The following is a 141,903-nucleotide window of genomic DNA, read 5'->3' as shown; positions in this document are numbered from 1 at the left end:
CACAGTTTAAGTTTTGTTGTAAGAGGAATGAGGAGGGATAGTTACATCTCTGCAAAAGGACTCTGGAAACATAACCTGCTCACCGCTCTCGTGAAAGTGCTAGGGAATCCTTCAGCAATGAAAAGACTGTACAGACAAAATGCAATAGTTCCCTTCACTCTGTTTCTATGAATACAGCATTTCCAGGGCAAGGAAAAAGAGAAAACTTGCTCCATTTTATTAGTTTATTCACAACTTAGTTTTAAAATTAGTTCCCCACAGTTCTAAGGATATGGTTAATTTGCATATTGCATTCAAGTTTTATATAATTAACATTAAGTTGAAAAAGTCTGAAAAGAAAACCTGCACCATATAGTGTTGTTCTGATATATTTCTAATTCTTACAAAGCTAATGGTAATTTTTTTACTATTAATCTTTTGAAATGTTACTTAACATTGGGTTTTCTATTTATTCTAATGAAAATCTTTACAAATGTACAATTAATTTAATATAGTTATATATCCGATCTAATGTTCTATTCATGGTGGCAGCTCAAAATGTAATACATGTTTTAACAGAATAAATGTAATCTATGTGTGTTCAGATAGTAAATAAAATTCAGACTTAATAACATAAAAGCTGTAGACCTTTTTATTTTAACCCATATATGGGCAGTTACATTGTTGACTGGGTCAATATTTATTACCAAACTTGATTGATTTGTGTCAGAAGGAATGAATAATTGTTGTAATTTAAAGCGTAAAGATGGCTCAACCATGGCTGACAAAATAAATTAGGGATAGTATTATACCAAAAAGGTGACATGTAAAATTGCCAGAAAATGCAATAAACCTAAGGATTGGGAGTAGTATAGAATTCTGCAAAAAAACACAGAAAGTTTTGTCAAGACATAGAAAATTGGGAATGAGAGTAAATTCGCAGGAAACATAGAAATTGATGACAATAGCTTCTATGAATATACAAAGAGAAAAGATTATAAAATGTCAATGACAAAACAGAAGGTGAAAGTGGGAAGTGACCGGGGAGGCTTCTGGGAGAAGTTGGCTGAGAAGGGGATCACAGAGGACCCAGTGTCAAAGAACAGTAATATTGAGATCTCTTTTGGGAAAGAAGAAAGCTGTTCAGAAAAGATGGACTTCACCTTAGCAGAAATGGAACTAATCTTCTGGCCGAGAGAGTAGGTGGTCCCATGGGGTGGATTTAAACTTGTAAGGGAGGGAGAATAGGTTGGCTAACGTGCCAAGTTTTTAGAACTACTGAGAGTCCACAAAAGAAAATATGACAATGGAGAAAAGGAAGTGAGGAAAAAGCTTGAGTGTTGACAGTGAATAAAGAAATAATCAGCTTTCAATGGGCAAGAAAGACATAAAGGCAGGGTTACACACTACGTATGTAAATGCATGCAGTATAGTAAATAAAATTGGGAGGCAGAAATTGTTGTAGGCAAAATGATATAATGGCTCAAGCCAAAACAGAGCTGGATACTTAACATGCCAAGTTGTGAAGTTCTTGAACGAGATGCAACTGTTGAGTTAGAATCTATATCGGTGGAGGTAAGAAACAGGAAGGGAGTAGTGACTTTGTTGATTTTATTTATTATAGACCTCTAAATAGTGGAGAGGAAGTAAAAGAGAGCAATTTTGGTAGATTATGGAAATCTACATGACAAGTAAGGTTGTGATAGTTGGTGATTTCAATTACCCTAAGGGCAACTAGGAAAAAAGGTAAAGTGTGGGCTACAGAATGGGCTACAATGTGTGCAGGAGAACTTGCTGCTACAGGACATTTCCAGTCCTACCAGGGAGGGAGCTATGCTGGATCTGGTCCCAAGAAATGAGATAGCAAAGTGGAGAATGTCGGAGTATGGGAGCATTTGGGAAATAATGATCATAATACATTGATATTCAATATTAAGTTGGAAGATGATATAAATCAGTCAAGAATTAAGATTCTACAATGGAAAAGACCAAATTTTAGGGATATTAAAGTAGAACTGGAGCAAGTTAATTGAAATCACATTTTAATAGGTAAAGCACTGGATAAAACATGAGAGACTTTCAAAAGGGAGGTTAATAGGATACATATCCATGAGAAGTAGACATAGGGATCCAAGTTTCAGAGTATCCTGGATGGCTAAAGGTACTGATAAGAAAATGAGAAAGCAAAAGGAGTCAAATAATGCATACCGGAATAATAATAGCAAATCAGGAAGAGTAACTTGAATGCAGGAGAGAGGCTAAGTCTGAAATAAGGAAGACTAAAAGGAATGAGGATGAAAGGATGACAGGATGTACTGAAACAAATGGCAAAATGTTCTTCAAACATGTTAATTGCAAAAGATTAGTGAAAGATCGAGTGGGAATCTGAAGGTACAAGCAGAGTAAGCTGCTCATGAAGCAGAGGTAGTTTGCTTCTGTCTTTACCATATCTTAAAAAGTACTGACAATGGCTGAGTTGAAAATGTGGGTGTTGATCAACTGAGCAGTATCGTGATAGATATATCTATCATCGGGGCGGCATATTGACTCAGTGGTTAACACTGCTGCCTTACAGTGCCAGGGACCCAGGTTCGATTCCCACCTTTGGCAATTGTCTTTGTGGAATTTGCACATTCTCCCCATGTCTGTTTGGGTTTCCTCTGGGTGTTCTGGTTTCTTCCCACATTCCAAAGATGTACAAGTTAGGTGAATTGGCCATGCTAAATTGCCCATAGTGCTCAGGGATGTGTTGATTGGTGCATTAGTCAGAAGTAAAAAGGAGTAATAGGGGAATGGGTATGGTGGGATACTCTGCGGAGGGTCAGTGTGGACTTGCTGGGCTGAAGGACCTGCTTCTACACTGTAGAGATTCTATGAAGATAAAGAAGAGGTGCTAGAAAGGCTGGCAGCACTCAAGATAGAGAAGTTGCCAGGCTCAAATAGATGAATCCTAGATTGATGAGGAGCAAATTGCAGAGCAGCTGACAGAAATTTTCCAGGCCTTTTTAAACACAGGACTCATCTAAAGGACTAGAGAATTTGCAAACATGACACCATTGCTTAAGAAAGGGATGAAGGATAACCCAGGAAACTATAATCCTGTCAGCTTGACATCAATAGTGGGAAAATTGAAGGAGGCCATAATATGGGATAAGATAAATAGACACTTAAAGAAAAATAAATTAATACTAGATAGTCAACATTGTTATGACAAGAGCACGTCATGTCTGACAAATTTAATTGAGTTCTTTGATATGGCAACACAGACAGTGGATATTGGAAACTTGAACTTACATAAAGCATTTGATATGGTGCCACATGGCAGATTGGTAAGCAAGTTTGAAATGTTTGCAATTGATGGGTCCTTGACAGCATCGATCAGAAGTTGGCAAAAAGATTGGAAATAGAAGGTATGTGCAGGTTGGCATATTGGAGAGCTGAAAGTGGTGCTCCCCAGGTACTGGCATTGGAACCTTGGCTTTTCTGATTCATATAAATTAGTTGGGGATGGGTAAAATCTCAAACTTTGCAGATGATACTCAACTAGGGAGAAAAGTGAATTGTGAGGATGACAATTGAGTGATTTCTGAGGGACATTGACAGGTTAGCCAAATGATCAGACACCTGGCAAATGTATTTAATGTAGAGAAATGTGAGGCATTGCATTTTGTTAGAAGAAATATAGGAAGACAATAGTACAACTTTGAGGGGAATACCAGAGCAGAGGGACTTTAAGGTTCAAGTGCATGCATAATTCTCCGAATGTGCCAAGGCAAGTTGAAACAGTTGTTAAGAAGGCTTATAGAAGGCTTGGGATTATAAATAGAGATATGGAGTAAAGGGATGCTACACTTATACAAATTATTGGTCAGATCACATTTGGAGTAATTGCTGGTGAAACTCAGCAGGTCTTGCAGAATCTGAGGGGAGAAAGCAGAGTTAACATTTCGAATCCAAGGCGGAAGATGAGGTTTTCTTCTTCCAGTCGTCGGGTGGCTAGGATTTGGCAGTGGAAGAGGCCCAGAACTTTCATGTCCTTGGTGGAGTGAGAGGGGAGTTGAAGTGTTCTGCCACAGGGCAATGGGGTTGGTTAGTGCATGTGTCGCGGAGATGTTCTCTGAAATATTCCGCAAGTTGGAGCTCTGTCTCCTCAATGTAGAGGAGACCACATTGAGAGCAATGGACCCAGTATGTGAGGTGTTTGGATGTGCAGGAAAATCTCTGCCAGATGTGGAAGGATCCTTTAGGACCTTGGATGGAGGTGAAGAGGCAGGTGTGTGTGTAGGTTTTGCAACTTTTCAGTGGCAAGGGAAGGTGCTGGGAGTGGAGTGTGGGCTGGGTGAGGGGTGTAGACCTAATGAAGGAGTTGCGGAGGGAATGGTCTCTATGCAATGCTGAAAGGAGTGGGGAGGGAAATATATCTCTGGTGGTGGAGTCTGACTATAGGTAGTGAAAATGACAGAGAATGATTCATTGTACGTGGAGATTGGTGGTGTGCAAGGTGAGGACCAGGGTTCTGTCCTTGTTGCAGTTGGAGGGGTGGGGTTCAATGGGGGAGATGCAGGAAGTAGAAGAGATGTGCTGGAGGGCATTTTGACCATGTGGGAGGAGAAATCACAGTCCTTGAATTAGGAAGCCATCTGGGATATTCTGGAGTGAAATTGATCCTCATGGGAGCAGGTACAGCGCAGGTGGAGGAATTAGGAATAATGGGTAATGTTTTTACAGGAGTGGGGATGGGAGGAGGTGTAGTCCAGGTAGCTGGGGGAGTTGGTGGGTTTGAAGTAGATGTCAGTGTTGAGTTGATCACTGAAAATGGAGATGGAGAGGGGAGGGAGATGTCCAAGATGGTGCAGGTGAACTTGAGGTCAGGATGGAAGGTGTGCGTGAAGTTGATGAACTGCTCACCCCACCTCTCGTGGGAGCATGAGGTAGCTCCGATACAGTCATTGATGTAGTAGAGGAAAAGGTAGGGAATGGTGCCAATGTAACCGTGGAAGATGGACTATTCCACATAGCCGCTGAAGAGCCTGGCATAGCTGGGGCCCATGCAGATGCCCATGGCACCCCCCTTTGATCTGAAAGAAGTGTTAAGATTGGAAGGAGAAATTGTTGAGGGTGAGGACCAATTCAGCCAATCAAATGAGTGTGTCAGTGGAAGGCTACTTGAAGGCTGGAGAGGAACAAGCAGAGGTTTAGAGGCCTTCATTATGGCAGGTGGATGTGTACAGGGACTAGATGTCATGGCGACGATGAGACATTAGGGGCCGAGGAACCAAAAGTCATGGAGGATGTGGAAAGTGTGGTTGGTGTCCCGAATGTATGTGAGGAGTTCCTGGACCAAGAGGTACAGTGCAGTGATAAGGTATGGAGAGATAGGTTCTGTGGGGCAGGAGCAGGCAGATACGATGGGTCGACCCCCACCCCAACCCACAGCCCGGCCACATTCCTGATGAACAGCTTATTTTCAAAACCTTGACTCTCCTGCTCCTTGGATGCTGCCTGACTGGCTGTGCTTTTCTATGCCACACTTTTTGCCTCCACTTTCTTTTCATTCAGTTGTCTGTAATTACAAAACCTTTCTTAAAAAAAGACACCAAATGCCATTCTGCAAATAGTCACTGCCACTGAGAGTGCACAGAAATAAATAAGAAAATCTTTACATAAACTTTAGCTTCTGAACATCTGTGTTATCTGTACAACACCATATTGGCCCAAAATAAGTGTCCATGGCACATATGCACTATTGGTGTCTACCAATCCCGATAGCATTTTGATGGGGTTTTTTAGTATAGTAAGTAGTTACCAGGAGTAATCAGAGTAAGCAGATGGGGACATTAACTAGGCACAAATATTGCCAACTCATTGCCCAATAAGGCAGGACACTAAAGTATTTTTTCAAGCTTTGATTCTGGTTCATAACGTGTACAGAACAGTGTGGATATAATGGAGGCCATGCTGCCGCATAGAATGTGATAGTGCTGAAACAACAATTCTCCTGTCTGGATCAAGCTGGAACTGCCCAGCAATAATCAGCACATTGACTACCAAGATCCAGTGTGGCCTGCTGCATGCTATAGAACATTGCCATCATGCTGCACAGCCCTTGCACAGCCCTTGCTACTGTGAGCATTTGAAGAGTAGGTGGAGATAGCCTATACAGTTATTGCCTGTTAATGACACATCTGTCTATGATAGCAGGAAGCATGATTCCCCTTTACCAACAACACAATACCTTACTTTCCTTATGACACCCCTGTCCACATCAATAGTGTTAAGTTGGAAATCGTCAAGAGTGTCAATTTCCTGGGAGTGATGGTCACCAACAATCTGCCCTGGTCCCGTTATGTTGATGTAATCATCAAGAAAGCACAACAAGCACCTCTACTTCCTCAGGAGGCTAAGGAAATTTGATATGTCCACAAAGACTCTTACCTTTTTTTTATAGATGCATCATAGAAAGCATCCTACCTGGATGCATCATAGCATGGTATGGCAATTCGTCTTCCCGAGACTACAAGAAACTATAGAGAGTAGTGAACACATGGTGTAAACCAGCCTTCCATCCACTGGCTCCATTTGTACTTTCTGCTGCTTCTGGCAAACAACCAACATTGTCAAGGAACTCTCTTCCACCCTCTTCCATTGGGCAAAAGATGTGTAAGTTTGAAGACACATACAAATAGATTCAAGAACAGCTCCTTCTCTGTTATCAGACTTTTGAACAGGTCTCTCAAATGTTAATGTTGATCTCTCTCTCTCTCCCTCTCTGCACTTTCTCTGCTGCTGCAATATTGTATCTGCGTTCTGTTCTGCTGCCCTGATACATGCTTTGTATGGTATGATTTGTCTGTAGAGCTCGCAAAGCAGCGTTTCATTGTATCTCAGTAAATATGACAACAATAAATCAAACTCAAACTCAGACTCAAACTATTACTGACCACCACTGTCTTTGCTTGTTCACAGACCAAAAATAAAAACCATTGTAAAATTAGCATTTCAAATCAAATTTGTATATCATGGTATGCCACAATCTATATAAAGGTTGCATTCCCTCAGTGCCTTTCTTCTGTATAGCTTTGTCTTCTGTTGCTCCAAGTGATGTTTTACCCCAGTGGCTGCAGTATGGATGGTAAATGCTTGCTGACAGTCAATGAACTAGACCTTGGACAAAGCCTTTGAGCAGCTCAAGGCCTAAAAGGCCCAGCTTTGCATTGCACATTCTTGAAATGGATGGCCGCAGAATGGGCATTGGAGGAGGAACAGGGGAGGAGAATAGTTGTGGTCATCCTTAGAGAGGACAGCAGGTTCATGCTGTGTGCACAACTGCATAGCAAAGGCTGGGCTCCAAGCTCTGCACAAACCCTGAGCCAAGTTGGTGTTGGTCTCCTTCATGCTCCTTGACGTTGCACACAAGCCTTTCGGTCTGCCAATGGAGATGTTGGGGATTGGGCCAAATATATTCAGCCTCAGGCGACTGACTGTGTGGAGTTTGCATGTTCTCCCTGTGTCTGCGTGGGTTTCCTCCGGGTGCTCCAGTTTCCTCCCACAGTCCAAAGATGTGCAGGTCAGGTGAATTGGCCATGCTAAATTGCCCGTAGTGTTAGGTAAGGGGTATATGTAGGGGCATGGGTGGGTTGCGCTTCGGCGGGTCGGTGTGGACTTGTTGGGCCGAAGGGCCTGTTTCCACACTGTAATGTAATGTAATCTAATCTAATCTAAGACTTGCTGGTATTGATCCGAATTAAAGAAAAATACTTGCACCACACAAGTCTTGAGTTATTGACTGTTTTATTTGTGAGCTCAAGGGGAGAGATAAGTCGACCTAATGGTCACAAGTCATTCCGATGAGATACAGAGAGTTGCATGGTTATATGGGTTACAATCATTTAACAATGAGCTAACTGTTTATTGAACTATAATGAGTAAGTGGGCAATCGGCCCAGTCACTAGCCTGAGTTACATAACTGTCTGGACAGTGCTGGTAGATAGTTGATATGCAATGTTAGTATAACAATAGATTCTTGTAAAAGAAGAACATTCCCATGCTGGGAAAGAGTTCACTATCAGAGTGCTAGTACAGCTACAAAGTCAGCCACCTCATTGAGCCTGGGAACATACAAGCAGACACTAATATGAAAATTAAAATGGATTTCAGGCTTTAATATGTGACAAAATGTCTGCTTGGGTTATGACAAATCTCCCACAGTTCCTTCCTTTTGTCTTTTCACCAAATCAGAGGAGCAGTTTAGAAGAGTTGGCAAAAGGAGGGACATAACCAGACTCGTGGGTGGGGTGGGGGGGGGGCTGGTTGTTGGGCAGTGGGGGTTCATGGTCATTGAGATAACTATCAGAGATTTCATAGACCAGTGGAAGAACATTAGAAACAGAAAAACTTACAAACTGGGAAGAAAGAAGGGAAGCCGGTATCAATAGTGTTTAAGAAGAGTGATAAGGACAAACCAGGGAACTATAGACCAGTGAACCTGACATCTGTGGTGGGTAAGTTGTTGGAGGGAATCCTGAAGGACAGGATGTACATGTATTTGGAAAAGCAAGGACTGATTAGAGATAGTCAACATTGCTTTGTGCATTGGAAATCATGTCTCACAAACCTAATTGGGTTTTTTGAAAAAGTAACAAAGACGATTGATGAGGGCAGAGGGGTAAATGTGATCTATATGGACTTCAGTAAGGCGTTCGACAAGGATACCCATGGGACACTGATTAGCAAGGTTAGATCTTACAGAATACAGGGAGATCTAGTCATTTGGATACAGAACTGGCTCAAAGGTAGAAGACATAGGGTGGTGAAGGAGGGTTGTTTTTCAGACTGGAGGCCTGTGACCAGTGGACTGCCACAAGGATCGGTGCTGGGCCTTTACTTTTTGTCATTTACATAAATGATTTGGATGCGAGCCTAAGAGGTACAGTTAGTAAGTGTGCAGATGACACCAAAATTGGAGGTGAAGTGGACAGCGAAGAAGGTTACCTCAGATTACAACGCAATCTTGATCAGATGTGCCAATGGGCTGAGAAGTGGCAGATGGAGTTTAATTCAGATAAATGTGAGGCGCTGCATTTTAGGAAAGAAAATCTTAGCAGGACTTATACACATAATGGTAAGGTCCTAGGGAGTGTTGCTGAACAAAGAGACCTTGGAGTGTAGGTTCATAGCTCCTTGAAAGTGGAGTCGCAGGTCGATAGGATAGTGAAGAAGGTGTTTGGTATGCTTTCCTTTATTGGTCAGAGTATTGAGTACAGGAGTTGGGAGGTCATGTTGCAGCTGTACAGGATATTGGTTAGGCCACTATTGGAATATTGCGTGCAATTCTGGTCTCCTTCCTATCGGAAAGATGTTGTGAAACTTGAAAGGGTTCAGAAAAGATTTACAAGGATGTTGCCAGGGTTGGAGGATTTGAGCTATAGGGAGAGGCTGAACAGGCTGGGGCTGTTTTCCCTGGAGCGTCGGAGGCTGAGGGGTGACCTTATAGAGGTTTACAAAATTATGAGGGGCATAGATAGGATAAATAGGCTAAGTCTTTTCCCTGGGGTTGGGGAGTCTAGAACTAGAGGGCATAGGTTTAGTGTGAGAGGGGAAAGATATAAAAAAGAGACCCAAGGGGCAACTTTTTCACAGAGGGTGTTACGTGTTTGGAATGAGCTGCCAGAGGAAGAGGTGGAGGATGGTACAATTGCAACATTTAAAAGGCATCTGGATGAGTATATGAATAGGAAGTGTTTGGAGGGATATGGGCCAGGTGCTGGCAGGTGGGACTAGATTGGGTTGGGATATCTGGTCGGCATGAACGGGTTGGACCGAAGGGTCTGTTTCCATGCTGTACATCTCTATGACTCTATGAGTAGTGACACAAAACGGGCACAGCATCATTTTAAGAAAACAATGACTGAGGATAACAGAACAAAAATAGCAATGAGAGCCACAAGGCCCTGTAAAAGTATGGAAGCCCAAGAGCCAAGTAAACTACCCACCCAAGTCTAAAGATCCCAATGTAGGCCAGTGTCACAGAGAGAGGAAGTCGCCTTATGAATATGTGCGACTATGTTTGTAATGTTTTCATGAGAGTCAAGGATGTCGTGCAACTCCAAGAGCCGATAAGGGCACAAGTGCCCCCTTTTTTAACCAAACAATAATCAAGGGCCATGCGATTCTGAAGGGCCACAGTGCGGATAGCCACCATCTCTGCATTTAGAATGTCAAAAGCTGATGCAGTGGCATTTACAATCTCTTCCAGAGTGGTGGCAATCCTCCTAACCTCAACCTCAAGGTGAAGGGAGGCATATAGAGGAAAGAAAATAGTCAAAAGATGTTGAAATGTAGTTAGGGATCTTTTCTTGCGAGGTATCAGACTCTCAAAGGGTGATACATAGGAATGGTGAAGGAAAGGAACAACATACCCTAGATAGCAGCTGCCGGTCCAGGAGGCAGACAGCCAGGGGTAGGCCCTCCAGCCACAAATGAAATAAGTGCTATTGAAAGCTGACAAATGATTGTGTTACAAACCAATCCAAAAGGTGGTGAAAGAGGAATTAATGGCAGCTCTAGTGGATTGAAAATCAGATGTTGAGAAGACGATGGAGTGAAGGCATTTACTGAATCCAGCCCGCCAACCCAACAAAGGGTGTTTACTTTTAATGCAAGTACTAGGTCTGGGTGTAGTCATGGACGTGACATTTGTGAGGAACAGAGACAGGGGTGTACATGATAGATTATAGCGAGGCTGGAACCAGCCTTCAAAAGTGTCCATCGCATATCCTGCTGATCACCATCGTAGGCGGGTATTATCCCCATAAGTGGAAGGGACGCCTATCATTTTTCAGAAGTTAGGGGAAATGCGAAACGTCATGATGTTGATGTAACCACTATTCAGCAGTGTCAGAGTCTTTAAAAGGGACGGCCCTTAAGGGAATTCCACCTTTAGAATGGAAAGGAATATGAGCGCAAACCCAACATCCGGATAAGCTCACCTTCTGTGCATAAAGGTATATCATATAAAGAAAAGTGTTAAATCGTAGTTCTTTCTTAGTAGGGGCCACTAGGTCACACCGACAATCCCAAACAAATAAAAGCATAATCAGAAAAACAAGCAAAAACAATAAAAGAACAGCAAACACAATCAATCAAAAACATCTGTGGTTCTTGGTTTCGTGGATAATGATGTCATAGCCAAAAGATTTTCACCTTAAGGTGGACCCCTCTTGCAATGAATGGCATGGGTCCATTCTGCTTTCCCCTCGACTTTGAGAGTAGTTTGGGTTACCAAAACGACAAGGAAGAGAAAATTATTTTCAAATTATTTAATTATAACATAATCCCCCGACTGGAAAGGATGCATGGTACTAGTGTTCGGAACAGGAATGGCTGCTTTGACAGTATCATGACTTGTAATAATAAGTTCTGAAAAAGCCCTAGCATCGTAAATCAAAGACTCCTGTGTCAGAAGTAGGGCTGCATCAGCAGGGAGCACGGGAGACCTAGTTGCAGTAGGCATAGGTTTACCCATTAAAACCTCAAAAGGGGTGAGGCCTGTCGAGCGATTAACCTAATTCTGTATAGAGTATAAAGCAAGGGGTAATGCCTCAGGCCAGGGCAAACCTGTCTCTTGCAAGATTTTAGTAAGAGCTACTTTAAGGGTGCCATTCATCCTTTTCATCATATCTGAGGATTGTGACTGATAAGGAATATGATGTCGCCATGAGATATCCAGAGCCTTACAAATAGCCTTTATAACAGCTGAGGTGAAATGAGTGTCCCATCACTATAAGTAAAACCAATGACACCAAATCTAGGGATGGACATCCTGCATCAGGCATTTAACAACAGTCCTAGCATCATCTTTTTTTGGTGGCAAAAGCCTGAACCCAGTTGGAGAACATATCAATAATGACCAACAGGTAGTGAAAACCTAGTCTTTTGGGCATATGTATGAAATCTATTTGAAGTTTCACAAATGGGCCAGCAGGGATGGGAAGATGGTCAAACATGGACAGCAACTTTGAGTTATTGCTTTGTAAGCAAATAAGACAACACAATAATAGAGTGCGGGCAGCTGTAAAATATTGGGTAGCTGCAGAATTTAATAGCAGGGAGACCGAATATGGAACAAAAACTGTGCATAGGTGATCCAGCACAAGAGGGGTAGGCTTTTCAACCATGACTGAGGCAGCCACCACAGCTCGCAAACATGCCAGCATTCCCCTTATAACAGGAGTGAACTGAACAGAATAAAAGGCAACAGGGCGATGGAGATCCCCATGCATCGGTGTCAAAATTCCAGAGGCATAACCCTCCCTTTCAGCAACATAGAGTTGAAACAACTGTGTATAATCAGGAAGACCCCAAGGCAGGCACAGTACTTAGTACAGGTTTTAAACATTCAGGAGTCCATTGTAGCATTGCTGAGTTTTTGGGCGAAGACGCCTCTCTCAAAGGTGCATCAATTTCACAAAGGTCAGTGATCCAGTGTCTGCAATAATTCACCATACCTAGAAATGACATTAGTTCAGTACATGTAGTAGGAGGAGGGAGAATGATAATGGCCTTTTAATGATCAGGAGCAAGCGTTCTGGTGCCATGAAATATTGTAAAACCCAAGGAATGAACATTGGGCTGGCAGAGCTGCATTTTGTCCAATGAAACTTTGTGGCTATCCTGTGCCAGGCACTGAAGGAGAGCATCGGTATCTTGCAGACAAGCATCAGACGTAGAGGAGGCAACCAGTAAATCATCAGCATATTGAACTAGTACACTGCTACAGGGCATGTGCAAACCTTCTAATGTACGCTGCACAGCGGCAGAACAAACTGTGGGGCTCTCTGTATACCCTTGGGGAAACGTAGTCCATGTATATTGATGGCTGCCAAAAGTAAGGGCAAAAAGGTACTGACTATCAGGGGACAATTAAATAGAAAAGAAGGCGGAGCAGAGGTCAACCATGGAAAAACAAACAGCCGAAGCAGGGACAGAAGTGAGGATAGCATTGGTGTCAGGTATTACGGCGGAACAAGGAACAACAACAGCATTGATGGCATTGTGGGCGGCACGGTGGCACAGTGGTTAGCATTGCTGCCTCACAGTGCCAGAGACCCGGGTTCAATTCCCGCCTCAGGTGACTGACTGTGTGGAGTTTGCACGTTCTCCCCGTATCTGCGTGGGTTTCCTTCGGGTGCTCCGGTTTCCTCCCACAGTCCAAAGATGTGCAGGTCAGGTGAATTGGCCATGCTAAATTGCCCGTAGTGTTAGGTAAGGGGTAAATGGAGGGGTATGGGTGGATTACAATTCGGCGGGTCAGTGTGGACTTGTTGGGCCGAAGGGCCTGTTTCCACACTGTAATGTAATCTAATAAATCCTGAACAAATCTCCATTTGTCAGGTTTACCAGGTACAGGCAGAATAGGGGTATTGCATGGGCTTCTTGTTGGAATAAGGATACCCTGATTCAAAAGGGAAGCAATAACAGGTCTAATGCCTTCAGTAGCTGTGAGTGTAAGTGGATATTGCCAGACCGATGGTAATTCAGCTCCAAGTTTTAAAGTGTGTGGAGGAACAGAAAGAACTAAACCCGCATGGTTAGGATGAAGGGCTCACAGCGCGGGAGATAAATCATCTAAAAGCCTCAGATGATCAAAGGAAAGAGCAACCAAGGGGTTTAGCATAGTAAAGGTAGCGCTAGCTGTAAAGGCAGGCAGACGGAGGCAAAAACAGTCCAGACCAATCACCGCAATATATAAGGAAAGCGAATCACCAGGAACGAAGGGGTTAAACGACAATGGAAACAAATAACACTTGTGCATGGAGGCCAAATCATCAACAGAACAGGGTTTATTCAGGCCAAAAGGAATAAAAGGAGACACTACAGAGTGAAGAACCTGGGACTGTGAGGAAGAAAGAGAAACCTCAGCTGCAAATCCCTGAACCCCAACATAACAAAGGCCAGTAAGGGTCATATCAGAAACTGCATTGAAGGGAAGATCAGCAAGCGCAGAGTATGACGGATCAGGGATACAGAAGTAAACCATGGGACAATAAAAATCCTTAAAGGGACAACCCATTAAAAGGATCCAGCACAGAAAAGAAACACGATGGGGGGGGGGGGGGGGGGCGGTGGTCAAAGGGGCATCTGTAGCTGCATAATGAGGCAAGATAAAAATGAGCAAAGCCGCTCAATGGCACAGTGCCAGCCATACATGGCAGATGCCAGAGGAGGCGATGTTGAGGTTTCAGTCATGGCCACATGTAACATAGCGTAGCGTGACTCGGGAATCTCTAAAATACGGCCTTTAGGGGAACAATGATTAGAGACATTAAGTTTACACAGAGTCTCACGACCCCGCAAAGCAACAGGGCAGGAAGGTGAAATAATGACTGAATCTGGAACCAGAATAGGTCCAACAGTTATAGGGATAGTATCAGAGAGGGGTTCAACCAGAGTAATACCAGAGGAACCGACAGTACGGACTGAGTCAGAACTAAGGGGTAAATCCGCAGAGAGAGGTGCAGAAAAATAAGTGGCCCCTGAATTCACCAAAACCGGAAAAGAACGGCCTCCCAGCTCCACTGGGAAAATCATTGGATTTTCAGATGGGGACTGGGAGAGCCGTATCGTGGCAGCCTGCTGCACTAACCCCCGCTGCAGGCCTAAGCATGAGGGGAATGGGGAGAATCTTCAAACGGCTGGTGTTGGCGTTGTAAATTTAAAGTGGTACGTGTGGGCACACCACACTGTGAAGAGGCCGTTTCTCTCCCAGTGCCCACTGACCACAAGACCAGCATTTAACAAGTCATTTGACAATGCGGGGCTGATGCTGCAAATGAGAGGGAACAAAATCTAATCGAGGATAAGCCTCCTTATCAACTTTATTAAAAACAGGCCCTGTCTATCCATGTTGTTAAGTGTAGTAAGGGTATCTGTCCATGAGGCAGTTTGCCAAGTGAGATTCTGAGCCTTATAAACCTGGGCATGATGAGGCAGGAGACAACTGATAAGTGTCTGAACGGTTAGTTTTCATTATCCTCTTTAGGGATTCCAGCTGAATCTTCCCAGGTATCTCTAAATCGAGCAAGAAAATCAGAGACATTCTCAGAAACCCTCTGCAGGCAGCACGTAACTTGATGAAAGTCACTCTGTTACCTTGCGGCACTCATAATGGCATCTCTAACCCGTCTACCTAACCAATCAGAGCGCTCCTCAGGCATGTCCCAATGTTGCGAGGGAAAATCAATAGAGCGTCTAACTGAAGACCAGTGGGAACTGGAAGCCCATTGCAATAAAGTCTGCACATCCTGGGGAAGTTAGTCATAAACATCACAGATTTGTAAAAGCTAATTATAAAATTTATCGGGTCTGGGGCATCTTGTAACAAGCTGCAGTCTTCAGCGTTGGTCCATGGTTTATCAAGTTGAGTGCGTCCTGTCATCATTCGAGGCAATTGCGGGGCAAGACAACTGTCAATGTCTGAGGGGCCGCATCCTTCCAAATCAAGGTGGGATTGCTGCCGGTTTGAACGAGTACCATATCGAAAGCCAGAGTGTGTGGAACCAGGTGGCTGTGGCAATGAAACATCAGACAGCGCCTGGTACGTCACAGGACCACCTGCTCTGGGGGCAGGGCTCAGAACATGTTACTGGAGCAGCACTGGGCACAGCACCCGCCTGCTCCCCATTGCGAGTGGCAACAAAGACAACAATCTCCCCCATAAGGGGCTCAGGTTCAGAAGGCAAAACATTGGGGTACTGAGATGAATAAGGCAGGGGAGCCGAGGGTGTAGGAAAAGGAGAACATTCAGGTAATCGGTGAGGGTCTTCTGCTTTGGGAGGCTGGTGTCTTCTAGTAATCTCTTTAAACTTTTTGAGACAAGTAAGCATATAATTATGATCCCAGACAGAATCACCACATCCTCCCTGAATGTTAACCAACCAATAGTCAATCTTATCTAATTTAAATGAACCCGCATAAGGCCAGTTTCCACAGGACCCCCCATATAAATCAAGGATAAAGGGAATAACGTAACGACCATCACCCGTCTCCCTCCAAACGATGTTGGCTGGGACCCCGGGGATACCAGTGGTTCTCCTACCTCATTCTTGCACTTCACTTATTTTCTGTGATGTTGCAGAGTCCTTTTTGTCGGTTCCAAATGCAGCAGGCCACTATTCGCAACAGAACGAGGTAACCTCATCCCCGTCACCATCCAAGTTGCAATTCCATCTTAAAATCATTAGTTGACAGAGCAAATAGACAAGCCAACAGCAAAGCAAAAACAAAAAGACACACAACAGAGAAGATTAGATTCCCTACAGTGTGGAAACAGGCCCTTTGGCCCAACAAGTCCACACCGACCCTCCGAAGAGTAACCCACACAGACCCATTTCCCTCTGACTAATGCACATAACACTATGGGCAACTTAGCATGGTCAATTCACCTAGTGTGCACATCTTTGGACTATGGGAGGAAACCCACGCAGACACGGGGCGAATGTGCAAACTAGACACAGACAGTTGCCCGAGGCTGAAATCGAACCTGGATCCCTGGTGCTATGAGGCAGCAGTGCTAACCACTGAGCCACCATGCCACCGAAGCAGAGACAGACACCAGAACTCGGGATCCCGGCCAACAACTCAGAGCGAACGCTGTTAATTTAATCTGTTTTCATGTTAGGACAGTATCCTACTCTTGTCTTTTGGCTCAAAGAAGGAACAGCCAGAAACTGACAAGGGAGAATGTTTGGAGGAGTCTTATGAAGCAACCTTTGTTTAGGTATCGTTTGCCAGTATTTTAAGTTTGTTAACACAGATATAAAGGTATCAGAACTAAAACACTAGCCTCTACGTGACCCAAACGTACTTATTTCAGCTTGTAGCAGAAGAGAGAAAGAAAACCGCCTGCGGTGGGCACAGCTTATCCCATTTCATCGCAAAAATGAACCCGCCAAATAATCGCAAAAATGAACCCACCAAGTAATTGCAAATAAAACTGCACGAGTAATTGCAAAAATGAACCCGACGAGTAATCGCCAACTTGCCAACCTCTCGCAAATAAAACCTGCCAGGTAATCACAAAAATGAACCCACCGACTACTCGTTAATAAAGCCTACCGAGTAATTACAAATAAAACCCGCCGAGTAATCGCAAACAAAACCTGCCGAGTAATCGCAAAAAAAAAACTCGCCGAGTCCTCACAAATAAAACCCGCCGAGTAATCGCAAAAATGAACCCGCTGATTACTTGCAAATAAAACCGGACGAGTAATCGCAAAAATAAAACTGCACGAGTAATCGCAAAAATGAACCCGATGAGTAATTGCAAATAAAACTGCACGAGTAATTGCAAAAATGAACCCGATGAGTAATCGCAAAAATGAACCCACCGAGTAATCACAATAATGAACCCAACAAGTAATCACAAAAATGAACCCACCCAGTAATCGCAAATAAAACTGGCCGAGTAATCGCAAAATGAACACACTGACTGCTCACAAATAAAACACGCTGAGTAACCACAAAAATGAACCCGCCGAGTAATCACAAAAATAACTGGCCGAGCAATCGCAAAAATATACATGCCAAGTAATCGCAATAATGATCGCACCGAGTAGCCGCTAATAAAACATAGAACATAGAACATAGAACATAGAAAAATACAGCGCAGTACAGGCCCTTTGGCCCTCGATGTTGCGCCGATCCAAGCCAACCTAACCTACACTAGCCCACTATTCTCCATATGCCTATCTAATGCCCGTTTAAATGCCCATAAAGAGGGAGAGTCCACCACTGCTACTGGCAGGGCATTCCATGAACTCACGACTCGCTGAATAAAGAATCTACCCCTAACATCTGTCCTATACCTACCACCCCTTAATTTAAAGCCAAGCCCCCCTCGTAATAGCTGACTCCATACGTGGAAAAAGGATGTCATGGTCAACCCTATCTAAACCCCTAATCATCTTGTACACCTCTATCAAGTCACCCGTAAACCTTCTTTTCTCCAAAACAGCCCCAAATGCCTCAGCCTTTCCTCATACGATCTTCCTACCATACCAGGCAACATCCTGGTAAACCTCCTCTGCACCCGTTCCAGTGCCTCCACATCCTTCCTATAGTATGGCGACCAAAACTGCACACAATACTCCAGATGCGGCCGCACCAGAGTCTTATACAACTGCAACATGACCTCAGGACTCCGGAACTCAATTCCTCTACCAATAAAAGCCAGTACGCCATATGCTTTCTTCACAGCACTATTTACCTGGGTGGCAACTTTCAGAGATCTGTGTACATGGACACCAAGATCCCTCTGCTCATCCACACTACCAAGTATCCGACCATTAGCCCAGTACCCCATCTTTCTGTTACTCTTACCAAAGTGAATCACCTCACACTCACCTACATTGAACTCCATTTGCTACCTTTCTGCCCAGCTCTGCAGCTTATCTATATCCCGCTGTAACCTGACACATCCTTCCTCACTGTCAACAACTCCACCGACTTTCGTATCATCCGCAAACTTGCTCACCCAACCTTCTAGCCCCTCCTCCAGGTCATTTATAAAAATGACAAACAGCAATGGTCCCAAAACAGATCCTTGCAGAACACCGCTAGTAACTGCACTCCAAGATGAACCTTTACCATCAACTACTACCCTCTGTCTTCTTCCAGCCAGCCAATTCCTAATCCACACCTCCAACTCACCCTCAACGCCATACCTCCGTATTTTTTGCAGTAGCCTACCATGGGGAACCTTATCAAACGCCTTACTAAAATCCATATACACCACATCTACCGCTTTACCCTCGTCCACCTCCTTAGTCATCTTCTCAAAGAATTCAATAAGGTTTGTGAGGCACGACCTGCCCTTCACAAAACCATGCTGACTATCCTTGATCACATTATTCCTATCCAGATGTTCATAAATCCTATCCCTTATAATTCTCTCTAAGACTTTGCCCACAACAGAAGTGAGACTCACCGGCCTATAGTTACTAGGGTTATCCCTACTCCCCTTCTTGAACAAGGGAACCACATTTGCTATCCTCCAGTCTTCTGGCACTATTCCTGTAGACAACGAGGACATAAAAATCAAGGCCAATAGTTCTGCAATCTCCTCCCTTGCTTCCCAGAGAATCCTAGGATAAATGCCATTAGGCCCAGGGGACTTATCTATTTTCATCCTTTCCAGAATTTCCAACACCTCTTCCCTACATACCTCAAAGCCGTCCATTCTAATTAATTGTGACTCAGTATTCACATCGGCAACAATGTCCTGTTCCTGAGTGAATACTGATGAAAAGTATTCATTCAGTGTCTCCCCAATCTCTTCAGCCTCCACACGCAACTTCCCACTACTGTCCTTGACTGGACCCATTCCTACTCTAGTCATTCTTTTATTCCTGACATACCCATAGAAAGCCTTAGGGTTTTCCCTAATCCTACAAACTAAGGACTTTTCATGTCCCCTCCTTGCTGCTCTTAGCTCTCTCTTCAGATCCTTCCTGGCTACCTTATAACTCTCAATCGCCCCAATTGAACCTTCACGCCTCATCTTTACATTGGCCACCCTCTTCCCTTTAACAAGGGATTCCAATTCCTTATTTAAACCACGGCTCCCTCACATGACCCTTTCCTCACTGCCTGACAGGTACATACTTATCAAGGACACTCAATAGTTGCTCCTTGAACAAGCTCCACATATCAATTGTGCCCTTCCCTTGAAGGAGAAAGTGAGGACTGCAGATGCTGGAGATCAGAGCTGAAAATGTGTTGCTGGAAAAGCGCAGCAGGTCAGGCAGCATCCAGGGAACAGGAGAATCAACGTTTCGGGCATAAGCCATTCTTCAGGAATGGGCTGAAGAAGGGCTTATGCCCGAAACGTCGATTCTCCTGTTCCCTGGATGCTGCCTGACCTGCTGCGCTTTTCCAGCAACACATTTTCAGCCCTTCCCTTGAAGCCTACTTTTCCAAGCCACGCATCCTAAGTCGTGCCTCACCGCATCATAATTTCCCTGCCCCCAGCTATAACTCTTGCCCTGTAGCGCACACTTATCCCTCACCATCACTAGAGTAAAAGTCACCGAATTGTGGTCACTGTCCCCAAAGTGCTCACCTGCCTCCAATTCTAACACCTGGCCTGGTTCGTTACCCAGAACCAAATCCAATATGGCCTCACCTCTTGTTGGCCTGTCTACATATTGTGTCAGGAAACCCTCTTGCACACATTGGACAAACACCGACCCATCTAACGAACTCGAGCTATAGCTTTCCCAGTCAATATCTGGAAAGTTAAATGCCCCCATAACAACCACCCTATTACTTTCACTCTTCTCCTGAATCATCCTCGCAATCCTTTCTTCTACGACTCTAGGACTATTAGAAAACTCCTAACAGGGTGACCTCACCTTTCCTAGGACTATTAGAAAACTCCTAACAGGGTGACCTCACCTTTCCTATTCCTAACCTCAGCCCAAACTACCTCAGATGGCGAGTCTTCATCCATCGTTCTTTCCACCGCTGTAATACTATCTTTGACAAGCAATGCCACACCTCCCCCTCTTTCACCCCCACCTCTGACCATACTAAAACATTAGTAGGGTCCTGGAACCTGCAACAGCCAATCCTGTCTCTGTTCTACCCATGTCTCCGTAATAGCCACAACATCGAAATCCCAGGTACCAACCCACGCTGCAAGTTCACCTACCTTATTTCGTATACTTCTTGCATTGAAGTATACACACTTCAAGCCACTTTCCTGTTTACAGGCACCCTCCTTGCCATGATCCTAACCACCCTACACTCCAGGTCCTGCACCCTAAAGCTACAGTCTAGGTTCCCATGCCCCTGCAGAGTTAGTTTAAACTCTCCCCAAGAGCACTAGCAAACCTCCCCCCAAGGATACTGGTGCCCCTCAAGTTCAGGTGTAGACCATCCTGTTTCTAGAGGTCCCACCTTCCCCAGAAAGAACCCAAGTTATCCAGATACCGGAATCCCTCCCTCCTGCACCATCCCTGTAGCCACGCATTTAACTGTTCTCTCTCCCTATTCCTCGACTCTCTATCACGTGGCATGGGTAACAAACCAGAGACAACAACTCTGTTTGTTCTAACTCTGAGCTTCCAACCTAGCTCCCTGAAAGCCTGCCTAACATCCTCAGCCCTCTTCCTACCTATGTCGTTGGTGCCAATGTGGACCACGACTTCGGGCTGCTCCCCCTCCCCCTTAAGGACCCGGAAAACATGATCAGAGACATCACGTACCCTTGCACCTGGGAGGCAACATACCAAACGTGAGTCTCTCTCGACCCACAAAACCGCCTATCTGTGCCCCGAACTATCGAGTCCCCAATAACTATTGCTCTGCTCTTCTCCACCCTTCCCTTCTGAGCAACGGGGACAGGCTCTGTGCCAGAAGCCTGAACGGTATACTTGTTCTTGAGGAGAACAGCTGCAGGGGGTCCCTGCACTGGCTGCTTCCTCCCAGTCCCCCTCACTGTCACCCATCTGTCTGCAATCTTTGGAGTTACTACTTCCCTAAAGCTCCGATCTATGACCCCCTCTGCCTCCCGACTGATCCTAAGTTCATCCAACTCCAGCTCCAGTTCCCTAACACGGTCTTGGAGGAGCTGGAGATGGGTGCACTTCCTGCAAGTGTAATCAGCAGGGACGACCATGGCATCCCTCACCTCAAACATGTTGCAAGAGGAACATTACACTGCCTTCACTACCTCTGTAGTGCCTCCCATCCGCCCTCCTCCTCTAACCTAATAATAAGGCCCATTGTGGTAAGTAGGTAAGTGCTGCATTTTGCTTGTTCTATTCTTTAGACCTAGTTTTTTTTTAAAAAAAGGTTACTTTTAGAGGGATGGCAGTGAAGGCAGTGTAATGTTCCTCTTGCAACATGTTTGAGGTGAGGGATGCCATGGTCATCCCTGCTGATTACACTTGCAGGAAGTGCACCCATCTCCAGCTCCTCTGTAGTGCCTCAGGTTCCTCTCCAGAGCACTTTTATAGGGAAAAAAAACCTACCCAGGTAAGCTTGCGCTACACCAGCTTTCAGGTCCACTCCGCACTTCTTTTTTAAAAAAATTTCAAATTTAAACCGTTAAACAAGCATCACCGAGCCTTCAAGCAGCCACTGCCAAACAGCCCTTACCTGCTCCGCTGAGAGAGTAAGCAGGTAATGACATTACTGAGTAATGGCAAAAATGAACCCGCTGAGTAATCGCAAATAAAACTGGCCGAGTAATCGCAAAATGAACCCACTGAATACTCACAAATAAAACCCGCTGAGTAATCACAAAAATGAACCCACTGAGTAATCATAAATAAAACTGGCCAAGTAATCGCAAAAATGAACCTATCGAGTAATCGCAAAAATGAACAGGACGAGTACCCGCTAATAAAACTTGGCAAGTAATCACAAAAATGAATCCGCCGAGTAATTGCAAAAATGAACCAGCCAAGTACTCACAAATAAAACCCGCTGAGTAATCGCAAAAATGAACCCACCAAGTACACGCAAATAAAACCCGCTGAAAAATCACAAAAATGAACCCGCCGAGACCTCGCTAATAAAACCTGCTAAGTAATCGCAAAAATAAAACCCGCCAAGTAATCACAAAAATGAACCCACCGAGTACTCGCAAATAAAACCCGCTGAGTAATCACAAAAATCAACCCGTCGAATACTTGCAAATATGAACCCACCGAGTAATCGCAAAAATGAACCCACCGAGTAATGGCAAAATGAACCCACCGAGTAATCACAAATAAAACTGGCCGAGTAATGGCAAAAATCAGCCCACCGAGTAATCGCAAATAAAACCTGTTGAGTAATCGCAAAAATGAACCCGTCGAACACTCGTAAATATGAACCCACCGAGTACTCACAAATAAAACCTGCTGAGTAATCGCAAAAATGAACCCGTCGAATACTCATAAATATGAACCCACCGAGTACTCACAAATAAAACCTGCTGAGTAATCGCAAAAATGAACCCATCGAGTAATTGTAAATAAAACTGGCCGAGTAATTGCAAAAATGAACCCGACGAGTAATCACAAAAATGAACCCACCGAGTAATCGTAAATAAAACTGGCCAAGTAATCGCAAAAATGAACCCACCAAGTAATCACAATAATGAACCCAACAAGTAATCACAAAAATGAACCCACCCGGTATTTGCAAATAAAACTGCACGAGTAATTGCAAAAATGAACCCGACGAGTAATCGCAAAAATGAACCCACCGAGTAATCGTAAATAAAACTGGCCAAGTAATCGCAAAAATGAGCCCACCAAGTAATCACAATAATGAACCCAACAAGTAATCACAAAAATGAACCCACCCAGTAATCGCAAATAAAACTGGCCGAGTAATCGCAAAATGAACACGCCGACTGCTCACAAATAAAACACGCTGAGTAATCACAAAAATGAACCCGCCGAGTAATCACAAAAAAACTGGCCGAGCAATCGCAAAAATGAACACGCCGAGTAATCGCAATAATGATCCCACCGAGTAGGCGCTAATAAAACCTGCCGAGTAATGGCAAAAATGAACCCGACAAGTAATCACAAAAAAAACTGGCCGAGTAATCGCAAAATGAACCCACCGAATACTCACAAATAAAACCCGCTGAGTAATCACAAAAATGAACCTACTGAGTAATCGTAAATAAAACTGGCCAAGTAATCGCAAAAATGAACCTATCGAGTAATCGCAAAAATGAATCCGCCAAGTAACCGTAAACAAAACCTGCTGAGTAATCGCAAAAATGAACCAGCCAAGTACTCACAAATAAAACCCGCTGATTAATCACAAAAATGAACCCACCAAGTACACGATAATAAAACCTGCTGAGTAATCGCAAAAATGAACCCGCCGATTAATCACAAAAATGAACCCATCGAGTACTCACAAATAAAACCCACTGAGTAATCACAAAAATCAAACTGCCAAATACTTGCAAATATGAACCCGCAAATGTAATCGCAAAAATGAACCCACCAAGTAATCGCAAAAATGAACCTTCTGAGTAATCGCAAAAATGAACCCTCCGAGTACTCGCTAATACAACCTGCCGAGTAATTGCAAAAATGAACCCGCCGACCTCTCACAAATAAAACCCGCCGAGTAATCGCAAAAATGAACCCGCCAAGTACTCGCAAATAAAATCCGCTGAGTAATCTCAAAAATGAACCCACCGAGTACTTGCAAATAAAACCCATGGAGTAATCACAAAGATGAACCCACTGAAAACTCACAAATATGAACCCGCCGAGTATTCGCAAAAATGAACCCACTGAGAATAGTGTAGGTTAGATGGGCTTCAGATTGGTATGACAGGTCGGCGCAACATCGAGGGCCGAAGGGCCTGTAATGTGCTGTAATGTTCTATGTTTTATGTTCTATGTTAATAGCAAAAATGAACCCACCGAGTAATCGCAAATAAAACTGACCGCGTAATCGCAAAAATGAACCCGCCAAGTAATCGCAAAAATGAATTCGCCGAGAAATCGCGAAAATGAACCCGCCGAGTAATCGCAATAATGAAACCACCGAGTACCCGCTAATAAAACCCGCCAAGTAATCACAAAAATGAATCCCCCGAGTACTTGCTAATAAAACCTGCCGAGTAATCGCAAAAATGAACCGTTGAGTACTCGCTAATAAAACTCGCCAAGTAATCGCAAAATGAACCTGCCGAGTACTCGGAAATAAAACCCCCTGAGTAATCATAAAAATGAACCCACCGAATACCCGCAAATATGAACCTACCGAGTAATTGCAAAAATGAACCCGCCGAGTAATCGCAAAAATGAATCCACAGAGTAATCGCAAATAAAACTGGCCGAGTAATCACAAAATGAACCCACCGAGTTCTCGCTAACAAAACCTGCCGAGTAATCGCAAAATGAACCCGTCGAGTACTCACAAATAAAACCCGCTGAGTAATCACAAAAATGAACCGTTGAGTACTCGCTAATAAAACTCGCCAAGTAATCGCAAAATGAACCTGCCGAGTACTCGGAAATAAAACCCCCTGAGTAATCATAAAAATGAACCCACCGAATACCCGCAAATATGAACCTACCGAGTAATTGCAAAAATGAACCCGCCGAGTAATCGCAAAAATGAATCCACAGAGTAATCGCAAATAAAACTGGCCGAGTAATCACAAAATGAACCCACCGAGTTCTCGCTAACAAAACCTGCCGAGTAATCGCAAAATGAACCCGTCGAGTACTCACAAATAAAACCCGCTGAGAAATCATAAAAAAGAACCCACCGAGTCCTTGGATATAAAACCCGCCGAGTAATCACAAAAATGAACCCGCCGAATACTCGCAAATATGAACCCGCCGAGTAATTGCAAATAAAACCCGCTGAGTAATCACAAATAAAACCTGCTGAGTAATTGTAAAAATGAACTCACCAACTACTCGCAAATAAAACCCACTGAGTAATCGCAAAAATGAACCCACCGAGTACTCACTAATAAAACCTGCCAAGTATTCGCAAAAATGAACCTGCCAACTACTCGCAAATAAAACCTGCCGAGTAATCACAAAAATGAGCCCGCTGAGTAATCGCAAATAAAACCTGCTGAGTAATTGTAAAAATGAACTCACCAACTACTCGCAAATAAAACCTGCTGAGTAATCGCAAAAATGAACCCACCGAGTACTCACTAATAAAACCTGCCAAGTATTCGCAAAAATGGATCTGCCAACTACTCGCAAATAAAACCTGCCGAGTAATCACAAACATGAGCCCGCTGAGTAATCGCAAATAAAACCCGCTGAGTAAAGACAAAAATGAACCCGCCGAGTAATCGCAAATAAAACCTGCTGAGTAATTGTAAAAATGAACTCACCAACTACTCGCAAATAAAACCCGCGAATTGCAAAAATGAACCCACCGAGTACTCACTAATAAAACCTGCCAAGTATTCACAAAAATGAACCTGCAACTACTCACAAATAAAACCTGCCGAGTAATCACAAAAATGAGCCTGCTGAGTAATCGCAAATAAAACCTGCTGAGTAAAGACAAAAATGAACCCACCGATTACTCACAAATAAAACCCACTGAGTAATTTCAAAAATGAACCCGTCATGTACCCGCAAATATAACCCACAGACTCAGGGAGGCTGAATAATAAGTCAAAAAGAAAGTGTGAACAGAAAGGTCCGGTAACCTGTGGCCGGCTACACTAAACTGTCAGGGATTGGGGTGGAAATATTCAGCCTAAGATTCGCTCATATCGATCCGAATTAAAGAAAACGACTCCCGCTACACTTGGCTCTTGGGCTTCCACACGTTTATAGGGCCTCGTGGCTCTCATTGCTATTTTTGTTCTGTTCTCCCTAGTCATTGTTTTCTTTAAACGATGCTATGTCCGTTTTGGGTCACTACTGATACCAGGTTCCCCTGTTTCTTCCCTGTTCGTATGTTTTTCTGTTTCTAATGTTCCTCCACTGGTTTATGAAATCTCTGATTCTATTAGTTCTGATATCTCTTCCTCTGATAGTTACCTGAATGACCATGAAGCCTGCCTGACAACACCCCCGCTGGATCTGGTTATGTCCCTCCTTTTGCCAACTCTTCTGAACTGCTCCTCTGATTTGGTGAAAAGACAAAAGGAAGGAACTGTGGGAGATTTGTTATAACCCAAGCAGATATCTTGTCACATATTAAATCCTGAAATCCATTTTAATTTTCATATTAGTGTCTGCTTGTATGTTCCCAGGCTCAATGAGGTGGCTGACTTTGTAGCTGTACTAGCACTCTGATAGTGAACTCTTTCCCAGCATGGGAATGTTCTTCTTTTACAAGAATCTATTGTTATACTAACATTGCATATCAACTATCTACCAGCACTGTCCAGACAGTTATGTAACTCAGGCTAGTGACTGGGCCGATTGCCCACTTACTCATTATAGTTCAATGAACAGTTAGCTCATTGTTAAATGATTGTAACCCATATAACCACGCAACTCTCTGTATCTCATCGGAATTATTGTGACCATTAGGTCGACTTGTCTCTTCCCTTGAGCTCGCAAATAAAACAGTCAATAACCCAAGGCTTGTGTGGTGTGAGTAATTTTCTTTAATTCGGATCTATATGAGCAAGTCTTAGGCTGAATATTTTTGTCCCAATCCCTGGCAGGAGACCACCATCTCCTTGCCCGGGCAGAAACATACAACCTGATCCTCTTCAAATTACTCTGGGTATGTGCCACCTTGTCTTGCAATAGGAAGGGAAGTGTATCATAGAGAGTGGTGCAAGTTGTTTGGGTACTGTGTTTGTCATGGTTGAACAGCTGGCAGTGTGTGCAAATTATAAGATCAGGGTATTGGTCTTACAGCAGTGTTGAGAGTGTGAGGGTTGGGTAAAACTATGAATGGGAGATATGAGGCATGATTAATAGAAATGGCTGGCAGAAGTATGATATGGTTGTAATACATTAAGTACTGAGTGATGTTATTGGGAATCCTTGTGGAGTATGGCATTTGACAATGCATTCACTATCCTTAATCATTCTTGTGAGATTATTGAATGTGTGGAGCTACATTCTATTCTTCAATGATACCCACAGCTATCTGCTCATGGAGTCTTTGCACAGTTTATTTGGAGGGATTCTTGGTCTCCGCTCCATCTCCAAAGCCTTCGGTGCAGTGTCAGGGAACCTTGGACCATACTGTAACACTGTTATACCAGAAGCTCATCCTGGCATCAGTAAAATTCTCTCCACTCTCTGGGAAGATGGATAGATTAACAGCATTCAAGCATTTGCTAATGATGGTTTGCTAAGGCGCAGGCTCAGCACATGTTCCAATCCCAACCCTCTACTCAGTCCAGGGCAATCCAGCTCTTATTTCAAACCCTTTGCCCAAAATGAGGGCCCAATTTTCATTCTAGCAGCTTGACAAGCTTGTTTTAGAAGCTGGCAGTGCTGAGAGAGTCTGATGATGTAACACAAAATCCCTGGGCGGAAACATGAGTTCTACACTGGCCTTAATGTGGAGCAGATATACTCTATATAACTCCTGACAGCCTTCTATTATTATGCTTAACAAGTAAAAATAGAGTTATAAGGCCCTGTTCAACAAGGTCTATGGTGAGCAGTCTGGGACTATTGTGTGAAAAGTTTCGTGAGGTATTTCTTGACATTGAGAGCAATCAGTTGCCTTTTCCAGTCGATGTTGAGATGAGGTTCTTGCTAGGCAGCAGCAAGAAGCCTATTCAGAGGATTATTGCTTGCTCTCAGCCTCATTAATTGAACATCTGAACTCATTAATATGAAGCTTCCTAACTTCCTTCCTGCTGTGAACAAACACAACAGTTAATTCCAGACAAAAGTATCAACGTGGCTACCTGGTGACTCCAGGTTGCTGCTGGCACTTCCAGATCTCCAATGTGGACACCAGAACTGACAACTCAGGCAACGCTCCACGGGCACCAGCAGCATGCACCCAATATCCAAAGACCTTTGCATCGGAAACCCTGCATCACCCTGGCATGTCTATGATCCATTAATTGTGTGCTTCTGCACTTTAATGTTGCACATCAGGGTGCACTGGCAACTCTTTTTACAATGTTGCTACAAGGATGCTGTATCAATGACAGGTATCCAGATCATAGATTGGACCATAATGCATTCCAAGTTGTTTGCTTGTTCTCTTACTGCTCACTCATTCTGAATCTACTTGGTTGCTCACAGCACCACTGTCTTTCCTTGTTTTGCATTCATGCACTTATCCCCACCCCCATTCCCCTCTAGGCAATTTATCTTGTTTGTTATCTCAAACCTCATCACCTCAGGAGATCTCCCACCCACAGCTTCCAACCTCATAGTCCGGGAACCCCGCACTGCCCGGTTCTACCTTCTTCCCAAGATCCACAAGCCTGACCACCCTGGCCGACCCATTGTCTCAGCATGCTCCTGCCCCACTGAACTCATTTCTACCTACCTCAACACTGTCCTATCCCCCCTAGTCAAGGAACTCCCCACATATGTTCGAGACACCACCCACGCTCTCCACCTCCTCCTAGACTTCCGTTTCCCCAGCCCCCAACGCCTCATCTTCACCATGAATATCCAATCCCTCTACACCTCCATCCGCCATGACCAGGGCCTCCAAGCCCTCTGTTTCTTCCTCTCCTGACGTCCCCAACAGTACCCTTCCACCGACTCTCTCATTCGTCTGGCCGAACTAGTCCTCACCCTTAACAATTTCTCCTTTGAATCCTCCCACTTCCTCCAGATCAAAGGGGTAGCCATGGGCACCCGTATGGGCCCCAGCTATGCCTCTCTCTTTGTTGGCTACATAGAATAGTCAATCTTCCGTAATTACACCGACACCATTCCCCACCTCTTCCTCCGCTATATTGATGACTGGACTGGCACCACCTCATGCTCCTGAGAGGAGGTTGAGCAATTCATCAACTTCACCAACACATTCCACCCTGACCTTAAATTACCTGGACCATCTCTGATACCTCCCTCCTCTTCCTGGACCTCTCCATCTCCATTAATGATGACCGACTTGACACTGACATTTTCTACAAACCCACCGACTCCCACAGCTACCTGGATTACACCTCTTCCCACCCTACCTCTTGCAAAAATGCCATCCCGTATTCCCAATTCATCTGCCTCCACCGTATCTGCTCCCAGGAGGACCAGTTCCACCACAGAACACACCAGATGGCCTCCTTCTTTAGAGACCGCAATTTCCCTTCCCACGTGGTTAAAGATGCCCTCCAATGCATCTCGTCCACATCCTGCACCTCCACCCTCAGACCCCACCCCTCCAACCATAACAAGGACAGAACACCCCTGGTGCTCACCTTCCACCCTACCAAATTATCTGCCGACATTTCCGCCACCTCCAAACGGACCCCACCACCAGGGATATATTTCCCTCCCCAACCCTTTCCACCTTCTGCAAAGACCATTCCATCCGTGACTACCTGGTCGGGTCCACGGCCCCCCACAACCCACCATCCCATCCTGGCAACTTCCCCTGCCACTGCAGGAATTGCAAAACCTGCACCCATACCTCCTCCCTCACCTCCATCCAACGCCCTAAAGGAGCCTTCCACATCCATCAATGTTTTACCTGCACATCCATCAATATCATTTATTGTATCCATTGCTTCCGATGCGGTCTTCTCTACATTGGGGAGACTGGACACCTCCTAGCAGAGCGCTTTAGGGAACATCTCTGGGACACCCGCACCAATCAACCACACTGCCCTGTGGCCCAACATTTCTGGGCCTCCTTCACCACCGCTCCCTCACCACCAGACGCCTGGAGGAAGAACGCCTCATCTTCCGCCTCGGAACACTTCAACTCCAGGGCATCAATGTGGACATCAACAGTTTCCTCATTTCCCCTTCCCCCACCTCGCCCCAGTTACAAACTTCCAGCTCAGCACTGTCCCCATGACTTGTCCTACCTGCCTATCTTCTTTTCCACCTATCCACTCCACCCCCCCCCACCTATCACCTTCATCCGCTCACCCACTCACCTATTGTACTCTATGCTACTTTCTCCCCACCCCCACCCTCCTCTCATTTATCTCTCCATTCTTCAGGCATTCTGCCTGTATTCCTGATGAAGAGCTTTTGCCCAAAACGTCAATTTTACTGCTCCTCGGACGCTGCCTGAACTGCTGTGCTTTTCCAGCACCACTCTCATCCAGAATGTTAACAGTTTTCAGTCAAGCCAATGAAGACAACTGCCAGTCAGTCAGGGAGTCCTGGCACAGTTCGTCAAGGGTAGCCTCTGATGCCAGTCCAGGGATTTAGTCCACTTGGGATGATCAGTCAGAATCTCCTCTTTGTTAGGGTTGAAGAGCCAAATGTCTGAGGCCCCACCACCTGTCCTGGCTCTGTCTGACCAATTACAGGCTGTTTTTTCCTGGAATGTGAGTAAGAGAGGGATTGAGTAAAATGAAAGTGTGTGGTAGAGTGTGAAGGTGGAAGAGTGTGGTAGAGTGGGGGAGGTGGGTGTTAGAGCAAACATGGAGTGAGTGCAGGTATTAGAAAGAAGAGGGCAGCATGTACCCTGAAGTTAATGACCTTCTTCCTGCAATGTTGGACATTTGTCCACTGCCTTCCCTGGGAGAAGAGGATGGCATGTCTCTACTTCACCCCATTACCAAGATGTCCTGGTCCTTGTCCATAAACGGAGGCGCCAATTTTGCCAACACTGCCATTTTGGGGGCAAATGTCATGCAGTGTGGCTCTGCCTTGACAATGCTTGTCCAGATGCACAATAGCCTTCCTGAATATCCCAGCAGTGACGAGTACTTCCGGGTGTGTTGGGTAGGAGAATTGTGCTAGCAGTGAATGAGACAGCAGGGTAGCATTAAATGAGAGGGCAGCTTGGGATGATATGATGAGAAATCTTGGTAGGCCTTGTGGAGAGAAACCTCCTGTGAAACCTGATGACATCGACACAGCCAAAGTATGACAAGATTTAATCCATAGCTGCACTTATTGTTGTCATGCAAGAAACCATTTTCCTTTTAACAGGGATTAGTTCCCTAGGAAATCTATCCTTCAACATGCCCTGGATAAAATATAGACAAAGGAAGATTGGTGGCAGTGAACTATCACAAATATCCTTTACACTGAGCCACATATTGTCAGAGGTGGCAGAAAACATGATGTGCCAACAATGGCATTTAAGGTAACACCACAGCTTTAGGCTATTCAGGCTGGTTTTAAGGGTGTTGTCCACACACCAACCTGAGGCCTCTCCTGAAGCCTTCAACCATTCAACTGTACATTTCCCCTCCGAGCCACTCGCCATCTTGACTTGAAAATATATTGCTGTCCCTTCAATGTTGCTAAGTCAAAATCCTGGAATCCCGTCCCTAACAACAATGTGGGTCTATCTACAGCATATAGACTGCAGCTATTAAAGAAGGCAACTGATGACCACCTTCTCTAAGATGCGCAATAAAATGGTCGCCAAGCCAGTGATGTCCACATTCCACTAATGAACATTTCTTTTGAAAAATTATTGTTGGCTGCATGCAACGATCATGCTAATTAACACACAGCATGAAGACGGTGTGCTGTTTATATTTGGATGCAGCAGGACCACATTACAATTCTCACATATATTCTCAGAAGCCATTGAGTTTAGTCCCCCTTATGTTTTAGCTAATTGCCATTTTTGCATGGAGAATAGGTTCACTTGGAATATGGAAAAGCAAAGCAGAGAAACTTTAGTTTCTATAAGGAAACAGCAAGAATTGACTTTCAGGCAGCAACTTGCTGGGATTTCTGTTTTTCAAATTTCTTAATCCCTGATTCATGCTGCAGTACAAATGTTTGATTAAACATCAAAACTTGATTTGCTGTGAACTAAAACTAATGAATATATTTGTGCAAACTGATACTCGTTAGCAATGAAAAATCTTGGCAATAATACAATATATAAAATATCAGTTGTCAAGATCTGGATGCTTTTAAACATAGTCAATGTGAACATTGAAACTCAGTTATGCAGGGCAGGGCTTGTTTGGTAACATAATAATGTTACCAAGCATAGCAAAGAGTCATTGTACACAGAGAAGCTATGTAATATGTAACAAAAACAGCCTCAAATAAAAATATCAAATGGTTACTGTCACTGTACAGAGAGTTCTGTGATTATTGAAGTTTGATTCCAATGAGATATCATTGACTTGAAAAGTTCACATTTTATTATTTTAATTGTGACAAAGCACTTAATGTCATTGGCACTACATCAGATTCATTATAGCATGAGATCTGTACACATAGACATGCCAAAGATTATGAAGCAAGTTTCTTTATGCTACTGGCAACAGGGTATTACAAATATGACAAGAAACCAAGAATTAAACGAGGAACTACTTCAACTATGTACATGGAATGATTGAGGTTATTTTGGTCTGAGGAATTCCTTTGTCTGTCTGAACTCCTTCCCATCAGCCCTCTCCCCACCAAAAACACTCCAGCAAAAGTCCATTTGACTGAACCAGCTGCCTCCCTCACTTTCACCACCTGCTGGTCAAGTCCCAGAGCACTGCTCAGCTCGCCAACTCAGTGTCCTGCATCACTGTCACCATCCACTGCTGGGAATCCTGTTACATTATTTTATATGTTCTCTTTTAAAGTTACCATCAGTCCATCACTAATAATGTACATTGTGTGCTCTACTTGATAGGTTGGTAAAATTCCTGGTTCAAGGATCACTGGTGAGACAAAAGAAAATTAAAAAGAGGAATGATGTGGATATACAAAGTACTAGTAGTCTTCATTTAGTAATGTCGCACTTAACATTATTTTATTTTAATATTGTTTGTTCCTTTAAGTCTGTTTTTCATTTTGCCTTTCCATTTTTGTTTTTGAATCATTTACAAGTGCTGGCAGTATCAGTTAACATCAGAAATCAGTGTACAGTATTGTGCTGCTTGAATCCCAGACACATTTGTTCTGGCCATGGGCAAGGGGTTTATTCTTCCACATGGCCTCATTTCCCAGTCTCATCTCCTGACTTGCTCTGCCTAGTTTTTTACTCCCAGCCTGGTCACAGCCCATGTTTACTCCCAGCTTATTTTGTCTCAGCTTGTCACACTCCACAGCTTCTAAATCCCAACCCTGGCCTTGTTCAATCAGCAGTTCTCTCTGCTTGGCCCAACAGCATTGCATGTTGTTCCATTCTCTCCCTGCTGTTACAATCAGACCATGTTGAGTTCTCCAAGGTTATTACCGTTCCAAATGGGATACCATAACTTGGGGGAACAGGATGGCCTTCCTTCCACGATTCCATCCACCAGGATATCTGGGTACCTGTTAGTGGTGTGAGGTATCAACATGCCTCTATTGGCCATTTCTAGAGCATTTCTTCCCACACTGCACCAATTTCAGCCACGTGGCGGTTAACCTCATACATGACTTGGGTTTAAATGTTGTGCTGGTAGTGGGAATCCAAGAAAGTCTCAGCAGTGATGATTACCTTTGCTGCTGCTGACCAAAAACTGTGCCACAGAAACGCAGTGCTTACATACTGAATATGCACATTACAGAGAATTGTGTGTGATAAGACGTTATAGCTCATAGAGAGAAACCCTACAGGAAACTCCCTGAATTTGACACTTAGCTGATGTATGGTAATATCCAGCCCATCACATTCAGCATGATGGAGTGGTGAAGCATCAGGCACAACATGCCAGAAAGGACCCAAATGACACAAAAACAGAAATTGCTGGTGAAACTCTGCAGCATTTTGCTGAAACACTGACTCTGCATTCTTCCCATAGGTGTTGTCAAATCAGCTAAGGTTCAGCAGCAATTTCTGTTCCAGATCTCCAGCTTCTGCAATTCTTTGTTTTATTTTAGGTCTTAAATGTCACTTGCTTGTTCATGTTAGTTGAAGTCATCATTGACTAAAGATGTCTCAAAAAGCAAGCAGTTCCTATTTATTTCCTGTAGCTTTTCCTTTGTTTTTTGCTCACTTTTCCTCTTGTTCAATAAATGTTCAATGCTAACAGATTTTTGAAGGCTTCCTATTGAACAATGACGAGATAGGTCTGTTACAATGGAAATCAATAGCACACCTTCAGACAAAGTTCTAACTTGGTATGGCACTAAGAATAAATAGCTGTCTAGTTACATTCTAATAGTTACTACAATGGTCGATCAGATATGTGATGATCCAAAGCACCAAATCATTTAGAAATCTGATCTACTATTCCAAATTAAGTAACACCCATTCGACAGAGGTGACCCCAGAAGCTTTTCTTTCTCATTTACCTTCCAGACTCATTACTGTTCTGTGAAGGGCTACTCCTGGGCTGCATTATTTGACCTGGTGCACAGCTGGGCTATCAATATGACACTGGCATCAGGAATGCTGGCTGTACTGAGTACTTCCTCTGCTGGTGAGTACATGCTATTACAAGCATGGCACAGCAGAGACAGACAGAGGTGAGCAGTGGGAAATTGTATGAAATAACTCACCAGGGCTCACAGACAAACCCTTCATGAAACTGAAATTTTCACTTCACTGATATTTGCTAAAATTCAGCCCATGGTATCTGAGAGTCTGGGGTGGATATGAAAAAGATGTTTTCTCTTGTGAGAAGCTAAAGTCAGTGGTCCCAGCTTAAACATAAGGGGCTGCCCAGTTAACACAGAGATGAGGAGATTAGATTAGATTACTTACAGTGTGGAAACAGGCCCTTCGGCCCAACAAGTCCACACCGTCCCACCGAAGCGCAACCCACCCATACCCCTACATCTATCCCTTACCTAACACTACGGGCAATTTACCATGGCCAATTCACCTGACCTGCACATCTTTGGACTGTGGGAGGAAACCGGAGCACCCGGAGGAAACCCACGCAGACACGGGAGAATGTGCACACTCCACACAGTCAGTCACCTGAGGCGGGAATTGAACCCTGGTCTCTGGCGCTGTGAGGCAGCAGTGCTAACCACTGTGCCACCGTGCCACCCACTAATAATTTTCTTCCAGAGGACTGTGAATCTTTGGAGCTTTCTTTCTGAAAAGGAAGCGGAGACAGAATCCTTGAATATTTTTAAAGCAAAGGGATGTGCATTCTCATTTTGCAAGGGAGTAAAATGTTTTCAGGGGAATGTAGAATAGTCAGATGAAGTATGATCTTATTGAATAATGGAGCTGCTCAAGGGGTCAAGTGCTCTCCTCCTGTTTATGCATGTACTCATATGTCCATTAGTAATCACAATCAGCTGTACTATAGTATGTGTTTTTAAGCTAAATAATTCTACATTCTTATTGATGGATGTAAGTTACAGGTAGGACAGTTTTGGATACACTCAGTATTTAAATTAAACTCTTTCTGTGGAGGGTTGACAGGAAATTCCTACTTCTAGCAATGCTTCTGTAAGAAATCAGTCTGGGAGTCAATGTAGTTTTTAAAATATCTGTCTAATTTTCCAATCAATCATGGTTATTCTAAGTTGATTTAAACTCTAGACAGAAAAGAAATGTTATAACAACATCTTCGCTCTTAAATTATGGTTCTGCTGCATCAATGGCATGGAATAAATGAAGATGAAAATGAAAATGAAAACATTACTTTCTAGAGACAAACTAAGTATGCTTGGTACTATGCTTTTATTATATTCCTCATTTTCCAGGTTACATGCGGATGCCAGTGAGCATATGGAACATGACTAATGGACTGTGCTGGTCTGTCGTGGTGACTTCCAAAAATCATTTTGGAGGTTCTTTTTAAAATAGTCATAACAGGTGTGTGCAAAGAATATTGGACTGGAATTTTATAGGGTGAGGGACACTCCATGGAAATAGGCAAACAGCCTATGAGATATAGTTAGGAAGTTTGCAGATGACACTAAAACTAGAAGTGTAGTGGACAGTGAAGAAGGTTATCTCAGAGTACAATAGACAATAGATAATAGACAATAGGTGCAGGAGTAGGCCATTCTGTCCTTTGAGTCAGAACCACCATTCATTATGATCATGGCTGATCATCCTCAATCAGTATCCTGTTCCTGCCTTATCCCCATAACCCTTGATTCCACTATTCTTAAGAGCTCTATCCAACTCTTTCTTGAAATTATCCAGAGACTTGGCCTCCACAGCCTTCTGGGGCAGAGCATTCCATACACCTACCACTCTCTGGATGAAAAAGTTTCTCCTCAACTCTGTTATAAGTGGCCTACCCTTTATTTTTAAACTGTGTCCTCTGGTTCGGGACTCACCTATCAGCAGAAACATGCTTCCTGCCTCCAGAGTGTCCAATCCTTTAATAATCTTATATGTCTCAATCAGATCCCCTCTCAGCCTTCTAAACTCAAGCATGTACAAGCCCAGTCGCTCCAATCTTTCAGCGTAAGATAGTCCTGCCATTCCGGGAATTGATCTCGTGAACCTACGCTGCACTCCCTCAATAGCCAGAATGCCTTTCCTCAAATTTGGAGACCAAAACTGTGCACAATATTCCAGATGCGGTCTCACCAGGGCCCTGTACAGCTGCAGAAGGACCTCTTTGCTTCTATACTCAATTAGTCTTGTTATGAATGCAGCATGCTATTAGCTTTCTTCACTGCCTGCTGTACCCGCATGCTTGCTTTCATTGACTGATATGGAAATGTGTTGCTGGAGAAGCGCAGCAGGTCAGGCAGCATCTAGGGAACAGGAGAATCGACGTTTCGGGCATTAGCCCTTCTTCTTCGGGCTAATGCCCGAAACGTCGATTCTCCTGTTCCCTAGATGCTGCCTGACCTGCTGCGCTTCTCCAGCAACACATTTCCATCTCTGATCTCCAGCATCTGCAGACCTCATTTTCTCTTCATTGACTGATATACAAGAACACCTAGATCTCATTGTACTGCCCCTTTACCTAACTTGACTCCATTTAGGTAGTAATCTGCCTTTCTGTTCTTGCCACCAAAGTGGATAACCACACATTTATCCACATTAAATGCATCTGCCATGCATCTGTCAACTCACCTAGACTGTCCAGATCACCCTGTATTCTCCTAACCTCCTCCTTACATTTCACACTGCCACCCAGCTTTGTGTCATCAGCAAATTTGCTAATATTACTTTTAATACCTTCATCTATATCATTAATGTACATTGCAAAAAGCTGTGGTCCCAGCATTGATCCCTGCAGCACACCACTGGTCACTGCCTACCATTCTGAAAGGGAGCCATTTATCACTACTCTTTGTTTCCTGTCAGCTAATCAATTTTCAATCCATGTCAGTATTTTGCCCCTAATACCATGTGCTCTAATTTTACTCACTAACCTCCTACGTGGGACTTTATCAAAGGCTTTCTGAAAGTCCAGGTATACTACACCCACTGGATCTCCCTTGTCCATCTTCAGAGTTATATCCTCAAAAAATTCCAGAAGATTAGTCAAGCATGATTTCCCCTTCATAAATCCATGCTGACTCTGACCTATACTGTTACTGCTTTCCAGATGTGTCGTAATTTCGTCCTTTATAATTGACTCCAGCATGTTTCCCACCACTGAGGTCAGACTAACTGGTCTATAATTCCCTGCTTTCTCTCTCCCTCCTTTCTTAAAAAGTGGGACAACATTAGCCACCCTCCAATCCGCAGGAACTGATCCTGAATCTATCCAACTCTGGAAAATAATCACCAATGCATCCCTGATTTCTAGAGCCACCTCCTTCAGTACCCTGGGATGTAGACCATCAGGCCCCGGGGACTTATCAACCTTCAGACCTAACAGTCTCTCCAACACCATTTCCTGCCAAATATAAATTCCCTTCAGTTCAGGTCCTTCAGCCACTATTACATCTGGGAGATTGCTTGTGTCTTCCCCAGTGAAGACAGATCTAAAGTACCAATTCAACTCTTCTGCCATTTCTTTGTTCCCCGTAATAAATTCACCCATTTCTGTCTCCAAGGGCCCAATTTTAGTCTTAACCATTTTTTTTCTTTTCACATAACTAAAAAAGCCTTTACTATCCTCCTTTATATTTTTGGCCAGTTTACCTTCGTACCTCATTTTTTCTTTGCGTATTTCCTTTTTAGTAATCCTCTGCTGTTCTTTAAAAGCTTCCCAGTCCTCCGATTTCCCACGCATCTTTGCTATGTTATACTTTTTCCCTTTTGTCTTTATATGGTCCTTAACTTCCCTCGTCAGCCACGGCCACCCCCGCCTCCCCTTAGGATCTTTCTTCCTTTATTGAATGAACTGATCCTGCATCTTCTGCATTATACCCAGAAATACCTGCTATTGTTGTTCCACTGCCATCCCTGCTAGGGTATTGCACCATTGAACTTTGGCCAGCTCCTCCCTCATAGCTCCATAGTTCCCCTTATTCAACTGAAATATTGTCACTTCCGATTCTACCCTCTCCCTTTCAAACTGCAGATTAAAGCTTATTGTATTGTGGTCACTACCTCCTAATGGCTCCTTCACTTCGAGGTCCCTAATCAAATCTGGTTCGTTGCACAATACCAGACCCAGAATTGCCTTCTCCCTGGTAGGCTCCAGCACAAGCTGTTCTAAGGATCCATCTCGGAGGCACTCCACAAACTCCCTTTCTTGAGGTCCAATACCATCCAGATTCACCCAGTCTACCTGCATGTTGAAATCCCCCATAACAACTGTAGTAATATTTTTGCGACAGGCCAATTTCAGATCCTTATTCAACTTACACACTACATCCAGGCTACTATTTGGGGGCCTGTAGATAACTCCCATTAGGGTCTTTCTACCCTTAGAATTTCTTAGCTCTATCCATACTGACTCTACATCCCCTGATTCTAGGTCCCCCCGCGCAAGGGACTGAATATCATTCCTTACCAACAGGGCCACCCCACCCCCTCTGCCAGTCAGTCTATCCTTACGATAGCATGTATAGCCTTGAATATTCATTTCCCGGGCCCTGTCCACTTGAAGCCACATCTCAGTTGTCCCCACAATATCTTAACTGCCAATTTCCAAATGAGCCTCAGGCTCATCCACCTTATTTCTAATGCTTCGTGCATTCATATATAATATTTTTAATTTGTTACTCCCCTCACCCTTCCTATCAATCCCTATTTCACTTGACCTTATGGCATGACCCTTTTTTGAGTTTACTGCTCCATGGATTCCGTTGTCTTTCTTGACTTCTCTTGTTCTAACTTTTCCTTTAACTTCCTTCTTAAACTTCCAGTTTGTCCCCTCCCCCCCTGCAGCAGTGGGATCTTAATCCAATGGGCCAATGGGCTGAGGAGGTGTTTAATTTAGATAAATGTGAGGTGCTGCATTTTGGAAAAGAAAATCAGAGCAGGCCTTATATACTTTATGGTAAGGTCCTGGGGCGTGTTGCTGAACAAACAGACCTTGGAGTGCAGGCTCATGGTTCCTTGAAAGGGTGGCATGGTGATCCAGTGGTTAGCACTGCTGCCTCACAGTGCCAGGAACCCGGTTTTGATTCCAGCCTCGGCAACTGTCTATGTGGAGTTTGCACATTCTCCCCATGTCTGGTGGATTTCTGTTGAGTGCTCTGGTTTCCTCCACAGTCCAAAGATGTGCAGGTTATGTGAATTGGCCATGCTAAATTACCCATAGTGTTTGGGGATATGTGGGTTAGGTGCATTAGTCAGGGGTAAATGTAGAGTTATAAGTAGGGGAATGGATCTCAGAGCGTTGGTGTGGACTTGTTGGGCCAACTGGCCTGTTTCCACACTGTAGGGATTCTATGATGATTCTATGATGAAGTTGCAGCTAGATACAATAGTGAAGAAGGTGTTTAGTATGCTTTCCTTTATTGGTCAGAGCATTGAGTATAGGAGTTGAGAGGTCATTTTGCAGCTGTATTTGTTCAGCCACTTTTGAAATATTGTGTGCATTTCTGGTCTCCCTCCTAGCAGATGGATGTTGTGAAACTTAAAAGGACTCAGAAAAGATTGACAAGGTTGCCAGGGTTGGACGGTTTGAGTTATAGGGAGAGGCTGAACAGGCTGGGCCTGTTTTCCCTAGAGTATTGGAGGCTGAGAGGTGACTTTATCGAAGTTGATAAAATCATGGGGGACACAGATAGAGTAAATAGACAAGGTCTTTTCCCTGAGGTGGGTGAGTCCAGAACTGGAAGGCATAGGTTTTGGGTGAGAGGGGCAAAATTTAAAAGGGACCTCAGGGACAGCTTGTTCACGCAGAAGGTGGTGTGTGTATGGAATGAGCTTCCAGAGGAAGTGGTAGAGGGTGGTAAAATTATAACATTTAAAAGGCATCTGGATGGGTGTATGAATAGGAAGTGTTTAGAGGGATATGGCCATGTGCTGGCAAATGGGACTAGATTAGGACAGCATGAAAAATATTGGACTGAAGGGTGTGTTTCTGTGCTGTACATTTGTATGATTCTATAACTCCTATGGTTACCTCCAAACTCTTTCTGGGGCAGTGGACCTGACTCCTGTTAGTGCCCCCCCACCCCCCAGATTGAAATCCCATACTTTCTGCCATTTTCTCCTGTGATGAGTTGGAATATATGTTAACTCTCACTCCCAGCCTTGAAGATCAAATATCAGCCCAACAAGGGAGTGAGATACAGTTGCTTGATATATTTAATTTACAACATCCAAATACAAATAAAAGGAGCCTAAATTATTTACTTTAAATAAAACAGAATATTGTAATATAAAGAACAGACTCACAATCACCTTCTCAAGGGCCATTAGTGATGGATAAAAATGCTGGACTTGCCAATGATTCTTATATACAAGAATAAATAAAACCAACATTTTGGTACTTGTTTTTGAGGGGTAGGAACTGTTAATTTTTATTGATGAATGAAGCTTACAAATTCTTTGTGATGGACACTGTGAAAAGATTAATAGCACACCTTCCTTCTAAGCAGATAACCCTGGTTACAATCTCAATTATATCTTGCATTTTTCAACATCAATTCCAAATCTAAAATATTGTCAGTCAAATGCTCCAGCAATTAACCATGTTCCAGCAGAAGTTTTATTATGGATTGAAGCATTAAATTAGGAAACAAGAAGAAACATTAGGAAATATCTTGAAAAACTTGCGGAGGTGAAACATTTTCATAAACACTGGAGTTGAACCTGGAATAACAATCCATGCATGTGAGAGGTATGGAAAATATGTTTGTATCTAATCAAAGCTTTGCAGCTGCATAAGGAAAGATACAGCTGAGGTGTTTTTTTGAACATTAGTCTTTAAGATCTTTCCTCCACTGCTGTTATCTTATTAATTATATGGATTTTGTAGTGAAGCTGTCTCTTCGCTTTCTCATAAACAAAACATCCAGGTACTCCTCATCTAGTGAATCTTCGATCATATATGGCATTTCACCTCCTTCCTCTTCAAACTCTGTTTAATGAAATAAGTTCCAACATTAAAGTTGCCATGTACATCTCTCAAATAGCAGGTGAATTTTAACAATGCAATAGGAAACACTTTTGCAATTATGTTCAGCACAGTTTGAAAGTGAGAGAGCTCTGCCTAATTTGACTACACAGTAGATATCATTCATAAATTCTACACTTCAGGTCAACATGCTCATTTTTTAGACACTACAATATCTACAATTACAGAATGTGTCAGACCTGATATCAGCTTTCTCTTTTTTTAAAATCAAAAGTATGAGGAAATCTTGCTCATCAAAGAAGAATGTTATAACAATTTGTGGAACATTTCACACAAGTAAATAAATTGTATCCCCTACCATGTGATTCGGGATTTTCTATTTATGCTTGTACATTTTTAAATCTTAAAAAATCCTTAGAAATTTAAAAGGCAACATGGAAAGATTTTGAGTGAGCAATATCATCAGCTGTTAGTAGAAACGTGCATTCACAGCAGTAGATGCAAAAAGTGAGGCAAACAAAATGAAAATTATTGAGCTGAAGAAATATAGAATTTAACATTTACAATTACACATAAAAAAGTTGCTCTAATATGCACCGAATGGATGCAAGAAATAGAAAATTTAACTCATGGTTGAATTGAGCATAGAACTAAAGAGAAAAGATGTAATTTGCATTTGTTTATTTTGTTTTTGCTCACAAGAATGCAAATGGTGGTTCTGGACTAAGTGATCTATGGGAAAAGAAAGTCTGGGCTGAATTTTCCAGTCATGTGGTGGTGAACTTGGAGGCATCGGGTGGTGTCAGGAAAATAGCTGGGAGCCATGTTGGACAGCTGCCCAAAGCTTTCTTTTTGTCAGCCAAGTTTATGACGGAGGGAGCGGGGCTTCCAGGAAACTGATGAACTGGAACCAGTTGAAAATAAGAGAGCAGTACTAATTTGTATGTGTGAAGTTCTGATTGGAGTCGATTTAGAAGGTATACCAACATTTTACTGTTGGCAGCTCACACCTGTTCCACATGAAGAGGATGCCAACCTCATGGAGGGGTTCATCAAGGCAGTCTGATCAGCTATCGGAGCAGGAGGCGTCATACCCTAAGGAGGCAGATGGGGGTTGTGTTGAAGTCAAAAACTACATCTGCAGCCTAAAAGTTACCAAGATAGGGATTTCCCCTTCAAACAGAGAGGCCAACCTCATTGAGTCCTCAGAATTATTAGTTTAAATTTGTCCCTCTGGGATGCTTCCACTATGAGGCACAAGTATCTTCCTGGCTGTTAGGCGCATCCACCTCTCCCAGGAACTGCTCTGTGGTTATAGGACTGCCAGTCTTCTGACTGGGCTGACAGCAACAGGGGCCTGCCATCATTCTTAATAAGCCATCAGACATTTAGATGGCCAGTTAGGAGCATATCTCCAAGAAACTAGCTATGGTAGTCTAGATTCTAGCGAGTCAATGTTGGGACCCTGAAACATTTTGAAAATGATGTCTATTAGCTCAGACCTTATAGAGTGACTGGCCTGTTATTGTGCAGTAATATATATCCCTATCAGAAAGTATTGCATTGATGTGGTGGAATAAAAATTTCAGAATGACTGAAAAAAAAGTTTCAATGCATGTATTACATATTGACTTTCACGACAGTACATGTGAGATCAGCTTAGTGACACAAATCATTAATACATTGATCATAAATGGAATCATAGCACAAGGTAGTAATATTTTCATTTGAATCTATAGCCTCTAATAAATTATAGAACAGCAAAATCAGTGATTACATACTGATTAAAATGTATTTCCAGTGGTTTTGTACATGATGTTTGAGACAAAACAAGTAAAATCATGAAATTGTTTCAATGAGAAAGGGTACTTAGGCCACTTAGCTCAAAATCCAGAAAGACTATCTAGTCCCTCTGTCATGACATCCAACTGATTCTTAACTAGCTATAAGATTTTTGTTGTCATTAACTTGCTCAGAAGTCCAGTGTAGGTACTGATCATGCTTTGCATGTAGAACTTCCAGGTTTTTGTCTTAAATTTGTCTCTTGTTAAGGTGAATCTGTCCGATTGTTACAGTTTAACTTTATGTAGAGGGTAACAAGAACAACTTCTATACTTTTGCTATTTTAATATCACCAAACAATAATCCATTTTCTGTGTGTTTTCAATGGCGAGCAGTCAGGTTTCACTAATTTCACAAATATATTAAAATATATATTTGCAGATTAATGGGTTTTACAATAATCCAACTGTTTGATAACTATTTTTCCTGATATCGCTCAGAAAGCTAAGGAATGTAAGTTTGAGTGAAGGGATCTGAGTTTGCAACCATGATTTCACACATTTCTGGTTCTCAATGTGAGCTGCCGCAGCAAGGTGAGGTTCCAATTGGGGATGTGTGGCTTTTCACGGCAGTAGATTGGAAGTCAAAGAGATAATCATTCTTGCACCTTGTGGCTCATACTCACCTTTCTTAACAGAGTATCTACACTCATCCAGAAGAGTGGGTGTTACCCTTGCAAGAAGACACACCTTGCTACTGTGATCCATCAGAACCTGAATAGACTATAGTTTTTATTTCTTTTTGAGGAATACATTTGTAATTTGATTTCAATGGGGACCCAAAAGGCAAACAGAAATATTCATTTTTCAAGAATACCTGCATAATACAAAAGGTTATCTGTAGTGGAGATGGTTGATTCACTGTCTTCACCTCTCCTGTTGTTAAAAATAAAAATAATTTGCAATTAATATTAAATATTTAAACAACAATCTTATGATGTCAGTATGGACATTTTTGCGAACCTTAATGAGAACTGACTTTAAGAGATGATGAACTGATTGAGCCTTCTTGGTTTATTGGAAAGCAATTTGACATAGTTAAACTTTTCTGCACGTTTTATATAGGTTAGGGTAATACTGATGATCTTCCAATAATTAAATGAATGATGTTAACCATAAAGTCTGTTTTTTGGTGCAATTTTCATCAGCGGTATGGTGGGATGGGACTTTCATCTGTCAATGATATGAGTCTTGGTACAGTTATACTTTCTATAAACAATTTAATTTGCATAAACCAAACAAGCTCCAGGTGTAAGTACTGTCTCTTCTTGGGAAATGAGCCTGTAATGTAATTTCTGCACCTTATAAAGGCATGCAAGAATTTAACAAATTCTCAAACACAAATGTTGTGTTGGATAAACTAGAAATGTTTCAAGTCTAAAATGAATGTGCTGTGCATATGGGATATGTTCAAGAGTAAGAGCTAACTCAAATACACCATTGAAAGAAAGGCCCCAGCAGATAACAACTAATGTAGCCAGGACAATCAGCACAAATTCTACCAATTCAGCTTCCCCTAGTATTTTAAATGTTTATTATCAATAACTCTGAAATTGTATGGGTGTTATTTAGAGCCCTGTTCTGCATGTTGAAGTTTTCTTTATTGACATGCTTATTTACCTCCATCCAATAAAAGAGTATAACATGGAAATTGAGTTAATTTCTCTGGGCCTCTTTCATTATGTCTACAATGGGTTGAATGTAGACTCCAAGACATTACTGGCCTCCATGTAGTAGAAATGTGGAGACAATTAACTCACCATCATTTCCTTTAGGCAACTAAGGATGAGCAATAAATACTAGTCAGCCAGCGACGCCCACATTCCACGAATGAATGAAAAAACAGACAGCATATATCCTAGGGATAAGACTATTAAAATTGCTTGAAATTATGGGAGAATGGGAGAAATGCTGAGGTGATTTGAGAAGAGGTACTTTTTTCTTCTTATCATACACGCTAGAGCAGATAGATCATGTCATATCCTTTTCTGTTGACTTAGGCTATATATTTGATCATATGCACACTGTCAGTGGGCACTACTTCATAAAAGAGTCCTGGTGCCTCAGCACAGTGCTGGCTTTGCATGGGAAATTAAACAAAATGGGTTGCTCAAGCAAACTATGCAGCAATAATGTGGGGTGACAGGGACCTTGCCTACTGTCTTGGTGGGCCCAGCAAAAGCTCCACTCAGTGCCAATCAAACACATAAATGGGTAGCAGCATACTTTTCCTAGGATCAAAAGCTAGGGTCCATAAATCCCACTTGCCAAGAGCTGCTAGCAGTTCAGCGCACTCTCTCATTCCCAAAGCTGAATTCTTTGATCAAGCACGTGATGCTTTTGAACAAGGGCTCACCCACCCGCATGACCCTAAAAGCTTGTGAGCAACAAAACAACCCTATATGGTCTACTTTTCAGATATTGAGCATGCCAGCCCCACCATTATGGGGGCAATACCAGTGACAGTGGAATGAGGCCCTTAAGTGGGCATTAATTGAGACAACATCTAGGAGCCTTCCCATCATTGATTGAATGGAGCAGAGGTGGGCAGGCAATACAGCCATCATCAGTCAGCCTCCCACCCAGTTAATCCAAACTCTCCCCATAAATGCAACAGAGAATAGGTGATCTGCAATATTTGTGATGTGGCATAAAAATTCAAGACAGTTCTGAACTTTGAAACTAGTGGCAGTGAGACTATACTTAGAGTCATAGAGTCATAGAGATAAACAGCATGGAAACAGACCCTTCAATCCAACCCGTCCATGCCGACCAGATATCCCAACCCAATCTAGTCCCACCTGCCAGCACTCGGCCTATATCCCTCCACACCCTTCCTATTCATATACCCATCCAAATGCTTCTTAAATGTTGCAATTGTACCAGCCTCCTCCACTTCCTCTGGCAGCATTTATTCCATATTTTATAGCCACAAGCACAGACAAAGATATTATCAATCACATTCTTGCTTAAAAATGTCAGAAAAAATATATCATAAATTTGCCTTTATTGAATAAAGATCTCATGAATTAAAGCTATATTAATATTATCTTTTCTTATTTGCCTAGAGTTATTTGCAAAGGAAGTACTTGAACAATGAATTACAGTAAGAAAACAATTTTACAAGCATCTTTATCTTTTACTTACAAGTTTTCTGTTAAATTATCCTCTTCATCATAGTCATCTAATCGAAACCTCTCCTGTATTACTTCCTCTGATGAAACTTTCATAAAAAGATTTTTAAAAGGTTCACATAGACATCTCAGCACAGACTAATGACACAGGAATTTAATTGCTCTATTATATTAAAATATTCTTTTTAAATAAAGATTTTCACCATTGAGGCAAATGCAGGTCAGAAAATTTCATATGCATTTGCAGTCATGAAAATTATCAGTGTGGCTCCAACATATATGTGTGCTGGATCTGCTTCTAAAACTTTGTTAATATGTGTAATTTTCTTGCATAGTTGGATTGTATGTACAATAACTTTGGAAGCAAATGCAGAACTCTGAGGAAGAATTTGTTGGAGTTTTTCAAAGGAGTTTTACACAAGATAGTCTTTTCATGTTCAGTTAGTTACTAAAGGTCTGTTATTCTTGAGAACAAAAATAGAATGATATAATGAAAGATTAACGTGCTTTCTGTCCCACGTATGAGAGAATTCCAGCTCAAGTTTTGATTCTGAATTATAGAGATGTGAGATCAGTCCCACATTCAGGATTTGAGTACACAGCTTATGTTCAGTACTGGGTACTGCAGTACTGTGGACATGCTGTTTTAACGATGGCATCCAAAGGTAGGTTTGCTCGCCTGTTCGGGTGGTTCTAAAAGATCACATGAAAGCTACAAAGAAGTCTTTTTTTGTGTGTGTACTCATCTAACACTAAATTATTATTTATTTTGTTTGTGGAAGATCTCTATATAAAATAACTGATAAATTTTCAAATAAAACAAAAATTGCTGGAGAAACCCAGCAGGTTTGATAGCATCTATAGGGTGAAAACAAAGTTAAAGTTTGAGTCAGGTGCTTGTTTGTATGCCACTGCTTCCAGACCTGCTGACATTTTCCAGTTATTTTTGTTTATTGTTTCAGATCTCCAACTGCAGACCTTTTATTTATATTCCATTTTTAACTTATACAGGTGACTGAACTCCAAACATTGATATTTTGACAATGACACACTTTAGTGTGTCACAAGGACATGAACAATACATGAAACATACAAGCTTTTTTCCTTTCCAACTGAAATGAGTTTGGACATTCTGTACCGAGTTATAAGGTGAAGTAGGTGTTCAGCACAAAACTCTCAATAACTAGGCTACTGTTAACAAGAAATAAATAAAATCAGTTGTAAGGTTCAAATTGAAGTGGTGTGGGCTGTGGGAAAAAAATGCAGTTGAAGAGCTTTTATGATTTGAAATTTTAAAAAACATGGAGTAGGAATTAGTGTTATTGACCTCCCAAATATATTTTGGGAATGAATGGCGAGATGGCTACAATGATTATAATGAGATCAACCAGGTGGACTCATAGAGTGTGTTTTCCCTGATTGGAGCTGTTAATCTGATCCAATCAAGGTGCCCTGGCTGACAGGTATAAATAGGAGCGCTGGCATCCTGCTCACTCTGAGAGCTGGCTCTGAGGGAGCTGGATCAGTGCCAAGGACTCTCCACATGTAAATGAAAGGTGACTCGGTGATGGGATATCGGCCTTTGTGAAGTTATTTCAGTGGCTATGAGAAAAAAGCACGCTTCTGAAGAAATTTATTTCAACATTCATCTTTGAGTTGGAGTAAGCATCTCTGGCATCATGGTGTTATTTGGGAAGCTTGACTCATTTGATCTTGCCCTAGAAGACTGGGCCTAGCATATGGAAAAAAATTGTTATTTTTACCAGGCAAATGACATTGGGGCAGATGAAAAGCAACGAGTAATTCTCTTGGCAACTTGTAGACGCACAGCTTTTTTCAGTTATTAGGAATCTAATTGTCCCTGATGCACCATTTGCTAAACCCTTTGAAGAGCTGACGGATTTAGTTAAGGAATATTATGAGCCCCAGGCTCCTCTAATTCTGAGACGCTATCAGTTTTACTTTGCAATTCGAGAACCAGGGGAATTTGTGTCGGGATTTTTGACTATGTTAAGGCAATTGGCAGAGGCATGCGATTTTGGTTTAACCTTTAATGAAATGCTGAGATCATTTGGTAAGTAGGATTAATGTAACCATGCAAAAGCCTACTAGGTTAAGCCCAACTGGGTTTCAAACAGGCAATACAACTGGCTTCATCACTGGAAAATGCAGCAAGTGGAGCAAACAAGTTTATTGGAGATTCCGATGGAAGTGGACACCCTTGCCAGTCTGACTGAGCTTCTGGAGCACCACTTGAGTGAAGGCAATTGCATAGTCTCACTCAGGACATACCCTGAATAGAGGGACTCGAGGTCAGCCCGCAGCAAAAGCCCAAAACAAAGCCAACCCTCAACCAAATGCTTAAAATTTGTTTCAGGTTCCAGCCAGCAAGCATTGTAGTTGCTGCCAGTATGCAGACCTGAGACAGCTAAAGAGTCCCACTAGACTTAAATTGAGTAAGAGAACTCATAGGCTGGTATCCGGAAGAGTACATACCCTGGGATGTCAACCAACATCTGAACTTATCAAAATAAACATCCAACTAAATGGTCACCTTCTTCTAATGGAGATTGATACCTGCACGGTCGTTTCAGCGACTGCAAGACGAGTCGTTAACAAACTTTGCTCTTTCTGCCGTCCCTTAAGTTTGACAAGACATCAACTAGACCAAGAACCTACAACTGGGAACCTTTGCAGATTAAGGGTGCAACTTCAGTTCCAGTCTCTTGAGAGAAGCAAATGATTCAATTAACACTGATTGTAGTAAAAGACTTGGGCCCAAGCTTGGTGGGACGAAATTGGTTGAGATGGATTCACCTAGTCTGGCTCAACATTTTTCAATTAAAAGATAGCTGCCTGAGTGCAGTCCTAATGACATACCTGGACACTTTTCATTAAGGTCTAGGGACTATCAAAGGAGCCAATGCCACTTTGCATGTTGATTAGAAAGCAATTCCATGATTCTGCAAAGGCCTGCCCAGTGCCATTTGCCTTAAGAGCAAAGGTAGAAGCAGGAAGCAGAAGACTGGAAGGCAAAGGAATCATCAAACAGTACAGTTTGAGGAATAGGCAGCCCAGGTCCTACCGATAGTTAAGCCTGACTGGTTGGTTCAGATTCGTACGGATTTCAAACAAACAATAAACTGCTTTTTGCAGCTGGATAAATATCCAATCCCTCACATAGAGGATTTATGTGCAAAGCTGGCAGGGGGACCTTCCTTCACAAAGCTGGACATAAGCAATGTATACTTTCAGTTGTGGTGAGATGAGGATTCCCAGAAGTATACTACAATTAATACCCATAAGAGTTTGTCCCAATGTACAAGACTGTCATTTGGAGTATCGTCAGCCTGTGTAATTTTTCAATGGATGATAGAGAACATTTTACAAGGTATACTCCAGGTCATCATTTATCTAGATGATGTGTAAATAACAGGGAAGACCAATAAGGAGCATTTAGAGAACTTGGACATAGTTCTTAGACATTTCTCCCAGGTGGACGTAGGCCTTAGAGGGGAGAAATGTGTGCTCCAGGCACCCCAAGTGACCGACTTAGGCCACAAAGTCGACAAGACCAGTTTACACCTGTTGGAAGATAAAATAAGGACGATCAAAGGTACCCTGGCCCCACACCTGAACCAAAGCTTAGGTCTTTCTTTGGGCTGGTGAATTATTATGGAAAGATCATACATAACCTGGCTTCCATCCTGGCATCTTTGCAACAACTTTTAAAAAAGGGTCGGCGTTGGAAATGTTTGTGTAGCCAAGCTATCATTTTCAGGGAAGTGAAGAAGCAGGTATCATCCTCTAAGTTGCTGGTTTCCTATATGATCGCAAGCAAGATCTGGTACTGACATGTGATGCCTCCCCATATGGCATCGGGACTCATTGTTAGCTCAGGGGTGACCCACTGCAGATAGATGTCCCCAACTGTGTATACATCCATGGCTTTGGATAATGCAAAGCACAAATATGCCCAGTTAGAGAAGGAAGGTCTGGTGGTTATATTTGGAGTCAGGAGATTCTACCAATACTTTCACGGATGTAAATTTGTAACAATAATGGATAACAAACACCTGTTAGGTCTACTAAAGAAGACAAGGCAGTGCCACCCGTAGCATCAGGCTGAATTCAGTGATAGTATCCAATACTATGTGTGTATAATTACAAATTGGAACACCATCTGGGAGGCCAAGTAACAAATGCACAAGTTCCTAGCAGATACAGCACTGGTGGTACTGGCACTGGAAAAGTCCATGACAGTTTTAAATTTTCTGGATACATTTCTAGTCACAGCTGACAATATGAGACGTTAAATGCAGAAAGATCCAGTCCTGGCAAAACTGAACCAGCTGATGGTAATGGGAGAAACCAAAGGGCTGTCACAACCAGAGCTGAAACTGTTTTGAAATTAGAGAGACCAGATCACAGTAGAGGGTGGCATATTATTACGGGAAGCAAGAGTGATTTGACCATAAAAAAGGCACTGCAAGATATTGGCTGAACTCCACCAGGTTCATCGAAGGGTTTCCAAATGAAGGTATTGGTGAGACATTATGTCTGGTGGCCAGGATTGAATTCAGACATAGCTGCAAAGAGATAGGGTAGTGCCCAGAGCACCAACAAGGACAAATATTATCACCAGCAGTTTTGGGAATGGCCGTATAAACCCTGGACTCGGTTATTTATAAACTATGCAGGCCCTCATTGGCTCTATGTTCTTAGTCATTGTAGATGGCCACACAAAGTGGGTAGACATATATGGAGACCATTTGTCAAACACAGAAACGATGATAGAAAAACTGCACATTTTTGCAATGCACAGGTCCCCATAAGCATTCGTCACTGAAAACGGGCCATCATTTAACAGCAGTGAATTTGAGTATTTCTAAAGTTGAATGGTATTTGTCATATAAAGACAGCTCCATACCATCCATCATCCAATGGTTTGGCAAAAAGTGAAGTCGAGACTTTGAAAGCAGGCTTAAAGAAACAGTCTACAGCTTCACTAGATAACAAACTCTCCTGGTTCCTATTTGATGATAATACCACTCCTCATGCAACTACAGGATTAGCTCCAGCAGAGTTGTTAATGGGGAGGAAACTCCATACCGCATTAAATCTGATCTTGCCAGGCTTGGAGGAAAAAGTGAAATGGCATCAGGAGCACCAATGCCTGATACAAGACTCCATGAAGCGAGAGAGACAGTTTACTTCAGGGGATGACATTTGTTGCAGGAACCATGGGAATGGCCCTGCATGGGTAAGAGTCATGGTCAATGTGAGGTCAGGTCCAGTGATGTATAAAATTGAGGCAGGGGTGACGGTCCTGAACAAGCAAGTGAACAAAATGAAAGGTACAAACTCACAAACAATGCAAAAGCAAAACGTGTCCAGCTCCTCGACAGCCTTTCCAATTGTTTCAGTACCTGTGGGTTCTTGCTGTCCGTTACGTGTTGAAGATAGCTCCAAATCTGAGATGGACACAGAGGATGTTACTGTCTCTACATCTTTGCCTCCTGAAGTAGAGAATTAATTTCTTCCGAGATGGTCTGGGTGTAGGAGGTGAGCTACTGAGCGTTATATACTGCCCATATCAGAGGCAGAGTTGGAGGAACCTGACCTGGTGCTAAAACACCCCCAGGAGGAGCTACAAGATAAAGAACCAGCCTATGTCCTCAGATTCAGGGAGGGACGGATGTAATGATTACAATGAGTTCAGACAGGTGGACCTCATAGAATAAGAGCCCCTGATTGGAGCTGTTAATATGGTCCAATCAAGGAGTCCTGGCTGACAGATATAAACATGAAAGTCAGACATCCTGTTCACTCTGATAGCTGGCTCTGAGGGAGCTGGATCAGCATCAAGGACTCTTCATGTATAAACAAAGGGTGACTTGGTGACAGGATACCGGCCTCTGTGGAGTTATTTCAGTTGCCACTTAAACTAGGCATTACATGTGCAAATATAACAAATAAACTAATGCCTATTTTAGGCTCCCTCTGGAAAACTGAATTATTTCAAAAGAGGCAGCTTCAGGGTCTCTTTGCTCTTGATTCTTCAGTTGTCACTGTGACCAACACAACATAAATTGTTGAAAAAGTTTTGGTAATAATAATATATAAAAAGTACTGTGGAAAAACAATACTAGCTCAACTGTGCACTTTCTTGTTGACCCGTCTAATTTTTCCATCTCATTTTATTGTTTGGACTTAACATTGGGCGTCTATCCATGTGCCAATCTGATATTCACTGAGTTCAATTCAGCCCAATAGTGTTGACAGCTCACCTAAATAAGGTAATGTTATTAAGGCTCGAAGCCTACTTTTGAATTAGCTTCAAACTTCCCAGTCCAGGCACACAATTAAGCTATGTTTTCAGATGTTGCATCCAAAAACATGTACCATTTAATTTATACATCATGATTCAGCTATGACAAAACCTTACATTAACTGGTTTGTTTGATTTCAGATATGATATAAAATTAATATTTATAGACTAGCCAAACAGATAAGTATTTGGCAGCACTATACACATAATAGGCATGATAAATAATGCAATGCTTTTTCCACCCTAAATTTTTTCAAACTGAAGTAAAAGAAAACTTAGTCAGTAATTTCAAATTATTTTCTTATTCTATTGTAGAATTTCCTTTCAAATTCAGCCAAGATGATTTCTGTGGTACATCATTCTTCCATGAAACAAGTTCTAAATAAAAATAACACAAAGTCAAGAACTGATGTCTAGATTTTCTTAAACAGAGAAGTGAAAGACTTATTTTGCATATTATCATATCATAGCTATAGGGCAGAGTTTTGTCAGCTCTTGAATGATGTGGGGCCTGGTGAGAAAGTTGGGAAAGTTACTTAGGACGGTTAATGAGGATGTTTTTTATGTTGCCAGAAAAAAGTCCCATTGTCCGACCAAGTCTTGGACAGCAAATCATGATTCCCACTTGTGACCTGCAAGAGGCCTGTCCGCATGCATTATCATCTCACCACTAGTTAATCTCACCTCATTAATCTGCAGTTTATAATTCTCCCATTCATCTGATAGAAACTAATGATGTTTCCTGACATCAAAGGCAGAGACTATTCCTGGCAACCTCGCCACTTTTGCTCCTCTGAACATTCATCTTGAACACCAGGCACTAACATCTCAGGACTCTCTCCACAGGCTAGAAGTACGTACAGCCCCATCCACAGGTTTTGGCACCTAACACATACCAGTCTCACTACTCCCTTATGGCACATCTCTGATCCTCATGCAGCGTGGCCCTGCACTTCAATGCTGCAATGTTACGTGCACCAACACCTATCATTGCAATGCCGATGCAAGGGCACTTTGCACACAGGGACAGGCACCCTTTACCTACTACAACATGCTTGGCATCCCTTTCCTGCATACGTTTCCTTGTGCTTTTGTGCTTTGTCTCCTCAGAGCTTGAAGCTTTGCAAGACTTCTACCTTGCCAGAGTGATTAGTCAAGGGGTGGACATGAAGCTTTACACCATTGTGCTACGTAATCTCGCTCCCAGACCATATGCCTGCTGTGTACATGGAAAAAGCACTGAATGTGCATCAACCTGAGTAGCCATGTCTCAAATTATAAGGAGAGATGTCCTCAGTCAAGAGTGTCTGTCGTCAGTCTGGGGGCCCTGGTGCAGTAACTCAAGGGTTGTCTCTGATATCAGACTGGATCTTTGGCATGCTCAGTTTGTTGTTTGGGGCAGTTAAGGTCAGGAGGTTGCAATCCAGGGAGTGGACAAATGACTGCCCTGTGGTGGCATCCGTAAGTCACGTGAGACCATGGATCTGCGCCTGGGAAGCCTTGCTGCAATCTGTGTTGGTAGAGCAGTGTCTGTTGTGGCTGTACAGTCCCACACAGGACCGGCAGCCTCGGCTGCAGCAACTGCACTTGAAGGCGCTGTCCTCCGGCATTGTCTTGGTGCTGTTTGTTTGGTAAGTGCACTTTTCTTCAGCGGCAACCTCAGTTTCTCTCCTCCTCTTTTTAGACTTCTGCATAATTCCAGCCTCCAGCGAGGGCGATGACTTGCAATGTCCTCCCACCTCTCGATGTCCATGTTCAGTGACTTCATGTCTCTCTTGCAGACATCTTTGAAACAAAGATGGGGCCGCCTTTGTGCTGAGGCTGGTTCCCCGTACAGTAGGTCTTCTGGGATCCTCTCGTCTGACATGTGGTATACATGGCCCAGCAGAGATGGCGTTGTTGGAGTAGGATGAAGAGGCTGGGTATCTGGGCATGGGCCAGGCCCAGCCAGCAGAGACAGTGTTGCTAGAGCAGGGCGAAGAGGCTGGGTATCTGGGCGCCATCCAAGACCTCATTTTTGGTGACTCAGTCAGTCCAGGATGCATCTCAGGCTGTGAATGAGGAAGGCATTGAGACGTTGCTCTTGTCTGGAGTAGAGGCTCCAGGTCTTGCTGCCATTAAGCAGTGTGCTGAGGGTGCAGGCCCTGTAGATTGCAACCTTGGCGTGCGTTGTCAGCTTTCAGTTCTCCCAGACTCTTTTTGTCAGCCTGATGAATGTTGAGGCTGCTTGTCTGATCCATCTGTTGATCTCTGAGTCTAGGGAGACACTTTCTGTGATGATGGAGGCAATGTTTGTAAACTCGTGGACTACCTCCAGCTCATAGTTGTTGATGGTAATGGCAGGGGGGTGCTCAACAGCTTGACCCAACATATTGGCCTTCTTCAGGCCAATGGTCAAGCTGATGTCCTGGCAGGCTCATGAGAAGCTGTCCATAAGGCGTTACAGTTGCCCTTCCAAATGTGTTGCCAGTGCCGCGTCATCTGAAAACAACACATCCCTGATGAGTACTTCACGAACCTTGGTTTTCGCTCTCAGCTAGGACAGACTGAACAGCCTTCTGTCCAATCTGGTGTGGAGGTAGACACCACCAGTTAGTGTTCTAAAGATGTGCTTCAGCCTGACTGCGAGGAAGGTACCAAGCAGGCGGGGAAGCACACAACCCTGCTTCACATTGCTGCGAATGTGAAGGCCTCCGAAGAAATGCCATCAAATTGAACATGTCTGTGTGGAATGACCGAACTATCCTAAGGAACCTCTGGGACAACCAATCCTGGTAAGGATTTTGAACAAGGCAGTCTCTGCTCACAAGGCCGGAGGCCTTCGGGGGCTCAATGAAGGTGACGTAGAGTGGTTGTCTTTGCTCTCTGCATTTCTCTTGTAGCTGTTGAAGGGAGAATGTCATGTCAATTGTGGAGTGTTCTGACCTGAAATCATACTGAGCCTCGTAATATACCCTTTTGATGATTTTCTGCAATCTGTTCAGGACCATGTGGGCGAAGACCTTCCCAATGATGCTCAGTAAATAGATTCCCCTATAGTTGTTACAGTCACTTCTGTTCCCTTTGTTGTTATATAGGGTGACAATGTTGCAGTTTCTCATGTCTTGCGGCACTGCTCCCTCTTTCCAGCACTGGCACAGCAGTGCATGCAGGTGGTTGAGCAGGATGCCCTTTGCACACTTGATGGCCTCTGATGGAATGCCATCCAATCCTGGTGCCTTCCCAGTAGGCAGGCTGTTGATTGCTTTCCTCAGCTCTTCAGCAGTCAGCAACGCATCTAGTTTCTCCATGACAGGCAGGCATTCCACCCATCTAGTCCGAGATGCTGTTTTCTCTGGAGTTAAGTTTAGAGTAATGCTCCACCCATATCTCCCATCTGCTTGCCTTTGTCTTTGATGGTCTTGCCTGTTATGGTTTTCATTGGGGCTGTCTTGCTCTGGGTTGAACCGATGGTTTTCTTGATCCCTTGGTACACTTCATGGATGTTACTTGTGTCAAATGATGACTTTATGCCTTTGCATAGCTGTAGCCAGTAATCACTTGCTCAGCATCCGGGCCTTGCCTTTTGCTGTCCTTAACACTTGCAGTGTTGCCTGGTTGAGGTGGTGTTTGTGCTCTAGTAGTGCAATACGCATTGCCTTGATGACAACGGCTTGAGCTTGCTTCAAACCAGTCCTGTGTCTTGCCCCATTTCTTCCCAAAGGCCTTGAGTGCAGTGCTGTGGATAGTGTCCCTGCCAGAGTCCCACCTCTGCTGAGCATTGCCTTTGGTGGGTCTACAAGGAGCGCATCTTCCAGTCACTTAATGAACGCTGTCACTTTGTCTGGGTGTTGGGTCTTACTGGCTTCAATGTGCTGCTTGCCTGGAGGCTTGGTGTAGTGCATCTTCTTTGTCTGAAGTCTGATCTTGCAGTAAACTGGAGAGTGAACCTTGTCGCAGTCAGCGAGACATGAGTATCAGGTGGTGGAGTCTGGTGATTATCAGGTCTATCTGGTGCCAGTGTTTGGAGTGGGGATGTTGCCAAGACACTTTGTGCTGAGCTTTGGTCTGGAAGTAGGTGTTGGTGACACACAATTCGTGGAGCATGCAAAGCTTGAGCAATCTTTGCCCGTTGTCATTCATACTGCCAATCCCACACCACCCCAGGCAGCTTGGCCAGGAGTCGTGGTCGGCACCCACTCTGGTGTTGAAGTCGCCAAGCAGCGGCAACTGTTCCTGACTTGAAATCCGCTGTATAATCATTGAGAACTGATTATAGAACTCGTCCTTTGCATCTTGTGTAGACCAGAGGGTTGAGGCATAGATGCTGACAAGGTTGACAGGCCCGTCAGATGTGTGGAGTCAAAATGAGAAAATCCACTCCGTCCCGTTCTTTCTCGGCTCTACCACCTTCAGCAGCGGGTTCTCCATGGCAAAGCTGACACCTTGCTCTCTGGTTTCATCTGAGCCCTTCCCCTGTCAGAAGAAGGTATAGTTTCTCTCATGTAGGGTTCCCGATTCTGTGTGTCTCTTGGAGCGCTGCGATGTCCACTTGGAGTCTCAGCAATTCATTGTTAATCACTGCTGTCTTGCGTGTATTGCTGATCTCCCGAAGGTCATGTCTTTATACCAGTGGTCATGGTCTGTATATTCCAGCATCCTGGTCTGAGTGCTGGCTTCTTCCTTTGTCTTCTTGTTGAGCTTAGTGCAGTGTTTACAGGCCACAGTTCGGGTTACTTGTATCCCTAAGCCCCACACACCTAGTGGAGCGGGTGGACTGGGGTCGCCCAGGTTGAGGCGGGCAGTAGCTGTCCAGTGAGGCACAATGGCGTCTCCCTCCATCAAAAGCAACTCCTGGCGCCTCGCTCTATGCCAATTGAGCACGGACTTATAACTGGTAGACTGCTGCTTTCTGTGTTGCACCATCGTGGTGAGGCAATGCTGGAGTGTCCTCTCCAGGCTGCAGGCCTGGGCAAGGTGGTATGGAAGATCTGCAGTTACCCATGCAACAGGTCTCTCCTCTCCACGCCACTGATGTTGTCCAAGGGAAGAGCAAGGGCCGATACAGCTTGGCACCAGTGTCTTTGCAGGAGTTGCCACAACGTGGTTGAAGACAACGTCAGACTGCCTTAGGGATTCCAGCTCCGGATTTGTCTTCAGGATTTACTCCCAAAGCCTTTCCCATAAGTGGGTATGGCCACAAGGCAGTGGAGGTTTGAAATCAGAGTTTCTCGACACCATCCCAGTAAAAACATCCCCTTCCCTCACCCCCAAGTAAAACATCACCCTCCCTCATCCCCCCAAGCAAAAACATCACCCTCCCTCACACCCCGAAGTAAAAACACCACCCTCATCATTGACCCCGCCAGTAAAAACATTCCCTCCCTCACCAATCCCCCCAAGTAAAAACATTCCCCTCCCTCACCACCCACTCCCCAGTAAAAACATTCCCCTCCCTCACCACCCACCCCCCAGTAAAAACATTCCCCTCCCTCACCACCCACTCCCCAGTAAAAACATTCCCCTCCCTCACCACCCACTCCCCAGTAAAAACATTCCCCTCCCTCACCACCCACTCCCCAATAAAAACATTCCCCTCCTTCACCACCCACTCCCCAGTAAAAACATCTCTCTCCCTCACCACCCCCCCTAGTAAAAACATGACCCTCCCTCACCACCCACCCCCCAGTAAAAACATTCCCCTCCCTCACCACCCACTCCCCAGTAAAAACATTCCCCTCCCTCACCACCCACCCCCCAGTAAAAACATTCCCCTCCCTCACCACCCACTCCCCAGTAAAAACATTCCCCTCCCTCACCACCCACTCCCCAGTAAAAACATCTCTCTCCCTCACCACCCCCCCTAGTAAAACATGACCCTCCCTCACTACCCACTCCCCAGTAAAAACATCCCTCTCCCTCACCAACCCCCCAGTTAAAAACATGCCCCTCCCTCACCACACCCCCATCACAAATCATATACTTCCCTAACTAACCTTATACCCCCCACCCCAACACACAGCAGTGGATGATGTGACTCTGGATGGAAAGAACCCTGCACGTGGGCTCCAGCAGCGTTGTGAGGAAAGGCTGGGATCCGGGGCCTAAGGCCTAGTGAGCAGCTCAGGGACACAGGCCAGACGCAGGGCTTTGTCTGTGGCGCCTGGCTGTGTGGCCCGGGAGTTCAGCTGGACATGGCCGCTCGGTGTGGTCTACCCATTTGCAGAAAGGATTAAAGACAGCAGGAAGTTCCATATTCATAACACTCACTTCATGTGCAAGCCCTGTGAGTCCAATGTAAAGATTTTGGGAAGTAAGTGGGACAGCTGCTCAGTCATTGGTCAGGACTGGCTGGCTTAATAGGCCAAGGAGGCGCGGGCCACCCAGAGTTCACCCATCAAAAGTCAAGGGTGGGGTCTAGTGGGTGGCTATCAGGGATCACCATTGCAGGAGGGAAGTTAGGGGACTTAGTTGTGGTGATTGGACCTTACAGGTGGTGATGCTGAGGGAATAACAATTGGGAAGTGGGGCAACTCAGCATAGAATGGAGAGCTGATTCCACATTGAAAGGACAGTGGTATTACCGGAGTGTTGGAGTGTTTGACAGTTGCTGGCACACTGGTTTTATCTGGGAGGGGGTGGTGCAATGCACTCTTATATCTGGCAACGTTTACTCAGCTTATTCTGGAGTTGGCGGGGTAAAGTGAGGAGACAAAGGTTTAAATTGACAGGTTGGGTAGGTAGATGGGGACTTCAAAGATTATGGATTCGAAGGAGAGGCTGGTGAGGAAGGAAATGTGTAACTTTTAGGGGCTCACCAAGAGTAAGAGGCTGAACATGAGATACACTGCAACAAAATTACACAGACACTCATACAGCAAAGGTAAAACATATCTGCAAACAGTAAGGGCTATTTAAACCCAAGGCATTAATCCACCATGTGGAGTACATATCCTGGCTCAAAGTACTCCTGACCACAGCATGCTATATGAGGAATCAATCCCATTGATGCCCATGATGCACAAGCAATGGGTGGCACCCTGGAGGGATTCACACTTTTTGTCAAGGTTGTAAGCATCTTTCAAATTCACATATCATACCTTGGACTATAAAACATGAACTGTGGCTGGGTTGTGCACCTCTGATCTTATAGTTGTAGCTTGACAGACATTCGCTTACAGGCTTGATGAAAATTGAACATCTATTAACAAATGTGACAACGTCTTTATAGTTAATTATCACCGATATGCCCTCAGTGGGCTTTCTTCTTTCTTTCCATCCCAAATCTCACTGCAGTCTTGGGATCCACAGCCAGGGCAGAGTGGTACTTGCTGGCCTTGAAGGTTTGATCCCAAGTGCACTTGTAATGAGACGGCGCAGGTATGCTAAGTGTGTTCTGTCAGAAGCAGTGCATCCTCCATGTCTTGAAGTCCCACAGGGTTGAGGGTGGCAGCAGGATGGAGATGGAATACTCAGTCATTTCTGGAGTGTCTTGAAAGGAGACTTCAGGTGAGCCTCTTTGAGGTTCCTCCTCCAGCTAGCACTACCCTGTCTCTTTATGAAGAACGGGCACCAGGAATGATATTCACATCTCCCTGTTGTTTTGCTGCTGGAGCTGAAAATCCAATGGCTCACATAACGTAATATGCAGGTTTTTGTGCATATCCAGCAGACTCTGAGATTGCTGGATCTGGCTCTCCATTGCAGCTGCCAACTTGTCTGTGGAGGCAACCAGACACTTACATGCCTGAGTCAAAACAGTGCCAAGAGCATTGGTGCAGTCCTGCCACCTGTGTGCCAGCAGATAAACCTGCTGTTCCTATGTCCTGTTTGTTCATTTCAATAAATTTGTTAAACAAAAACAGAAATTGCTGGCGAAACACAGCAGGTCTGGCCTCATTTGTGGGAAGAAAGCAGAATTAACATTTCGAGTTTGGTGCCCGTTCATCAAATCTGGAGAATGTTGCCAGTAATTTCTGTTTTTGTTTTAGTTTTTCAGCATCGGCAGTTCTTGGTCTAATTGGAACAAAGTTGTTAATAGTTGTCACCTCATAGTCCTCTCTTGTCTGGGGCTGAGCTTTGCTGTGAGTGCCAATTAACGATGGCATATCCCACTCAATAACTTGTGTTGATGTGGTGCTCATTTGCACACCAGCATGTGCTCCCAACTCTAATCTCAGTGACTCATCAGTATCTGAGCTGATGGAGATTACAGTAGGCACTTTTGCTGATGCTTCCTCTGGGGTATCTCTGCTTAATTCCTGAGAGGTTAAGGAGTAGATGTCTTGTACTGCTGTCCTCTTGGCTGCCAACACTGCTTATTCTATTCATGCCTCAGGAGACAAAAGAAAGAATGCATTGCCAGCAAGGGATGGATGTCTGGGCATGTTAACAATACATTCACTGGGATAGTAATAGGAGATTAGCACAATGATGGACAATGGTTCCTACTTGGTTGTCAGGGTATGGAAGTTTTGGCATCTTCACAGGACCAGTCCTAGTCAACATTTCAGAGGGCCAAGATCCTCTCTTCTTATGGGAGGTCAGAATCTAAATGTTAGACACCCCACCACCTAATTCTGTTCGTCCTATTACTGGCTGTTTTCTCCTGAAATAAGACAAAGGGAGGGAATGAATGAGATAAAAATGGCTGGCATCTGATAAGGCTAGTGCAGATAAGGAAAAAGTGGTGAGGTGCCCTGAGTGAATGTGTAAGCAGTGCAGAGTCCATGCGGAGTTAGTGACCTGGAGGTGGTCGCAGGTTCAAGTGGTGACAGTGGGTCAGCAAAGACGTTGCATGCAATAGTGGGAGTGGTAGAGCATGAGACTTTGAGAGATGTGGGTCAGTAGCAGAGTAAGTGTGAGGTAGGGGAGAGAAGATGGCTGCACTTACCAGACAAAAGAACAAAGGTCATTGACCTTCTACCAACACTGCTGGATGTTAGTCTGAACTGTGGAGGCTAGTTGACAACTTCAGACAAGACTGGCAGGATTTAGTTTGTTACCTCCTTTGTCCCTTCTAGAATAATAGGACAGCTTTCTTCTGCACCAGGTCCCTGTCTACAAAGTGCAACAACACCTTCCCCTGATCTGCCATGTCTGGGTCAAGATATCAGAAACATGCAGGGCAGCTTCAGACTGCTGGCATTTGATCAGGAGCACAAGGGGTCTTTACAAGATTATGCCATTGCTAGGATTCTAAGGATATCTCAGCAGTGGCAAGCACTTCTGCCTATAGTGAGTGATAGAAAAGTGAGCAGGGTATCATAAGTATGTGGTGCATAGTTAATAAGGCAAGTTTGCGAAGATACCATGAGAAAACTCATCTTGCTTCTTGGAGAGAAGCTCTCTCTAAAGTTAGCCAAAATGGGCACATAGCTAATTTCCAGTAAGATTGAGCCCATGATGAGGAATAATTTGGCTGGTTGGTTAGTTTTCTATCATCTAGTTTACAATTTTTAATTGATGCAAATGAAAGAAAAATTTGTAAAAGCCATTAACAAATAAGCAATCGCTAAGGAGGTAGAATATGGGAAAATATTCAGTGGATGTTTTTCTAGTCTGGTTTTATGATAGAATATTGAATATCTGAATTGAGCTTAATACCACCTGTTCTCAAAAGCAGACTTCATTCTGATTGCAGAATCTATATTGGAACATCACTGATAATTTTCTCAATATAATATCTGATAGAAAACAATAAAAAGGGGACAGTACCCACCCAACAGAATATGCCAATAGAGATATGATAATTTAGATAATTAGGTTTAGCAGACATGCGTGGATTTCTTCGAGGAGAAAGTGAGGACTGCAGATGCTGGAGATCAGAGCTGAAAATGTGTTGCTGGAAAAGCGCAGCAGGTCAGGCAGCATCCAAGGAACAGGAGAATCGACGTTTAGGGCATGAGCCTGTTCCTTGGATGCTGCCTGACCTGCTGCGCTTTTCCAGCAACACATTTTCAGCTCATGCATGGATTTCTGTCAACATTGCTGTTTGATTTTCGATCTCCAAATTGCTATTCTGTTTCTGCTCAGTTGCTGGGGGTTAGGGTTGGTGTGGGAGAATGGTTTCTGGAGTGATATTGAAATCGTGCTGATTAGGCAATGACTCCCAAAAGAGGTGACAATCTCTGCACAATATCTAAGTAATCTTTGTAAAGATATTATTGATGAGATTTTGACAGTAATGGCACACTATTATTATCAGTAAGACACAGTCACGTCTTGTTAGAAATGCACTCAATCGTGGGATAATAAAGGTTGGAAAAACTTAATTAGACTATGAATATTTAGATACATATATTTGAAATCAGTTCATGTAGTTGACCCCTACATCACAGCTAATTTCCTTTACTACTGGAATTATGGTCCCCATAGCAGGCAAGAAACCCTCCAAGAACTTGCCAGAATGAAGTAAATTAGAATGATTTCCTAATGTTCATTATAGTTAGTGGTGTGTAGACCATCATTTTCATTAACTGTCTTATTTACACCAAAATGAAATGCCATTTTTCTGCACTGACCCAAATGATGTTCAGATGACACTGGAGTTTTAATAAATATATCTAACATAGATAAGTACAATATCTTACAGTCTTGTGTCATTCTTCAGGATAAATAATGTGACCTTAACTATTGCCGGAATTATCATTATCTAATTTTTTAAAAACAACCATGGAACTGCTCATGATATACCTCAGCACTGAACACATACTAAATCTAACCACAAAAAACAACAGCAGGAGAAAAAGGACAATGTGAGAAGTAAATTTTAATATTCTGCCATATTTTTGATTGGAAAATGAACCAAACAATGTAATATTTTTGTCACATGTTGGCCATTGATTACTTCTCTGCAAACCTGACTCACTCCCTTGGTATGGTGCTGATAGTGGCAGTGCTTGTGGAGGGGTCAGCTGCAATCACATCTTCTGAAATGAAGTAAGGATTCAAGAGAGTAGGATATATATTGTCACTAGCTGCCGAATTTGCACCTTGACTTTGACTATATTCCATTCCTGAATAGACCAGGTTAGTTGTTTTCATGGACTGAATGGAGGGACAGGCTTGTTCCAAAACCTCATCAGTGACAAGGCTAACCACAGAACTAATATCTTCACTAATTTGACTCAAATTTCGCAGTATGGTTGTGTGCATCTGTTGCAGGTTTGTATCTAGTTGTTTGAGGCCAACATAGATAGCACCCCATATACTGGACAAATCTATCTCAAGAGCATTCTGGATTTCAGTGAGGCCAACCTTGAGAGCAGTCAATTGGTCTGCCATTCCATCCCGCAAGGCATTGTGCAAGTCTGCAAACATCGAAGCTTGTTTGTCTGCAGTACCAGACTGGTCAGCAACTTGCAACTTTGCCATGTTAAGCTGCTCTGTTGTATGGATGCCAGCAAAATTAGCGTGCATATGAGTTTCAAGATCAGCCATGGTGGCTTGTAGATCCCCACTGACTGAATTCTTAGCCTCTTGAAGCCCCAAGAATAGAGCCTGAATATTCAGATCAAGCAAATCATGTGGCACTACAACTTGCATCTGATGACACCTACGTAGCCTTGTGGATGGTCTGGAAACTGCTTCCTCCACCAGCTGTGCTACAACTGCTTGTTCTGAGGTGACTAGTTGCATTGATCGGTCCTGTGGCGGAGGTGACGGTGATGTTTCTTGTGCTCCTCTGGTTGTTGTCTTGATGCTTGATCTGGCTGGCCTCTCCAGCACCGATGGGACTGGCACATCTGTTCAGATAGAAAGAAACAAGTATGAAGCTACTATTCAGTCAGCTGCAGATGAAGTTGTTTCCTCTGAACTTGAAAAACACCATCTAAAACGGATTATCTGGTGATAAGAGGGAGAATGATAGGTGAAGCAATCTGTTATCACTAACAACAGGTAGCCACAGAAAATGCTGTTCAAGGTGAAGAGAAGAATATGGTAATGATGAATGTTTAGATCTGATTATGATAATGACTGAGGAAGCGTATTTTGGACATGGTTTCATGTAACATATATAGGATGACGATGGCATAATGGTATTCTTGCTGGACTAATATTTCAGAAACCTATGTCCTGGGGAGCTGAGTGCAAATCCCATCATGGCAGATGGTGGAATTTGACTTCAGTATGATCTGGAATTAAAAGCCCAAGGACAACCATAATTGATTGTCAGAGAAACTCATCCGGTTCACCAATGCCATTTAGGGAATGAAAGCTGCCATCTTTGCCTGGTCTGACCTACATACGATGTCATCACCATCCAGAAGACATAGTGTCACAAAAGTATATAGTCAACATTGACTCTGGAGCCCATGAAGCCTCAAGGCATCAGATTAAACATAGGCAAGGAAACCAGCTTCTAGTTATGTTGTACTACTTTCACTACCAAGCGCCCCAAAAAACAAAAAATTGATTAGGTAAAGATTCTATATTGAATTTGGAGGTAGCACGGAGAGTGGCAAAGACACAGCATGCACGATGGGTGAGGGACTTCAATATCCATCACTGAGTGGCTCAACAGCACCACGACTGAGAGAGCTGGTTGAGTCCCAAGGATATACCAATGAGACTGGGCCTGTAGCAGGCAGTGAGAGAACTTGTGAGGGGGAGAAACATACTTGACTTCATGCTCAGCAATCTGTCGGCTGCAGATACATTTCTCCATGACAGTATTGGGGTAGGGTGTGTTGATCTCTTTATAGACATAGAGACAAAGTCCTGCCTTCACATGGAGAATATCTTACATTGTGTGGCTCTATCACTATGCTAAATGAGATGGACTTGAAACAAATCTAGCAACTGAAAACTAGCATCCATGAGGCACTGTAAGCAGCATCACTGGCAGCAAAATTATACTCCAACACAATCTGTAATCTCATGGCCTGGTATATTCCTCACTTTACTATTTCTATCAAGGTTGGTTCATTGAAGAGTGCAGAAGATCATGTAAGGCATACCTGAAACTAAAGTGTCAATCTGGTGAAGCTATAATACAAGACTACTTGTGTGCCAATCAGCATGAGCTGCAAGTGAGAAACAAAGCTAAGTAATCCCACAACAAGTGGATCATATCTAAACTCTGCAATTCTGCCACATCCAGTCATGAATTGTGGTGGATAATTAAACAACACACTGAAAGAGATGGTGCCACAGATTTCCCATCTGTAATGACTGAGGAGCCCAGCATCAGTGCAAAGATAAGGCTAAAGAATTCATGAACCTGTAGCCAGAAGTGCCAAGAGGTTGATCCAGCTTTTTCTGGAAGTCTCCAGTATCATAGATGTCAGTCTTCAGCCAATTCACTATATATGATATCAAGAAACAATTGGATGCCCTGGCAATTGGCACTTACAAGATTTCCACAATAGTAATAGAACTGGCCATGTCCATCACCAAGCTTTTCCAGTACAGCTGTAAAACTGCCAGAGAAAGAAGTAAAACTGCCATATTCCTGAGGATATGGCAAATTGTCCAGCTATGTCCTGTACATAAAATGCATTACAAATCTGACCAAGCCAATTACTGCCTCATCAGCCTACTCTTGATCATCAGTGAAGGTATCATCAATAGTGCTGTCAAGCAACATTTGCTCAGAAAAGGTCTGCTCACTAACATTCACCTTCTGCCAGGGCCACTCAACTCTTAGCCTCATTACAGGCTTGGTTCAAACATGGCTGGGAATTTGATTTCTATCATGTTACTGGAAGGTTACTAATTCCTTGTCAGTCAGGAGCCTTGGTAAAACAGAGGGTAAGTCAGAATGGTGACTATCAACTTCCCCACAATGAAGTGGGAAGCCATATAAGTCCATATAAATTCAGCTTCTTTTACACAAATAACAGAATTATGTTTTGTATATTTATCCATTTCAAAATAAGTATATAAAGGATGAAAGTAAAGATAGTAATTGGAAACAAGGAGTTATATATTGGAAACAAGGAGTCATATTATGTAAAATCAGGCCTGTCTGAGGAAGATCTGAAGGACCCTGTTTGACTGTGAAACATGCTGGAAGGGCAGCTTCATGAAAAGGTGAACTTCAAAATATACTAATAGCATATAGCCGCAAGAATCAATTGATCAGATTGTCAACAGGTGCTGTGATCAAGGCAATAACTGCTTGTTTGGTTGAGCTGCTTGAGCTGATAATGGAGTTAGTCATAGCTTCAATGCCAAATAAAGCCTTTCAATAAGACTTTATGGAGCATAAGAAGGATCACTATATTGACACACGGCTTAAAGATGTTAGAAAATACAAAGTCATTTGGTTTAATAACATTATCTGCGACCATTGTGTGCAATTACCAGCACTGTTGTGGTAACCAGGACACAGAAAGTATACAAACCACGTAAATAGCACAGTAACCTGCACCTAATCCAAAGCTACACCGCACTTAAAAAATCTTTGCAAGCTTGTGGTGGAAGAGGACTTTGGACTTACAATTGGAAGAAATCTAGTTCCAGAGGTATAATCAGAGGTTACAATAAGATACGACCAAACAAAATGCATGTGCAGTATTTTGGCAGCAACAACAGATAGCACGCCAGAATCACATGTTGATGCAAATTTAAACATGAGGTTAGGGGAAAGACAGTCAATAGTGAAGATTGTGGGCGGCACGGTGGCACAGTGGTTAGCACTGCTGCCTCACAGCGCCAGAGACCTGGGTTCAATTCCCGCCTCAGGCGACTAACTGTGTGGAGTTTGCACGTTCTCCCCGTGTCTGCGTGGGTTTCCTCCGGGTGCTCCGGTTTCCTCCCACAGACCAAAAGATGTGCAGGTCAGGTGAATTGGCCATGCTAAATTGCCCGTAGTGTTAGTTAAGGGGTAAATGTAGGGGTATGGGTGGGTTGCGCTTCGGTGGGTCGGTGTGGACTTGTTGGGCCGAAGGGCCTGTTTCCACACTGTAATGTAATGTAATCTAATCTAATCTAATCTAATTCAGATCAGAGAATTCTTCAATCAGAAAACAACACAGAAGACGCAAGGATGACGTCAAAACTTGAGGCTTTTGCTATGATCAGTGCTATATTCCTGATGTAGTTAGCAAACGTCACAGCAAACGTCAATACAAGGAAAAATGTGACCATCTTAATATTCAGATGCTATGATTACAATGCTAATGTCAATGCTACGACACACAACAATCAAAGTAATGTGTGCAATGGGTCATCCGTTCATTACATTGGTTAAGTGATTTTGAAATGTAGCTATGGCAAGTCTGCAAGGAAACTACAAGTATACTAACTGATGGACACAAGCAGGCCAGAATTGCCAGTTACTGTTATTTGTGGAACTCAGCAATGAAACTATATATGAGATGACTCCCGCACCAGTCATGGTAGAAGAGTCCAAAGTAATCATCCTGATCATGATTTACATCAGATATACTCAGAGAGATTTGACACTACAGGAAACCTCAGAGATGATGTAATACTGCACCATAGAGAAGGTGAAATCCCATTAGAAATCTCCTAGGAAGAACAATGTGCAAAAACAGGAGACCATTAGGACAGAATTGGATGTCATAGAGCATAATGCATTATTGTTGTATGAATTAGCACACTGACTAATGCAGCTTCATCACATTTATAATGAAAATAGATGGCATAAACCTGGCACCAAACATGGATATTCGTTGATGTACTTGGCAGAAAGATTTCAAGAAATCATTATTTGCAGGATAACATCTGGATCAGGCTTATTTTAAGTGTTACCTTTTGAGTTACCTATTTATCAGGATCTGTTCCAGCTGTGAATGAACAGAGCTAAAGAATAGGCTCCTGTATGCATTTCCAATGATTTTGTGGTGCTGGGAAAATCTGAAAAAGGGAATAACCTAAATTTATGCTCTTTCAAGGTAGCAGCTCATGGTAAAAGAATCATTTTCACCAGCAAGAAATACCAGGTGAATGTGGGTCAGATTAATTTTCCAGCATTATTTATCTGATTTCCAAGATCCATCCTGATCCAGGCAAAATTGAAGATGTATGACACATGTCTCCTCCGCAGGACAGAGAACTTTCAGAATTTCCTCACATTCTTTAAATTTTTAACAATATATATACCCAATGTCACCAACTGAGCATCAGCACTTAGAGAGCTTTTATGGATTGTTCTGTATGAATAGGAAAAAGGTGATCAACATATGTCTGAGTTATTCTAACAAGCATTATCTAAAGAAATATTTGTTCTACAATACTAAAGCCAATAGAAGAGACAGTCTTAGAGATTCACACATCCTAAGAGGTTCAAAACATGCTTTATTCAAGTTGGGAAGCCAATCATATTTAATTCCAAAGTCTGTTGCATGTGCAATCCAATTATTTGAACATTGAACACAACCTCTCTGGTTTTCAGTATCCCCAAGTATCTAATTGGCAAATAATTCATTATGGAAGCTAATCGCAAGTTACTTTACACAAGCCACTGACAAGTTCACCACCCAGACTACAATGACTTACAAGAAATATACAGAGACACAACTTTAAATTCCTTTACAATCTGAGTAGCAAAATACTTAGCTACATTAGCAACACTGACAAGGCTTTCTAAATCTGAAAAATAACTGCTGGAATCAGAATTTTCCTTCCTGATCTGAATTCCTGGGCAATTGTGTTCTGTTGAAGAATTTCAGGTACAAGAATGCCTTGAAATGCAAATTCATCTCTGTGCAGTCAATAATATGTTAGCAAGCCTGAGACTTTTTGCATCATCTCAGGTCAACCCCCTGCGCCCACACCTCCTCCCTCATCTCGATCCAAGGCCCCAAAGGAGCCTTCCACATTCATCAAAGTTTCACCTGCACATCCACCAATGTCATTTATTGTATCTGTTGCTCCCGATGCGGTCTCCTCTACATTGGGGAGACTGGACGCATCCTAGCAGAGTACTTTAGGGAACATCTCCAGGACACCCGCACCAATCAACCCAACCGCCCCGTGGCCGAACATTTCAACTCCCCCTCCCATTTTGCCAAGGACATGCAGGTCCTGGGCCTCTTCTACCACCACCCCCTCACCACCCGATGCCTGGAGGAAGAACACCTCATCTTCCGCCTAGGAATACTTCAACCCCAGGGGATCAAGATGAACTTCACCAGTTTCCTCATTTCCCCTCCCCCTACCTTACCCCATTTCCAACCTTCCTGCTCAGCACCATCGTCATGACCTGTTCTACCGGCCAATGTTCCTTCCCGCCTATCTGCTCACCCTCCTCTCTGATCTATCACCTTCATCCCCACCCCCATCCATCTATTGTACTCTTTGCTACCTTCTCCCAAGCCCCACCCTCCTCCCATTTATCTCTCCACCCTGGAGGCTCCCTGCCATCATTCCTGAAGAACGGCTTATGCCCGAAATGTCGATTCTCCTGTTCCTTGGATGCTGCCTGACCTGCTGTGTTTTTCCAGCAACACATTTTCAGCTCTGATCTCCACCATCTGCAGTCCTCACTTTCTCCAATTGCCCAAAATGTCGATTTTCCTGCTCCTCGGATGCTGCCTGACCTGCTTTTCAAGCAACACATTTTCAGCCCATTTTGCAGTAGTCAGTGTGCCATGTTCTGGGATTTAAATGTCCAGCAGCACAGACAGACAGCTTGGCAGCTGATGTGAAAAGTAAGGTAAGTGGGGTATCAGGATGGCAATTGGTGAGAAGATGAGTGGAGTCTACGTACGTGGGTAGGGTTTCCTTGTCTGGACACCTTGTTCAGGTAATGGCCATATGTTCTTGCAGCAACTGTGACAATGGACTGAATATTCTGATCGTTGTAGCGGAGTAGGCTGGAATTGTGCGTCAGAATCATGTAGAAATCCCACAATAAGGTTGAAGAATTGGAAGTATTCTAACTCACATGTACAATGGAGTAGCAGTTGGTTAATGTGTTAGGGGTCAGGTAAGACGGGTGCCAACTTTGTCGGGTGCCAGGCAAGCGATGCAATGCGTGCAGTAGGTCAACAGAAGTGGTAGAGCCAGGTTTGGCAGGACAAGGGGTTTGCTGGTGAGAGGAGGGATGGGAGAATTGCCAGTGGTACAAAGGGTATTAGGACCAGGGATTGTCAAAGGCAGTAAGGAGGGTATAGAGACCAGCAGAAGGAAGAATGAGTCTGGTGGACGAGGAGGGTTGCCAGCTGGGTGGGCACGGCCTCTGTATTTGGAATATTGGGACCAGTGAGTCTGCCATGCACACTTTCAGGGCACTTTCAGTTGTCTGATGCTTGAAAACTTGGAAAACTAATCAATGACAAAAAAAAATGTTGTCACCAAGGACAATGAAGGAATCTAATGCAATCTTGTGCTAACAATGCATCTGTACCTGGGCTTTAGGCCATGATGGAGTATTAGGTAACTAGGACCTGATGGGAGACGGGGGTGGGAAAGTCCATGCCATACAGGAGGAGAGGGTAGTGGAGTGGGGTTTAGGATTCCAGGGATCTAACGTGTCAGGAGAGAGGCTACATGGAAAGTTGAGGCCTCAGCTTAATAGCTAACCAGAAGGTAGAGTAACTATTAGCTGAAGTAGTTCCTTTCAAGTTCCCTGTACATTCTGGACATGGGAATTTTTCATCAGAAACTTCAATTTGCCCAGCAATTCCCATAAATTCTGCTGCACCTATTATTCTGCTGGGTCCCAACATACAATTACAGACTGTGCTGCTCCTATAGCTGTCTGATCATTGGAATGTCTGAGCCATGACATCAGTTTGTTCAGTAAATCCAAAAGAATTCGACCAGACAATGGAACACAATATATTGGTAGACCGTTTTGGGACATATATGGTAGCTGTGGCATAAATTGTGTGACTGCTTCACCACATTTCCCCAGATACAATGGTCTTTTTGAGTGAATGGTCCCTACACTGTCAAGTGCACAATGTGCAGAGACACAAAATAAGATCTCTGAATTGTCACATTACTCTTCGAAGCAACATATTTCGATATGGAATTGCCATCACCAGGGAAAATCATGTTTGGAAAACAGATTGGGATAACCTTGTTAATTTGTCACCAATCTAAAGTTTTAGGAATACAGGAGAAATGTCCTGAAAAATAAGGGAAGATGAATCAGGAAGTGACTGACATCCAAGCATGAAGCTGTCTCGTCTGCTCGGAAGTCAAGTCATTTGGGTTATACTCCATACTCAGGAAAACTGATTCTCCAAAGAAGTATCTGAAGTGTCCAGTAAGCCAAGCCTACAAGATCTCAACATCAAATGAAGCAACATTGAGGTGAAACAGAAGCTAGCTAAGGAAATTGTATAACTCGATAACATGTACCACCTCTATTTGCACCTAAAACACAACCAATGATGAACTCTGAATGTGAATTTGTGGAAAGCTACTATGAAACAAACCAGCACTGATAATATCCAGAATGTCAATGTACCTACAAGGTATGAATACTGAAATGATAAGACTGGATCTCAAGAAGACCATATCTTTATGTGGTCCAAGAGGATTAATAAGTGATCACATGGACCTTTAACTCCTTAACTTACAGATGCAACATTATTTGTGTAAATAGTTTCCAGAAACACCCACGTTGTGTATGTATACATAACTTTTAATATATGTAATGTTTGAAAAAAAATGTTCATCATTTTAAAAGGATATCTAAATGCTGAGCAGACCTGTCTGTTGAACTATCCTGTAATGTACACAGATATGCATTGTGCTGTTCAAATAAGTTTAATCTACTTATAGTTTACTAATCCTGAGTGTGTGTGATTGACAAGCTTCCAAAAAAATTCAGAAATACAACAAGATGGGTGAAAATGATGTGATGCATTGAACAGAATGTGTCATTGCTGGCTTCCAGTCCTTAAGGGCATTGACATCTTTGACCAGAGAATTTACTTCTTGACCACCAGCTCCCACTCCCTTCTTGAGGGTGATCCTCAAGACTTCCCTGCACAGTACCATGGCATCTCTCCTCCTGCAACCTCCGCTACTACTGTTTTCCATCACCCTCTCTCTGCCCTGCTGTTCAATTTCTTTGTTTTAAACTACAGACATATTATTGAGTACAGGTTTGCATTAAGAGGAGTAGATCTGCATCTAGTGACAGAAGCCTGCCCTCTGTACAATGTTATTTGTCCCCCTGTTGAGTGCAGGAACATCAGAACCGACATTGGCAGGGAAAGGTTTCATGAAAGCACCCCTAATGTAACAAAATATCTTAAGGTTTGTTTATAGCTCTGTTAGCAACAAAATTTTATACTGAGCTACGTAAGACCTAATAGGATAGGGAAATACATCGAGAGTGAATTCCAGAACTTGGGACCTTGGTAATGATTGTACAGCAACTAACAGAACTATGTAAATTAAGGGTACACAAGAGGCCAGAGATGGAGAAATACAGCAACCTCCCAAAGATTGGAAGAATGGAGAAGTTTACAGAAATGAAAAAGAGGTGAGGTTTTGAAAATAAGCATAACAATTTTAAAATTGAAGCAATGGTGAACCAGAAGTCAATATAGATCACCAAGCACAACGTTGAATACAGATGTAGCTGGATATCACCCTCGCTCTGCAGCTGAACTCCAGCTGAGATTAAACTCCACACATCTCCTGAGAAGTAGTAATGACTTTGAGATAACTGCACCCTTAAAGATAAATATCAGCCAGAAACGTAGAGTAAAAGTGTTTCATAACACATCTTTCAGTTATGTTATGTAAATTAGTTTATACAAAATGTTTGATACATCTTATGTTAATTAATATTTGGTCTTTCTTCATTTTATTTTGTTGCTACAGTAAAAGTCTTTAAAAGTGAAATTCTTCCTTAATTATTTCCATTGGAAATGTGGGAATTCTTTCTTTTAAAATGTTATCAATTCCTATAAGGAGCATAAGACAATATGTCAATACTTTCTACAACTGCAACAACACAGTTATTTGCAGAAATTGTAAGTTGGTTTTAGTGATATCCTGATACTTTATAGGCAGCATTGTTGTAGTCTTCAATGACAGAAACTGATGATATAAATATTGTATAACTACCCACCAGCCCCTTGTTATACAAAATATAGGTGAAATATAGATCTAGCACAACCAACAATGAGTGTTAACAGCAAAATACATGATAATTACTGCTCAGCAACCACTTCACAGCTCAAAACTACTTTCATAAATGTGGAGTCTCATGCCTTCAAAACAAAGTTAAAGTTGCAGATTTAAGAGAAAAGGTAGCCTCATAGATGTTTACATCACAGAATAAGGCCATTCAGCCCATCATAGCCATACTAGTCAACAAAGTTCCCATTTCCAGCATTTAGCCCATTGTCCTGAAGCAATGGGAACACAACTAAATATATTAATAATGCATAAAAGTGATGAGATTTTCTGACTGAACCACCCTTTCATGTAATCAGTTCTCGACTCCCATTATCCTCTGAGTGAAAGAATTTCTCTTTAAAACTCTTAGCTTTTTTCTCGTCTTAAATTTATGCCCTGCGCATCCCCCCTCCACCACCCCACCCCCTGTAATTGACCTTTCTACCTATGAAGGAAATGTCTTCCTATTCACCATATCTGTGCCCCTCATAATCTTACACACCTCTGTCAAGTTCCCCTCTCAACTTTTGCTGCTCCAAGTAAAACAGCTCCAGCCGATTCATAGCCGAGACCCACCATCCTGGTAATTATTTTCAGAAGCCTCTCTCGCACAAATATATTTTTCCTATAATGTTGGTGACCAAAACTGCACAAATACTCCAATTGTGGCCTAACCTGCATTTTGTAAGGTTCCACCAATACATCCTTGTGTTTGTATTCTGTCTTTGCTAATAAAGGCAAGTATTCTCAATGCCTTCCACAATAACCCAGGAAGCCTGATTGTTTATTGTTGAACACTGAAATAGAGCCCTACTCATGACGTACATAGGCTGGTCCAAGCCCAGGACAGACAGTTCTACAGACATGTCCCTGAGTCTTTTTTCCCCTTTCTCTTTATATCTGGAAGTGTTATCACAAACAATTGAATGGCTTTCCCACCACCAAATCAGCATGGTTTTTAACTATTGACTGCCATCTGCAAAACACCCATGCAGCCAACTAGAAATTTACATGCAAAGCCCATTACAGGAAATGTAAACCGCCAAAAGTGAGGGAGGGATAGGGAAAATGGGAAGGGACTAAATCAAAATGGAGCTAGACTGGGAAATAAATGACTATATTTGTCACAGTGTCCATCTGACTCTAAAGGCATCAAGAAAATTGGTGGACACAGCGTGCTCCCTCTCCAATGACATCCAGGGAACAAAGTGATGGGTCAGATTTTTTTTAATCTGCTTTTCTTTTCTTACATCTAGAAGTGATGTACCTGTTTTATATTTGTTTATATACCTAGAAGTGATTAGTATCAATATACAAAAGACTGAGCTGATGAGTTCCAGGTGGATAGGCTATTGCCTATTACCAAGGGAATGAATACTCAGTGAGTTCAAAACGAGATTAATTAGTGTATATCAAGATATCTCTGAGCTTCCAGAGTCCTATTGTGTAAGCTATTGCTTTGTTAATCCTTCCAAGAGCATTACCTCATTTTTCCAGTTGAACTTCATTGACACTGCTCTCTTGAAAGTCCAGAATTATTTATTCCCTATGTATGTATATTTGTGAGTGAGGGCCCATATAAATTCAAGTGACCATAGGCTTACCAAACCCTAGGACTGCTCTCTCATTAGAAAGAGACGACTGGTGGTGATTTAACCTGAGGGCCATCATACCTCAGGTGAGGGGAAAAGCTGAGAAGGAGAGATCTTCATGGTATCCTCAGCCAGTTTTGGGGATTGAAGCTCTGCTGTTGTCATTGCACTGCTTCGCAAACCACCCATCCAGCCAACTGAACTAAACTGATCTTGCTATATTAATTCACAGAACCATACATTTGGCTTTTCTTCTGAATTACTTTTCTTGGGGTTAGAGGGTAATAGAATTGTTATTTCTTTCCCTTATGAAAGCCTTGTAATTAGCTGTTTATTGTTCCTGGTGAAAAAAAAGTTAATTACATTTTAATTGGGAAAAGGTATGGCTACTTGTTCAATAGAACAGACATTTTTGTTGCAGCTAATGAGGGAGATTAAAAAGATTGGAGCAAGTTCCCACCTCCTCACCTGGCCATAGCACTGTATATAAAATGTTGAGTAACACCATTCTTTTGCCAGACAAAACAAGATTTGGCCAAAGTGTTAGATGACCCTGTGGGAAGTAAGGTTTATATGAAAATCAGCAGAGGTGGGGAAGCTAAATTCAGATAGTGTTCTCAAAGTGACTGAGGACAACTAAAATGCAGGAATAATGAAAGAAGATTTGCTGGAAAAAACACAGGCAATCAAATTTTTGGTTATGTTATAAAGATGTATGAGTAACCAACATCTAACTCTTGTAGCTGAGATGATCCTGAAGTGTTTTCAATGACTTTTAGGCTTGTAACATTTATTCCACAGAACTCGGAATAGGCAAAGAGTCTTCCCTGCACTTTTTGGTACAATGGTGCTTGATCCTTGGGTGTCTTATCTCCCATGACTTTTCTAACATCTTCTAGGCATCTAAAGGTCTCAAAGTTTCACACAATAGATTTAAATGAAGATTCACAAGCCAAATAGTCATGATGTGCAACGCTCCATTAATTGCTTTGGAATAAAATTGAATTGGAAATTCTGAAATGTGAATACAGATGTTAAATACACTGATGCAATTCAGTATGACAGAAAGGTGTGGTTTTGAATGATTGCACACATTTCAATAATAGTTTACAATGCAATGTTAACAATTGAATGTAGGTGGACATTAGAACATTGATTTCAAATTATGTCTACTATACAGGAAAATTAAAATAAACAATGTCACACTTACGCTGAAGAAATGTTGCTGCCCTTACTAAGACATGTTTTCCAACTATTCAGTCATAACAATTAAGACATTCTGGGTTTTGTGACTTTTTTGTTGTGATGTTAATCATTATTTATACATTGCAGCTTTCATTCATGACAACCCTTTGACATTGCAACCATAGTTACAATTCTTTGAACTGATATGTCAGCTCTCTAAAGTATGATTATGATCAATGTTATTTTGTGCCATGCCATAGCTGACAATTTAGCTCATGCACTGATGAAACTTTTCTTTTACATTCGATAAATTGTTGACACTTGCAGCTTCAGAAAAATGTGCTGCCTTTTGTACTTTTAATTTTGTTGTAATTGTCTATTTACTGACAACAATAAGCAATGATGCATTCATTCACAGACATTAGGCAGTTCATTCTAATTGATGATAATCTCTAATAATTTCTGTCAACATTTGATTCAATGCCAACAGTAACATCTACTTAACAAATGTAAGATGGTGTTTATAGATTATTTAAGATAGATACCAGCATAGTATATTTTTAAAAAACGGTTGATATACTTTCAATTCTCTCGAGCATGAGAGACGTAACTGGTGTCAGGGAAATAAATTTTGATACTTGAAATATTTGCACCTCAGTTATTTACAAGGTTGGTGCTTAAACTCCTGTGATAATCTACTTAGTTTATAAATAAATACCTTTGCAAAATAAAGATGTGTATTGAGTTCTTCTGATGTCTCCACTTCCTACAGGTTTCCTATGGTACATAACCAAATCTTAATTAGCACTCAAGATGTTCAAGCACATTTTATATTATCCTTGATAAAACTAACTAACATAAAAACTGACATTGTAAATTGTGTCAACAAACTCCACTCATAGTCAATTGACCAAAAATCAATATTGGTTTTATAACTGAAAGGCCTTCATCTCAACTATCTTCAGTCATTTAATTAATAACCTCCTTCTGTCATATACACCCAAAGTAGCAATAATCACTGATGATTACACAGTGCCTGCATCCATTTACAACTCATTTGATAATGAAGAGGCACCCTAAAACTAAATGCAACTATTATCCAAATCTGGAAATTATTATTATTCAATGCCATTAATATTTACATCCCATAACAGAAGTTATCATGCTAAATGAGACAAATTCTCGCAAATTCCTTTTTCCACTAAGAGCACAACCAAGTCTGTTCTCCATTCACAACATCCTGGGGATTACTATTAATTGGAAGACAAATTGAATGAGATACATGGGAATTGCACAAAATAATTTTTTTACACTGATTATTAATGACCTAGAACTCACTGGTTACAAGATTGATGGAAGTTGAATAGTATGGGGGAAGTAAACTTGAAGAGCTATTGACACAGCATAACAATTGGGGAGGCAATGGTATTATTGATGGACTGTTAATCCAGGGAACCAGGTAATATTCTTGGAATCCAGGTTTGAATCCTGCCACAGCAGTTGGTAGAATTTGAATTCAATGGAACAAAATCTGGAATTAAGAGTCTAATGATGACTGTGAATCCATTGTTGATTGCTGGAAAAACCGATCTGGTTCACTAATGTCCTTTGGTAAAGGGAACAGCCATCCTTACCTGGCCTGGTGAACATGTGACTCCAGACCCACAGCATTATGGTTGACTTTTAACTGCCCTCTGGGCAATTAGGGATAGAAAATAATGCTGGGCCTGGCTAGTGCTGCCCTCATCCCATGAATGAATAAAGAAAAAATAATCTCTAGGATTTTTAATTGCCTTGCGCATGTACTGTTGATCACTTTAATAAGTAACACATCCATGAAAATTTATAAAAGTGAAATTATATCGATTTGCGGGCTGAATGTACATTGCAGAGTCTTTGAGGTCCTTCAGTTGTGGAAGGCACCATGTGTATCCTATGGGTTCATCCTGCATTTCCTAACCAGGTACATCAAGTTCCAAACTTAACCAGAGAAGAGGGATAGACAGTTGTGTCAAATGATCTCCTCAATCACCCACTTCCCAGACTTGTTCAGGCTTAAGAGCTAACTAGAAAATCATCCGATATGCCTTCTCTGGCCCCTTTATCAGATGGCCAAAGATCAAGAACATGAGGTTAACCAAGCATTGAGGAAAAGTCGCCAGGAGATATTAAAATAGGGACTTCAGCCTTGCAGAGCCTGCATAAACATGGAACACAGACTTTTAAAAACTACAGAAATTACAAGTAAAGTTCACTTGATTCACATTTGTTTCATAAATATAACTATAATGAAAGTTGTATGAAAGAATCATGCGCTTATTACACTGATGGTAAATGCAGAAATAATCTGGCAAATTACTGGACTTCCATGCTTAATTAATGTTACTTAGTATGCATACTATAACTTACCAATTCAAATGAGCATTTATACTTGTCTTGTGACTCTTCTGAATTTACTGCCATTAAATTCATTGTTCCCAATTATTCTAATATACTGCCATTGTGCAGCAGGCTGATTGACCAGCTTCCAATGCCATAGTAATGAACGTTTACAAACTTTTATTTTTACTTACATTGCGTCAGGCAAGTTGTCCTCCTCATTCTCATCTTCCACCATAAACCTTTCTTCTACCACTTCATCATTTGACTGAACTAATAAAAGTTTAAAAATTCATGTATTAGATAAGTGCGTTATAAACTATTACAATATTGGCTCACACATAGCAAACAATTTCAGAGAATTTTTTAAAAATGTTTAAAAGCGACAATTCTTAATTGTATGGAATATAGAATTTATTCTGTGCTGCAATTCACAATAAAACAAAGATACTCTTTCTACTTAATTAATAGTATTATTCTAAGGACATCTTTAGATACAGTGCTTCAATTACAGTTATTATCATCAGTAAACTGCATTTCCTACATCACAATAAATTAATAATCATCTTTCAAGTTCTCCTTTGCCTTTCATATTAGTATCCAAGTATGACTTTGAGCAGGATTTTCAGGCCTTGCTGAAGCCAAGATTGGACACAGCCAGGAGCTAAGACAACCCCCACTGGCTGTTGTGGGGATTCTCTTGCTCTAGGCTGCCTTTGTCAAATGTGAAAGAGCAAGTTGGGTTTGGGAATTGGGGTAGTGACAGGAGAGCTATTCACCTGTCTGCAGTAAATCGCTGACATTGAATATGGGTGTGAAAGGGTTAACATTAAAAAGAGCTGTAATCATACCATGTCGCATGGACTAGTGGGCAAAATGGTTTAAGATTACGAAGAAATTAGAGTTAACATATGATCCTTCTCAGAGACTCTGTAACAATTTCCATCATATCAATGTAGCATTTAACTAGTTGCTATACCAAGTAGACCTTATTATTTCCTATGTATAAAGAAGTTTTTAGCAGCAATCTTCATCAAGCAGCAACTCAGGTAGCATAATGAACTGGCATGCCCATACAATATTGGGCGGCACATTAAAAGCTACAGTGCCAAATAAAAGAAGAATGACTAGGACTTTTCGGTCAGTTTTCACGTCCCCACAGTGCTAGTACCAAAGTAAGAGTCTGATGGAGGCCACCAGACAGTAGGCCTGAATGTCCAATTTCAGGCACGCTTCAGAACTTCCCTCCCTGTTGGCCTGCCTGGGTTCGGGAGCAGCCACAGACCTCCCTATCAAATCAGATTCCCCTACAGTAGTCCCGTATCTGCAGACAGGATCCACTTCTTAGATTTAATTTTAAGAAGTTGGAGAGAAGGCACCTCCATATTGAAATACCTTCTCCTTTTATTAAGGTCTGTTGTAGCTTGCTGAAATTTTCAAGCTGGAAAAACCTCTGATTAGCTTTCCAGCTTTGACAGTCCCAACCAACCAACACCTCCTCAAGTCCGCCTGCCCAATCATACCAATTACTGGGCACTCCCATGGAAGTCACAATTCTGCTCTGGGGGTGGATTCAGGACCTAGGAACAGTTCCAGCCTCAGGGTACAATTTTCCCCAGGTGCAGAGAGAGGTCGTGAGATGTGCATCAATGGAGTGAAGTAACCCTGGAGAGAAACTCAACTGATTGAGAAAGTCTACTGGTGTGTTTCTTGCCCTGCTAGGAATTAAGGTCATTGTGGTCAATTCATGGACAGTTGAGGGTCTCAACTCATCACCTCCCTGACCGAAAGGCCTACCTTTCCAAAACCTGTCTGTCTGTTTGGAGAGGGGTCTCTAGTTTCCCTAATCTGAAGACAGTAGTCGATACAGATAGGGTGCAAGGTTTGGCCACTGAAAGCCACCCCGCTCCCATTGTATCAATACCCCTTTCTCTGTGACCTGATCCCACAATATGAACATATAAAATCATTTGGGCAGCACGGTGGCTCAGTGGTTAGCACTGCAGCATCAGGGACCCAGGTTCGATTCCACCCTAGAGTGTCTGTTTGTGTGGAGCTTGCACATTCTCCCTCTGTCTGTGTGTATTTCCTCTGAAGGCTCTGGTTTCCTTGCACAATCCAAAGATGTGAAGGTTAGGTGGAGCGGCCATGCTAACTTGCACATAGTGTCCAGCGAGGGGCAGACTAGGTGGATTAGCCATGGGAAATGCAGGATTACAGGGAAAGGATAGGGGAGTGGGTCTGGTTGTGATGATCTTCAGAGTGTCAGTGTGGACTAGATGGGCCAAATGTCCTGTTTCCACATTGTCGGGATTCTATTCTATTTACCTTTTCAGTGCTGGATCCCTCTAAAGAATGGGTTATGACCAAAGAAGGTGAGAACTCAGAAGTTACCACCCTCTGTTTAAGTAGTTTGGTTTAGCTACAAATTTAACCTTTGATGGCTTAATACCTAGACCAGGATAGTTTTTTAAAAATTTATTTATTCACAGGATGAGGGTGTCATTAGGTGGGCCACTATTTATTGTCTATCTCTAGTTGCCCAGAGTGCAGTTAAGTCCACCATATTGCACTGGGTCTGGAGTCACATGTAGACTTGACATGGTAAGGATGGTAAATTTCCTCCCGAAAGGAGATGGAACGTGTAAGCCGTTTTCCACAACATATATAAATGGGAGCAGCTAAGAGAAATGTGGAGACTCACAGGGGACAATTTGATATTTGTTTGACCATTTCTGTTGGTAGATTTTTGCAGTGATGTCCAATCTCAGTCAGTTTATTGCATGCTTCAACATTACTTAGTTACATTGGAAGCTGTTACCTTCCAGCAGCCCGGGTACCCAGCAGCAGGTGTTAGGCACATTGAGTAGCAAACCAGGGCTCTAGTCTATGTTTTAGGAACCCCACTCAAACTTCCTGCTCATTTAGAGCAACATGGTGGCTCAGTAATTAGCTCTGCTACTCACAGTGCTAGGGACCTGAGTTCAATCACAACCTTGGGGGACTGTGTGGAGTTTACACATTCCCCCATGTGTGTGTGGGTTTCCTCCAAGTGCTTGGGAATTTTTCCCACAGTTCAAAGATGTGGGGATTAGATTGATTATCCAAGCTTAAATGCTCCATTGTATCCAGTGATGTGCATGTTATGTGGACTATCCATGGTAAATTCAGGATTATGGGGATAGAGGGGGGGTCTTGGTGGGTTGATCTTCAGAAGGTGTGGATTCAATGGGCCAAATGGTCTCTTTCTGCCCTGTAGGGATTCTGTGATTTGGTGGAAGTCTATGCTACACATGCTCAAATCAACTTTTTTTCCAGAATGCACAAGCTAAGGCCATCCAGAAAAAGGTCGGTTAATTATTTTTATTAACTATTGTTATATTTTATGCAGGCAGGAGAATAGGAGGTGCCCCATAAGTACTGCACATTTTCAGCTCAGGCTCCTCTACTGTCAGTTCAGGTTCCCCTGCTTCAATCACCTATTTATCTATGGGCTGATTTAGCTTTACAGCTGGCTGAATTGCTCAAAGCTTTGGCTGTGAGCTGCATTGGGGAGCCTGATTTACATCTGCAGCTCACCTGTTTTGTGTAGCCTACCCCAGCCTCACATCCCTCCCGAAATCTGTAATCTCCCTCTAGACGACCAACACTCCCTATCTCTGTAATCCCCCTCCACCCTCGCAAACCTCCCTAACTACGTAATGCCCACCCAGCTTCTCAACTCTCCCAATCTCTGTAATGAATGTTAGGTTCATATCTTCCAGCATGCATTCCTGACATGACTTGCATTTTGCCCCAGATCCTAGCACTACTTCAATTTCTTAAATTTCTCCCCCAGCTGCCAGTTTCTGTGGTCAGTAAGGCAGTAACAGCAACACAATTTCTGAGAAAATGTCTTGAGTAAAATAACCAATTATCTTGAATATTAATTACTTCCTTATTTATTTTCTGGCTTTCCTTTCTCTTTTAACATATTTTAATGATCAGATAATTGTTAGTTGTTTTGATTCCTGTCCTGCATTTCTCGCCTAAACATTTCTTTTCCCAGAAAATTTGCTTTTTATTGCTTTTCTTCACCAAATGCTTTGCCTGAGTTTACTTCAGTGCTATTACTCTATTTTTATCTTCCCCCTTTAACACTGCTGAGTGCTTCCTGTCAATCACAGGGTTCATATTCTGAACATGTACAGATCCGTTCCCATACAACTTTTCCCACCCACTCTCAAATATTATTTAAGTTTTCATTAAACATATGATTTATTTTATTGATTGAATTGCACTAATCTAATATTGCAACTCCCAAGTAATAATAATTTAGCTTTTATTAAGTTTTGCTGTCATTTAGAATTTAACATTCTGTTTCATCTTTGCTATTCCCTATTTCATTTTCATGCTTCAAATGAGTGGTAAGTTATATCCTTCAATTCATCGTCCACTAAATTACTTGCTAATTTACTCTGCTTTTCTTATTTTCCAGATGAGAGAAATGTTTTATCAGTTATAGAAGTTTTACTCCTCTACTCTAGCATGCCTTTCTACAGCTTTAACAATAAACTTTTACCTTTTCCTCATTCTCGAAACAGACATTCATAACATACCTATTCCTGGATGTTAAAGAGCAAACATATTTGGCTCGAGCTGATTTCTGCTATTTTGATTCATTATTGATTTTGACATTTTGATTCATTATTGCCTATCTGCATTGGAGTTTTTTTGTTTAGTATCACTTTTTTGTATAATTTTTCAATTTATTCAAATGTTCTCTCCATTCAATGTCCTTCGTCATGATTTTTAATGTCAACCTCCCACATTAGATGCCTGTTGATTTGTCATAGCTACAGACGTTACATATTTAAGAGATTGTGCATTACCTTTATTAAAATATACTTGTATTTCATAATTTGTGCATACATAAAAAACATTCACATTTTAATAAAACACGACAGACTTCAACTAACCACAGCCAACCACTTACCAGGGTGGTCAAAAATGATTGTATTTAACATCTCAAAGATTCGTTTAGTCTCCTGTTTGATGGTTGATATTGTGTTTTCGTCAAGTTTCTTCCAGGACACCTTCAATTTTTCTACTTCAGTGTTGTTGTTTGAAATCCTGAAATTGTTTTGCAGCAGTTAGAATTAAACCAACTATTTCCAGTTAATATCACCTTTTCCTCAATCTCAAAAGTATATTTGATTTTGCTGTGTGCGTTACTGTCAAGCAAGTTTCAAATGTTTTAAAACAAATATGTTCCTAAAAGAAATGATATTGCTTTTATATTTTCTATAAAATCACCTAATTAATATTGATGTTGAAAAGCCTTGTTACATCAGTTATACTTATTGTTACTGTGGCAAAAATGATGCAGCGTTATTTCATCCCTTCTCCTTACCCATACTGAAAAAATGTGTGAGAATTAGTAACAATGCCACAGGGAAAATAAACATTATAAATCCGAGTTAATTAAAGATTGTTTGTCCAAACAACTTGTTAGATTGGTTGCAAAGTGGAATGATAATCATTTGACATAAAAGTTCAAACCTCATCAGTCAGGCATAGATATCTGCATTTATATACTGAAAAAATTCAGATCCATTATAAAATCAACTATGCAGTCTGACAAGGAGAAAGCAAAAACATTATAAATACTTAGCAAATCTAGTAGCATCTGTGCAGAAAGAAACAGAACTAATGTTTCAGCTTATGACCTTTCAACAAAACTGGGAAAACTTCAGAACTTAATCAGTCTTCCACAGGTGAAATTGAAAGTGTGGGCAAAGTATTAAAAGAAAGGTTTGTGATCATACAGGGGTGTGCTCATTTAGTCTCAAACTTATTTGCATGCCTTGGTTTTCATCCTGTTTTTCTCTTGCTATTTGTTTTCTGATGATATTTTTCAAAATATTCCACCATTTCCACCCTCTCTGGATACATATTTGTTACTTTATTTGTTTAATTATTATTCTTTTCAGTCTTGCAACACTAATTTTTTTTTTCATTTAATGTCTTCTTTCTTCTGCCATTTACAGACATTCCTTTTTATTCTTTTTCCACTCTCCTTCATTTCCTTAAAACCTAATGCAATCTTAAATGTTTTGAGTTCTGATGAAAGATCATTGACATGAAATATTAATTCTGTTTCTCTCTTCACAGATGCTGATTGATCTGATGAGTATTTCCAGGATGTTATATTCTCATTTCAGACTTCCAGCATCTGAAGTATGTGGATTTTGAGATTATCTGAACATCTAATTGTCCAGGAGTTCATATATAATAGCCCTACTTTATGTTGTTCTTCAGGGACTTGAAGATTAATTCTGCTCCTCTTGCCCCATGAATATAATTTCTCAGTACTGCTTCACCTCAAGGTAAAACTGAGAAAGTGGGTCATACCACATGCTGCTCTAAATTTGCATTGAGTTCCTACATTTGCATTGAATTAAGAGTTTTTTTGTTTGATACAGTCAATGCATTTGGGAGAAGAAGTCCCACTTAATCTGGCAGCCAACTAAGAATGCAGCAGTTATTTTAACTCCATCATTACTCCATTTCCACAGGATGAGCTGAGTCAATATCAGCCTTTCCCCTTGTGCTTACCAATATCAGCTAAAATCCTACCTTTCGTAAGTAGATTTGAAATCCTGGAAAATAAATCAAAATATTTAAATGTAATTGAAGCTCATATTATTAATTACATCTTTCTCATTAATATATGACAGTGAAATTCAAGAAATTAATAATGTCATAAACATAATTGGTATATAGAGTAACATTGTTTGGCAAATTCATCTACACACTATAATACTGCAGGGAAAATATGCAAAAATGTCCTCACCATTGTAACTGCAGCAGATGTACGCAGATTAAAAATTATTTCAAAACTGCAATATTTCAAAAATCTAGTTGATGATCCCTAGGTAGTATAATTTATATTTTTGAAATTAAAGTTCTAACTGCAGATAACTGGTCCATCCAATTAAGAAAATGGTAAAAATAATTCTGATGAAAATACAACTCTGAAAAACTTGGGTTAGCATATTTAAAAGGCAGCCAGTGTGCTTGTCTTGCAATGTCAGAGCTCATAGCGAAAGAACTTTAAGAAGGAATAATTGAAATCTAGGTTTTTAATAGAGCCAAGACGACTTCAGAGACAGAGAAACTATATTCATTAACAATATGATTTGTTCATGTTAATTGTAACTTCAAAGAACATGAAATAAACTGGTTGTCATTTCTGTTTGAGATTATTTGTTTGACGAACCTGTGTAGAGTTCTGCTTGGAGGATATTGGCAAGTACGCATAAAAAAGTGAAAATCTATCCAAAATACATTTTCAAACAGCATAATAAACTGACTTTATCAATAAAATTATGTTAAATTATTAAGTTGAATCTACTACCTTAATAAAAAACAATGGATCTTTTTGATTTTTCAGGTCTTGTACTTCCTGAATGAGGTGAGTAATAACTTCTCTTTTAATTTCTAATTCTTGTATTTTCTTTAGGACTTTTGAAAGATTTATATTTTTTTCTGTTATAACCGTGTCTAAAATTTGCTTTTCTTGTTTGGTCAACAGCATCCTAATTTCTTGAAACAAGTCAGAAATCTGTTTTCTCAAAACAGCACTGTCTTTCTGTAATGAAAGAAATAAAAAAAACTTATCAATAAACAAGAACAAAATAACTGATTCTTGCATTAGGAGTAAATCAACAATACATGCAACGTAAACTTTCCTCAAACAATGAATTAAACAGGCATCAAATTGCTACCAGGTTCTCATCATTAAAAAATCATTTTCCATGTCACTATGCTATGATATATTTAATAGTTATCTGTTGTTACAAATAAAATTAGGTGAAATTTTACATCAAATGCTGAATACAAATCCATTTACGCTTTCCACTCACCATATTGACACTCAGAAACACAAGAACATTTGAATAAATACTTTGCATCACTCTTCGCAGAAGAATACCCTAATGGCATTGTAAAGTTAGTAATTAATCAAGGTGTAAAAAGAGGAGAAAAATAAATACAATGATTATCACTTCCTAAAAAATACTAGGGAAACTTTTGGGGCTGAAGATCAATAATTCTCCTAGACCTGATGAGATGCATCCTATGCTAGTAAAAGAAATAGCTACAGAGATAGTGGGTGCACAGACAGTAGCCTTCCAAGAATCCTTAATTCCTAAAAATAGTTGCAGAGAAACCTAGCTGGGTAGCTCTTTCAGGAACCATGATGGATCGAATGGCTTCCTTCTGTACATTAAAATTCTATGATTGAAAAACTGCCAATGTAACACTTTTTTTGAAATGAGGAGACAGAAAACAGGTAACTATAGAATGGTTAGCTTAACTTCTGTTATTCTATTACAAAAGTTCCAGTAGCAAACATTTCGATATACATAATATGATCAAGCAAAGTCAGCATGGTTTTATGGAGCAGATACCAGGCCTGACAAATTTACTAGAATTCTTTGAGGAAGTGACAAGTGGGAGAGTTAAAAGGGAAGCTGAAGAGGTAATATACTTGGATTTTTCAGACAGCGTTTGAGAAGGCACCACACATTAGGCTACTTAATAAGTAGGTGGGATGGTTAGCTCAGTGGTTCGCACTGCTGCCACAGTGCCAGGGACACAGGGCGACTATCTGTGTGGAATTTGCACAATCTCTCCATGTCTGTGTGGGTTTCCTCCCACAATCCAACATTGTGCAGGTTAGGTGAATTGGCTGTGTTAAATTGTGCATAGTGTTCAGGGATGTGAAGGTTAGGTGCATTTGGGGTAAATGTAGAGTAATAGACCCAGGGAATGGGTCTGGGTGGGTTACTCTTCAGAGGGTCAATGTGAACTTGTTGAGCTGAAGGGCCTGTTTTCACACTTTAGGGATTCTATGAAAATTTCTATGAAAGAACCAATGGTGTTAAAGTTAGTATATTAACATGGATAGAGAATTTGCAAAAGTTATAGAAGATAAATAGTTGAGATAAAGAGGACATTTTTAGGTGGCAACCTGTAATTGGTGGAATGCCACAGGTGCCACAATTATTTACAGTATACACTAATGATTTGAATGAGGAAGTTAAAAATCACACAACACTAGGTTACAGTCAAACAAGCTTATTTGGAAGTACGAGCTTTTGGAGCGCTGCTTCTTCTACCTGATGAATATGGAATCCCTACAGTTAGCACTGCTGCCTCACAGTTCCAGGGACCTGGGTTTGATTCCAGCCTTGGGCAACTGTCAGTGTGGAGTTTGCACAATCTCCCCATGTCTGCATGGGTTTCCTCTGGATGCTTCAGTTTCCTCCCACGGTCCAAAAATGTGCAGGTTAGGTGAATTGGCCAAGTTGAATGGCCCATAGTGTAGGTTAGGTGCATTAGTCATGGGAAATGTGGAGTAATAAGGTCGGGGAATGGGGGGTCAGTGTGAACTTGTTGGGCTAAATGGCCTGTTGCCACATTGTAGGGATTCCATGATATTAACCTTACCTAATTCTAGAATCTCATTAGATGTTTTGTATTTCTCTCTTTCAAACCCAAAACTGAACTCCACCATATATAATCTCCATTAGGTAAATATTCTGACATCATTCTCATTGCGTATTATCAGATGTGGCCCTTATCAGATTGAGGGAATCTTGTTACAGAAAGCTATCACACTCAGAATTTCTCCATTTCTTTAAATGAGTTTGCTTATTTGTCACAATCTATAAAGCACATGTTAATTCCTGATTAAATCAATCTGTCTTTACTACATATTTGTATGATCTAAGCATTAATCTGTTCTGTCACAATATAGCTGCAATTGGGTTGGAAGGGGACACTATATACAACTGGATGCTGTTCTCTTTCTTAATTCTATACTCAGTACAATGTCTTAGCTGAAAAATATGTTGCTGGAAAAGTGCAGCAGGTCAGGCATCATCCAAGGAGCAGGAGAATCGACGTTTCGGGCATAAGCCCTTCTTCAGGAATGAGGAAGGTGTGCCAAGCAGGCTAAGATAAAAGGTAGGGAGGAGGGACTTGGGGGAGGAGCGTTGAGAATGCGATAGGTGGAAGTGGGTTAAGGTGGTGATGGAGAGGTCGGGAAGAAGATTGCAGGTCAAGAAGGCGGTGCTGAGTCCGAGGGTTGGGACTGAGATAAGGTGGGGGGAAGGGAAATGAGGAAGCCGGAGACTTCCCCCTCTCTGAAGATGAAAGATTAGTCCTCAGCAGAGGCCTCACCTTCATCCGCCTACACTCCCGGATTAACGAGTTCAACACGCGGCGAGACATCGAACAATTCTTCCGTCGCCTTCGCCTCCGCGCCTACTACTTCAACCAGGATTCTCGCCCATCCTCTGACGACCCCTTCTCCTGCCTCCAACATACCCCATCCACCTGGACACCCCGTGCTGGCCTCTTACCCGCCCTCGATCTCTTCATAGCCAACTGCCGCCGCGCCATTGACCGCCTCAACATGTCCACCCCCTTACCCACTCCAACCTCTCACTCTTGCAACGTGCAGCCCTCCACTCCCTCCGCTCCAACCCCAACCTCAGTATCAAACCAGCAGACAAGGGAGGTGCGGTAGTAGTTTGGCGCACCGATCTTTACACTGCTGAGGCTAAACGCCAGCTCGCGGACACCTCCTCCTACTGCCCCCTTGACCATGACCCCACCGCCCACCACCAAACCATCATCTCCCAGACCATCCATAATCTCATCTCCTCAGGGGATCTCCCATCCACCACCTCCAATCTCATAGTCCCACAACCCGGACCACCCATTTCTACCTCCTGCCCAAAATCCACAAACCTGACTGCCCCAGCCGACCCATTGTTTCAGCCTGCTCCTGCCCCACTGAACTCATCTCTGCATACCTCGACACGTTCCTGTCCCCCTTAGTCCAAGAACTCCCCACCTACGTTTGGGACACCCCACCCACGCCCTCCACCTCCTCCATGATTTTCGCTTCCCCGGCCCCCAAGCCCTTATCTTCACCATGAACATCCAGTCCCTATACACCTCCATTCCCCATCACGAAGGCCTAAAAGCCCTCCGCTTCTTCCTTTCCTGCCGACCCAAACAGTACCTTCCCACTGACACCCTCCTTCGACTGACTGAACTGGTCCTCACTCTGAACAATTCTCTTTCCAATCCTCCGACTTCCTCCAAACCAAAGGAGTAGCCATAAGCACCCGCATGGGCCCCAGCTATGCCTGCCTCTTCATAGGATATGTGGAACAGTCCATCTTCCGCAGCTATACTGGCACCATCCCCCACCTTTTCCTCTGCTACATTGATGACTGTATCGGCGCTGCCTCGTGCTCCCACGAGGAGGTTGAACAGTTCATCCACTTTACTAACACCTTCCACCCTAACCTCAAATTTACCTGGACCGTCTCAGACTCCTCCCTCCCCTTCCTAGACCTCTCCATTTCTATCTCGGGCAACCGACTCAACACAGACATTTACTGTAAACCGACCGACTCCCACAGCTACCTAGATTACAACTCCTCCCACCCTGCCCCCTATAAAAACGCCATTCCATATTCCCAATTCCTTCACCTCCACCACATCTGCTCCCAGGAGGACCAATTCCAATACCGAACAACCCAGATGGCCTCCTTCTTCAAAGACCGCAATTTCCCCTCAGACATGGTTGACGATGCTCTCCACCGCATCTCCTCCACTTCTCACTCCTCTGCCCTTGAACCCCGCCCCTCCAATCACCACCAGGACAAAACCCCACTGGTCCTCACCTACCACCCCACCAACCTCCATGTACAGCGTATCATCTGCCATCATTTCTGCCACCTCCAAACGGTCCCCACCACCAGGGATATATTTCCCTCCTCTCCCCTATCAGCGTTCCGAAAAGACCACTCCCTCCGTGACTCCCTCGTCAGGTCCACACCCCCCACCAACCCAACCTCCACTCCCGGCACCTTCCCCTGCAACCGCAAGAAATGCAAAACTTGCGCCCACACTATCCCCTTACTTCCCTCCAAGACCCCAAGGGATCCTTCCATATCCAACACAAATTCACCTGCACCTCCACACACATCATTTACAGCATCCGCTGCACCCGATGTGGCCTCCTCTACATTGGGGAGACAGGCCGCCTACTTGCGGAACGTTTCAGAGAACACCTCTGGGACACCCGCACCAACCAACCCAGCCGCCCCGTGGCTGAACACTTTAACTCCCCCTCCCACTCCACCAATGACATGCAGGTCCTTGGCCTCCTCCAATCACCAGACCATGGCAACACGACGCCTGGAGGAAGAGTGCCTCATCTTCCACCTAGGAACCCTCCAACCACAAGGGATGGATGCAGATTTCTCTGGTTTCCTCATTTCTGCTCCCCCAACCTTATCTCAGTCCCAACCCTCGGACTCAGAACCGTCTTCTTGACCAGCAATCTTCTTCCCGACCTCTCCACCCCCACCCCCTCTCCAGTCTGTCACCCTCACCTTGACCTCCTTCCACATATCGCATTCCCAACGTCCCTCCCCGAAGTCCCTCCTCCCTACCTTTTATCTTAGCCTGCTTGGCACACCTTCCTCATTCCTGAAGAAGGGCTTATGCCCACGTCGATCCTTCTGCTCCTTGGATGCTGCCTGACCTGCTACGCTTTTCCAGCAACACATTTTTCAACTCTATCTCCAGCATCTGCAGTCCTCACTTTCTCACAATGTCTTAGCTCCCTCTTTACTTCTTATTATATGGGAGGTAGGATGGAATGCGTGGGGATTGGCAAGACAGATTGTGACTCCTTGATGTATTCTTGCCACATTAAAGTATTTTACCAATGGATGACCAAATTCAGAGAGGCTGCCTACAGCAGCAGAATTGGATAGCTTTCCACCACATATTGAGGTGGGTGATGAGGGTCATGAGTTAAAGAAGATGCCACAGGCAGAGAAGAGAACTCCTATGTTTGCTGTGTATTCCCCACCCCACCCAATCTAATTGCTGGATAGCTTTATCTTCCAATCCTTAGCCCCATACTTTCTAAATTTTTAACATAGATACTGCAGGCCACAGCAGTGAGCACCTGTCCCAGTGGTGCTCTTTGGCCTTGTAAAATCCAGCCTACAGCCCCTTATCATTTTAGGCCCTGATACGTGGTGTGTAAAATATATCTGAGCAAAAATTATCTGATCGCGTGGCTTTGATTACTGTGAGCAGTGATTACTTGTCCTCGTGTCCTCATTGTTGAGGTTATGAAGGTAGATTTGTGGCATGATCCACAAAGTTTTTCTGAGCATAACCTCCTATAATAAAAGGAATTTCATCTTTGCGCACTAATGTTGCTTTCCTCTTCTATCTGATACTCCTTAACACCTTAGAAACTTAACCAAAACACCCATTAACTTTTAAAATTTCAAAGAATACAATCCTGATCTGTGCAATATCATTTTCAAATTTATCTCCGAACATTCAGGAACAGTTCTGGTAAATATACAGCACTCCTAGGAAGGCTGGTACATCCTTTTGGTGCCCAGAACTGAGAACATCATTCCACATTTGATTTAACCCAGGCTTCCATAGTTGCAACATTATGTCTGTCCTGTGAAATGTAGTCCTTGAGATACAAAAGCTAACGTTCCAATAGCAAATGCAGATACTCCGAGGACAATGTCTACTTGTCTTCTTGTCACAAGACGGAGGCAGCAGAGTAACAGCATTCAGGCTCAGGTCCTGAGCTCGGGCCTCATCTCTTTCCATCTTCCTTTCTTTTGTGTTTCCTTTCTCAGCAGGAGCAGTTCCTTCCTGGAGCGTCGGCTGCACTTCCTTCCTAGAATGTCAGCAGTGGCAGTAGTGGTACCCGAGAGTGTCGACAGCGGCTGGTTTCTTTGCTGAAGCGGCGGTCCCAGGAGGTGGCAGGGACAGCAAAGAAAGGCAGAAGAGAGACGGGCTGCTTCAGCATAGTGGACCCAGTGTTGAGTTTGAGACCAGTTCAGGATCAGGTTGCTTCAGCAACACCTGCATTTCCGAAATTGGCCCACTCATGGCACAAAATGACAACGAAGATTGGCAACATGGTTCCAGTGGTGGTGACGCTGCTCCAAGGCATGGCCCAGGTACCTGATGATGGAAGTGGTGGCGTTCCGGCAGTGCCAGTGTGTGGGGACTCGGGGCACCTGAGAGTTCGCAGACTGAGGGATAAACTTTGTGACTCTGTTCTTCTGGCAACAAGGACTCATGGCGGAGGTGGGGAGTAATCTAGAAAATTCTTTATCTTTTTCTTTTGGCCATTTCTGTTATTTCTGCTTCTGTTTTAAATCCTGTCTTTTATATACCAAGATGGCACCAGAGAATGTGACTTTGTACACTTTTCAGTGTATTCCTGGACTCAAGTACATGTAACAATAAAATCTAAATCTACTTGCCTCACGGATATTGCCCCATTTACTCCATCCCTCACCTCTGGTGGGCCTATCCAGTCAATGAGATAGGAACACATCCAGGGATAAGAATGGAGTCATCTGACATGGTAGTAAATAGTTGAATTCACAGAAACAATTCTCTAACATGTTATTGCTTAATTATTCTGTGAAGCAGCTCTCTTTTTGACAACTAATTGTCAAAAGTTAGGAAGAAGTAGAAGGGTTGATTGGAATGGATTATTTCATTGTTGTCCAGCTTTAATACTTCAGTTGCTGCCAATGTGTCTCCTCGATATTTATTTTATTATTTGTTTTGCAGTAGTAGTTTAATGACAGAATAGTTTGCAAGGCCACTAAGCAAGACTATAAGTGTCGATCCTGTACTGTGGAGACAGGAAGTTTCCTTGTCTGAAGAAAATTGGTGTACTAGTTGGATAATCCCCATCTAAACACCCTGTAAATCATGGCTATTCTGTTCCCAGTGACCATGAGAGAATCAAATCTTGTCATTGTCCAGTTGTAGAGCCTCACATACAGGCCAGTAAATGCACAATTCCAAAGATGATCTTTTACTTACAGTCACCAAAATCAACATAAACATAATGAAGAGAGGTTGTAGGTCACTCCCACAATGCAAATAAAATTCTGACATCATGACCAATGACTATTTTACACTGGAATCTGGTGTCCATTAGATCTTATCTCCCTTATAGAACTGACACAGCTGAGACGTGTTATGCACATGGACAGCTTCCTCCTCATCCTTAGTGCCCTTGTGTGTCTCCCCCTCAAAAACTGCTGCTGTTCCCTCAGTTCAGCAGCATCTAGAAATCACCTCACCTCACATCGACAGCATTCCAGCATAATGGGGCACACTCTATCCAGTCTATGTTGCAGGGGGACACTTGAGACTGGTCCAAGCAGCAGAATCATATCTTGACCATCTCTATCCTCTGTTTCACAGCCCTGGTCAAAGCATGGGCAGCATTATATCTGTGCTCTGCATCAGTCCAGAGGTTGTGCAATGGCGCCATTAGCCATGGTCACAGTTACCAGCCTTATGAGGCACCTGGACCCTCCAACACACCAGGTTCAAAAGAGTACTCTGGGATGTAGCAACAATGGTGGTTGCCAGGGTAACAGGCAGACACCCAGGAAGAGGTAATAGTGATCCCAGATTATCATCACATTAAAGGAAAGCAACCCCTCCTTATTGATGAATTCCAGTGTTATAATATGGTCCTCTCAGTATGTAATCAATGGCACCTGGGGAAGTCAGCAATATTTCCAAATCCTACTGCCCGGGCTATAACACTGACCTCATCATCAGAAGCAAAATAAACTGATGAAATCTTACAGAGATGGCATCAGACACTGTGCTAATGCATGTGTGGGTGGACAATTAAGAGATCAACCACAGGGCAGTGACATAGAAGTTCAAAGCTGTTGTCACCTTCATACCTACTGGGAGAGGATAGCCTCCCTTTCACTCTAGCAACTGATAAAATGCCATCATGGTGTCCCAGGATATAAAAAAACCTGCGACATGACCATGCCTTGCTTAAATGTTTATGTATTTGTGCTGAAGATGAGGTTGGGGGAGTGGAGAAAGAGGTGAGCAGAGAGGTGGAGATGGAGCTCAGAGAGAGAGCAAGAGTGAGTGAGAGACAGAGACAGAGACAGAGACAGAGAGAGAGAGGGAGAGAGAGCAAAGAAGTAGGCAGATGAGGGGATTATTAATACTCGACCAGTACAGACGAGAAGCTGAATAAGTGATAATGAGATCTGAGAGTAGGAGAGAGTAGGTAGGTTGTGCTGAAAGCAGTTCATGTCATAACAGGACTAGATGTGGGGATAGTTAAAAAACATGGTAGAATGAAATCAGGCTCTAAAGTTATTGAACCCGATATTGGGTCCTAGGGACTACAGGGTTCCAAGCAGAAAAATGAGATGCTGTTCTTTGAGTTTGCACTGAGGCTTACTGGAGCAAGTGCAGCAGGCCTGCAACAGAAATGTTGGCCAGGGAATATGGTGATATATTGAAGATGCAGGCAACTGGAAGCTCAGAGTTATTTTTACAGACAGAATGTAGGTGTTCTGCAAAGTGGTCACCCGTGTCTGTGTTTCATCTCCCAGTGTAGGGAACTCATTTTGAACATTTAATACAGTAGACTAGATCGAATGAACTGCAAGTAAACTGCTGATTCACCAGAATGGTGTGTCTGGGGCTTTGGATGGTGAAGTGGTGGGAGGTAAACAGGCACGTATTACACATTCTGTATTTGCAGGGAAAGGTGTCATGGGGCTATGAGGATATGTTGTGATTGGAGGAGGATTGGACCAGAACATCCTAGAAGGAATGGTCCCTGTGGAATGCTGACAAGGGAGAGGAGGAGAATATGTGTTTTGTTGTGGCATCCTGCAGGTGTCAGAAATGGCATCTTACAATACTTTGGATGCAGAGGCTGATGGGTGGTAAACAAGGAATGGACAACAACTCTCTTGCTATTGTCAGAGGGAGGGGAAAGGGTGAGGGCAGAAGTGCAGGAGATGGGTTGGACACGGCTGAAGGGCCTGCCAAACACAGAGGCAGTGAATCCTGGATTGAGGAAAAAGGTGGACATTTCTGAGTGCTGCACCATCTCCCACCTCCCGTCATTATAACAGATGTAACAGAAACGGAGAAACTAGGTGAATGGGATGCAGTCCTCACCGGAAGCAGGATGTGAGTTTATATAGTTCAGTTAATTGTGGGAATCGACGGGGTTGTAATAAATAATGGTGGTCAGCCAATGGCCAGAAATGGAAACAGAGATGTCGAGGAAGAGAGGGAGGAATCAAAGATGGAGCAGGTGAAGGTGAGAACAGGGTGAAATTTGGAAGCAAAATTGATAAACCTTTCCAGTTTGTATCAAGAGAGGGAAACAGCACCAATGATGTAATCAAAGTACTTGAGGGAGTGTTGTAGGGAAGGACCCCTGTAAGTTTGGAACAAGGAATGTTCCAGGTACCCCACAAAGACACAAACATAATGGGCCCAGGTGGGTATCTGTGTCCACGCCTTTGACCTGAACAAAGTGAGAGGAGTTAAAGGAGATGTTGTTCAAAGGGAGAATGAGTTTGGTGAGGTGGAGAATGGTGAGGTGGAGGATGGTGAGGTGGAGGATGGTGGTGGAGGATGGTGAGGTGGAGGATGGTGAGGTGGAGGATGGTGAGGTGGAGGATGGTGAGGTGGAGGATGGTGAGGTGGAGGATGGTGAGGTGGAGGATGGTGGTAGTGGATGGGGACAGTTTAGGCCTTGTTTCCAGAAAGAGGCTGAGAGCCCTATGACCATCCTGATGGGAGAGTGTAGACATGTTAAAAGGGACCCAGCAGCCTCTAGGACTCAATATTGAGTTCAATAATTTTAGACCCTGATTCTGTCTTTTTAGTTTTTTTGTTATGACACAATTTGCATTCAGCACAGCCTATCCATTTTCTCCTACTCTCAGCTCTCATTGTCACTTATTCACTGTTTCTTCTGTCCTGTCCCCTCATCTGTATACCCTTTTCTTATCTCTCTCACTCTGGCTCCATCTTTACCTATCCGCTCACCTCTCCCCCAATATCCCCCAATCTCATCTTCAGCACAAGATGTTCCAAACACCATCATCACTGTCCTTGTATATGTCCTGTTCCACTGGCAGGGCAGTCACAGCAGAGGTGTAAGCACAGTGGTATACAGTTGGGAGGGAGTTACCTGGGTGTCCTTAACATTGACTCTGGATCTCTTGAAGTCTCATGCCTTCGGGTTTGGCATAGGCAAGGAAACCTCCTGCTGACACACCATCCTCCCTCGACTGATGAGCCTCCATACTGAACAACACTTGAGGAAGCACTGAGGATGGCAAGGGCACAACATGTACCCTGGATGGGGGATTTTGATGTCCACCACCAAGAATGGCTCGGCAGCAACACTAATGTTGAGCTGGTCAGGTCATAAAGGACATAGCTGCTGAACATGGTCTGTGGCAGGTGGTGAGGGAATCAACAAGAGGAGAAAATAGCTTGACCTTGTTCTTACCAATCTGTCAGCTGCAGATGCATCTGACCATGACAGTATCGGTAAGAGTGACCACTGCACAGTCCTTGTGGAGATGATGTCCTACTTTCACATTCAGATTACCCTCCATCATGTTGTGTGGCCTTATCAGTCTGTTAAATGGAAGAGAACTGAAACAGGTCTACCAATTCAAGACTGGACATTCATGAGGCACTATGGGCAATCAACAACAGCAGGATTGTACTCTGGTACAATCTGCAACCCCATGGCCTGGCATATTAACTGCTCAAGCATCAAGCAAGGGCATCAATCCTGGTTCAAAGGAGAATGTAGGAGGGCGTGTCAGGAGTAGCATCAGGCATTCCTGAAAATGAAACATCAACCTGATGAAACCACCAACAGGAGTATACCAAAGAGCATAAGCAGCACATGATAGATAAAGCTAAGTAATCCCACAAACTAAGAATCAAATCTAAGTTCCAAAGTCTTGCAATATCCAGTCATGAATAGTAGTGAATAATTAAACAATTCACTGGAGAAAGAGACTGTACAAATATCACAATTCTCAATGATAGAATAGTCCAAAATATTAGTTTAAAAGATAAGGCCTAAGTATTCACAACAATCCTCAGCCAGAGGTGGATGATTCATCTTGGCCTCCTGCAGTGGTCCCCAAATCACAGATACCAGTTGTCGGCCAATTCGAATCACTCCTCGTGATATCAAGAAACAATTGGAGGCACTGGATCTGCAAAGGCTATGGGCCCTGATCACATTCTGGCAATAGTATTGAAGACTTGTGCTCTAGAACTTGCCACTCCCCCGATATGAAGTTTCATTCAACCAAGTGCGGCATCAATGAGCCCCAGCAAAACTTAAATTGATGGGTATCAGGGGGCAAACTTTCTGCTGGTTAGAGTCATATCTGGCACATGGAATTTGGTTGTGGTTGTTGGAGGTCAGTCATCTCAGCTTCAAGACTTCTTGGAAAGAGTTCCTCAGGGTAGTGTCCTGGGCCCAACCACCTTCAGCTGTTTCAATGAGCTTCCTTCCATTATAAGGTCAGAAGTTGGGATGTTTGCCAATGATTGCACAATGTTCAGCATCACTTGCAACTCAGAGGCTGAAGTAGTCCATGTTCAAACGCAATAAGATCTGGAGAATATCCAGACTTGGGCTGAAAAGTGGCAAAAAACATTCACACCACACAAATGCCAGCAGACCATCACCAACAAGAGACAATCTAACTGCTACCCCTTGACATTCAATAGTGTTACCATCATAAAATCCCCCACTACCAACATCCTTGGGGTTTCCATTGACCAGAAAATCAACTGGTCTCACCAGCTAAACATAGTAACTCAAAGGGCAGTTCAGAGGCTTGGAATACTGCCACAAATAACTCACCTTCCAATTCCCCAAAATCTATCTACAATCTACAAGACACAAATCAAGAGTTTGTTGGCACGTTGCCCACGTCTGAATGAGTGTAGCTCCAACAACATTCATAAGCTTGACACTATACAGGAAAGGGCAGCTCACTTGAAAGCATCACATTGAGAGACACCCATGCCTTCCTGCAGAAATTCAAAGATGCTCAGACAGCACCTTGCAAACCCATAACCACTTCTATTGAGAAGGTCAAGGGCAGCAGATACATGAGAGCACTACCAACTATAAGTTTTGCTCCATCTTGACTTGGAAACTTATCATCATACCTTCAATGTCACTAGTTCAAGATCCTGGAATGCCCTTCCTGAGGGCATTGTGGCTCTGCCTAAGAGCACATGGACTGCAACAGTTCAAAATGGTAGCTCACTACCACCTTCTAAGGACATCTCATGACAGGTAATAAATTCTGGCCAGGTAGCGATGCTCACATCCCATGAGTGAATTTTTAAAACTGAATTGGGTGGGTGCCCCTGCACAGAGTGTTCTTGCGCCAACTTTTCAATGTCAGTTGCTGGTTCCCTCTGCAATACAGATCCTTACTTACTTGCAAATGGATTGGAGAGTGCCATGAGGATTCTGAGGGGTGGGCAATAATTGGATGCATATGTTTGTAGATGGGGGGTGTATGAGGCTGGTGCCCAGGGTTCATGTCCAAATATTCTGTTGTGTGTTGAGCATGGTAAAGGCTTTTTGTAACCATTGGTGAGCTAAAGTAGCCAGGTACCCTGTCTGACTTCCATACTGAGAATTCTCAGCATCTAGTTAGCTTGCAGGGTATGGTAAGATAAGAAACTGTGCATTAATGAGGTGAGATGTGCCATTAATAATTTCATAAACAAGCAATAATCCTCCTGAATGGAAAGTTTGATGCTGCTCAGTGAGAATCTCACCTCAATGCTTGCGACTTAATTAAAAGGTGAAACACATACCATCTGGTGTCATTATAGGTCTGATTGGACACTTTTTGCAATTCTGTCATATTTCTCAACATAGCCTCTATCATTCAGGCCCCTATAAGTTCTGGTCTAAACTACTTCCAAAGAATCTATGAATATACAGTATATTTGGTTGTCTTGTTTTATTTTGAATCTAGAGCAAGTAAACCGGTTCATTGAAATTTCAGAAGTTCTTCTGAAGTGCCTTATCAGCTGTCTAAATCACAACTTCACACACATCTTTGCTATTTCTTCAGAATTTTGTTTGATTTTATGCTACCATAAGGCAAGAGGCGGAATGAATGTCCTGAAAGTTGTACCTCAAAATGTTTGTTTCTGTGTCTATTTCTTCACTTTCATCCAAATTTCTTACAGGAACATTAGATTCTGGTTGGGTTGCAGTGTCTCCAAACATTTAAGCATTATTAAAAAACAGAGGGAGAAAGACAGCCAGGAATATATGCAAGAAAATTGCTAGAATTCATTATTAAGCATGTTATAGCAGGATATGTGGAAAATCAGCATGCAGTCAAGCACAGACAACATGGTTTATGAAAGGGAAATTGTGCTTCACGAACATTTTAGAATTTTTAAAGGAAATGACAAACGAGGTGGATAAAAGGGGAAAACTGTAGGTGTGATGTACTTGGATTTCCAAAAGACATGATAAAATGCAAGATCAAATGTTGCTACACAAGATAAGATTTCATGGTGTAAGGTTAACATAGAGAAAGGATTGGTTAGTTAACAAGAAGGTGACAGTAGGTCTTTTATCGGATTGTTAAAGTGTAACCAGTGGAGTGCTTTAGGAATCAGTATATATGAATGACATGGATGTGAGTCTAAATGTATACTGGCTTAATTTGCCAAGACACAAGATAGATAAGGAAGTAGGTTGTCAAAAGGAGGTTAAAAACTCCATAAATGTATCCTTTAAGATAAGGTCAAGTGAGCAGGCAAAGAAAATGCAGATGGAGTGGAATCTGAAAAAGTATCAACTTGTCCACTTTGGCAGAAATAAAAGTAAAGAAATAATTATTTAAGTGGAGTGAAATTGCACAACTTTGAGTTACAGAAAGATCTGGATGTCATGGTTCATGAATCATAAAACATTACTTTGCAGGTACAGTACATGATGAAGAAGGTAAATGGAATGATGTTTATTGCAAAGGAAATAGAATATGAATGGGATAATTTTACTGCAGCGATGCAAGACGTTGGTAAGAACACAGTGTATGTAATTATGTATCTTTTTTGGATAAAGTATACACAGATCCTTCTGCGAAAATGTGACAATTACGTTCCTCCATGACTTTGTGTTATAGAAAATTGCGATATGGAGAACTGCTATGGACAAGATACTGCAGAAGATCTCTAGATCCGTCCAGTAGAAAGTTCACTTTATCCAAACAGCATCCACAATTCTTCAAACATGTTATAGCCAATTTATGCTGATGAAGCGCATGTTATATCAGAACAACCTGTAATTGTATTAGGAGTTCAAAGAAGGCGACTGACACATCCCCAGCATAAATGGTTTACCTCATATATTGGGTCTTTATCTATAGAAGATTGGAAGAACAAAAGATGATCTTATTGAAATATACTAGATCCTGAGTTGACTTTAAATGTGATTTCTGAGGGGATGTTTCACTTTAGTGGAGAGCTAGAACTCAAGAATACATTTAAAAAAGAGAGAGTTCACTTTTAAGTTGCATTTGATGATTTTTTTCCGCCCTTGGTGCACCATGACACTGAGGTATTTTCTTCCTAGAGCTGGCTCATTGAATTTATCCAAAGCTGAATTACATTTTTGATTGATAAGGGAATCAAGTGTTCTGGGTCCAAAAGAGAAAATGCTGGAAAATCTCAGCAGGTCTGGCAGCATCTGTAAGGAGAGAAAAGAGCTGATATTTCGAGTCATTGACAGGAAGGTAAAGTTGAGAGAACTTTGAGGTACCAAAGCTGCAATATGTGAATTATCCCTAAGACACCAACCATTTGAATCTTTAAACAAACAATAAGACTACTATATATATAAGCAACTAAGTAACAGCAAACAATATTTGCCTACATTTACACATAAAACTATATCAAAAATCAGATGGATACTTTCAGAATAAGCACGTAATTGGAAATACCTTTAGGTTCATTTCAGTTCCTTGCAATTCCTTTGTAGCTTCCTCTAAAGTTGCTCGGCAATTCTGCAGCTTCTCCAGTTTTTCAGAAAGGCTAGCCTGTCAAAAAAAAAAGACTGCTGGACTATTTATAGTAAAATCTATTTGAATCTGTTGAAGTTTTTATCCTTAATTATTTTCTTAATTAATGAGTCTCTTTTTGTTAATTTCAGCAATATAATAGATTATTTTCTTACCTTTGTCTCATTGTGTATGTCTTTTAGAATGCGTATGTCATGATTCTTGTGTGGACCAGCAACATAACATGTCACACAGATGCAGGAGTGGTCATCCAAGCAGTAATATTCAATGAGTTTCTCATGGTCTGAACATTTTCTGTCTTCTAGTGAACTTGCAGGTTCAATCAACAGATGATTTTTCTGAGCTGTTTTCTCAGAGTGTTTTCTCAAGTGATGTTCACATAAAGATGCCTCACAATTCATGCATGTTTTCACTGCAGGGAGGGGATTGTCCAGACAGAAATCGCAGAAGATCTTTGGTGGTTCTTCATTTATCTGTGTAGCTTCAAAGCGCTCTATTATGTTACTCAGTTTCAAATTTTTGTGTAACACAGGCTTTTGAGCATACTCAGCTCGACACTCTGGACATGAGTAACCAAGCCCTGTGTCCTTTTTGTCCCAGTTCTTTTCAATGCAACTACGACAAAAATTGTGCCCGCAGGACAATGAAACTGGTTCTGTGTAAATATTCCAGCAAATTGAACAATTTAATTCTTCTTTCAAATTACCAACAGCTGAAGTAGAAGCCATTTTCATCTCCAAGAAACAAAACTAACAGCTGTAAAAGATTTGTTAAATGTTAAAATGTTAACTACCAGAAAGAACAAACATTTATATAATACTTGATCGCTTCAGAATGCTCAAAAAGCACTTCACTGACATTAAAGTACTTTTGAAATGCACTTACAGTGTAAGCAAATACAGCAACTAAGTTGCATATAGCAAACTCCTGCAAACATCAAGATAAAAAGATAATTATATTATTTATGTGATTGCAGGGATAGATTTTCACTAAAACATCAAGAGAGCTCTCTTGCAATTGTTAGAAGAGAGTCATGGGATGTCTATATCTATTGGAGAGGGTAAATGGGACCTCGAGTCAATTTTCCAACTTGATAATGGCACCTCAGTTTTCAGTGCTTCCTCAGTATGTCACAGGATTGTCAGTTGAGATTAACAAGCTCCAATTGTATATTAGGATTTGAAGACATAATAAGACAGAGGTGAAGGTACTACGACTGGGCCAAAAATATTGGTGCAGCTTGTTTTCATAATTATGGGTACTTGATTATTTGAAGTTAAGTATTAACTCTTCAAATTAAACTCTATATTTTGTTGGCGTTCCACCAAACATTCAAATGAGAACAGCACAAAATCTGGATACTCTCTAATATGAATAAATGAATTAGACTCAATGATAATTAGTCAATTGTGTAAAGAAATATTCTGGACATCAGTTTGGCACACTGGAATTGCAAAAATCAAAAAAAAAATTCATAATGCAACCTCATTCTAGAACGAGGGCCTACCAATATTGTGCTGAAAATATGTGCCAGTTATAATGTGTGATGAATAAAACTGATAACTTAATCACCCACTCTGCCCCAATACAACTCACTCTGAAGGCAAATGTGAGGACTGCAGATGCTGAGATCAGAGTCCAGATTAGAGTGGTGCTGGAAAAGCACAGCAGGTCAGGCAGCATCCGAGGATGCTGCCTGAACCTGCTATGCATTTCCAGTGCTACTCTAATCTTAACAACTCACTCTAAAGGCCAGAGAGCACGTTGAATGGAATATTAAGTCATATGGTAATAGTTTGAGGGGTTGGGTTTAAGTGTTAGTGAAGTCAGTGAGTTCATTGAGGTGGTGGAGGGAAAGTTAAATTCCCCATAAAATGCCGCTTGTTACAATCATGAATATAACACTGCTCTTCCTTGGATTTTATTGCTGTGTGCTCAGAGGTGCATCAAACAATCTCATTGGAGCAATCAAGTGCCTAATTTAAGCATCCAAAAGAGCAATATATTTAGACTATCTTTAACAGCAAGTGAATCGGCTTCCTGAGCTATGAAACTTAACCAGAATCAACAAGGCAAGTATTGATTACTCAGTGAAATTTACAGATTGGAAAGCCTTTGAAGAGTGGAACTGTGTCAATGCTTTCCTTTCTGTGCTATTCAGAGAGTCAATTTTACAAGTGATTTCCAATATTATCGAAGTCACTTTTGCAAACTTGGATTTTAACCCAGTTTTACTGCAGGATGGAAGCAGCTTCTTCAGCTGTTGAGAAACAAGAGCAGCAGCAACACCAACATGAACCATACCACAAGCAACACGAGCCACAATGGCAGCAGGAGCTGCCCACTCTTCAGATACATATCATTTCATAGGCACAAAGGATGCTTACAGAGCTCATTCTAGATGAAGCTGATAAATCAATGGAACATTGTACAGAGAGGATCAACTCACTAAACATACTGAGCTATAGCACCTCTGGACAGTCAGAATTTCATGGCAGGTCAGAGATGACTACTAGAACAAGACTTCCCAGGAAGGTGATTATGCTTTGCCATCAAGGTCATCAGATCCATGAACTTCTTCACCATCAACATCTTTGAATTTTGTTTATATTTGGTCATGGAATGTGTAAAGCAAGCATACTTTGTTTACTTGTTTGGAGTCTTTGACAAGTTGATCACATCTTCCTTTTCTAACACTCTTCCCTATTGTTGAGCTTCTTGGACTATTGCCCCACACCCACCCACCCCATCTGGATTCACCCCATTGTCCCACTACCCCTTCATCTAGTTCTGCTCTTGACACTCCAGACATAGGCAGAATCATCAACAACTGTTCCTTTTCCCAAGTCACATTGCTAGCTCTGGAATCTCCCAAAGATCTATCCTTGCTATTTCCATCTACATGCTGCCCCTCAACATATGTCCTACTCTACCTAACTCCAACTCTTAAACCTTCCATTTTCTTTGATTTGGCAGAAATGCAAAACCGGATGAGCAAACATTAGCTCCAACTAAATGTTGGAAAGACTGAAGCCATTGACTTCACTCCCCATCAGACTTACCAAGATCATTCACCAACTCAATACTGTCCTTGAGCCTGAGAGAGCTTCTAAGTGCATATTTGCTTCATGACTAAGAGTCTTTAATCCCACCTCTATAATAGGAGTCAACTCTACCTTTTCCTTATTTCACTTACTCCTGAGCCACTTATCCAAGATTTTTACCACCTCTAAACTTGATTATTCCAATACATTCTGTACTGGCCTCCCATGCGCCAAACCACATAAATTTACACTCATCAAAAATTCTGCTGCTCATCTCTTAAATAATGCTGAAGCCCATTTGTCCATCACCCTCTACCTACTAACCTACATTGCTCCCAGAATAGGAAATACTTTGATTTTAAAATGCTCAACTTGTTTCCAGATCCCTTCATGGCCTCACCTGTCATTGTCTCTGAAAAATCTTCCTGTTCTATAACCTCTTGAAATTTCTGCAATTCTCCAATTCTGTCCTTTTGTGTATCATAATTTTAATTGATCCACTATTGGCAGCCATACCCTAAACTCTGGCATTTCTTTCCTAAATCTTTGCAGAGGGAGGAGAAAAATTCTTCAGAAATGGGTATCCTTAGAAGAAGCTTCGCAGTATAGTTTGCAGCAACTAGGAGACAGTGAGGACTGCAGATGCTGGAAAAGTCAGAGTTGACAAAGTGTGGTGCTGGAAAAAGCACAGCAGGTCAGGCAGCATCCGAGGAGCAAGAAAGTCGATGTTTTGGGTTTGACCCTTCATTGGGACTTTCTCTTCTTTTAAGACAAGCCTTAAAACATATCGCTTTGACCAGTCTTTTTGTCACCTGATAATATCTTATCTGGCTTACTGTCACATTTTGTTTGACAGTCTTGAATTTTGTGAAGGCATTACATTGTTGTTGTTGGATCACTATGCTAAGCCAAAGCCAGCTATGTCCCTTTCCAAAAGCTGGCAGGAGCATCTTCCCTCACCCAGCAGGAGCAATGAAGTGAAATTCTCCAAGGAATCTCTTATATTACAAACATTCTGATACAAGTTGGTTCCTCAGGGACCGTACCTTCACTTTTTTACTTTTTTGTCCTTTGCATCATGTTTGTCTCCAGCTCAATTCGAATGACACCTGTGGCCTGTTTCGTCAGCTATTGGATAAAGAAAGGACAGAGGTAAGAAAATAAATTCCTACACTAAGCAATTTAGCAGCAATCAAGAGAACCAGAACAGTGTATTCAACTCCACTAATTCCAGCTGACTGTTGGGTGATAGAACCTAAAAGGAACACTGTCAGCTCATGCCTGTACATTCAATTACTCAGGTCAAAAGTTGAGGCTGTTTGGCAAGTCTTCAATTTACCAGAGGATCAGACTTCATGATAACATTTATTATGTGATGAATTACAAGAGATCTATGTCCTTGCAGAAAATACAATCACCATAGAACAATCATATAGCACATATTCTGTCAGTAAATTAATGTACAGATTCCATCTGGAACATGAGAAGGACCAGATATTAAAAACCCCCTTTCTTGAATCCTAAAGAACACAGCCAGCCATTATACACACATAAAACATCTGTGGCACATTAGATAAAATGTGAATTCATTTCTTAAATTTAACAAAATGTTTGTGGTGGGGAAGTAGTACTTGGATTTTCATCATAAACTGAATGTGTAAATAGATTTTTAAAATCTTGCATATTATTCAGGACAGTCAGATGCATTCATAAAGTATACCCCTATCATCATAAATAGTTAAAGGACCCTCTTTGAATGAAAAACTCTCAGGCTAATTACCAATGAATGAATTTGTGGAACCATGAACCTTTAAAATGTGCAATCTCTAAGAATTTTACTTATTGTAAACAGCAATTCAAATTTTGCAGCAAATCAGTTTCCCTACAACTATGATTCTGTAATGTATCACAAGCGGCTAATGAGACATTTATTTGTATAGTAAGAAGGTTGTTATGACTGAGGTTGGAGGAACGTGCTGACTGTCTTCTGATGCAACTCTTTCGATGTCACAAAAAGAATTAGGTTTACCAGAGTAATAACATGGCCAACTATATAAGTTTTAGACTTCATCTGGTATAGTACTGGAAACATTCCAGCCAGGTCTTTTTCACCAACAAAGAACTGACAAATCAAAAGTACTTAGACAGACATACAAATATCACTGACAAAACAGGCTTAGACCGTGCAAAGGTGGGTCTATCTTTTATTCCAGATATTTTAACATTCCAAAAATAGCAAGAGGCAAATTTGGGTAGCAGACTATAGAATACATCTAATAACAAATATAGTGGGACAGATCCGATGCATTTTGCAGTAATCCTCCCCATCCCCAGACTGCTCTTTTCTTTCATGGGAGTAAGCCTCTGCCTCAGTCTCGCTGTGAGTCACCAAATCTCATTAAAACTTCACAGGAGTCTTAACTGCTCATTTTTGATGACCTGGTTTTGAAAATCCCTCAGGAGTGGTTCAATCATGGATTGTCTTCATTAATGACAGCACACATTCTGATAGTCTCAGTGAAAGAAGATGAACTATGTTTTCCAAGAGTCCGGAAACTGCATTTCAGCACTCACTCACTTACTGTGGAAGTAGTAAGAACTTGGAATACTGCTGCATGATGGGATACTTGACCAAGGTAAAAGGTACCTTGGCTCTCAGCCTTTCACTTTATTGGAAAAATACTACTGGAGATAAAGACTGAGGTTGTGTAATTATAATTTGACAAAATATAGGGAGTGTATCATAGGCTCAATAGTGGGGGTGCTTCTTGAGCCCATTAGTTTCTCTGCCCTTGAGCAACATCAAAGTACAAAGGCGATAGCTGCACTGTGTTTATCTTTATCTTGAACTATTATAAAGTGTGGAATGTCAACAAATTTGTTGGTATCATTGCACAAGTATAGGCTGACTGTTCAGCTTGAGTGTTGAGACAGTGACTGTCGCAGTCTCTTTGTGAATTCACAAAAAATAAAGCTGCTTGAAACAAGACTCGAAGTCTCAGACTAAGTAAGTAAGTTCCTCAACACTTACGAACATGGTTCCAGACTTTTCATAAGCAGCTAAATTCACAAATTTAGTACAACCCCTGGATTTTTCTTTTTCCTGTACTCCAATGTTACTCAGCTGCACAAAGCAAATAATGGATTCCATTTCCCTTGTCCGCAGTAGCACTAAGCTATTAATGGTACATGCATTCTTCTAAGACCCAAAAGCTCCCAGGACCGAGCTCTGACTGCAACATGTAAATGTCTACTAATTCTTAGAACTTCCCAGGGTCTGACTGCATAGTTCTTCTACTGGTTTTATCTTCTCATAAAGTCCCATCCGTCATATTAATTGTGCATTACTGACTACTAGAATTTTTTCTGAGTTCTAACTGTACTGAGTCAGTGTTCCTAATTTGCTCCTCAGCAGCACAACTTAAAAGGTTCTTTTCTTCCTTGGAGCATGTCTCTGTTTTCCTGTCCAACTAACAGCAACGTAGGAGTTGTTCTTCAGTGATCTATTGAAAACCTTGCAACACGCCTCACTCCTATCTCTAGATAGAATTGAACCCTGGATTCGAACAATTCTAAACAGGTTGATTTGAAAACATCTCTCGTGTGGTACAGAGGTAGTCCTTATCCCTGGTCTGAGAGACCTGGGTTCAAGTCCCAACTGCTCCAGAGGTATTAAATAACATCACTGAATAAGTTGATTAGAAAATTAGGGTAAGATTTTGGAGTGGTTAAATGTAGCAATCCCCTGGAACTGTCAGTTCCCTGAAAGTTACAATATTCACCAACCAACAGTACAAATTGCAAAAAGGTGTTCACCAAAATATGTTTTAAAAAAGTTATAACATGCAACTGCAGGACACACTTAACATAATACTACAAAGCCTGCCATTAAAAGATGATATTTGGAAATATGCTTTGCAATCCAATTTTGATAATATTCACCGAAACATGATATTCAGTTAGTAAATCACTGATACAGCAATGCAAGTTAATGGGCTCTCCATCATAGGGTGAATACAGCAACAAAGGGAACAATAAGAGGGATGATGAGCAGAGTGGCAAAGAGAATGGAGACTGGGCATCAGTGGGGCAGTGAGGGGACTAGAGAATGGAAGGGGGATGGTGAGCAGCTCAGTGAAGAGAGTGGAGAATAGAAAGGATGAGGCAGAATCAATAGCAATGGGGGCACCTCTTCAGGTTCCAATTTCTAATTCCAGGGATGAAAATAGTGACATCAATGGCACTGATCTCTTGCTCAGGAGCATTGGCAGGACATACACAGTACTGAAAAATGTATGACCTAAGTCTTGGAGGGTACAGTATTTGAGTAAATCATCTAGATGCTGAGTGAAATCCAAGACTAGTTATCTAGATATACAAAAGGAAATAACAGACACACAAGAGAGGCATAGGTCTAAACATTCTCAAGTCACAGTTGTGAGGTTAGAGAGCTATGTTGGGTCACCTGGAATGTAAAAAGTTGGAGGGTTGGGGGGGGGGGGGGGGTGGGGTGGAGGGAAGACCGATTTATGATAGCTCCCTCTGCATGACAAGCACCAGAGACATTTCCCAGTGGTCATCTGTTAAACAAACAGTTTGCTTGCCTGCGCAAAAGGAGTGAGCAGAGAATTGACACATAGGCCCCTGGCTAGGGATGGTTTTAATGCCTGATTGGCATTTTGTTAGCATTTGAGTAGCTTTCCACCTTGTGTGAACATCAATTCAAGAGAGGTACCCTTCAATCTGCAAGCTTGAGGGCCATCAGAGCCATTGGTGATGACGCAAAGTGTGAGCTATGTGTATTAAAGATCGAAATCAATCTATCGAAAAGAAATTGTTCTTCCATCCATCTGAGCCCTTTGGCCTGAACCCATTTTAGTTTCTTACAAGAGTGAAAGCCAGCGAGGAGCACCTCCATGTTGATTGGCCTGTCAACATCAGGAGTCTGCTGTCCCACCTTAATAGAATGGTGAACATTGAGGCAGACATTTAAAAGGACAAAGTGAGGACTGCAAATGTTGGAGATCAGAGTCAAGAGTGTAGTGATGGAAAAGCACAGCAGGTCAGGCAGCATCTGAGGAGCAGAGAATTGATTTTAGATTAGATTGCCTACAGTGTGGAAACAGGCCCTACGACCCATTCAGTGCACTCCAACCCTCCAAAGAGTAACCGACCCAGACCCATTTCCCCTCTGACTAATGCACCTAACACTATGGGCAATTTAGCATGGCCAATTCACCTGAACTGCACATCTTTGGACTATGAGAGGAAACGGGAGCACCTGGAGGAAACCCACGCACACAGGGGGAGAATGTGCAAACTCCACACAGACAGTCACCTAAGACTGGAATTGAACCTGGGACCCTGCTGCTGTGAGGCAGTGGTGCTAACCACTAAACCACCATGCCTTTTCAGGCATATGCCCTTCATCAGGAATCCTGATGCTGCCTGACATGCTGTGCTTTTCCAGCACTACACTCTTGACGCAGATATTTAAAAGGCCACCTTAAGAAAGAAAATTTTGACAGCGCTTGATCCCTGTATATGTGTTTGAACTCCCATTTGGTCTGGACATTGGGTTTCAAAGCTATGATAAAATCCAGACAACAAATGCAGACAAAATAGTGGGCCTAACTAGCAAACCAGTAAAAAAAAACATGATTATTATTGTAAGTAATTGAAAATGAATTATATGGAGTCATGAAGACAAAGTAAATTATGTTAATAACGTGCAACCACATATCTTCATGGAAAATGTTAGGTTGTAAAAACATAAGGTAACAAATAGAAGTGAAAGTGTTACTCAATTTTATATTCTTGATTGATAAATGGAACAGAAATAAATTCTGCTCTATATTTACACAGCACAGTGCATTATGAAGTAATACAGACTAAGAAGGAAGAATCATGCAAAAATATTTTACATGTTTCCTGAACATTTTCTTCTGTTGGAATTTCTAAGATGATCATAAATTCATTTTAGTGCAATGAGTTATATGCAGAATATGACTCATTTGACAGAAGCTAAAATAGGACTAACTCGACCATAAGTTTGTTAATGCCATGGCCCCACTTAAAGTAAATTTTCTGTTCCACAATGCAAAGTGAAATGTAAATTAGGCCTTTGACCTACATCACATTTTCTTGTTTTCAGTAGAGGTGTAAATTCAAATTTCCTGAATCTGACTAATTTGATTTATTCAATGCCTTTGATGATATTTTCACCTGGTCGCCTATGAATTCTGTGTGTTTGAAAGATGATAACAAGTGGAACACACCATCTTTTAAAAGTTTGACATATTTCACATGAGACTAACTCCTGATGCAGGGGGAGGAAGCAAAGGTCACTTGTATAGCTGTCAATGGTAAAATGATATTTTTAAAAGCTGAGTAATGATTTATATTTATCTAAATTTCATCCCTGATCATGAACAAAGACACGCAGAACCTCTTGTATGCAAGTAACCATGAATTCATAGCCTGACAACCAACATAAAAAAGGATGGGTAGAAAAGACCTATAATTCTTAGCTAGATGCAGTTCCTTACAATGCATGATTGACAACAAGAAACAATATTGCATCAAAAATATTCTCAGGCAGTTGGAGTTAAATTGAAGGCTTTTTTCGAAGCATATAGAAAGTTAAAAGCATGATGACTTCAAATTTGTTTTGGTAATTGAAGAAGCAGATACCTTATCCATGTTGTATCCTGGAAAGGGAATAACCACAATGGATAGATTGTGTCCCTTTTCAGAGTTCAAATGACTAGCTAAAAGCTGTCCGATGTTTTTCATGATCTATTTCACTATGAAATTATTATGTGCAGCGCTGGGCAGAAATAACATTGTTGCCAGGCATAGTTATCAGTGATCACTTTGGTTGCTATCTATATCATAAGTGTCAACAATGACTCTAATACATCAAGATAACCAATTTGGTAACAACTCATAGATAAAAATGTAGCATACTGCACTAAAGTTTGACCTTGACCTGAATGATCGCAGAAGTCTCACTCAATAAAAAGTGCTTATTTCTTATACCACCTCAAACATAAATGCATGTGATGTCTATACCATGAATACCTTAAAGTTGTGGTTTTTGCACATTTGCATGAGTGGAGGGTAGAGTGACAGGGAAGTGAAAATGAGAATTAATCCATATAATGCTGTGTTTATTTGACTGGAGATGAAAGATTCTATGCCATTATTTCAATAAGAACATGGGAGTTCTCACAATATTCCTGTTATCGTTGCCACTCAACCAAAAAAAGAATAATTGCCTCACTGCTCCACTGTTAGTGGAACCTTGTTATTTCAAAATGGTTGCCATGGCTGCCTAAACAATACATACACATTATTAGTTAATGTTAAATCCTAACCATTGAATAAGGATTATGCTATTTACACTTCTATTGATTAATCTACACCTTTAGGCGTGTTAGACCAACATTTGCTCTGTTAACAAGCATTTCTGCATAGCTGCAAAACTCAAAGGACCAGCAAGTTTCACTCCTCTGCCCTTGCAATCTTTTTCCCTTCCAATTCTTAGCCAATTCCCATTTGAAACCTATGTCTGAATCTGCCTCTACCAAACTTTCACACGGTGTCTTTTTTTCCTTACCACTTGCTCAGTTAAAAAGTTGCCCATTTAGTCAATAGTCTTAAATTAATATTCCCTGATTCATAATCCTTCCACCAATGGGAACATCTCTCTATCTCCACTGCATCTAACCCTCAAGAACAATTCTATCAAATCATTTCTCAACATTCTCTTTTCGAAGGAGAATAAACCCAACTACAGCGTACTCTGATCATCTCTGAAAACATTCTTGTAAAATGTTTTCATGTCCTTCCTAAAGCCCTCATATTTCTTAAAGTGAAAACTCAGAATTAGACTCAGCATTCCAGTGTTTTATAAAGGTTTTTATATTCATCATAACTTCCTTGGTTTGCCTTGTCTTGGGACATGTAGGAGGTCATGGACACTTCAAATGACCTAGATAGATCCCATGAGCAGAAAGTGTCCAGCTGTGGAGGCTTGAACTCAGGTTATCAAAGGCAGGCAGTAGCAAGTGTCAATGAGATATGTCCATAAACCAGAGAAACATGTCGATAGCACAATCAAAGAGACAGCCACACCACAAGTTATGGACAAGTAGACAGGCAGGGAATTGGTGACAGCCAGGCAGTCCAAGAGAAATAGGCAGATGATGCAAGATCCTCACAGAATCTGATGAGTCGCCAGTTTTGCATTCTGGGTACTGGTAGGTGTTACACTTCATTGGGCTTGTGTGCAAAAATCAAGCCCCACTATTCCCAGAGTCATAACAATACTTAAAGATTTTTGAAAGTGCACTGAATTCCCCTGACTTTCACTGAAGTTGACAGAAAGCATGGACCAGGTTTCTCTATTTAACAACAATTACTAATAAATAGACACAAACTACAGGTAAATAATTATGAACCATTGGCATATAACTCCACTGGTTAAAACTCCAACTACTGTATAAAATTGCCCTTACCCACATACACAGTCAGACACAGACAAATAACAAAAATGCTATGGCAGGAGAAAAAGACTGGGAAGGCATTTCAGCATTCCCTGTTCATAGGTTTGGTGAGATTATACTTGTCCTGATCTTTTTGGTGTTCCTTCTCCAGATACTTTTGCCTGTTAGCAGGAAGCATAGGATGATTTGGTCACACTGAAAAAAGGTCTCTGACATATTACATAAAAGTCATAGCTTACAGAAACTGCTTGAAAGAAAAATAAGTTTGTTTCCTTCAGGCTTAAAGTATTTTAAATTGCAGAGAACAGAAACAGCTGAGTCTGTGGATGACTTCTCCCTATCTTGTTCAGAGCATCAGCTCTTCAGCTTCCTGGGAACCAATCACACAGTGTTGACAGGCAGAAAGTCTTTGTCATTGACAACTGACCACGAGTCCACAGACCAATCAGCTACTTGTTGCTGGCTAAATCTCCATTTGTATGTAGCTCTTAGTACTAGTTTGCCTTCAAACTACACTTTAATTATTGTTTTAACCAGCAGCTTTGTAAATAGTACTTAAAATGAGTGTCAATTTACTTGTTTTTAAAAACTACAGTAATCCTTCAACAATCCTTTTTTTTTAAAAGAAGTTTTATCCCCATTTCAAGCCATACACATATGTACAAAAAAAAGTAAAAAGACATGGTCTTTACTTGAGGATAAAGATCCTTGGAGAAATGGAGTCAGATCCAAACTCGTTGTATCATTGGTGGCCCAGTCGTATCAAAAAGATGGAAGATGAGTGGAAGAGTAGTGGATGAGAGATTCTTCAGTCTTCAATGTTAATCCAGAGATGTACGGTGCCTCCCTGATGTTAAACTGAGGAATGTCACAGAAGTTGCAATGCATTCTTCTGGGTAAAGATTAACAGCCAAATGTTGTGGTCCACATTAGTGTTAACGAGATAAATATGAGCTAGGAAATAGTCCTGCAATCTGACTTTAGGAAGCTAGGTAGAATATTAGCAAACAGGATCTCTAAAATGATAATCTCTGGATTACTCCCAGTGCCATTTGCAATTGAGTACACAAAAAGAAAGAGAAAGCAGATGAAAAGGTGACTGGAAAGATAATGCAAGAGGGAGAGCTTTAGACACCTCAGACAGTCTCAGGGGAAGATGGCACTTGTACATGCTAAATGGGTTGCATTTAAGCAGTGCAGGGACTGAAGTCCTTGTAGGGTGATTTGTACAATTGAGGAGAGTTTCAACTAACTCAGGAGACTGTGGGAGCCAGCAGAGAATATTGGAAAGCAATACTAGTGTGCTTAGAATGCTGGAAGATGGAGAGACAGACAATACCAGCCTGGATGTTAAGAGGTGGAATCAGAGTACGGGAGGAAATAATAAAGTCTGAATCATACACCACACATATGTGAACATACTATATAGTCACTACGAGTGGGGAGTTACAGGTGCAGATTGCCGGAGAAAGATGTTATCATGGCGATAACAGAGCCCTGGCTCAAGGGAGGACAAGTGTGGTTTTTAAATATTTAGTTACAAGGTTCAGAAAAGGCAAAAAAGAGGTGGAATGCATTTTGTTTAAGGAGACTATGTAATGCTAGAGAAAGAGGTTGCCTTGGAAGATTCAAGGACAGACTCAATATGGCTAAGGAATAGAAAGGGTTCAATTATATTGCTCAATGTAATCTAGAGGCCACAACTTGTGAAAAGGATGTACAACAATAAATCTGCAAGGAAGCTATAGAGAAGTGTAAATATCACAACATAGTTATAAGAGAGGGCTTTAACTATATATGCACTGGGATAGTGATAGTGTAAGGATAAATAGTGTAGTAAAGAAGGGAGTGGAATCATTCTTAGATTGTGATCAGGAGAATTTCATCCTGTACATGTGTCCAAACCAATAAAAAAACGCAGGCACGATTGAAGGGCTGCATGGCCTAATTCTGCTCATATATCTTATGTTCTTTAAGATAGACCTCTTTAAAACTTTACCTTTTGCTTTATATTGCCTCCCCTCCTTCCGATCAATCTGAATCTTTAAACCTTCTCAGTATTAAATTTCATCTGTTACCTGCTAGTCCATGCCACCAGCCTGTCTGTGTCCTCTTGAAGTCTGGGGAGTTCTATAAATTGCCTTCTATACACCGTATACAAATTTGTTTACAGTTGTCCAATATCTATGTAGCTAATCATTGTATGTAGAATCATATCACAGTTCAAGTTGAACTAATTTGTGTTTATTTGCCAAAGTCACTAAAGGTGAAGCCAGACACAGAATTCCATTGATTAATACTAGCTAATTTGACACATCCAGATCAGAACAACAAATTCCATTACTGGGTTCACTATAGGAATTATAATAGGTACGACAGATATTATGAACTGAAATAATTTTAAATTGTTATAAGGTACAAATAAAGATAATTTTCATGTATGCCGCTTCCTTAGCAGTAACAATTTTTTTTTGTGATGTAACAGAGATACACTCAATATCCAAAATTAGTACTGTTACGAGATGGGGTAAACCCTCCTGCTTAATTTAAAGCAGCAACACAGAAAAGATTTATCCTATGCAGTAATCTGTGAAAATTCGAGAGGCCAAGAACTATTTAAAGACAAAATTAACAACTTTATTTCTTAAAGTATAACAGAGTTAACAAACAACCATTTACAACTCCTTTCATTAACCTATCTTTTACTTTCCCTTCTATAATACTATAATACTAGGCCGACAAAAACCCTGATTAAGATTTACTAAAATTCAACTTTTCAAAACCAACCAGATGTCAAATCTTCGCGTTATGTCTTCCTCTGTCTTCTTAGGGATTTCTGCTTCCCAGGTTACTGATTGATTAAGGTACCTTTAAGAGAGCCATTCTCTGGACAGTCTGCAGATGCTGGTAGCTTGGCAGTCTTCATCCCAACTGTTTAATTTTCCCCAGTTTTATACCTCCAAAGCATTGGATTGTGTCATTAGCTTTTAAGATTGTCAATATACTAAATTCGAACTTCATTGAAGTTTGATATTTTTCGGGGTATAATTTAAACTGATTGGCCTAATTCAAACTTGTTCTGACATTTCCAAGCAAACAGCTAATCAAGTTGCTCGACCAAATGTTATATTTTATCTTGGTCAGAATATTTGGTGCTGTGTCAGGTAGATTTGTTAGCTTTTAACTCTCTTAAAGGTACAGTATACACACATCTTCATAACACCTCCCCCCTTGAGAAAAAATTAACCATCATCATGAAAAGATGGCTTAATTTCTTTTTCTATTCTTTAAACACATTACCCTAACATACAGTTAACTTTAATCTAAGTTCACCTTAACTTCTTGCCATATCATTGTGTGTGTGTGTATCCACATATATAAAACATTAAATAAAGACAAATCCCATCTAAACTTTATCAGTTAAATCTGCAATAATGCATCTGCAATTAGATTCTTATGATCTGCAACATGAACGATTTTTAAATTAAAAGTCTGTAATATAAGACTCCAATGAAATAGTCTCATATTCTAGTCTTTAAAGCATTCTCAGAATGCAAGCAGATTGTGATCCGTGCACTCAACCATCTCTGACACATTGTTTGTGACATACACATTAAAGTGTTGTAAGGCCAGGACCAAACCCAATAGTTTCCTCTTCGATTGTGGAGTATTTCCTCTGGTGGATATTGATCTTCGAAAAGTAACCAACTGGCAGCTCATCCCATCCTCATCTTCCTTTCGGAGTACAGCTCCAACTCCTATGTTACTAGCATCGATGGCAACTTTAAAAGGTTTTGAAAAGTTTGGTGTAGCTAAAACTGGTTTGGTGGTTAATATCGATTTCAAATGGTCGAATGCCTCCTGGCATGGTTCTGTCCACCAAGACTTTGTGTTCTTCTTCAGCAAATTGGTTAACGGTGCACTGCTGAAGTTTGGAACAAACTTATGATAGCATCCGCTGAGTCCTAAGAATTTAAGCATCTCGTTCTTCGAGGTTGGTTGCGGGAATCCCTCAATGGCCTTCATCTTTGCGTTTTATGGGGTCAACCTTCCATGACTGATGTTATGTCCAAAGAACGTCATCTCTGCTTTCGCAAATTCAGTTTTATTTAAGTTTATCATCAGTTTTGCTTCTCGTAGTTATACAAAGAGTTCTGCCAACTGTACATGCGATCTTTCCAGGACTTACTAAAGATCACTACAACATCCAAATAGACAGTAAAGTTTATTAACCCAGCCATAACTCTGTTCATGAGTCTTTGGAATGTGGTGGGTACATTCTTCATTCCAACGGATATCACTTTAAACTGATATAGCCCATTTGGTGTTACAAATGCAGAAATTTCTTTCGTAATCTCTGATAAAGGTGCCTGCCAAAAACCACACATAAAGTACAACTTGGTGATGTAACTGGCTTGTCTGACTTTCTCGATACAGTCCTCCAATGTAGGGATTCGATATGAGTCCAATTTTGTAACAGCGTTAACCTTCCAATAATCCACACAGAATCATTAAGTCCTGTCTGGTTTGGGAACTAAGACGATTAGCGAATTTCATTCGCTCTGGCTTGGTTTGATGATGTTCTTGTTGAGCACGGCCTCCACCTCCATCTGGACGTCTCTGGCTTTGAAAGGATTCAGCCGATAGGGGTGTTGTTTTATCAGAGCAGTATTCCCTACGTCTACTTCATGTACAATAGCATTAGTTTTCCCCATCTGGTTCTTACATATGTCCTTACACTGTAGTAACAAATCTTTCAACTCTGTTCTGTGCTCCTGAGACAGGTAGCTTACTAACCTATCCCACTCCTCAAGGTCTTCTTCATTTTTATAAGCTATTTCAAGGCACAACAAAATCCACATCATTTCGACTTGATTCCTCACTCTGCGAGGGAGTAACTAACACCTGTTTCTCCAGGTCTTTCTCTCTAGCATAATATGGTTTCAATATGTTCACATGACATACCAATACCTTTTTTTTCTATGTGGCATCTTTACTAGATAGTTCATCTGACTCAATTTTTTCTCAATTTGATAGGGACCATTGAACCTGGCTTTGAAGGGATCTCCTATCATTGGTAACACGTTATCCCCTTGGGAAAGCATCCAAGTCTCAGAGTTTTACGTGCAACCTGTTTCATTCTATACTGCGCCCTCTTTAAGTGCTGTTTAGCTAACTCACCTACTTGATTTCGTCTCTCCCTCACTCCGATGCATAATCTAAGTGTGAGATCTCTGACTTTGATCCTGACAATTTTTCTTTAATTAATTTCAAAGGGCCTGTCACTTCATGCCCGCATATTAATCCGAAGGGAGTGAACTGAGTAGATTCATTTGGGGCATCTATCTCTAATGCCAAACAATACAAATGGGATACCTTTATCCCAATCATTCGGGTAGTCCTTACAAGATGATCTTCAAGGTCTGATGCCACCTTCCTAAAGCTCCCTGGGATTCAGGATGATATGCACTGAATTTTAAGTGCTGTATACTTAAGCTATCCATAACCTCTTTAAACAGCCTAGCAGTAAAATTTGACCTTTGATCTGACTGAATCTTGCTGGGTAGCCCATACCATGTGAAGAAATCTACTAACTCCTCTACCTTTTTTTGCCTTGTTCCTCTGTAATGGAATTGCCCCTGGAAATCTGGTAGACACATCCATTATGGTTAACAAGTACTGGTTCCCACTTCTAGTTCTCGGGAGGGGACCTACACAATCAATTCGAAGCCACATGAAAAATTCTTCAAATGTGGGAATTGGCAACAAAGGTGCTGGTTTTATTACCACCTGTGGTATGAATGACATGTTCAGCAAAAGTTAACCACATCTTTGCGCATTCCAGGCCAATAAAAATATTTTTGTACCTTAGCCTGAGCCTTTCATACCTATAAGTGACCTCCTACAGGCAGTTCATATGCTACCCATAACATTTCCAGTCTGTGTGCTACTGGCAACAAAATCTGGTGCACTTCAGCTCATTTCTCCTCTGCACTAACCTGCCATGGTCTCCATTTCCATCTTAGGATTCTATCTTTTTGATAATGACCCTTCAGAATATTCTGCCTCCTTTTCGGAGTACATATCCACACACATATCTTTTATCATCTTGTCTTGCTGTTGCAAGTCTTTTAGTCTTTCAAGAGTAAACACTTCTGTCTAACCCTCTGTCTGCTCAGGTTTTCCTGCACCATTACGTCAAGCAGGGTATCCTCTAAATGAACCTCAACTCCTTCATCTGTCTCTTTAATTTTCACTTCTTGAAGTGACTTATGATAGTGGGATCTGGTTACCACATAGTCTCAGAAAATATCAGGATATCTCTGCTTTAACTCCCCAGTTTCTTGGTTTTCCTTGGCCTTCTCCACAACAAGGGGTGTCACTCCCACCTTGGATCCTGCCAAATCATTTCCAAGAACAAATTGAATTCTAGAATTGACACTCTGTCAATCACTCCCACTGTTACTTCCCCAGTCTTGAGTTGGCACTCCAACCTCATCTTACATAAGGGAATACTAAATTTCTGTCCAACTATCCCACAAATTACTACACTCTCAGGTAACAGACCAGAAAGGGATAATCACTCATCCCTTACGATCAGCGATTAGGTAGATCCTGTATCGCTCAAAATTATAACTTCTTGTTCTTCTATCCCTGTTCTTTCTGAGTAAACTTTATTCACAGAGGTGAATTCTTTGTAGAGATCAAGTACTAACTCCATACCCAGCCCCTGCATAGGCTGTGCACTCTCCTGCTGCTCCTCAGCTCTTTTTGGGGTCTCCTTTACTACCTTCAGTAATGCCACTGGCTTAGCTTCTTTTACCACATCTTTTCCCACAGTGCCTTTCTTTAACGACCAGCACTGTGTCTTCACATGTGCCACCTTCCAGCAGTGAAAACACCTTTTCCCAGTGCCCTTCTGAAACCACCGGCCACTGTAATTTTCTGTGTTCCACTCCATTACAGTGAAAACACCTGAGGTCTTTCACCTCCTGTCTACCCTCTTGGGCTTCTTTTTTATCTGGTGGTAAATTCTTACCAGTGCTCTCTACTCTTGGTTTTGTAGTGTAGGATCTCCCCTTCTCCCAACTTTTTATCTCTCACAGGACAAAATTCTGGCCGGAAGCTTGTCTTATGCATCAATGTGTACTCATCTGCTAATTATGCAGGCCTTCTCACTTCCTGAACTTTCTGTATCTCCATGTGAATTCTTACCATCTCGAAGTGAGTTTTTAAACTCGTCCAGGTGAATAATCTTTCTTAGAGCCTCAAAGATCCTATCTATTTTCAAAGCACACACCCATTGATCAAAATGACTACGTTTAATTCTTTCAAGCTCAACGTAAGTCTGACCTGGTTCCTTCTGCGTTTCTGAACCGCTATCTATATGGTTCTTGTACCAATTCACAAGCACTTAAAATAGCCTGTTTTACCTCTTCATAATCTCTTGACTCCTCACCTGACAGTACGGCAAATATGTCAGTAGTTCTGCCTCCCAGTTTAGTCTGAACTAGCATGTATATCTGTGAGTTAACTAACTGTGACATAAGCACAAACAAAACTGTCTTTCTGACTCAATTACGAAATTGCTTGTTTGACTTTCTTTAAGATATTGAACTTCACCCTCTGGGTAAATGGCTTTCTTTCCTCTGTCTCCTTCCTTGTCCTTGACTGCATGGATGCACATATCTCTGCTGTTATCCTGTTATCTTCTTTTCACACTTGAGGGATTAAATAACTGCCTGAACAAGTTTGCTTGTATCACATTACACTTGTAATATTTTGAACTTCCAAATTCTACTTATAATGTTTCCTATGCTTGGAAATAACTTTATAAATGTTCTTTACCAACATTCTTAAATTATTGTCTGAACTTGGATTAACTCTTGCTTTTCTTTCTTCTTTTGTGTTCCATGCTTTGATTCCATTTTGGGTTAAACAAGCCAAATCCAGGACAGGATTTTCCCTGTGGGCTCCTGATGCCATCATGGCTAAATTGCAGGCTATAAATTTTGATAAAGGGTCAGTTAGACTTGTAACATCAGCTCTTTTCTCTCCTTAAAGATGCTGCCAAAGTTGCTGAATTTGGGGTGGCATGGTGGCACAGTGGTTAGCACTGTGGTCTCACAGCACCAGAGACCTGGGTTCAATTCCCACCTCGGGTGACTCTCTGTGTGGAGTTTGCACATTCTCCCCGTTTGCATGGGTTTCCTCTGGGTGCTCTGGTTTCCTCCCACAATCCAAAAATGCCTAGGTTAGGTGAATTGGCCAGGCTAAATTGCCCGTAGTGTTAGGTGAAGGGGTAAATGTAGGGGAATGGGTCTGGGTAGGTTGCACTTCGGCGGGTCGGTGTGGACTTGTTGGGCCGAAGGGCCTGTTTCCACACTGTAATCTAATCTAAATTTCATGTCGTAAAGGGATTTTCCTTGCATTTATAGTGAGAGAACAGACTCACCATCCAATGAAAGATAATGGGCAGGTTTCCAAAGCTGGAAGGCCAATATGAGACCCTCAAGCACAGAAGGAACAACCTAAGGAGGAGAGAGAGAGAAAGAGCGAGACACCTCAAGATGAGGTGTCCACTCCCAAAATCTCCATGCTGAAAGAGGGTGGAACTAATCTTTTCACTGATTTTAGGTCGGTTTAGTTAGATGTAAATAACATCTCAAAAAAAAGGTTGACTTTCAATCATCCCACGTAGAGAGTTAGTACATAGCCCAATGGAGAATCTGTATGCTTTTAGTGACGGATAGAAATTCTGGAAAATTTTAAAACATTCAATGTTACATGTTCTTGGCTGTTTTACTTAATATGCTGCTTATTGTTATAGAATGTTATGAATTGTCTCAACAGTTGTGTTGGAATTGGTTATATCTGTTAAAATGTGTGAACAAAGTTTTCAAAGCAGGTTGTTGGATGTAGATTATCTTGAATCCACTAAGGTGGAAGCTATTAATAATAGTTTTAATTTTGTTATTTAGTTACAGGGAATCAACCAAAGAGGGAAGTAATTCAAGGAAGATCTGCATAATTCTAATAATATTTTGTAAAAACAGGATGGCAGAGGTATGTGCAATATTGCGTGACCTGTTCACCAATTTAATATTAAAATCAAAGATGTTGTAAGACACACCCCTGTCCTCTGTCTGCAATAGGAAAGTCATCTTCAATCAATTACACTGTACACTAATGCCCCCAGGAAAGTAGCAACCAAATGGAAAATTCCAGTTGGCTTCTAAAAACAGGACTTGATAAACACATGGCAAACTGAATTGGCCAGCCATCACTTGTGACCAGATCATCCTCCTTTATATCTTCAAGAAAATGGCTCATGGACTGGATGGTGCCAGGAAATTGGCTGAAAGCATGAAATTCTGCATCCACCTCTACTTACACTCCTATTGTGGTCTGAGCTTTACATCCCCAATCTTAATTTTCACAAAGAATTTCCCATGTAGGTGGGCTTGATTACCAGTGAATAATCAAGGTAGTAAATTGTCACATGTATTTTTCTTCAAGGTTTCATTCCAGTACAGCTGGCATCTACCCAAAGTGGAAATTAGCCCAGGCATGTTCTGAGCACAAAAACCAAATCCAACCCTGCCAATTACTGCCTCCATCAATCTGCCCTTGGTCATTAGTAAAATGATGGATGCACTCATTAATAGTGTTATCAAGCAACATTTGCTAAGCACTAACTCAGTTTGGGTTCTGCCAGAGTCAATTAGTTCCTGTCCTTATTATAGCCTTGATCTAAACATGGACATAAAAGCTGAACTCAAGAGGTCAGGTCAGAATGACCATCTTTAACGTAAGAGCGGTATTTGACTGTCTATGGACTGAAGGAGCCTAAGCCAAACTGGTATGAATGGGAGTCAGGGGGCAGCTCCCCCATGACTGGAGTCATACATGGCACAAAGGAGCATGGTTGTGACTGTTGGAAGTCACTCAGCCCAGCCCCAAGACATCACGGCTGGAGTTCCTCAGGGTAATGTGCTATGTCCAACTACCTTCAGCTGCTTCATCTATGACTTTCTCTCCATCATAAGGGCAGACATGAAATGTTCACTGATGATTGCACACTGTTCAGTAGCATTCACAACTCCTCAGGTGTTAAAGCAGACCATGTCCAAATATACAACCTTAGGCTAACATGTCATAAATAATATTTCCTCCACACATGTGTTGTGCAGTGACCATCTCAAACAAAAGAAAAATCTATCTATCACCCCTTAGCATTCAGTGACATTACCATTACTGAATCTTCCAATATCAACATCCCGGAGCCACTCATAAGTGGCCTGGGAGAGGAGTCCCGGAGGTGAGTCACGGGTCAGAGGTCGGAGAGGGAGGCAGTTCAAGTCCAGGCAGCCTGGGAGATGAGTCCCGGAGGTGAGTCATGGGTCAGAGGCCGGAGAGGGAAGCAGTCTGAGTCCAGGCAGCCTGGGAGGTGAATCCTGGAGGTGAGTCATGGGTCAGAGGCCGGAGAGGGAAGCAGTCTGAGTCCAGGCAGCCTGGGAGGTGAGTCCCGGAGGTGAATTGCAGACTGGAGCCTGGACCATAAGGCAGTCTGAGCCCAGTATGGTCTGGCAGACGAGTCCAGGCCAGAGGCCAGCACATCGAGACAGTGAGGCCTCGTGTCCTGAAACCCAGTGGCAACAAACTCAGAGAAAGGGAGTATAATTTGAGTACATTTTAAAGATACTTTTATTCTTGTTCTGGACTTCAAGTAAGTTGAGTATTTTTTAAAAACTTTGTAATCCTGTGCTAACCTACCTTCTTTACTCTTTCAATTCTGTAACAAATACTTAAAGTATCTGTACTTAGGTACGCAGTACTACAAACTTTACAAACTTTTCACTGCACTCAAGCGGGAGCATGTGACAATAAAGAGTATTATTCTATTCAGTTCTAAACTGAACTGCACTAGCCACATAAATACTGCAGCTGGAAGAGCAGATCAGAGGCTATGAATCCTGCAGTGAATAACTCACCTCCTGATTCCCGAAAGCTGGTCCACCATCTATAAGGCACTGATCAGCAGCGAGATGGAATGCTTTCACTTGCTCAGATGAGTGCAGCTCCAATAATATTCAAGAAGCTTGACAATATCTGGAACAAAGTAGCCTACTTGATTGGCATTACATCCCCAATCACTCCCTCCACTACCGAAGCTCAACAACAACAGTAGATAAAATCTACATAATGAGGGGCATCATGGTGGCTCAGTGGTTAGCACTGCTGCTTCACAGCACCAGGGTCCTGGGTTCAATTCCTGCCTGTCTGTGTGGAGTTTGCACATTCTCCTCCGGGTGCTCTGGTTTCATCCCACAGTCCAAAGATGTCCAGGTCAGGTGAATTGGCCGTGCTAAATTGCCCACAGTGCTAGGTGTGTTAGTCAGGGGTAAATATAAGGTAGGGGAATGGGTTTGGGTTGGTTTCTGTTCGGAGAGATGGTTTGGACTTGTTGGGCTGAAGGGCCTGTAGAGAATCTAATCTAGAATTGCATAAATTTCTAAAGCTTCTTCGACAGCACCTTCTAAACCCACAATCGCTACCATGTAAAAGGACAAGGACAGCACGTACATGGGAACATTCACAATACTGAGAATGTATCAACATTAAATGAACTGCAAACGTTCAAGAGGCAGTTCACCACCATCTTCTCAAGGGCAACTAGGGATGTGCAATAAAAACTGGCCCACACAGCACAGACTAGATCCCCTGAATGAATGTTAAAAATTCATAGAACCTAAAAATTTCAATCACTCCTCCGAGTCACATCCACTGTATGGCTCCTGTCTTCACTCCTCCAAACTCAAGGGATTCATCATAGAATTATACAACAGGGAAACAGACCCTTGATTCAACTCATCATCCGAATCAAGATTCCCAAACTAAACCAATCCCATTTGATTCATATCCCTCTAAAATTCTCCTATTCATGTACCTGTCCAAATGTCTTTTAAGTGTACCTGCATCTATCACTTCCTCCACATACAAACTGCCGTGTGAAAAAGTTGTCCCTTTTAAATTTTTCTCCTCTCGTCTTAAAAATATTCCTTCTAGTTTTGAACTCCCATAAGACCATAATAAATAGAAGCAGAAATTAGACCATTCAGCCCACCGAGTCTGCTCCACCATTCAGTCATTGCTGATAGGTTTCTCAACCCCATTCTCCCAATTTTTCCCCATCATAGAGAAAAGACCTTTATCCCCTTATCTTCAAGATTTTATAAAACTCTCTAAAGTCACCCCTCAACTTCCTATACTCCAGTGAAAACTGTCCCAGGCTATTTATGACTCAAATCCTCCAGTCCCAACATGCTTGTAAATCTTTTCTGAACCCTCTCCAGTTTAATACTATCATTCCTATAGCAGAGTGACCAGAACTGTAAATGGTGCACAATTGGTTCAGTCAACTGGCACTAGATTTAACTTGATCACATTAGTATGATCACTTTGCATTTTACGATTCCAAAAGCCTCACACACTCCGTGATGTTTGTAGAAAGTGAAGAAACCCCCAAAAAGGCATTTTTTTCTGCAAAAACAACTGTCTCTTTAAGCCTTTTTCACTACCCCCACCCTTCACCTTCATTTTCAAGAACATTGTGAGGTTGTTATACCTCACAGATTTCACTGCCATTAAGATTGAAATAATCTGAATAGTTCCTTCTGCTGCTGCTCACTGTTCCCCTTTGAGACAACTCACACTTTACTGAAAGTTGTGTTTGTATGGAGGGAAATGTGGCACAATCAAAAATGTATTTAGACAAGCATTCTGAAAACATGAAGCAGTTCAGAAATGAGACAGATGAATACTGATGGGTTTTGCCACCTCTGTCCTGACTCATACCAAATCATGTTCACAAACAATTCATGTTCTTTCTGACCTTGATCTCAAAGCTTCCAAGTTTATATTTTAACCTTTGTACTTACAATTTTTCCATGGACTTGCCTTCCCTTGTCTCCTTGTCTGATCTACCACCACCATTCTCTTCACAGATATGCCTCTGATTCTGGCCTTTGTGGCACCATCCAATTCTTTCATTCCACCATGAGCTACTGAAGCCCCATTCACCAGAACATCCATCTGAAATGCTGTGTCTCCACCTGCTCCTTCTCTAAGACCCTGCTTAGAACCCACACTGTCATCACGTTTTATGCCATCTGTCTTTATACTTGTAGAAAAATATTCACCCATGGGATAAGAGTGTCACTAGCTGGGCTAGCATTTGTTGCCTATTCCTAGTTGCAATTGAGAAGGTGTTGGTAAGCTGTTTTTTTGAACCACTGCAATCCATTTGGTGTAGATAGATCCACAATATTATTAGAGACAAATTTCCACAACCTTGACCCAGCCACAGTGATATATTTCTGAGTCTGACTGGTGAGTGGTGTAGGGAGAAACATGTAGTGTTCCCATGTACCTGCTGTTCTTACCTTTTAGCATGGGTTTGGATGGCGTTGTCTAAGAACCCTTGGTGTATTTCTACAATACATCTTCTAGACAGTACGTACAGCTGCCACTCAGCATTGATAGAGAATGTGAATGTTTCAGAATATAGTGCCAATCACATGAAATTCTTTGTCCTGGATGTTGTGAAGCTTCTTGAGTGTTGTTGGAGCTGCACTCATCCAGACAAGTGGAGGGTATTCATCACCATCCATGTTTGTGCCTTTTAGATGGTGTGGACAGGTTTAGGGAAGGCAGGAGTTGAATTAGTTGCTGTAAAATTCCTCGTCTCTGATCTGCTTTTGTAGCCACTGTATTTATATATCCACAGAGCCTCCCTGATTTACGTATGTCTGAATTACAAATGATTGTACTTATAATCAAGATCCTACATTAATATTAATTTGAAATAATCAAAATGTGAATGTTTGCTAATAGATATGAATGGTCATTATTTATAATCCTACACTATATTTTATTGCATTTGAATTTGCATAAAAATCAAATTTATAAAAGAATGGAACCCATTTGTAACCTGGACTATGGTTCAGTTCAGTTTTTGGTCAATGGTAAGCCCCAGAACATTGATAGTTGGACACTCTCTCCTGTTGGAAATAATCTTTGCCTGGCATGTGCACAATGAAAATGTTACTTGCCACTTGTCAGTCCAAGCATGGATATTGTCCAGTTCTTGCTATATTTGGGCTTGGATAATTTGTACCTGAAGAGTTGCAAATAGTGCAGCACATTGTGCAGTCATCAGTGAACTTTGCGCTTCTGGTCTTATGATGTTGGGGAGGTCATTGAAATGAAGAAAGGACTTTCCTGTTGACAAGAGAGTCCAAAACCAGAGGTCGCAGTCTAATGATCTGGGTAGGTCATCCAGAGAGTGGTGAACTTGTGCAATTCTTTGACACAAAAACATTGAATGGTTTCAAGAAGGAGTTAAACATCATTATTAAGGTCAAAGGAATCAGTTGGTGTGGGTTGCAAGTGGGAACAGGTACTATATTATTTTAACAGGCATAATCTTACTTAATGATAGAACAGGCTTGAAGGGCTGAAAGACCTGGTTCTACTGTACTGTTTTTTTATGACAAAGCAGCTGAAGATGGTTTAACTAAGGGCATTATCCTGAAGAAATCCTGCAGAAATGTCTTGGAGCTGAGATGACCAATTTCCACCAACCACAAATATCTTCCTTTGTGCCCGGTACCTCCAACCATGTCAGAGTTATGCCTGATACCCATTGTTTGCAATTTTGCTAGGGCTCCTTGATGCCATACTCAGTTGAATATGCCCTTGATGCCAACGCTGTCATTCTCACTTTATCCCTGGAGTTCTTTTGTTTCTCCATGTTTGAATCAAGGCTGTAATAAGATCAGGAGCAACCCTGTTGAAACCCAAACTGAGCATCACTAAACAGGCTATTGCGAAGCAAGTGTTGCTAGAACAGTGTTGATGCCATCTTCCATGACTTTGCTAATGATCAAGAGTAGACTGATGGGATTAGCTGGGTTGAATTTGTCCTGCTTTATGTGTTATATGACATACCTGGTATTTTGCACACTGTGGTTGCCAGTGTTGTAGCTGTACTGGAAGAGCTTGACTAGGGACATTACAATTTCTGGAGAGCAAGTGTTTAGTAGTGCTGCCAAAATGTTGTCAGAGCCAATGCCCCTTGCATTATCCAGTGCCTCCAACTGTTTCTAAATATCACATGGAGATCAATTGAATTGGCTGAAGACTGGAATCCCAATACTGGGAATCTCTGGAGGAAGCCGAGGTGGATCGTCTACTCTGTATTTTCGGCTGCACATTGTTTTGAATCCTTCAGCCTTATCTTTTGCACTGATGTGCGGGGCTCCCCTGTTATTGACAAGGGGGATGCGTGTGGAATTTCTTCCTCCGCCAAATTGCTTACTGCATTGTTTGTGTAATCACTGAGCTCGAACTATGATTTTTTGCTTATGCTGTGTTTTAGCTTCACCAGGTCTCCCCTTAGTTTTACGTATGGCTGGTGCTGGTCCTGGCATGCCCTCCTGTACTCTCCATCGAACCAGGTTGATCCCTGACTTGATGATAATGGAATATCATACACGGCAAATCCAATCACACTAGTTTTGTGCCACCATCTGAGATGAACTTTTATCTGAATATGTATTTCATGCAATTTAAGAATGACACATTATTAACGTGATATACTAGGCAATGATATTGCAGATTGTGTTGGAGTCAAAATTTGCAAATGATGATTGCCACAATGCTTCATGGATGTCCAGTCTTGAGTTGGTCGATCTATTTAAAAGCTATCCTTTACAGGGAAATGATAGTGCTATGCGCTATGATGGAGGGTAAACAGTAAGTTGATATAATCTCAAAGGGTATTCTCAGGATGGAACTTTGTTTGCACAATGCCTGTGTGGTGGTCACTCTTACTGACACTGTCTTGGACATCACCTGCAACAAGCAGATTGCTGAGGATGAGGTCAAATATGATTTTCTCCCTGTTGGTTCCCTCACTGCCTGCCTTAGACCCAATCTAACAGAAATGTCATTTAGACTTGACCAGCTCGGGTAGGACTGGTAGAGTCATAGATTCATAGAGATGTACGGCACAGAAACAGACCCTTCAGTCCAACTTGTCCATGTCAACCAGATATTCTAAACCAATCTAGTCCCATTTGCCAGCACTTGGCCCATATCCCTCTAAACGCTTCCTTTTCATATTCCATCTAGATGCCCTTTAAACGTTGTAATTGTATGCGCCTCCACCACTTTCTCTGGTAGCTCATTCCATACACACACCACTGTCTGCGTGAAAACCTTGCACCTTAGGTCCCTTTTAAATCTTTTCCCTCTCACTCAAAATCTATGCCCTCAAGGTCTGGACTCCCCCACCCCAGGGAAAAGACCTTGCCTACTTACTCTATCCATGTGCCTCATAATTTTATACACCTCTATAAGGTCACCAGTCAGTCTCGGACGCTCCAGAGGAAACGGCCCCAACCTATTCAGCTTCTCCCTTTTGCTCAAACCTTCCAGGTCTGGCAATGTCCTTGTAAATCTTCTCTGAATGAGCTACTCTTTGTGGTTACATTGCATCCACTGGAGTACATCTGACTTAATGTCCATTTTATTCTTTTTTGCCTGGTGAAATGCTTCAGGATTCTTTGTGTTATTAAAAATGCTTTTAAAATGTCAATTGTTGCTGTGTGAGCAAGGTGCTTTTTAATCATAGAATTCCTACAGTGTGGAAACAGGCCCTTTGGCCCAATGAGTCCACACTGACCCTCCAATGCATAACCCATCCAAGTTCATTCCCCACCCTATTACTTTACATTTACCTTTGACTAATGCACCTAGTCTACACATCCCCAAACACTGTGGCCAATTCACCTAACCTGCATATCTTTAGGCTGTGGGATGAAACGGGAATACCTGGAGGAAACTCACGCAGACATGGGGAGAATGTGCAAACTCCATACAAACAGTCGCAGAGGGTGGAATTGAACCCAGGTCCCTGGCCATGTGAGGTAGCAGTTTTAGAATTACAAATGTGGATTAGAAATACTTAATTTAAGAACTTTTTAAGTAAGTAATTAATTAAATGAATTACAATTCGAAATCTATTTTCCAATGAACTGCATGGGTGCTTCAGAAGTCACTGTTGCTCTGGATTGGAGTTACACTGTAGCTGCGTGATCTTGAAGCAATGTAAGATTGCCTCTTGGAAAGAGTCAACACTGCTTTAGTCTCAGTAGGCATCAGCCAATGGCTTAGGTCATTGTCACTTCTTTATGCTGCAACACTCTCAAAACTAGAAACATTTCTAATTAACTAAATTACAAAAATAATTAAACATTAAATACAATCTAGAGCAACAGCATATTGTGAAAATAGAGATATTATTGCGAACAATGAATTTGTTTTGAAAAACTGAGAGCTGAACCTTACCATTTTTTGCTAACTGGTGAGTCACATCTAGTTTGGTGGAACAATTGAGCGATTTTTTTAACCATACCTTACAAACTTGTTGATTTAATTGCCATCTGAGGCCTCGTGGTGAAAATCACAGGCTCTTTCCACCTCATTTTATGACGCACCATTCATGAAGGAACTCCTCACAACTCAGCATGCCCCAGGGCCATGAGGGACTTAGCACAGATGCTCAGGTAAGAGCACCAGAGGCAGGCAGGCATTCAGGATTTAGCATGGCTTAGAAGCTGGGGCACTTCACTATCTGTTACCGACCAGGCTCTGCAGAGGTGCAGCTAGACTTGTGATAGATTGGCGCTGCCTCCATGGACAGATTGGCGCTGCCATGGACAGATAAGTCCAGAACCCTTGGGGGCTACTGGAGAGTCAAAAACCCCTGCACGCTATATACTCAATACATCATAGCAGGAGGAACAGGAAAAGAAAAATATATCAATGCTGCATGTGAACAAAGATCAATAAATTATCTGCTTGATTCCCCTATTCCTTAAACACTTGTTCTATCTAAAAATCATCCATGCCCTCTTGAATGCCTCGATTGAACCCACCTTCTGAATGTTTCCATGCAGTGCATTCCATAACAAGTAAATAGTTTACTATTTCGCTATTTGAAAAACACTTTCATGTTTAAAGTTTCTTTCATGTATGTAAATAGTTACAACATTTCATAAACAGTCATGAAGTGGTCCATGTCTCAGTTGTGTCTGTAGATGCTTCATTGTATCCTGCAGCATCACTTCTTGGCCTTGAATGAGGTGCAAAGATTGGGGTTCTTTGGTGATCACTAACCATATCATGTGGGAACAGGGGAGTAATCTGTGCACATGGCATCAGCTCACTCTGACACCTTGCCCCTCTTTATTATTGCAACTACCTGGGTGGCAGGGAGTTCCCTGACAATGATGTTGATGGGATGGTACAACTCAGATGGTGCAGGATAGCTTGGAGGGAGGCATGTTGCAAGCCTATGTGGCCAATACATAGGGTCACACGGCACGGAAATAGACCCTACAATCCAACTCGTCCACGCTGACCAGTTTATTAAAAACTGACCTAATCCCATTTTCCAGGCGGCAGTGTCAGTACATTGGAGGATGTCAGGAAGGTGATAATGACTCCCACTAAACCTTTCCTATTCATGTTCTTGTCCAAATGTCTTTGAAATATTGTAATTGTACCAGCCTCCGCCAACTCCTCTGGCAGCTCATTCCATACATGTACCACCTTCTCTGTGAAAAAGTTGCCCCTCAGGACCCTTTTAAATACTTCCACACTCACCTTAAACTTATGCCCTTTATAGAGTTATAGAGATGCACAGCATGGAAACAGACCCTTCGGTCCAACCCGTCCATGCCGACCAGATATCCCAACCCAATCTAGTCCCACCTGCCAGCGCCTGGCCCATATCCCTCCAAACCCTTCCTATTCATATATCCAAATGCCTCTTAAATGCTGCAATTGTACCAGCCTCCACCACTTCCTCTGGCAGCTCATTCCATACACGTACCACCCTCTGCGTGAAAAAGTTGCCCCTTAGGTCTCTTTTATATCTTTCCCCTCTCATCCTAAACCTATGCCCTCTCGTTCTGGTTCCCAGGGAAAATAATTTGTCTATTTATCCTATCCATGCCCCTCATAATTTTGTAAACCTCTATAAGGTCACCCCTCAGCCTCCAATGCTCCAGGTAAAACAGCCCCAGCCTGTTCAGCCTCTCCCTATAGCTCAAATCCTCCAACCCTGGCAACATCCTTGTAAATCTTTTCTGAACCCTTTCAAGTTTCACAACATCTTTCCGATAGGAAGGAGACCAGAATTGCACGCAATATTCCAACAGTGGCCTAACTAATGTCCTTTATAGCTGCAACATGACCTCCCAACTCCTGTACTCAATACTCTGACCAATAAAGGAAGGCATACCAAATGCCTTCTTCACTATCTTATCTACCTGCGACTCACTTTCAAGGAGCTATGAACCTGCATTCCAAGGTCTCTTTGTTCAGCAACACTCCCTAGGACCTTACCATTATGTATATAAGTCCTGCTAAGATTTTCGTTCCCAAAATGCAGCACCTCGCATTTATCTGAATTAAACTTCATCTGCCACTTCTCAGCCCATTGGCCCATCTGGTCCAGATCCTATTGTAATCTGAGGTAACCCTCTTCGCTGTCCACTACACCTCCGATTTTGGTGTCATCTGCAAACTTACTAACTGTACCTCTTATGCTCGCATCCAAATCATTTATGTAAATGGCAAAAAGTAGTGGACCCAGCACCAATCCTTGTGGCACTCCACTGGTCACATGCCTCCAGTCTGAAAAACAACCCTCTGTCTTCTACCTTTGAGCCAGTTCTGTATCCAAATGGCTAGTTCTCCCTTTATTCCAGGAGATCTAACCTTGCTAATCAGTCTCCCATGGGGAACCTTGTCGAACCCTTAGTTTTGGTTGTCCCTTTGCTGCAGTGAAGATCTTGGATATTCACCCTATCCATGCCCCCCAAGATTTTATAGACCTCTGTAGGTTTATGTCATGAGTTGGAAGACAATGTTGTTCCCTGTGAAGGCTCAGTGAGCCTTAGCCTCCTCACTCATAAGTTGTCTCACTCACCCCATCCATTGCAATTTTACTCACAGCCATTCTCTACTGTCCATGTGCTTCACGATTGCCCCAATAGCAAGTGGTCCTCTGTGAGTGGCTTTCAGCCTCAGTATTCATGTGTCACTGAACCACCCCCCCCCCCCCCCCAATAGCTGGCTCAACCTTCTCGTGATCATCCCATTAACATGCGACCTGAACAGTCTACCTTTCCTGTCACTTCTTCCATTTCCAGGTCCTCACCCCTAACTCCCCTCCTCCTTAATTGTTGAGAGCTCAGGCAATGGGACAGCTGTGGTCTATCCCTTCCTGTAATCTGACCTGCTTGCACCAGCCCTAACCTGCCCAAGCCTTTGGTTGTGGACACATATGACCCCAATTGTGACAATTGTTCCCCCCACCCAGACTGACCCCTATGGAGGCAAAAGGCTGACTGTGACCCACTGTCTACAACACAGAGGAACGGTTCCCCTGTTCAACATCATACACGACTGGTAGCCTCTGACTGGTAGGGTAGGCTGTCCTTGACTAACTATGTAAAAACAAGGCCTGCAGATGCTGGAAACCAGATTCTAGATTAAAGTGCCCGAAACGTCGATTTTCCTGCTCCTCGGATGCTGCCTGAACTGCTGTGCTTTTCCAGCACCACTCTAATCTAGAATTTTTCTAACTAAGTTGGGCACCCCTTGCCTCCTTGGATCTCATTGCGGTCTACTCCCATAAGACTTTCAGATATGTATGACTACTTACTGCAGAGGCTGTGTGTTTGGCACAAACCCAGACCATGTGGTGCCGATGCTGTAATGATGTGTCACATGTATGACAGGATATATGGGTTTCTGACAGAAGACTACTGCCCAGTGTGACCACTTGCCTAGTTGTCTGACCTTGTTAATGCAAGTCAAGGCAGGGCAAGGCAGACATGCTCAGGGCATGTCAGTGGTCACCAAGTGAATGCACCTTCTAACCTTCCAGCCTGGCATCACCCTCATGACCTGTGCTACCTGTGAACCTTCCTTCTCACTATCCACTCCACTCTCCTCTCTGACCTATCACCATTACCCCCATCTCCATCTAATTCACTTCCCCCACCCCACCATTTATCTCTCCACCCCCTCGGATCACAAGCCTCATTCCTGATGAAGGGCTCTATCCTGAAACTTCGATCCTCCTGCTCCTCCGATGCTGCCTGACCTGCTGTGCTTTTCCAGAACCAAACTCTCGACACTTCATTCTTTTTTGTCAAGTTCAAATCATCATACAAGCGACGATTGCCTGCATTTTCCAACTTGCTAAGGAGAATGGAGCTGACTCAGGAATACAAAATGGATGCATATCAACAGTTGCTTTGAGCAGCAAGTGCCAGAAGTAAATGCAACTTGGGGCAACAACCATTCATCAAGAGCTTAAGATCTGCAAATTTTAACACTAATGTAGTCTACTCTCAAAATGTTGGAAGAGATCAGTGTTATCAAGCAGCACTCACTCAGCAATAACCCGCTCACTGATGTACTGTTTGAGTTCTGCCCGGGCCATTCAGCTCCTTGCCTTATTACAGCCTTAATGCAACCATGAACAAAAGAAACTGAACTTCAGAGTTGGGTGACAGCAATTGCTCTTAATATCAAGGCAGCAGTTGACTGAATATGGCATCAAGCAAAACTGGAGTCAATGGGAATCAAGGGGAAAATTCTGTTGGTTATAGTTGTACCTCACATGTAGGAAGACATCATCCTCAGGATTTCCTCAGGGCAGTGTCCAACGCCCAACCATATTTAGCTGCTGTATCTATGACCCTTTCCTCTATCGTAAGGCCAGAAGTGAAGAAGTCAACTGATAAGTGCATAATATTCAACACTACTTCACGACTCCTGAGACACAGAAGCACATCATGCTCAAACAGCGCAAGTCCAGACAACATCCAGGCATGGGCTGCTAAATGCTAATTAACACTTAACACAAGTCATGCAATCACTGTCTCAAACAAGAGAGAATCTAACCATCATCCTTTAGCATTCAGTGACTTAACAATCACTGAATATCCCACTGTCGGCATTCTGGTAGTTAGCATTGACTAGAAACTGAGCTGGACCAACCATATAAGTACTAAAGCTACAAGAACAGATCAAAGTATGACTTCTGTGGCAAATAACTCATCTCATATGTCTGCAAAGTTTATCCATAATTTACAAGGCATAAGTCAGGAGTATGATGGAGTAATTCTCACTTGCCTGGATGAAGGCAGCTCCAACAACACTTAAAAAGCTTGACACCATCCAAGATAAAGCAATATACTTGGAACCAATAAACATAAGCTCTGCAGTCCTACCACATCCAGTCGTGAATGGTGGTGGACAATTGAACACCTCCCTGGATGAGGAGGCTCCTCAAATATCCCCATCTTCAATAATGGAAGATTCCAACACACCAGTGCAAAGGATAAGGCTGAAGTTTTTGCAGCAATCTGAAGTACTGTATGCGTGATCCACCTCAGCCTCCTCCGGTGGTCCCCAGCATCAGCGATGTCAGTCTTCAGCCAATTCAATTCACTCTAGCTGATATCAGGAAATGGTTGGAGACACTGGATACTGTATAAGCTATGGGCCCTAACAACATTCCGGTAGTAATACTGAAAACTTCGAGCCAAGCTGTTCCATTAGAGTTACAGCACTGACATCTAACTGAAGTTGTGGAAAATTGCTGCAGTATGTCCTGTAAACAGGAATCAGGCGAAATCCAACTCTGTGAATTACTGCTCCATCAGTCTATTCTCAATTATAGAGTCATAGAGTCATACAGTAAAAAAACAGTAAAGTGATGGAAGATGTCATCAACAGAGCTGTCAAGCAGAACCTGATCAGCAATAATCTGCTCAGTGACACTCAGTTTGCATTCCCCAAGGCCACTCAGCTGCTGGCCTCATTACTGTCTTGGTTCTAACATAGACAAAAGAGCTGAATTCCAGACTTCCCCATTTGCCTGAATGGGTGCAGCTCCAACAACACTCAAGAGGATTGGCACCATCCTGAAACAAAGCAGCCTATTTGATTAGCACCACAGCCACAAACATCCACTTTTCTCCACTACCGAAGCTTAGTAGCAGCAGTGTACTATCTACAAGATGCACTTCAGACATTCACCAAAGATCCTTAGACAGCATTTTCCAAACCCATGATCATTTCCATCTAAAAGGACAGAGCAGCAGACGCATGGGAACACCACCAACTGCAAGTTCCCCTCCAAGCCGCTCCCCATCTTGACTTGGAAATATATCATCATTCCTTCACTGTTACTGAGTCAAAATCCTGGAATTCCCTCCGACGGTCATTGTGAATCAACCTACAGCACATGGACTGCAGTGGTTCAAGGAGGCAGCTCACCACCATCTTCTCAAGAGCAACCAGGTACAGGCAATAAATGCTGGCCAGCCAGCGACACTAACATCCCACAAATAAATTTTTAAAATCCACGATCCTTCCATCTCTCCCTCATCAATTCACAGCAGCAGCAGTCTGCCACCTCCAAGGTGTACTGCATTAATTCACCATGGCTTCCAAACCAATGATTTTTGCCACCTAGAAGGGAGAAGACAGTGGATGTAAGAGAACATCACCACCTGCAAGTTCCCCTTCACCAGATACCATCCCAACCTCAAATTATATCACTGTTCCTTCACAGTCACTGGGTCAAAATCTTGGAACTTTCATTGTATAAAGCTGTCACCACATCTTGAAAACTATCGTAGTCCAAGAAGGCAGCTCATCACCAACTGCTCAAGGGCAAATAGGAACAGGCAATAAATGCTCATGGAGATAGCAACATCCAAATGTCATGAGTTGTTTTTAAATTAACAACTGAACAATTGACCCCAGATTTAAAATCTAACACCTCAAAGACTCTGAAGAATGTTTTGGTTTTAAAAACTGCATAAGCAATACAGTTATCCTCATGACACCAGCTATTAATTTTCTACTATTGTAGCATTCTCCTCAAAGGTGACATCCATTTGGCAGGTGAAAAGCAACAACAGTGATGGCTGTGCAAAGGAAATTTGAAATAAAATTTATGATACTAATAATAGCAAGAATGCAGACTCATTTCAAAGACATTTGGGCACCTCAGTGATTTTTCTTGTGCAACTTGGATCTTCCTTCTCCTCTTCCACCTATTTAGTATGAGCAGAGCTCAAGTTGAGTTGTTTCCTGACTCTTAACTGTTCAGATGTTTACAGTCAATATTCTATTGGATTTAGATTCTGTGTGGACTACTCCAAAGCCTGACCCACCAGCACGTGTGAATGGACAGACTCAGTCATGAAGTCTGGAGGCAGCATGTAGCACTTTGACTAATGAGCGGGTGGTGAGGGGGCAAACATTGAGAGGAGAACAAAGGGCATGCTTTGAGCAGAATCACCATCTCCCTGTGCCTTCAACTTCCCGTTCATGGTTGAATCTCACTTCCTAGCTATCCAAAGCTATACTTTCATAAGCTGCTGGATGGAAAATTGAGGCTTTGCACCGTCTGTGTAAAATTGCCAGGCTTGAGTGTGAGGTTTTCTGGTGAGGGCAAGGATATACTTGTACTTGGGTGCCTGTTATTTTGAAACTCCATGCAAATTGACATGCTTCCCATGGATATCAGAACAAATGCTGAGACATCATCACACTTGGGCAACAACAGAGACCTCCAGTCTTGTTCAGTGTATCAAACTCCTAACAAAACCATACACACTTTCTGATGCTGTTCCAGAACAGTCATTTTTGATGGAGCTGTTTTGAGCGAAGGCTCATTGCAATTTTGGAGAAGATTTGTAGCTCAGGTTGAGGTTCAGGTTGTAACTTTGCTTATTGAGCTGGTAGAGTGGTTGTCAGATGTTTCATCACCATGCTAGGTAACATCATCAGTGAGCCTCTGATGAAGCACTGGTGTCCTGCTTGCTCTTTATGTGCCTTGGTCTGTTGTGGTGGGTGATATCAGTTCTGGTTCTTTTTCTGAGGTAAATGGACTCCAAATCGATATGTTTGTTAATGGAGTTCTGGTTTGAATGCCAGGCCTCTAGGAATTCCTGTGTATGTCTTTGTTTAGCCTGTCCTGATCAAACTGGTGTCCTTCTTTGTGTGTATGGATACAAGTGATAGTCGGTCATGTCTTTTGGTGGCTAGTTGGTGTTCATATATCCTGGTGGCTAGCTTCCTGCCCAGCTGTCCAATGTGATGTTTATTGCAGTCCTTGAAGGGTATGGGTATTTGACATTAATTCTGCTGGTTGTTGGTACGGAGTTCTTTAAATTCATCAGGAGCTGTTTCAATGTGGTGGTGGGTTTGTGGGCTACCATGATGCCTAGGGGCTAGAGTAGTCTGGTCGTCATCTCCAAGATGTCTTTAATGTATGGCAGGGTGGCTAGAATCTCTGGGTGTGTTGTGTATTCTTGTTTAGGTCTATTGTGTAGGAATGGGTGGACTGCACTTAACGGGTACCCATTGTTCGTGAAATAAGTGTTTTTCCTCAGCTTCTCATAGTTCCTGGGTGCTGGAGTGTGATGAGGCCTGTTTAAATAATGTCCTGATGCAGATCCATTTGTGGGTGTTGTGATGATTGCTCCTATAGTTGAGTATCTGATCAGTGTGTGTGGCTTTCCTGTAAATGCTGGTCTGCAGCTCATTACTTGTGAAAAGCTGAGTAGAAGTTGCATGTAGTCCAACCTCTGATGTTGTCATTTCATCTCCGTTGCTGTCTCCAACAACTGCTTCTGCTCATGTGATGTTTAATTCACCAGGCAGCAATGTAGTTAACTGCCTTGAGGTTTCTATGAAGATGAGTGTATCTGAGCTGGTGGATGGTATACATGAATTGTGTGGTGGAGCTTCCTAATGGACCTTCAGCCTCTGCCAAATATACAATAGTGGCTGAAGGACTTGTAGGATATGAATGATATGAACTAGAACCAATGAGGAAACAGGATTCAAATTCATCACTTTGCTGATAGTTGTCATAGAGTCATAGAGATGTACAGCATGGAAACAGACCCTTCGAGCCAACCTGTCCATGCCGACCAGATATCCCAACCCAATCTAGTCCCATCTGCCAACATCCGGCCCATATCCCTCCAAACCCTTCCTATTCAGATACCCATCCAAATGCCTCTTAAATGTTGCAATTGTACCAGCCTCCAGATTACATTAAATAAATGTGAGTGATTGTTATGCGCCTGTGTGATACCTAATCATGTCACCAAGAATCTAGGAGATTCCACAACTCAAATCCAATGGACAAGCATTTCCAGTGATTCCTTCTCTGCAGTAGTTATGTTAGTTAGGACGGGAGCTCTACACCCTGCACATCACACCTCCTCCACACACCCCTAACTCCATCAGTTCTTTACCTCTCCCTGGATTCCTGTTCTCTCATGTCCTGCAAGTGTAAGAAGCAAAGCATTAGGAGGATGAGAAATGGAAAGCATTGGGAAGATGATGGACGACATTTGTGGAAGGTGACAGTGATGCATGGGAATGAGATAGCATTGGAATGAGGGTGAGTGTCAGTGGCATGTGTTGACATGGGCTGGGAGAGAGGAATAAGTGGAGCTACAAAATGTTCCAATTGCAGAATTATTACAGGTACATCCCTAGGCAAGTCAGAGTGGAGGGTCTACCTGAAGGATATATGTTACTCGTCTTGACTGCAATGATGAGGCCATGGAACCACTTTTCACACTGGACCTGGGATTACAAGATCAAATCCTTGCTCCTCACACCCTCCATTTCTTCCTGTCATAGGTGTTTGCCCCCAGATGCTGGCCTCTTCTTCCTATCTGTCAGGAATAATATTTCCCTGCAGAATCCTAATGGATGCAGAATTACCTCAGGAATGTGTCTAAAACTGGGATGGGAGGAGGCAGAGGGTGACTTTCCCAGGTTCACACTCATTCAGCAAAGTTCTTGCCTGTGTGCTGACATTTAGAGAATTGATGAACTGTAAAGGATACCTATAAATAGAAATGTGAGTCAGCCATCACACCAGCCTACTCTGATTGTTCAGGAAAAGGGATTCTAATGCTTTGGCTGAGTTAAAAAGCAACAGCAAAAATTGACACTTAGACCTTTTGAGTTCCAAACCCACAGTTGGTCTCCCCACTATGAACTGGTGTCATGGTTAAAAATCTCCACAAAATATCTTTAGATCACCAGTCCCATAACTCATCATATAATTCACACTGCGAGTAGCCAAAACAAAACAAATACTATTGAGGAAAGACATTAAAAATGAAAATAACTCACCAAATTTGTGCAAAATATCCAGTGGTGAAAATGAGTCATTAATTCTTCATATGCAGCAGTTATTGAATTTGACACCTCAGTGAAGCAGGGATTATTTAATTATATCATAATGTGATATTTATGATGTCATAAGTTCAACAATGTTATATTGCTAAGGTGATACAAAACTGGGTTACAGCTAGGATACAACTAACCACAATACAAAATCAGCTTTAAGTAACTTCTTTAAAATTAATTACACAAGCCAATGTTTTTAAGTTGATCACACCCACTCTATCAACCAATCACATTCTGCCAATCAACAAATGTACTTTATGAGATCACACACTAATTCAAAGCTGATGGGTGATACCACGAGTTCACTGGGTTACATTGTGACCAACAATTGACATCCCACTGCTCCTCACATGATTCAGACTTATCCCCCAGAGATGTCCTGACCTACTTTAAAATCAGAACTGAGAGAAAGGAGTCTTTCCTCCTGCGATTCACAGAATCATTCGTGAAACTGCAGGAATACACAGCTTTGAATCTAGCTGAACATTACACTTTCTTAGCAATAAGGAAAAATAGCAATCTGGATAAAGCAGGAATAGTGACCTTGATTGCCTGTCAAGTAGC

The 141,903-nt window shown here is 42.1% G+C and overlaps 1 protein-coding gene across 2 annotated transcripts; it reads right to left on the bottom strand.

The window, feature by feature from the left end:
- Nucleotides 1–41,293: 41,293 nt before the first annotated feature.
- On the bottom strand, nt 41,294–141,447 carry LOC122556712 (putative E3 ubiquitin-protein ligase MID2). Of its 2 annotated transcripts, XM_087995050.1 has the most exons (13): nt 141,283–141,447; nt 106,489–106,570; nt 102,554–103,154; nt 102,321–102,416; nt 86,765–86,998; nt 85,984–86,006; nt 84,341–84,477; nt 79,560–79,638; nt 77,705–77,763; nt 64,708–64,893; nt 46,850–46,925; nt 44,520–44,578; nt 41,294–41,864 (listed from the first exon to the last, which is right to left on the bottom strand). In XM_087995050.1, the coding sequence occupies exons 3-13, from the start codon at nt 103,130–103,132 to the stop codon at nt 41,746–41,748; spliced, it is 1,647 nt and encodes a 548-aa protein (XP_087851176.1). In that variant the 5' UTR covers nt 103,133–103,154; nt 106,489–106,570; nt 141,283–141,447; the 3' UTR covers nt 41,294–41,745. The 2 variants fall into 2 exon arrangements, with proteins under 2 accessions (XP_087851176.1, XP_087851175.1); XM_087995049.1 differs by lacking the exons at nt 41,294–41,864; nt 44,520–44,578; nt 46,850–46,925 and having other exon boundaries at nt 63,818–64,893.
- Nucleotides 141,448–141,903: the final 456 nt, after the last annotated feature.

This window comes from Chiloscyllium plagiosum, unplaced genomic scaffold (assembly GCF_037043375.1).
Source record: "Chiloscyllium plagiosum isolate Xiang-an unplaced genomic scaffold, Cpla_swu_hap1 HiC_scaffold_16, whole genome shotgun sequence".
Classification (NCBI taxonomy): Eukaryota; Metazoa; Chordata; class Chondrichthyes; order Orectolobiformes; family Hemiscylliidae; genus Chiloscyllium; species Chiloscyllium plagiosum.
Note: the sequence above shows the minus strand (reverse complement) of the source record. Positions and strands in the feature narration are given on the sequence as shown.

Bases quoted from the DNA above. Each gene is read 5' to 3' on its own strand.
- LOC122556712 (XM_087995049.1), bottom strand. From the start codon at position 103,132: ATGAAAATGGCTTCTACTTCAGCTGTTGGTAATTTGAAAGAAGAATTA. The intron at 84,478-85,983 runs GTAGGATTTTAG...AAACAATTTCAG, and splicing joins TTCAAATCTACTTACGAAAG to GATTTCAAACAACAACACTG. The intron at 64,894-77,704 runs GTATTTATTTAT...CTATCTGAACAG, and splicing joins CACATCTTTATTTTGCAAAG to ATGTGCCAGTCCCATCGGTG.